General features: G+C 41.7%; 1 protein-coding gene and 1 non-coding gene across 2 annotated transcripts; one reads left to right on the plus strand and one right to left on the minus strand.

Annotated features, from left to right (window-relative positions):
- Positions 1-35918: 35918 nt before the first annotated feature.
- Positions 35919-120365, plus strand: FAM20C (FAM20C golgi associated secretory pathway kinase). Its single transcript, XM_030578845.1, has 10 exons — positions 35919-36823; positions 39249-39427; positions 52466-52544; positions 100153-100245; positions 103267-103382; positions 112838-113018; positions 113632-113741; positions 117064-117145; positions 117978-118037; positions 119232-120365. The coding sequence occupies exons 1-10, from the start codon at positions 36267-36269 to the stop codon at positions 119482-119484; spliced, it is 1710 nt and encodes a 569-aa protein (XP_030434705.1). The 5' UTR covers positions 35919-36266; the 3' UTR covers positions 119485-120365.
- TRNAK-UUU lies at positions 41786-41858 on the minus strand. The gene has a single exon. It is a non-coding gene; the product is annotated as a tRNA-Lys (tRNA).
- Positions 120366-144179: the final 23814 nt, after the last annotated feature.

Consider the following 144179-nt stretch of genomic DNA (forward strand, 5'->3'; position numbering starts at 1 on the left):
GGATATTGCATTTGTTAATTTATTTGGGAGCATTAAAAAACAACTACCTCTAAGAGCATTACTTGGGAGTCTTTGCCTTGGTAGGCTAATTGCCAGCTTCTCATGAAAACCTCTGGCATATACTGTGATTCTAGTGTCACACCACGAGACCAGTACAGTTAAAGCTATACAACCCCACTGTGCGCATGCAGTTACCAGCATGGAAGTGGGAATAGGGGCAGGGGAATAGGTGATACCAACATAATGCACCTTTATCCCAGCATAATGGCATCTGTAACATGGCTTGTACTGGTGTAATTATTGCAGTAAAAAAATCACACCCTAATTGAAATAGTTCAACTGATACAAAATCTGCAGGTAGATCAGGCCACATTCCCCGCTGCTTTTATTTTCCTTTACAAGAAATGTAGTTAAAACACTGACTTGAGTCTTTTTTTAATTACATCAAAATTATGAAAAAAAACCATTTTCCCGCCGTAAGTTCCTAGAGATCCCATGACATGAGCAGTAGAGCATGGCAGAAGTGCATAATAAATCAGTCCAGACTCTAGCTGTGTCTAAAGGGTTTACAGAAGGCTCTATATCCTTTTCACACTCCAAAGTCTGAATTATAATTAATTTTAGAACTCAACCAACCTACCCTTACTTTCAAAATGTCAAGCTGAGGAGTGCTTTATATGAGATTACAATTACAATTCATCAGCAGTACAGGCACACACTCGCTCACATCTTTCCACTTAAATCCTTTGGCCAAAAAATATTACAGTACTGACAGATACTAAATGATGGTTTCAAATAATACTCATTGGTGATAATGCTACAGTTTCCAGCCTAGTGCTAACACAGAGCATTTCAGCGGCAAATAGGTGTCATTTGACAACTCCTGTGTTAACTCTTCTAACAACCCGCCTGCTGCTTGCCTTAACGTCTTTCTTTCTCTGAGTCTCTCACTCTTTTGGAAAGAACTCCAGGGATGCGAGAGCTTAGCCTGTTAAACTATAAAAAATATCATAAATGTTCGTTAAATATTAAAGATAATTCTTCCTTGGAGCCACACTCTTATTTTCTCTTTCTTGCAAAGATAAAATGAGTCAGCCAGTAACTGCTGCGCTCTTAGGCCCTGATGGAATCTTGCAGTCATATAAGACCCCACTGATGGCAAGGTGTCTCTGTCCACGCGGATCTGAGTGGGGACCTAGCTTACGTTGGTCCCAATAGTTATTGCCTTATAACACTGTCAGGCTGGAACACAGCACACATTGGTGTGTTTTACTTTTTAAATGTAAACGAATAATGCTCCCCAATCATCAGGAGGAGAGTAGGGTTCTCCTCTGAGTTGCCCTTGAGCAGCTTAGGAATAGCCTATTGGTCCTCATGCAAAAAGAGGGGTGTTTTAAGGGCAAATGCATTAATGATAGTGAGGTGCTCAGATACTGTGGTAATGGGGTCCATATACATACCTAAATGCCTTAGAAGAAGGATATAGATTTTTAATCCTTCGGCCCTGTTGGACCCCAGCATTGACGCTAACATCCTTTTGTCCTGTAAATATTATCAAGGTGTTCATTAAAATTTGTGACTAAAATACAGGCTGCTAAACTGCAATCACAAAAAAAGCCCTTCAAGACTAAGACATAAAATGTAAGGCTCTACTGTGTCTTTTAGGAGACTGGCCCATCGTGGGGGTCAGTGTAAGGGGGCATGACCTCAGAGGGAGCAGTTGTGAAGGAACAGTGCACCCCACAGGGATGCACACACTTCTTCAAGCCATAAGATGATGCAACATCTGCTCTTATTCCCAGCTCAGGTAGACATACAAGTGCTAGCTCTGCTCCAATTAGTGTGCTTAAAATAGCAGTGCACCCATGGCAGTGGCTCAGGCTAGCCACCTAAGTACAATCCCATCCAAGATCCTAGGGATGTACTTGGGCAGCTAGCCCGACATACCACCAGTGCTGCTATAGCAACACCACTATTTTTGAGCCCTAACTCAAGCAGAACTAGCATGTGTACACCCACCCAAGCTTGGAATTACACCTACTAGCTGCAGTGTAGACGTATCCTTGGTGGCTGGCCAGCTCTGCTAGCAAGTAAGGAGATGGTTGGGGCCATGATTCTCATCAGTGATTAATGGAAATCAAAACAGGACAGGAAGCTCTCACCACACCAGCTAAGAAAGAGAGACCACTGTTTACCAAGCCAGGGGAGGAGGCGAAGCTCTGTTCCTTCCCATTCCTCACTTATTTTAACTCCTAGTCCCCACCACTAATCTGGCCTCTAGCCCATGAAGTCTTTATGCTCAAGGATGGTGATTATCACCAGCCCCTGAGCAGAAAGGTACATTTTATCCTATCTGTGGTATCGGGGCATGTGCCTTTAGGGGTAGAACTTTCCAGAAATAATCAGAGCAGGGTACTGTGAAGCTCTTAAGGTTATGCACAGAAGAAAGAGCTCTTGCAAGCAAAGCTCTGAGGGATCTCTGAATACCATGCTCTCCACCCTGAGAACGAACACAAAGGCTGGGCATTCTCTGGTCCTTCAGAAGGCACAGCGGCTAGAAATATCATTTTACTATACTGTCACCTGGGATGGGGGGGTAGAACAAGAATAACTGCTCCTTAATTTAATTTGAAGTTCTAATGAAAGAGCCTGTTCCACTTCAATTCATCTATACTGTGAGCTATTTTTATCCAGGACCCTGGGATAATTGTTAACATTCTGATGGGCCTAAAATATTTCCAATAATATGGTCTCTTTTAATTCCTATACACTGCCCAGACCTACAAAATGAACTAAGCAGACAAGAGTCATGTATAATGCTCATCAGCCAAGAATCAAATTCTTCTCTCATCGATTATTAGAGACACTATTGTTTCTAGCAGCTCCTCTTAATAGAGCTGATCACAGCTGAACATTCAGCTGCTTCTGTAGGAAGTGCCAAGACTTACATTATTTTATTATCCACATTTTCTTCTTATTTGAGTGGTCTCTGAATCCTGTATAAGTGATTGCCTAATGGCTAATGTACAAGGTTAGGAGCCAGGAGCCCTGTGTTCTATGCTCAGCTGTGCCACTGAGTTCTTATGTAATCTTGGTCAAGTCATGTAATTTGTTTGCAACTCCCCACCTATAAAACTAATATGCCTTCAGAAGATTTCAAGATCCTCAGTGCAGAAATGCACAGCATTGTTTGTTCGTTTTTCAATAATTCACACAAACACCTTTGTTCACAAGCACAGGAGTTTTGAAAGTGCATGGAAAACATTATAAATTGGAGTGGTGGCAAAATGGTCTAAGCATCTGGTTCAAAAGACAATACCATCAGACAATCAGGGGCTAATGGGGCAGTGAGAGTTTTGTGGTGCCTGACTCTGCCTGGAAAGCTCAGCCCTTAAAGGCACAGACCTGCTATGCCATAGATAGGGTAAAATGTGCCTTTCCACTCAGGGGTTTGGGATAATTTCACCTATGGGCAATGTTTTCTTTCTGCAAATCAAATGGATGTTTTTCTTTTCTTCCTCTTTCCAGCAGCATAGAGAGGGTTTGAATCAGGAAGGGAAGACAGGGCTGGCAGATTCCAGCTCTTCAGTGGCAGCACCATGAAGTGAAGTCAGAGGAGAGGAGGGACTGGCAGTGTCCAGTCTCTTCAGGACAGTAGCTCCTTAGAGGGTAGGGAGGTTGTGGGAAGATCTAAGGTCTAAGCTAAGGAAGTTCCTCTCTCCATTGAAAGTATAGCACAGGACTTAGAGCTACTCTTTCATTCACCTTGGGGGCAGAGTTATGATAGCTCCCCCTCCCGCCCCAAGTCTGAGCAGCCTCAGTGCAGAACTCCATCCCCACTTCAGGAACAGCAGTATGGGCCCATGTCATGTGAGAGAAAGCTGAGGCAGAGGGAATGAGGAGCCGGTTAGCCTGTGATTTCAAGGAGGTAGCAGGTAGGGGCCTGTGACCAAGAAGAAAAGGGTGAGCAATGGGAGCCTGTGATCTGGTGGGGATGGGGGGGATAGAGAGCAAAATGGAGGGAAGCTGCCTTTACCCAGAAGGCTAGGGGAGCAGTGGTGAGAGTTACAGCAGAGCTGTTTTTCTATGGTGGGACCTTGTGTGAATTAAGGATTGTGAGATCCTCAAGCAGACTCCTTCAGACAGTGTAGCATCTTTGGCACTAGCAGGAGAGATGCTCAGGCATCACAAGGTGAGGAGTTTTGTCCTCTGGAAACAAGACAGGTGAGCTTCTCCCTGGAGAGGAGTCTGGCAGCTGGTAAAAGGTGAGGTTGGAGCAGAGTACTTTTCACAGGAGAACAAAGAGGGGCAGGGTGCAAGATAGAGGAGCCATTCTGGCAGGCTATCAGAAGCAGAAAGTCACAGTTGTGTGCTAGGAGGGGAGCTGGCAGAGCAGGGTCCCCATGTACCTAACTATTTGGCACATGTGTAAATCCAGAGGTGAGAGGGTGCTCCTGGGCCAGGCATATATCTGTATGGCTCTTTCGTAACATGGCACTACTGCAACGAACAGGAGCTTGGCATGCCATAAAAGAAATGCTGGCAGCTTTGCAGAGCCTGAGTACCCTGTTCAAGTCGAAAGTACTGCTCCACAGGAAGGCTGGTTCCTGTCCATGATTGGAGAGCGTTGGTATGGAGGCAGGTCTCATGCAGGGAGAGATGGACAGGGACGCTCCTGTTGGAAGCCTACTGGTGTGCCCAAATTCCCACAAATGATCATTTGTGAGAAGGTTCTGACAGAATAGAAAAACACCTTGTCTTCAGGCTGCTCAGGTACTCAGATCTGAAGTTTCCTGAGCCTTCGCTTCTACCCACAGTTTAGTTGACCTGAAAAGGTTGTGTTGGATGTGTTTGGGGATTGGCAAGTAACAAGATAAAGTAAGGCAGCAAGTGGGCAGCCCTGACACGATCAGAAGGGCTTTCCTTATATAAAACCAACCTAAAATATTTATTTACCAGGAATTGTCTCAAGGACATTTAAAAATCTTAAAGGAAACACGTCTCATAACACACTGGGCTGAATTTGTCCTCATCTATCATCACTGGAGTTAAACTCAGGAAAATTAAAGTCCAGGATAAATACATCCCACCATGTAGAAAAGATCAAATTGCTGAACAGCAGCTTTATTCCCTAACATATTTTCAGGCCTTTTCACGGCTTGTGTGATAACCAGCGACGGAGAGAGTTGAGAAACAATAACAACTGGGAACTAGGTGCTACAGCTGGGAAACATATCTGTCTCCTGCGTTTGCCAGGCTCATCAAACAAGCAACCAGGAAGGTTGACATCCACTGCCAGAGCCAAAGAAGGAAAGGTGCTGAAGGCGATTAACTGACATCAGCTGGAAGAGTCAGTGCTGAATGATCGTGGCACCCACATGCTGTATAATTTTGCTGCCATGCCAATGTGCGTAAACATCTAATAAAAAGTGTGATTTAGTACCTGGAAGCTATGAAATCTCTACCATTGTTATTGAATATCATTTTGGAAGGAAGGGTGACTGACCACAGAAAGACAAATTTTGGTGCCATTTATGTTGTACAAGAGCATCTACAGATGGAAATGAAAACCAGCTAATGTCAGTGCAGATATGAGTACTCTTATAAAGATAACAGCTATAAAGTGATATATTCAGACTACTAATAAAATTGCATGTATATTCGCTTGGCTGGCAAAATCTGTTCTTTATTCCGGTTGCATTAATTTTAGTGTCCAAGCTTCATACACAATAAGCACTGTTCTCTGATGTTATTTTGAGGGTCTTCTTTTTGAAATATGGCTCCACAGTTGTAATTTTTAATTGTCTTGTGCCATGAGTATTTTTACAGCAGCAGTCAAAAAAGCAAAGGCATCGGCAGTGCATATAAGAGGCTGGGGGAGGCTAAGACTCCCAAAAAAAGGCTGGCCATGCAGGAGGGCAAATGCCAGTATGGATCACATCCCTTTGGAGATACACTGGCCCGCTACCTTTGGAGTGCCAGAAGCAAAGCTCCCTAGAATTAGGGGGGCCACCAGCACCCAGACCGTAGTCCCACCCACACTTGGCCTCTTGCTCCGAGGCCCCACCCTTGCTCTACCTTTTTCCCCGAAGTCCCCCCACCCGCCACTTGCTTCTCTTTGCCATAGAGAGGAGTGAGCAGCAGGCAGTCGGCGGTGTGGGTGAGGTTGGGAGAAGAGGCAGAGAATTCTACTGAGAATTCCAGGCTCTAGTGAGAATGCAGCACTTTCTCCAGAATATGAAGTTGTTTTGAATACACATATACTTTGATTTAGAAGATGGATGAAAATTAGATAGTGTATTTCCAAAGGTTAACAAACCTGAAGGGTCATTAGATTAGATTAAGATTATCATCTTTTAAAAAGAGCTGAATCAAAGATAAATTTAATTTAAACAGTTTCATCTCATTATCCAGTAGTTCTTACTTGAGAAAAGATAATTCAATGTCAAGCAGAAACGTTAGAGGAGAATACTTTTGCAATTTATCTTTGAGTGTTAGATTTAAAGGAGGGTTTACAAGGTAAAGGTATTGTCACTACTTTATCTGTTTTGATAGAGTGACTTGTACATGTTTAACACAATCCACCTTTAATTGCTGACTTGGCCTTATGTTTTACTTAACATTAATGGAAGAGCTGGAAAAGATACATGGAATATACTTTTACTAGAGAGACTAATATGCGATATATCAAAAAAAGAAAATGTCAATTTCATGGAAGAGAAACGCTCTCTTGAAGAATGAGATTTAGAGTAAACCAGGGATCGGCAACGTTTGGCACGTGACCCATCAGAGAAAGCCGCTGGCGGGCCGGGATGGTTTGTTTACCTGCAGCATTCCACAGGTTCGGCCAATCGCAGCTCCCACTGGCCATGGTTCACTGTCCCTAGCCAATGGGGGCTGCTGGAAGCGGTGGTCAGCACATCCCTCGGCCCATGCCACTTCCTGCAGCTCCCATTGGCCTGGAACAGTGAACTGTGGCCAGTGGGAGCTGCGATCGGCTGAACCTGCAGCCACTACAGGTAAACAAACCATCCAGGCCTGCCAGGGGTCTTACCCTGACAGGCCGCATGCCAAACGTTGCCAACCCCTGGAGTAAACATTTTCAAAACTGCCTACATGAGTTAAGAACCTAAGTCCCATTTACAAAAGTGACTTAAGTTATGTCTACACAGCAACAAAAAAAAAAAATAGAGATCCATGGCAGTGAGTCTCAGAGCCTAGGTCAACTAACTCAGGCTTGCACTGCGGGGCTCAAAATAGCAGCATAGCGATTTGGGCTCAGGCTAGAGCCTGGGTTCTGAAACCTGGCAAGCAGGGAGGGCGTTGGAGCCTGGGCTTCAGCCCAAGCATCTACACTGCTCTTTACAGCCCTATAGCACAAGCCAGAGTCAGTTGACCCAGGCTCCTAGACTTGCCACCATTGTGTTCTGTTTTGCTGTACAGATGTACTCGTACGCACTTAGGCTCGGCTCTTCATAGGTAATTAGGCGATTAACTAGGTGCCTAACTACCTTTGAAGATCTGGGCCTTTAGGAGGCCAAGCCTTAATGAGTCTTTTTCTGACATAATTATGAGTAAAACTAGATGATAAGAGATCTGTATTTTCTGATTTTGATTATACCAAAAAGGAATGACATAAAAAAAATCACCTGTAGTTCATTGTTTAGCAGCTTAAGATCCTAGTTCTGATGGAGACTTTCAATTGACAAAGAATTAAAATCTAGGTTTTAAATCATTTGCTCACTCTTCTCCTCCCCACTTCACCTCACAGCTCCTATTTAACAACTGATTGAAATATAGATAACTGGGGTGAGCCAATTTGTTTTATGTCATACAGAGTAGGTAAAAAAAAGAAGAAAAACAGTTTTGCAGACATTTTTTAAATTGTTTCTGTTTCGTAGTATTCAAACTGGAATAATTTTTTCTTTTTTTCCCTATTTTTTCACAAAACACTTTTGGAAAAAGTTTGCATTGTTAAAATATCTAAATTTTGAATATTTGTTTTTCTGCCTTTGCTCCTCTTGTCTCCTCCCCTGACCCTTTTTGCCACTGATTGCAAAACAATGAATAACCTCCAAGGTTGTTGGGCTTTGTCATTTTCCTCCCCACACCTCACTGCCGCTCTGCAACTTTTCAAATCTTCCCCAATTTTGCAAAAATAATCATGAAACTCTGCAGTTCTGCTGCCTTCTAACTAGTCTAAAACTGAAGAGCATTTGAAAAGTTGCAGAGTAGAAGAAAGAAAGGAAATTAAACCATATACACAATTTATTTTATTGTAGGCGATGGCAAAAAAGAGAGAGAAAAAAGTAAAGGTTAAACTACCATTATTACTTATGGTTAATATGATTGTCATTATTAAAGATAAAGGAAGTAGCTGCTTTTGTGTATTTGATTACTGCACAACAGTCACAACCAGTCTGTTTCACTCTAAATGTGCCAGGCAGTGTAAGAGCAACGTATCATTACACAGATCGTGAACAGTTCAGACTGCTGACAAGTTGAGACAACTGCACCAAACCTTCTGAGAGTGTAAATATAGCTAGCTTGCTACCACTGTGAGTTTGCTCTGTTGCCACAGAGGTGTTATCAAAACTGCAACAAAGGTCAGTCCACGTATCATGAAAGTTGCCCACTATGCTTCTAAAATAAGAAAGGGGAGTAGTACACACACACACACACACTGCTCATGCATATGAACAGAGTCTATATTCTGAGATTTTGAAATGTGATTTGGTTCCCAGTTGGGTTGAAAAGTCGAAGTCTCAGGGTTTTCACAAAATGAAATATTCTAAAAATATTTTGTTTCACCCTTATTGAAACATTTTTATTCCACTTTATTGTTTTGACATTTTAATACAATACAATATTAAAGATGATCAAATGGAAATGAAGTATTCTGATCTAACTGAAACTAATTTCTTGCCAAATTTTTTATGAAATCCTAGTTCCTGTGAAATAATTCTTTTTAGTCAAATCAGCATTTTCCGACAGAAAACTGTTTAAAAGTTTTCAACTAGCTCTAAATATGAGTAATGGGCTCAGAATCTGGCTGATTAGTTTTAATTATAGTTGGTAAATCATAGAATATCAGGGTTGGAAGGGACCCCAGGAGGTCATCTAGTCCAGTCCCCTGCTCAAGGCAGGACCAATCCCCAACTAGCCCCCTCAGGGATTAAAATCACAGCCCTGGGTTTAGCAGGCCAATGCTCAAACCACTGAGCTATCCCTCCCCCCATGCCTTCATCATTTCTGGGTTTGTAACCTGGCCTTCCTAATTTACTCTGTACTGACACTGGGCTTACTGGATCTTTCACTGGAAAAAACAAAAACAAAAGAAAAAAACTAGTACAGTTTTCTTAGGGGGGAGCTTCCCAGATTCCCCACATTTTCCTTACACATCCTTACTGGTGTTCTGATGGGGTTTTCAGCCCACAAGCTGTAGGAATCTGGACACAGCTACCCTCAGAGCCCACCAGGGTAGAGCTTTCAGCCTGAACAACTGCATGTTGTGTTTTTTTTGTAAATTAGAAAAACTGAAGCCAAACTGGGTGGACTGAGGTGGTTGTATGATGAGTGGGACTGGAGAAAGAACATCAGGTGTCAGGAGGAACCAAAGTCGGTTTGACACATGGAGATCAGGAATGCAAGCTGGTGGCCAGGTGGCCAATTCTGCCTGCCTCATCACTTATTGCTAACAAAACAGAGGTGGTTGTGGTCTCTCACAAATTAAACAACTTTTGGGTTTTTTAGATGAAATCTACGTAAAACAACATGTGCAGGCCTTTTGCCTGTAGTGAGAGCCATTGTATGGCTAGGTATGCAGGGGTAGGCCAAAGGTATGCAGGGATAGGCCAAAGAATTCCATCTCCCTTGGAATCCCAATCACTTAATCCCTGTTCCTTTTTTGCACCCCACATGGGTTCTAGGTAGAGCTGACTGGAAAATGTTCTGAAGGCAATTCTGACATTTCAAAATTGGGCTTGGGGTTGAATTAGAAGTCAAAATTTCCCAGAATCTGAATTCCAAATATTTTTTATTCCAAAACAGCAAAACATTTCATTTCGCTAACATTGAAACATTATTATAGTATATAAAATATTACCCTAAATGTAATGAATCAAAATGATAAAGTCAAAATGAAACATTTTTTACCACTCTAGGCCCCAGCCCCTTCCCCCACACCCCACCCCTGTCCAGCCTCTTCCTGCCCCAGGTCTGGTCCCCATCCCACTCCTTCTCTCAAGCCCCCACCCTCACCCTGCCTCTTCCCACCCAGTTCTGCCCCTTCCCCTGAATGCACCCCATCACCACAAGTCCCCCTCCCCTCCAATACCTCCTGCATGCTGCTGATCATGGCAGGTGAGAGGCATTGGGTGGGGGAGAGCAGGAGCTGGCTGCTGGTGGGCCTGGAGCATCCATGGAGTCGGCACCTATGTTTTTTACTTTATCCCAAAAGAATGTTTCAACATGATCAAAACAATGTGTTTTGCCATTATTAAAAAAAAATGACTAAGTCAAAACAATTTGTTTCAATTTTCTTACCAAAAATTTCATTGAAATCAATATGTTTATGTAAAGAATTTTGATTCTGACTGCATTTTCCAAGGGAAAACTGTTCAGGCAACACAGCCTGGGAATTTCCCCAAGAAATTCTGGGGAAATTATTCAGAATTCTTCCCAGGAACCCCAGCAACTGCATGGCCTGCATCTCCATGTACCTTCTAATTTTCCCAAATGCAGTTGTCTAGCTCTAAATCAAAGTGCCTTTAGGTATTTGAAAAAGATATATAAAATAAACCATGTTATAGAAAATAGCAATTGTGCAGAGGTAGTAACTTCATATGGACCAACAATACCATTAGGGTTCTTACTGCATGGCCTTAGTAACTCATGTGCATCAGCCACTTTGAAATTATATACTTCCCCCACTCCCAAAGAGGATTCTCATATTATGCAGAGTCAATAATCTCCATGTTTAACTGTGCTCAAGGCTTCATGGCTGCATACTGCAATAACTCTTTTTCAGAGTTATTGTTATCAATAAATAGGTCAACGGGTCAACTTCTCTCTGGGCTTAGCACTTTTTCTGTGGAGGATGTATTGTTTCCATTTTTATGCATTACCTGTATGCATTTATCTGAAATCACAACACAAAGAACACATGCAAAGAGGTAATGAAACAAAAACATGTAGTATGGGGTACATAGGGTACAAACCTAAACTCCAGTCCTGCAATGTGGTAATAAGCTCTCAGACCTCAATCCAGCAAAGCTCTTCAACACTTGCTTACTTTTAAGCATGAGTAGTTTCATTGAAACTAACAGGACTATTGCTGGATTGGGGCTGTCTTATCTTACTGACAAACAAACCAGTTTTAGGATAAACCCTTTATCAGGAATGGAGACCATGTGCAAAAATAAGGTAACAACACTTCCTGCTGCTCTCTGGCTGCAGCCTCGCACTGTCCTGTTCTGGGCTCTTTTGTTTCTGTCCCAGCAGGAAGAGTGGTATCACTCCACTCCGTAGTACAGGGGCCAATTCTCAGCACCTTGTAAGATCGAGTCCTCAGAGTATAAGGGTCCCATGTAATTGCATTTGACATTAATTGACCAACTGTAAGTAATGCAGCATTTAGATTGTTCTTCCATCCATAAAGCAACCATTAGAATTACAGTAAGCATAGCTACCACCCACCATTATTTCCCCTTTAAGGGGCCCTTTAGGAACTCACGAAGTGTCCAGTTGCCTTCTCAGCCCACAATGCTTTAATTCAGTCTTTACCAGGCTGGCAACAGAAATTCAAAAACAGAACTCAAGAGTCCCAATCAAACATAAAGTCTTTCATCAGCTCCAGCTCCACGCAGTCTCCTGGGCTTCCCTAGCTTATTGCCAGGCCTTCTGCCTTTGCAGTCTCAGCTGCTTCTCTCAACCACCCACCCCATCCTGCAACTTCCTGCTACCTTTAATACTGGAGTCCCTGACTCCCCTCAGGTAGGTCTCATCTTGTAATCAGGGTTGGCTTAGACCCAAGTTCTCCAGCCCAAGGGCAAGCCATCCTGTTCAATGGCCCTGGGTCTGGATTATCATGCCTGACTCAGTCTACCATGCCAAGCCATTTCATCTAAGTCCCTTCTCAAAGCCTCCTCTTTAAGCTTTCATATAAGCTTTGGCTGCAATCAAAACAACTAATACAAACTTACCAAAAAAAAGGGAAGTTGGAAACGCCAAGATGAATACACTAGCCTCCCACATTACTCTGTTTTCACATTGTCCTCTCAGTCATCTCACCCCTTCCTTATCTTCTACATGTGTTGTTATCTCCTCCTGCTATACTAGCATCTGGATAGTAAACTTTTGGACAGGGGAAACTGCTTTTACTTGTGCTTTGAACTCCATGCACATCTATGGAGTTATACACAAAAATAATAGAGGCCCCTGAGAAGTTATATTCCTTCCTCCATATATAGAGATTATGTTAAGGACAGGATTTCAGCTTCAACATCTCCATGACCTGAGGAACGATACTCTTGATGTATTGAACTTTTGCCTCAACCTCTGAGCAAAGGGAGAGCACTGACACATTATCAGAGATTATGTTGCATCTCAGCATTAGCTGCTGCAATCACCACTCCTACAATTGCTCCTAAAACACAGTCCATTTCAAGACGTTGACAGAAATCGACTCATGTGGACACATCTCAGAGTGCATGCGAAATTAACAAGTCTCTGTTGTATATTCCCTAAAACACAGCTTTGGAAGGTAGAAAAATGGCACTCCTCTGGGAATGTGTCAGACAATTCAGATTGAAGAATTCACTTACATAGAAGTAGTGGCCTTTCGAGGTTTGTAAGTAATGTAACTGGAATATAGGAAAAGTCGGACTAAAAGTGTCCCATTCGGCATGTGCATAAAATTACTCACATTAGTAAGTCGTTGTATGGGCAAAATGACACTCATATAAGTAGTGCAGAAGTGTTAGCTGAACTGGACTCTAAGCTAGATCATGGTACACTATTTTCCTCATTAAAACTTTCCTAACTGAAATAAGGTGATAGACTCATTGAATGGAAAAGAGAAGAAGGGACACTTCCAGAAATACAGAGCATGTACATAATGTGGTATGTCTTATACTACAATATTACTTATGACTGCCAACCTTTATCTGGAGATGGGAATTCAAATATACAATGTCCCAGCTGTGAATGAGTGGTCCTCAGATATCCTACTTGCAATAATTGTGAATATACCCAAATTAGGAGACTATAATCTTTTTTGACATCATTAATGGCAAGCCACCCGTGAAACTTGTTTTTTGCAAATGATCCTCAAATACTATTGGTGGCCAAATACTTTTTTTTTATATTTTGCCTCTTTTTCTGTATTGTCCAGAAAAAACTGAAAAAAAATTGAAATACTTTAAAAACTTTTCACAAATGTTTTCCACAAATAATTGCTATTCCACAGAGAGTTTGCAAACATTTAATTGTAAATATTCAATATTTGCATTGTCATCGATGAGTTACACAAGTCAAATGGTATCGTTTCTGTTCCCTCATATACATCATTTGAAATCCAGATCAGTTTGGGTTATGTACATAAGTCACGCAGTGTTGTTTCTGTCCCCTGGTTGGATGATTTATTTAACTAGCCAATAATAATAAGAATTTGATGAATTTGAATCAATATGAATTTGAAATGAGATCTTTAAGTGTAAAATTCACAGTTCGCAATTTATACTGCGGTTAATTAGCTGTATGATTCATGATACATGTATATGGCTTGCTTCTACCAAGAGAAATTAATGAGATTACTCTTGTGCTTGAAGTTAAGCATATTTTTAAGCACTCTGCTGGATTGGTTGTTCAATGAATACATGAGCACAAGAGTTTAAAACTAGTTGGTCATGTGCATTCACCTAAGTAAAGCTTGTTTTCTAGAATATATGTGGAAAAAAACACAGGAGTAGAAAACTTATCCAAACAAAATTCATTGGAAAATTCAAATGCATATTAAAAGCAATGTTCTTGTACCACTTACTCAGATCTGTCAAATCAATTTCCTTGACTTTGCAGAGGTAATCTATACCAGGTTGTATTACTAAACTATAGATAGCAGCTGGATAAACGTTTTCTACACGGCAGTGCTTATTGGAAGGCTCCTCTATAAGGCAGTTCCTATGCAAAGTAGGTTTTGCTCATTTAATTTTAGTCATAATACATTTTTGAATCATGTCTACTCTGAACAGTGTTGTGTCAGTGATGCAATACTAGCTTTTCTGCAAGGCATATGTTCTTTGAAAAGAACATAGAAGGAAAGAGAACAGACAGGAAAAGGTTTAGACTGCTACAGCCTTGGTTTTGCAGTGCGTGGTAATTACACTGAAGAATGCATGACTCACTTTGCTGCACTACCGTGTGTTGCTAAAGTAGAGGTTTAGCATACTAGACAAATTATGAAAGATATAATATTGGTTTCTCCAACATGGCCCATCACTGCACATTTGTGGTGTTTCAAAGGTCTTTTTTCAGCACTCTATCCTAAGGAAAAATGTGGGGGTTTTGTTTTGGTATTTTTTTTAAGCCAGAGTAACCTACTGAATCAAAATATACTATATTGAAATTACAGCATACACATAAACGGACTCCTCTAAAAACAGTACTTTGGGTTATTTGGCAAAAACTCTGTTTCCTAAGAATTGTTTCGGAATGTGTGTGCAATATTCTTAAATGGAAACAAGATCCTATTAACACTGTGTTGAACACTACAACAGAAATGTGACATGGAAAGTAAAGCCTTAGCTTTGTATTAGGAGATGGGCAAGCGGAGAAAATGTTTTTATTGCAACAACTTACAAATACCAATTGTCAGGATGGCTTACATAAAAGACACACAGCTGCTGCACAGAGGGCAAACACATTGGAAGATGTACAATTTGGGATAACACTTTAATTAACCTCTTAGGCCCAAATCCTTCTCTTGGTTGCACTGCTGTTAATCTGGAGTTATGCAGTGCAGTGGAATTACTCTGAATTTATTCTGGAGTTAACTGAGAATAGAATTTGGCCTTTAACCATATTGCTGAATTGCTGTATTGTAGTGATTTATAAATGGGAAAGAGTGTGAACTAGTGATTAGGGCAGGGGACTAGCAATCAGGAGTTTGAGTTTGCCAGTGACTTGCTGTGTAACCCTGACCAAGTGACTTAACTTCTTTGTCTCTCAATTTCCCCACATGTAAAATAGGTATAGAAATACTTACCTCCCTGAAAGGGTTAGGGTGAGAATTAATAGTATTACACATTTTCAGATTAGAAAGAAAGACTATGTTATAGAAGTATCTATAAAAGGGATTTTTACAGATCACTGCAGCAAGAGCGACTGAACATGGAGAGTGCTTAAAGTGCTATCAGAATTTCTATTTGTGAAACTTACTGTTCAGTTCACAGCTCCACTAAACAAGCCTGTGAATTTCCAGCCTGTAGAGACATGTTTAATCTGCATATAATAACCAAACATTACTTTGTATCTGCTCTTTACTCTGTTTAAAGGCCAGCATGGTGCTTGCAAACAGTTATTTTTTAAACTTTTTTCTACATACAGTACAGCTGTTGTATTTCCAAGCAAAAGCAAAGTAGTCAGTTATTTACCGGTCTGGCTATTGTCCAGACTTGTACATGGACTAAGCATCGAGTAACACTGCTCTGTGTGTATGTATACACACATTTGTGTAGATAAGCAGATGATATGATTAAATATGCAATTTAAAAAATGTTCAAGGGCATTTGAAGGGCCAGGCTATTATTTATTTTCATTTATTTTATTTGGATTTATAAACATTAGGGGCAAGGCTGTGAAAGCCTTATCGATACTGAAGAGCAGCTACTCACACAAGAGGTCCCGCTAGCTTCATTGATTTGAGTAAGGGTTTCTTAACCGGGCTCTAAAAAGGACCTGTGTCCATTTACACTAGGGATGCTTTAAAGTACCCATATGAAGAGAACACTGACATAAATGAACTGCAGAAATACCAGGGCAATATGGCCTCTCTTAATGTAATTTATTCTCTCAGCTCTCCTATATATACACTACATATTGTACTAATCTTACAAACAGAAGTACGGAGAAATTAAGTGACATTGACATGGTCACCCAGGCATGGCAGAGCTGAAATTAAACCCAGGAATTCTAGATTTCTAGCTGCAGACTTTGACTGCTGGCACATCCTCTTTCCTGTAATTTTACTACTGGTAGTCAGTAGATAGGCCTTCTAGACCTACAGCATATTCCTAAATTATTGCAATGCCGATACTCTGATTTATCTCCAATGTCATTTAGAGCTTTAACTTTCATGGGAGATTATTGCTGAAGAAATATGGTTTGCATATGTTCATGCTGGAAAGCTGTTTCTCTCTACATCAGGGACTCGTGAGTGTGTGTGTGTGTGTGTGTGTGTGTGTGTGTGTGTGTGTGTGTGTGTGTGTGTGTGTGTGAGAGAGAGAGAGAAAGAGAGAGAATCAAGAAGACTAAGTACATGTACAACTTAGGCCCCATATATACTGCCAATGTACATATTCAACACATTGGGCAAATTCTCTAACTTTTAGCATTATTCCATATGGAGTTACAGCAGCTGGAAAATTGGGTTTATAGCAGTCAGAATATCTACCTGTCCCTTGAGTGCTAGGGCCTGGAGAGAAAAGTTTTGGATAAAATAATTTTCCAGAGATCATTCCATTAATTAGAATGAAGAACGTTTTGCCGTCCCTCCTGCTTTTCTAAGTCGCAGTCCTTTCTCCTCCCCTTCTCCTTCTTCCTTCTGTTTCTCAGCCCTTCTGGTTATCAGGTTCCAACAAATGAAGGACTACATTACTTCAGATAGTGCCTACCCTCTGGTACTAACAGAAGTGTGATAACATTCCTAGCCAGCTTCTCACTATTGCTATGAATGAGAGGGGGACAAAATGCTGCTGCAGATGAACATGATCTCAATACATTTCATATAGGAAAAGAAGCTACCACTAAACCAGGGAATGCAGAGTTGCCAGCGTTTTCCTCTTGGGTGCAGCCATTTGCACTTCAGTACCTTATAATGCTCTTACCCCCACACGGCTCTTTTAAAAAGTGCTCATCTCCAGGGATAAACCAAAATGTTTGGTTATGCACAGAGGGTCTTTGGCTCTTTCACTGAAGTTCTTTAAGAGAAAAAAGTTCTGGGACTCAGAAGATCTGGTGAACGCTATAGTCCCATTTTGTCCCAGGTTTATAATATAAAAGCAGGTGGGCAATCATGTAACTTCTGTGATATCTGTGCTGATTCCATAATGTGTCCACCCTGGGGTACCTCACTGCATCTGTCATACACCTGCTACACCTGTTGTATGCAGTTTCCTAGGTCAATGCTATACTCTGTGCACTGAACTTCAGTGGGAATTGCACATTTAGAGCAGTTGCAGAATTGGATCTGTCAGCTCTAATTCTCATGCCAATGCTCATCTTCTTTTCCTGGGTCCACAGAGCCAAGGAAGCTATTGGCGGGAAAGTTGCTACAGCCTTTACACAACTCCATGCGGCTAGGGGACTGGAGGAACTGTACCTTGATGGAACCTCTGCCACTGGCCCTACTCCTTCCCTCTCTTGGACAGCCTCCAACCTACCTTCACCCATTCCTTAAGTACTACTGCTGCGAGAACCTCCCAAATTCTACCTTAATACCAAGAAACACTTGGCATTGTTCTGTATAGTTTCTCTCCCCAGAGGAAGCCCTTAGCTGCAGGTCCTGAGAGCATAGTCAAAGGATAGTGGGGGCTGGAGACACGGCGCCCTCTCACTGCTGCCCCAGGACAGGCTGCACTAACTGGAGAAGGCAGGGCGAGATCCCCTGCAGGATCCAAGCAATGTCCAGCCCAGCCCCTCCAGCTCGCCCAGGGCAGCTCAGCAGTGCTTGTACCAGCCCTTTCCCGCAGGCAAACAGGAGAGATCAGCACCCCAAGCTTGACTACACTGCCTGCAGGCTCCAGCCCCAGGGTGCCACCTGCACAGCCCTGGATAACCAGTGCACCCAAAGCAGCTGCAGGGAATCTAGGAGCTGCCCCAACCTGGAGCCATGTTCCAGCTCAAATAACAATAGCACTGAAGCTGCAGTACCACAGGTGGCAACATGGGCTAAATGGTCAAGTACATGCCCAGGGTCCCATGTGTTGCAACTTTACTGCAAGCTGGATCATTAATCAACACTAGCTCAGGTACGTCTACACTTGCTGTAGTCACACATCTGATTGTAGTGTAGACTTAAACCCGGTCTCCACCTAAAGCTTAGGTCCACTTAGCTATGTCACTTGGGGCTGTAAACAATTTTGCACCCAGAGCAATGCAGTTAGGTTGATTGAGCCCGCACACAAACACAACCAGGTTGACAGGAGAATCCTTCTGTCAAACTAGCTATTGCCTCTCTGAGAGGTGGATAACTACTTAGATGTAAAAAACCCTTCTGTTAATGTATGGAGTGTCTACACTACAGCATTGTTGCACTGCCATAGCTGTGCTGCTGTATAATAGACATATTTTTACTCTAAGGGCATGTTTACACTTACCTCCGGAGTGATCGATGCACCAGGGGTCGATTTATCACATCTAGTGAAGACACGATACATCAGCCACTGAGCGCTCGCCCGTCGACTATGGGACTGCACTGGAGCGAGAAGCGTAGGCGGAGTTGACATGGGAGCGGCAGCAGTCAACCTACTGCAGTGAAGACACCACAGTAAGTAGATCTAAGAACGTCGACTTTAGCTACGTTATTTTCATAGCTGAAGTTGCGTAACTTAAACCAACTTAGCTCGCCCCCAGTGTAGACCAGGCCTAAGATACCAGAGGTGCAAGGCACAGTATGGAACCTTTAATTCTCTCCTGTTTTAAGGAATCACAAGCAATATGAGACAATAGAATAGGAAGTACAAAGGCAGTGTTTGCTGTCGACCATGTGCACTTATGCAAATGATACTCAAAGCTAGCATATCATATTCTTTGTTCTTCCCTTGTGTCTTTAATTAGTCATGTCCTTTATTTTCATGATCTCATTATAAAACGTTTTGTACTTTTAATCTATTTCTCTCCATGTCCTTTTGTTTCTTCTTTGATGTTTAGCCTTTTAATGCTTCTTTCCAAATGCTTTCTTTTTAACCTTCCCAATTTTGATTTGCTGTCTTTGAAGCATTTTAGTATTTGCTATCTCTTTCCTCCACGTGTTATTATTTTGATTGATCATTTATTTATTATGTGCAATGAGGCAGCAATCAGGGCCCCACTGATTTAGTATTACATACTATTATAATAATACATAGCATTAAATACTAAAAATACACCTATTACAAAATAGATGATTTTTTCAATTATGATAATTTCCACTTCATTTTTTACAGTACTTGTTGTATTCACGAGAGTGTTTCTTTACGATGGTCGGAATGTAACACTGGTCCTTATCAGTTCAAGCAAATAGAAAATATTTGTGACCTCACCTAGCGTGAAGGTTACAGATGCTCTGAAGAACATTGATCTTTGCTTTTAAGGCTCCATTCTGCAAGCAATCGAGCCCTCGTGTGAAGTGTAGAACACCTTCAACTCCCACTACCTGCAATGGGGATGAGGGAACCCAGCAATCTCACAGTGATGCTCTGCACCTTGCAACATCAATCCCTACACGCAAAGGCCCATTATTATTCATTACCGTATTATGATCATTGAATTGTATTACCCCAGTGCCTAGGAGCCCAGGACCTGGACCAGGACCCCACGGCACTAGGTGCTGTACAAGCACTGAACAAAAAGACACTTCCTGCCCCAGAGAGTTTACAATCCAAGTACAGTAACTCCTCACTTAACATTGTGGTTATGTTCCTGAAAAATGCAACTTTAAGTGAAACGATGTTAAACAAATCCAATTTTCCCATAAGATTTAATATAAATGTGATTCCAAGGAAATTTTGGGGAGCAGACAAAAGGCATTATATACTGTACTAAATAATAACTGGAGATATACCTATCTCCTAGAACTGAAAGGGACCTTGAAAGGTCATTGAGTCCAGCCCCCTGCCTTCACTAGCAGGACCAAGTACTGATTTTTGCCCCAGATCCCTGAGTGGCCCACTGAGCTATCCCTCCCCCTTGTGGTGGGGAAGTGCCCCTGGCTTATCCCTGGGGTGCAGGGCTGGGAGTGCAGGGTCTGGGAGGGAGTTAGGGTGTCGGAGGGCGCTCAGGCATAGGCGCCAACTTTCTCCGGTGCCAGTGGGAGCTCACGCCTCCCCTGCCCCTGGCCCCGTGCTGACTCCACCCTGCCCCTGCCCCCATTCCAACTCTTTTCCCAAATTCCCCGCCCCAACCCTGCCCCCTATTGGATCCCTTCCACGAATCCCTGCCCTGGTCCTGCTTCTTCCCCCAGCACACCATATTCTCCCTCTTCCCCCCCCCACACCCCGCAAAACATCTGTTTCGTGGTGCAAGCGCTGGAAGGGAGGAGAAGCAGGATGCGGTGGCGCACTCGCAGAGGAGGCAGCAGTGAGCTGGAGCAGGAGAGGAGGGTAGTGCCGGTGGGTGCTCGGCACCCACCAATTTTTCTCTGTGGGTGCTCCAGCCCTATGCACTCAGGGTGGGGGGGCGGGGTCTGAGAGGAAGTTAGGGTGCAGAAGGGCGCTCAGAGTGGAGGTGTGGGGTCTGAGAGGAAGTTAGGGTGTGGGAGGGTGCTCCGGGCGGGGGTGAGGGAGGAGTCTCAGGGCTGGGGCAGGCAGTAGTTGCAGAGCACTTACCTGGGGCAGCTCCTGTTTGGTGCAGGGGGTGTGCAGGTGGCTCTGTGCAGCACGGCACTGCCCCCATGGCCATGATTCTGGGAGCTGCCCTCCATGGCAGGTAGGGCCACCCAGAACAAAGGGGCTTTAGGGGCTGCAGGGTTTCTCTCCGGCTGGCTTTGAAAGGGAAAGTGCTGCTTCTCTCCGGCCGCTGGCTGCGCAGCTGCCCCTGCTCTTCCTGAGTCTTCCGGCCCGTGGTTGCAGGGGCTTTAGAGCTGCAGGCCAGGGCCCCGGGGCCCCCTTAGCCCAGGGACCTGCAGCCCCTAAATTCCAGGTGGCCCTGCCTGCTGGGGGAAGGGATAGCAGCTTCCCTGCTCCCTCCCTCCCTCTCTCCCTCCCAGAAAGTCCTAAGCACCACCAAACAGCTGTTTGGCAGCAGGGAAAGCGCTGGGAGGGAGGGGGGAGGAGGCGGAGAAGGGGAACTTGTGCAACGCTCCCTTGTAAAGTCAGCCAAATGACGTTATAAGAAGCATTGCACAACTTTAAACGAGTATGTTCCCTAATGGAGCAGCAACACAACTTCGAAACAACGTTAAGTGGGAGGACGTTAAGTGAGGAGTTACTGTATAAGAGAAGAGAGAAAAGATGGATACAGACAGACTAACAGGAGAGTACAAGGAAACAATGAGACGATATTGGTCAGCATGATAGGCAGTGGCTTCGGCATATCAGCAGCTTAACCATTGTCAGGTTTTTTGTAGGCATCACTTGAAGGGTGAGTTTTAAGGAGGGATGTACACTTCAGGGTTTCTCATTAACTTCAGTGATCTTTGGCTCAGGCCCTTAGTTACTCAGTAGCAGAAACCAATTTTCTTCTGCACCAGGGTCCATTGCAGGGCCAGAATATGGTGATATACAGAAAGAAAACTTCTGTTACTAAATGACCGAGGCCATTTGGATCTATACACCCCAGCCAGTAGCCAGTTTTAATGGAAAATTAGTAGGTGCCTTGAATTTTCTTAACCAAGCCATTTACTCCTGCTTAATAATGCAGGGCTTTGAAAGAAACAAAATTAAACAACAATACACTTGGCAGGTGGCTTTCATCTCTTTCAGACCTACATGCACCTAACTGTTAAGACTGTTTTTTAGCTTGGTTAAAATATTGAATCATTCAGCACATAGGCGCTGACTCTGTGGGTGTTACAGGGCTGGAGCACCCATTGAAAAAAATTAGTGGGTGCTTAGCACCCACTGGCAGCCAACTGTCCCCCCTCCTCCCTCCAGTGCCTCCTGCCCACCGGTGGCCCCACCAATCAATTCCTCCCCCTCCTTCCCAGCGCCTTCCACCCACCACAATCAGCAGTTCCAGGGCATGCAGGAGGTGCTGGGAGGGAGAGGGAGAGGGAGGGATGGGTGCACTCAAGGAAGGGGGCAGAACTGGGTGGGAAGAGGTGGGATGGAAAGAGTGGGGTGGGAACAGATGGGGTGGGGTGGGGCCTGAGGCTGAGTGGGGTGGAGGGGGTGAGCACCCCTGGGGAAAGGAAGCAGCTGGGCCTGTGATTCAGCATTCATCCTTTTAGTGATATTTTATACTGTCAGTCAAGAAAAGCTATATACTGCATGGCCAACATTTACTTCTACCTTCCAGTCAGTGAAGGGAGACAAGGCAAATAATCGGCACAGGCAGCGTTCCTTCTTGAGTCAAACCGACCTGTCATTCAGACATCCATAATTGAGGCTATGGCTACACTACAGAGCTTATGGTGGTGCAGCTATGCCATTGTAGTGCTGCTAGTGCAGATGCTCTGAGCCAATCGGAAAGAGCTCTCTCATCGACTTAATCACTCCAGCCCCCATGAGCAGCAGTAGCTATGTCAGCGGGAGAGTTGGTCACACCGGCACTTCGATCCGTGGAACTTACATCGCTCAGGAGGATGGCTGATTCACACCCCTGAGAGATATAACTTATACCCATGTAAGCTGCTGCGCATACATAGCCTCGGTCACCTCACCACACTGGGAAACTGCCTCAGAATGCTTAGCATGCTGGTCCACTGTCACTGGCACAGAAAGCATTATGGTTGGGTGGAGGCCAGCTCTCCACTTTAAAGGTGTAGCATGGCCCCAAAAGAACGAGGATTAGTGTCTATGGCTGAAGAGGAGTCTGAGTATTCAACCAAATGGACAAGAGATTGGAAGCAAGGAATTAAAAAAGCAAACATGCTGGCCGTTATTTAGCATTGATCAGTATCGCCTGTGTTTTTGCAAAGAAGGAAAGCACCCATGTGCCAAAGGGCCCACTAAGAACTAGTCCCAAGGGGTGGTAATTGTTGCAGGAGTGCTCTGTGCCTGTATATATGTAAACAGTTAACAGATAAGGTGCCAATAGGTGGAATGCAAGAACATGTAGCATAGCTCCTGGGTTTTGCAGGGTCAGTAAAATTTATTATGCACTGCAAATGGCTTCCTCTAGCACCTCTTTACACCAGTGCTTAACACTGATTCCCAAAAGGGCAATGTGAAGTGAAACTGGTTCTTTCTTCTTCTTCTCCTAAGCAAAAGCTAGGCCCCTGCAGAAAACCACCAACCACACATACAATGCTAGATTCTGCCGGCCCTTCTGCAGGTGCACAGTGGGTAGGGACGGGAGGGTATAAGGAGCATCCACCCCACACTGGCTACACAAGAGCCAGACAGAAGTCTAGTCCATGTGCTCTACTCATCAGCAGAGCAGACCAAGCTTTTGGGGGAAAGCATACTGCGCCCCGTTAAGATGGATAGCAGTATGTGCGTGTCTACTAAGTAATGGAGAGGTGAAGATGCATTTTGTGGGGCTCCCCACTGCAGGCTTTGTGCATAACCTACTCTGTGAAGAGAGAGAGAAAGGAGACAGATGGACACACACATCCATAGGACAACTATTCTGGTGACTCAATATTGCAGTATTATTAAGCTTATTGTGGCCAGGAAATACATTAGCAGCAGAAGAAACAGCACCAATGCTGTATTGTATTTATACGTGTTGCAACCATGCTCAAGAGGGCCCAGCTGAGATCAGGGTTGCATCATAGTAGGCACTTATCTAGTTAGTTTTACTTGAGCTGCCTAAATATTTTTAAACACATGAGCTGAGCTGGTCTGTGCCTGTTTTACATGGTTTCCAGTGAGAAAGGCCAGACATCAGAAGAGACAGAGCGTTAATTCAAACGATAATAGGAAAAACATTATAAGGAGAGAATTCAATTCATCTCCATAACAAGAAAGTCTGTATTTCTCATGACGGCACCTCAAATGGACAATACTTTACTCCTGTGGCTTGGCTTCCTTGTGCAAAGGCCACGACATTTTGTCAGGAAATGAAAAGAACAAAGGAATTGAGAGGGACTGGTCAATAAACTCCTTAGCTGCATTACACAGAAATATTTGTACCCTGTCCCTGACTCATAATATTGCAGTAAAATCAGTGAATCATTGCAGTGATTGCAGTCTTAGTGGGGGGTGGGTGGGAATCCGACTTTTTTTTTTTTTTTTTTTTTTTGCCAAAGGTCTATTTACCCTGAAGCACACATTACACATGGAGGACCCAGAACAAAGCACAGTTGATATTATCTTCTTTGGTTTCATAATAACCATGGAAACCCCTTAAAAAAAAAAAGTTACCTAGACCATCAAAGGCTCAGGGAGGGGAAAAGCATGCACTAGAAACCATTTGACTTTGCATTTTTAATGTTCATGTTTGCTGCCCACCCCAGAGTTATATCTTTGCACATTTCTTGGCAACTGCTCAACATTTTTATTTTCTGACAGAGAAGGGAAGGGACAAACTGTTTTCACCATGGACCCAAAGTACTCATGGTAAGGTGTATAGGCAGGGTACATATATTACTTATTATTATTATAGCAAGTGCCAAGAAGGCCTAACTTAAACCAAGGCCCATTGTGTTTAGCCATTGTACAAACATAGTAAGAGACAGTCTCTGCCACAAACAGCTTGCACTCTAAAGAGACAGGGTAGACAACAACAGTATTATTATCCTAATTTTATAGAAGGTGCAAAGAGATTAAGTGACTTGACCAAGGTTCCACACAAAATCTGTGGCAGAACCAGGGACTGAACCAGATCTCCTAAATTCCAATCTAGTGACTTAACCATCAGGCCACCCCTCCTTCATCACAGCACATCTTCCACAATGAAAACCATATACAGTGTCTCTACGCAATAAAGCATGCACTATGTACAGACATAACAAGGAAAAGATGCAAGAACGTTATGCAGTAAAGGCTCATGTAAAACATCACATCAACAATTCAAGAAACAAAATACTATTAGGACCTGGAATATGATGACCCCCTTCCCTCCAAAAAAACAATACAAAGCTGGACACACTGACAATAAAATGAATAAGCTTTCTAAAAATCACATTCCATTCACAGTGAGGTAGAGTCTAAGATTTGGGCCTTGAACCTACTCGCATTAAAATTCAACAGCATTACTCCCATCAAATCAATGAGAGCAGGGCCAGGTCACCAATGGGCATATCTTAACACAGGCCATAATGGTTTAATTCAGAGATAAAAGGAGAATTCTTTTTACAAAAAATAACGTGGATTAGAATTTGTGCCTTTACCAGCTGTTTCTGGATTACAACGGTATGAGGATCTACCCAGCAGAACAACACAAAGGACCAGGCTGAAGCAAAGGGTGGGAGGGAATGAATCAGAAAGGAAACTCACACCAAGTTAATTATTTAACACAGGTTTGGGTTTTGCTCTTATAATTATTTACTTTGAGGGAGTTGGAGAGTGGGCATTGCAAATTGTTGCACTGTATTAAAAAACAGTGTTTTTATTGGCATCCCTTGTTTAGAGTAATTGTTCAAGGGGAAAAAATCATTTTTGAGTTCAAATGTCCTTTGCAGGCAGCTGCCTTCAAAATCCTTTTTTCCAGATGGACCGTGGACTCAGTGGAATTGCCTGCCCATAGAACTGATCAGAAAACTGAAAATAATAAACCACGTCATCATTTTGTTCTGATTAAAATTGCCCACCCAGTTCTATCAGTCAGTAACAATAGCTCTCCAATAGGACGGGTTCTATATGGACCCCATTCAGCAAAGCACTTAAGCACATGATCAACTTTAAGCATGTGAGTAGTGCCTCTGAAATCAATATTAAGCACAGCTTCAGTATTTTCCTAAATCAGTATCCATGTATCCAGTATTCACTCTAAGACCCCAATCTTAGAAACTTTTGTGAACAGACATTCAGTAGTCTCACTGAATTTATTGGGAGTACTACTCTGGTTAAAATTATATGAATACATATTTGCATGACTGGGGATGAAGACAGGAGTAGGGTTGTAGGATTGTACCTCTCATTTTATATTCCAGGCTGTGACACTCTTCATATGATACTGTGAATTTCTTTCAATGTAATAAAATAGTTTTGACTTCTTCAGATTTTACAAGTTGCCTGAAAATTCAGTCAACAAGATGAGAAAGACTCGAGATAAGGCGTCAAAACATCCATAAGAAACCAAAACTGCACAGCAACAAAAAGGGAAAAAAGCTTGTGGAAATATAGAGATTGCTCAATGAACAAATAAACTACCCTTCAATGTTTAGGCAGCTCAAGTAAAATTAAATAGATAAGTGCCTACCATGATACAATTCTGATCTCAGCTGGGACCTCTTGAGCATGGTTGCAACATGTATAAATACAATACAGTGTTGACGCTGTTTCTTCTACTGCTAATGTATTTCCTGGCCACAATAAGCTTAATAATACTGCAATATTGAGTCACCAGAATAGTTGTCCTATGGACGTGTGTGTCCATCTGTCTCCTTTCTCTCTCTCTTCACAGAGTAGGTTATGCACAAAGCCTGCAGTGGGGAGCCCCACAAAATTCATCTTCACCTCTCCATTGCTTAGTAGACACGCACATACTGCTATCCATCTTAATGGGGTGCAGTATGCTTTTCCTTGAATGCTTGGTCTGCTCTGCTGATGAGTGTGTATATGTCTATATCTACATATTCTGTTTTAACGTAAGGACACGTTCTCTCCAGGCATAAATTGACGTAGCTCCATTGACGTCAATCAAGCTGCAAAAATGATTCTATATGTAATTTACTGAGCTATATTTTGTAATTTATATACATACACACATATGCTATTGTTTGAGTTTAGAATGTTTCAAGAAAGTCCACAAGGAATGCAATAGACATGATTTCATACCTTTTTATAGGAATCAATTTTAATATAGCAGGATGTAATTGTGATTATTCAAATTGCATATGCTATTATGTCAGCCATGTCAAGATAATTTGTTTTGACTTGGTTTAAAATAATCTTTTTTTAGATAATAACACATTTTCCTAACAGACAACCTTCTATATGACATCCTTTTACTTAAGATGTGAAGTTTTCAGACCTACTGCTTTATAGCAATATATAAGATTACTGCTACACGAGAATGAATAGAGGAAATGTGCTTACCTGCATAGTCCAAATCAAATTGCTTTAGAAACAACAATAACAGGTCTTGTTTTCTTAGATCCAGCCAATTCTTTGTTCTGCTCAAGACAAGAATGAAACATTCCGGGCCAGATCCTCAGCTGGTGTAATTAGACCACTGAAATCACTGCCAATTTACAGCAGCTGGAGAGTTAACCCTATCTCTGCAATTGTGACAGTTGTTCAGTAATAAATAAATAGGCAAGAGGGGTCTGTTTCACTGACCCAATCACACAAATGGATTTTCTGGGTCCCATTTTCCAACAGTTTCTAAATTTGCACATACAGTTTAGGTCATACAAAACTTTTGCACACATACATAAAAGAAAGTGTATATTCAAAATGAGAATGTGCCATAGTTTGAAGATTTGGGCCCCCTGAAATCAATCAAAGTCAGTGATGTGTTCCCATAATGGGCTAAACTTTGTCTGGTATTGTGACATTGAGACAGGGCAGCCCGGCTTCACTTATAACTATGAAAGCCTATCATATGTCACTCCTTTCATTACTATTTAGCTCAGGCTCCCAGCTCAATGCATCTGCAATCAACCTTAGCAAAACCATTAGGGGAAAGGGATGACTAGCCAGGCAGCGTATTTGATTTTCTGGGAGATTTGGACATGATGGCAGAAAATATAAAGCGTCTAACTAGGTCCTATGCTGAAAGGCAATGAAAATGATGCCTTGGGTATGTCTGCTTTACTGCTAAGCATACTAGAACTGCAAACTTTTGAAGCTCATCTTCCATAGACAAGCTAGTAATCAGGATTATTATAAGGGTGCATGTTTGGGATCTTGTTTTTGAAAACCAGGAGACTGATGGTTCAAACACAAACCTTAAAAATGCTTAGTTTATAGTGAAGCAGCCCAACATGCAATCCCCATTTTATGCTTATGTTACCTGCTGTTGGGTGTGTTAATAAAAATAGAAATAGGACATAGCAGTGTGTCTTCACAAAAGGGAGAAGCAAGGAAGAACTGAGTGAGCAGTTTGGTCCTTGTTTGGGGAGGGAGAGCATCTGTTCATCTGCATCCTAGTTTTGTAAATGACACTACCTGCAGAAGAGACTGTGCAAGCAACATCAGATCTGCAGAACTTTCAGTACCAGAAGGTACTTTCTGCAACCATGTTCATGTTGCTGCAAACCTTATTTTCCAGTAACAATAACAACAACAAAATATTGATGGAAAATTTTCAACCAGGCTTAGTTTACAATCTGCCCCACTGTGTTTGAACTTTACATGACAAGATTGTAAAGAAGCCAGCAGAAAACAAAACAGGCCTGATCCTCAAAGGTATTTAGGCACCTAACTCCTATTGAAACCAGTGGGAGTTAGGGGCCTAAATACCTTTGAGGATCTGGGCCTTAGTGATGCAGTATGTGTCCTCACAAAAAACTGTGCTTAATTAACTTACCAAATTAAACTGTCATGTATTGCAGTCCTCCTCATAGCTCAGTAATGGAAGCAGATAAATGAGATAGATCAAGATTCCACTTAGACTTTATCAACAACTGTTAATTCATGCTCAGAAGAAAGGAGGCAGAAATGCTATGATTTACGAAGATGATGGCCCCCTGAATTTCAGTGTGCTTATACACCACCGTGAAACTAAAGCCAGCACATTTTTTTAAAAAAGATGCTCCGTGTTCATTCATGACACATGATACAAAACGTATCCTATGCAAATCAGTCACACATTCTGATGATAGCTATTTCATGTGAAATTTCAATACAAATCAAACAATACTTCACAGAAAGCAGAGGACTGGCATTTGTTGGTATAGCTAAAAAAATCAAATGAACATAATGGAAGAGAGTTCAGTTCATTGAAATGATCTGCATGCAATAATGTATTAATGTTATAATATTCCATTAAGAGCTCATTATTTCCTTGTTTACATAATGCTAGGAATTATCAAGGGTAATGTTCATCCAACAAGCAACACAGCAGAAATGAAGAGCTGCTGGCCCTGTACTGAAGTCCCATCTGCCGTCTTGGAGTTTAGATAAGGGGAAACATTTACATTTTTTTACTGAGCTCCATGCCTCCAAAATAAAAACAGAAAAGCAGAAAACCAAGCAACCCCACAGCAAACAATCTTAACTAATTTCTGAACCAATCTAAGCTTAGTAGTATTATACCGGCCTTGTGCCTGTACAGTACATAGACCTGCTTGTTTGAGCAAAGCCTGTTTGATGCACCAGTTTGAATGACAGAAAATAGTAAACGCAATCTTTAGTTTTCTGTCAGCCCCATAGGTACAGGTACGGCAAATGCTTGGAATGCAAACATAAGCCAAGATCATCCCTAGCCCTACACCCACACATGGCAGTGAGGGAGTGTAAGCAGCTCCTTAATCCCCTGCATGAGCTACACACTCAAGAGGTTCCAGCTGAACCATTACTCTACCCCCTATGCATGTGGGGAAGGGAGGCTGTTTTCCCACTGCATTTGGAACCTGCTGGACAAGTAGCCCATACCAACGAGTATCAGAGGGGTAGCCGTGTTTGTCTGGATTTGTAAAAGCAGCAAAGAGTCCTGTGGCACCTTATAGACTAACATGCATCCGACGAAGTGGGTATTCACCCACGAAAGCTCATGCTCCAAAACGTCTGTTAGTATAAGGTGCCACAGGACTCTTTGCTGCTTTTACCATACCAAGGAGTTAGGCCAGGGATTTTTGGCACCATCCCCTTGGTTTGCCAAGGAGTACAATTTAGCTGGTGCAGAGGGGGATTTATGTACTGCTGGCATAGATCATTAACAGCCTATTGGAGTATCAACAGATAACACTGGAGTAAGAAAAGAGACAGGGAGAGAACTGTGACTCTGAGAATCACAAGTCCCCACTTGGTCTGGGCTGCCCCTTACTCAGAGCAAAAGCCAAAGAGTATTTGCTGGACAAGCCACTTGGCAGTCCTGTTTATTTAGTGGATAACCGGTTTGGTGGATATATCAAGAAACGGCAGCCATCCATCTTGAAAGGCGAAGGTGTGCCGTGCTGCAGCATCATAAGTGGCTAAAAAGACCAATTCTCGAGCAATAGTCGTTACCACAGATAATGTAGGCATACGGCACAGAGCCAGAGGATGAAGCCAGCTCGTGACATGTAATTGACACCTGCTGTGTTTTCCTCTTTGCTTGCCTCTTTGTCAGCCACATCTCTTCAGCTCTTTTAACTCCCTGGTGCAGCACAACCCTTCAGTGTGGCCTGTTGGTAGCTGCATCTTCCCAGCTTGTGATATCCAGCTTTTCAAGTCCCTATTGCAAATGTTCTTGAATCTGAGCCTAGGTTGGCCCATTGGCCTGGGAACATCCTGAAATTCTCCATACAAGAGATCCATATCCATATCATCCATCCAGTGCAGTGACCAAGCCAACGGAGAGGTCTGTCTTTAAGAATAGTGGTTAGACTTGGCAATTTTGCTTTCTCAAGTACGTTGGTGTCAGAACTTTGGTCTCCCTCTTGATATTTAGAATACGATGAAGAAAGTGGGTGTGGAAGGTGCTTAGACTTGTCTTGTGCATGCCGTAAACAGTCCAAGTCTGGCCACCATACTGCAGCATGCTCAGAATACACATCTGGTAGACCCGTATCTTTGTGTTCAGCGTTAGTTTGCTGTTATTCCACACTTTTGGTCAGTTGTCCAAATGCGGTGGCTGCCTTTCCAATCCAAGAATTAAGCTCATCATCTAGAGATAAGTTATCTGATACAGATGATCCCAGATAGCATAACTTGTGCATAATTTTTAGCAAGGTGCTAGCTATTAAAACTTCTGGTACTGTCCACGAACTTGTGCCATAATCATGGTCTTCTTTGAAGTGATGGTTAGTCCAAATTCATTACAAGTGTAAAGCTATTACAAAGTTGCCAGAGTTCCTATGCACTTTGTGCAACAAGCAGTGTATTGTTGGTAACAAGAAGTTCTCTTAGCATCAGGTATTTAACTTTACTTTTTTGATCTTAGATGTACAATATTTATGAGTTGTTCATCTGATCTCATATGGAGATGTACACCCTTGGCACTAGATGAAAAAGCATGACAAAGCAGCAGAAGAATAAACCAAAGACTGTTGGTGGTAAAATACATCTCGGTTTGATAACACTGTGGATTTCAAAGCTGTCACATCGATCACCATCATACTGTACTGTTGGCCTCATGTCATCATGGACAGATTGAATCAGACTGAGAAGGATTTGGAGACAACCAGTTCTCCCTAGCAACTGGGAGAAGCCCTTTCTGCTGGCCATGTCTGATATATGAAGGCCATGTACAGCGGTTTTATTTGTTCTTGATATTTTTCTTGCAGTTGCCTTAGTGCAAAGACTATCTCAATAGTTGATCTACAAGCGTGGAAGCCACACTGAATCTCTGGATATACACATTCAGCAAGAACTTGCTCTTTTGAGAATGACATAGGTAAATGCCTTGTGAGTAACACAGAGGAGATGCTTCCTCTGTGGATATATAGGGTTCTAAATATCAAAGTCAGGAAACACAGAGAATTCCTTGACTTTTTTATACATTTTTTTCCATGGAATAAAGAAACCAATTAAAGATCTCTTTTGGACGGCACTGCCCAGTCATCCCAAATATGAAAGACTTGATAATGAGAGACACAGAGCAGTTCAAAGGAAAAATGAGTGTGCTCAGAGCCTATAGACTACAAAAGGTGAAGGTGAAGAGAACACGTAGAATGAGGTCATGAGCCAAGAGGAAGTAGTAGGTTCCCTAAAGGTCAGATGAGCCTGAGAAGGGGATGATGTCAGGGAGTGTGGATATCCTCCTTCCCACATAAGAATAGTCCAGGACATATAGGAGAAGTGAGTGAGATAAACAGGAGCAATCAGCATTTCCTTGTTCTCGAGGGCAGGATTCCCTGGTGTCCTTTACTCTACATCAGCACTAGCAGAAGCAGAGGATAAGCTGTAACCATAAGGGAACTCATTCACAGTGTGTTTAAAGAATCCCACATCTCTGTTTTTATTCAGACCCATTAAAAGCACCCACATTTAATGAAGAGACTGTTGTCCATTATGGGAAATCTCTTAAAGCAATTAGCAATGGACTTAGTAAACTACAACCCTGTTGCGAGTTCCAAAAAAAGAAAGCTTCAAAGCAGAGGATGCATCTGTTGGTGACAATATAGCTATCTCTGTGGATCTGATCCAATAAACACATACAGGGGTGTAATTTCAGGCATGTGGAATCTCACATAAACCATTACAGAAATGAGGTCTGTAACTGAGTGACTCAGCAAAGAAAGGCGAGGAAAGAATTAAAACAATTCTCTTTTATTAATGACTCCAGGGAACTTTGGCTCTGGCAAGATTAGACTGAAATGAAGGAGTGCTGGAGACCTCAGTATTCATTTTAAAAATTGAGTCTAGCCCTTTCTCTTTTCTGTGGATTGAAGCTCAAAATGGCAACAGATCACTTGAAAAGCTTGTCCATTGAAGAGCAAAATACCCATGAAGGGGGATGCTGACCCTTCTAAGGTCCATGCAAAAGGGGAGCCCAATGAGGCATCTATGGCCTATAGGGCACTGGTGCCTTGATGAGCATTCTAATGCCTCAAAGAGTCCTGTGGCACCTTAAAGACTAACACGTGTATTGGAGCATAGTCTTTAAGGTGCCACAGGACTCTTTGTTGCTTTTTATACATCCAGACTAACACGGCTACCCCTCTCATTCTAATGCCTGTGGGTTACAGAGGTTGGAGATGTCAGGGTGCTGAAGAATCTGTTACAGCTCATGGTGGAGCGAAGGGAGGAAGGGAATCTTCACTCCCCACGACCCTCTGCATGGTTACACTTACAAGAAACACAACCCTTTGAAAATATGGATATTCATATTTAGAGGTCGAGACAGCTCAGTTACCCTAACTCTCCTGCCATCTTCCCCCAGACCACTTTAGTTATGCATGGGCTACAAATCACCATTTGCCCATTTTGAAACATGATTTTCCATGATGATCTCAGAGTGGCAGACACCACAGCCATGTTTAAAAATATCGTGGAAGGACTGTGAGCCAGCTGTGCTTGGCTGGCGGGGAGGCAAAGAGCAGCCTAAGGGAAGGTGTGTGGAGCAGAGCCAGTGGAACTATGACTAAGCAGATCTAAAAGCAAATTCTTGGAGCTATACTCTGGTAGGTAAGTACTATTTCTCCCATTTGATGGATGCCCAACATCTCTAACAAATCAGTGGCAGAGTTCAGGAAATCCAATTCTCAGTGATAATTTTGCCAGAATAAAGACAGCAGGATGTGCTCCAGAATGTATATCCTATTTGTATTGTGCTTGCAGTGTCAAAAAAACCAACAACATACTTCTTTATAAACTGATAATGCCCAATTCCCAGCATGTGCTCAATAAGCTTTACTTCAATAAGATTTACTGTAAGACTTATCTGCCCTTGCCCGCATTTGATAGAAATTTGGTGGCCTCTCTACCAAAGATTATGCTCCACACTCCACACACAGAGTGCGAAATTGTCAAGGTACAGATTGCTATATGGCAGCACGGCATTAAAAAAATGTTCTGTGCAAACGATGGTTCCGATTCTGCAAGGCGGTCCCCGTGGATGGACCACTGCACCCACCCCCAAGCTCCACTGAAGTCAGTAAGGTTTTGCAGGAGCACAAAGGCACACCTGCATTGAACAGCTTGCAGGAGCAGGGCCTTGCACTTTTCAGAGTCATTTACAGTTCTCCAGTATGGCGATGTTATAAGAGCAGAGATATATGTTTAATGCAAGCACAAGGCACGGTAATATATCTTGATCGCTTAACCATCTAATAATGAGGGTTCAGAGTCTGATGCATTTGTAGCATACATTACACGTCAAAACAAGTCAATAGAGACAGCTTTTAAGTGTTCCTGTGTAAAGATAGCAAGAAGTGGATATGAGTGTTTTAGCTTATTACTGTTATTCATTACTTTTCAGTATGACAAGGAGCTTTCAGCAATATTAAGGCCCTATGGTGCAACACCAGTAAGAGACAGCCCCTGCCCCAAAGACAAGACAAATGGAGTATGATTATCCCCACTTTACTGATGGAGAACTGAGGCAAAAAGAGATTAAAGACCCAGATCCACCAAGGTATTTAAGCTAACTCCTAATTGCAATGCAGCTAAGTGCCTAAATGCCTTGGGGGAATCTGGGCCACAGTGACTTGTCCAAGGACATGCATGAAATCTGTGGCAGAGCCATGAGCTGAAACCAAATCTTCCCAGTCTCAATCCTACCCTTCCCCTCTAATTTACCTTATTAGAAACTCTTGGTCAGTTTTCAGAATCTCTCCTGGATGGAGGACAATACTGGTAACCTAATCACCTTTTCCATTAAGCTATGTTGTAAGCATGTGCAGCAAATGTAGCCAGAGGGATGGATTCTTATACTGCAGCACCTTTAAAGATTGCTACAGCCCAGAGGATCCAGATTCAAAATAAAGATTATTCATCTGTTTCTTAGGAGGAACAGAAGCAGAGCTTTACATTTTGACCTTGTTATAGAAGGGGGAGGTAGGGAGGAGAGGGAAAGAAGCAGATTTGCTTGAGAAAATGCTCTCTCCCCTCCAGACAATGACATAGCAGAATTCATGTTCCTGAGTCTAGGTAGCCAGACTGTACTAATACTTTGCAATGCTATTAGCATAGATTCCCCCTCTCCCCCCTCAAAAAACCTTTGAGAAACAGACGCCCTCTCCTTGCCCCAGTTGGAGCTGCAGTAGAAGGGGGGTGGGAGGGGAGGGAAGAAAGAAAAGCTTGTGGTTGAGGCTTTCCTGTTACTATCATTGTAACGTTTATTTAGCCAATCTCTTAACTATGACGTCTGGATTCATGGCATGCTCATAATATTTAACACACCCACTGAAGGCTGGAGCTGCAGCGCTCTGAGTCCAACCAGTCTAAAGCAGTCAGCGTAGCTGAAAGGGGTTTTCACTCTGCACCTGCCAAAGATCTTTCTCTCTCGCTGGCTTTATTTTCTCTCTCTCTCCCTTGTTTCTCTTTCTCTCCCAAGGCAGATCTGTTTGACCCAGCAGAGATCAAAGACGGCACCTCCCTCGCTAGGAAGACCTGCTACTGATTTGTGCTAGTTTCTTTCCTCGAATCTCTCTCTCCTTTTTCGTGCCATATTTAAGCTCTACGTTGCAGTAGTGCCATCAGCCAGTTTTGCAACCAAAAAAAAAAAAAACAACCCAACCGAAAAACAAAAAAAACACGGAACCCCAGCTTGGATCCAGCAACTACCCTGATTTGATCCTAGTTGAACATTTCTCTCTCCCAAGCACTGGATGCGATGGATGAAGAATCTGGGAACTGTCTGAGAAAATCATTTTCCAGCCAATGTTTTTAAACAGTCTCGCGGAGGAGAGAGAGAGAGAGAGTGTGTCTCTCTCTGCTGCATCACTGGTCAATTTCAAAGGATGGGAGGAAGCGTTTCCAGCACCACTAAATATTATGGATGATTTTTGCTTCTCCTGAAAGCCTTTTATTTTTAATAGGTGGTATTATTATTATTACCCCCTCCCCTTTCTGTCTTTTTTTTTCTTACCCAATCAGAGCTTCAGATGTTGGTGTCTCCAATAATCCCTTTTCTTTACCGTTGTGATCCCTGTAGTAATAAAAAAAAGGAAGAAGAAAAGATAAGAAAAATTGGACAGATGGGTTTATAAATTGAACTGCTGTTGGCTTTTGTTTTTCCCACTGATTTTTAAAGACTGGCTTTTGTTTTTTGTTGTTGTTTTTGCTCAGTACTTGATGAGACTCAGACGCGAGGACCGACTGCTTGTAGAATATTTATTTCGAACAGCCGATGGAGATAAACTTTTCTACACTTGGTTGTTTGCAGTTGTCCTCTCCCCGCTCAGAAACAAACAAGCTTTTTCTGTGAAAGAGCTCCTTTAAATATTTAAATCACCCCCCTCCCTTATAATTTTCCTAGGAGGACCCTGGACCATGAAGATGATTTTAGTCCGAAAATTCCGGGTGCTGATCCTGATGGTGTTTCTGATCGCCTGCACGATGCATATCATGATTGATCTGTTACCAAAGCTGGAGAAGCGAGCTGCGAGGACCGAGGGCAAGACGGGCTGCTCGTGTTCTCACCCCCCGAGCGAGGAGGCTCAGGGCTGGGGGAAGCAGAGGACGAAGGGCGGCTCGGAACCGGGCTGGCCTAACAAGCACACGCTGCGCATCCTGCAGGATTTCAGCAGCGACCCCAGCTCCAACCTCACCTCCCACTCGCTGGAGAAGCTCGCCGGGACCTCGGAGAAAGCCGAAGCTTTTAAGAGGCTGGAACAAAATGGCATAAGCCGGGATCTGGGGCATAAGCCGCTCATCCAAGATGGGAGCCTAGACGCCCAGCCGGTGGGGAAGGGGTCCTCCAAACTCGCGGCTCTCTTCGAGCAGCCCCTCTACACAATCGCCACCCCGGAGCTGGCCGAGGAGGATGTCTTGTTTAACGTCAATAGCGACATCCGATTTAACCCGAAAGCGGCCGAGAACCAGGACTGGTGAGTAGAGCAGGGCTGGTAGAGTGACCAGATGGCCCGATTTGATAGGGACAGTCCTGATTTTTGGGGTCTTCTTCTTATATAGGCTCCTATTACCCCCCACTCCTGTCCGGATTGTTCATATTTGCTGTCTGGTCACCCTGGGGCTATGGGGACTCCACGCTGTGGGTCCCTAGCGGGCTGTCATTGAAAGCAAAGGGGATTTAAAGACATGGGCTTCACTGGGGGCAGGATCAGGCCCCGAGGCTAGGCACAGCAAAGCTAAAGTCTCAGCCTTGTCTGCAGCGCATGGGTTTCGCCCCAGCAGCAGAGTAGTTTGGGTTATGTTCATGTGGCATTACCCTGAGACTGGGGATGGTATGATCCTGCCATGGGCTGGGGAGAGGTAACTTCTCACTTTGCTCAGAGTAAAGCCACTGATGCAACAGCCACTGGTGTGGCAAGTGGATCTGGGCTTTTCCTTTCAATTACAATACCTTAAAAATATACTGTTTGTGTGAAGGAAACAGAGGCTGGTTCTTGCACACAGAGTTTGAAATGGCAATGCAGTTCATTTACATTCCAGTGTCAAAAAGCTCTGCCTCCATGCAAAATTATAAGTGACAAAAGCAGCTGTTGTACAGTAGCTGATGTGTATGTTAAGACTACTGAGTACTTTTTAAAAAACAATAGACCACATTTATTACATATAATTTAAGATGCACTATGGTTTCTTTAAAACCCTGAGGAGGTTAGAAATAGCATTATAAGTAGAAAATGGAGACTATTTGCAGTGTTATGTTGTAGGTTTTGAAATATTTCAAAGCCAGTAGCTGGAAATAAAATTCATATTTGTTTTGTGTCTGTAAAGAAATATAGCTTCTAACCGGTCATTTACAAGACAGCTATTTCAGATGAAATGAAAGCTTCAGTGATATAATTCAGGTGTCACAAATGGGATAAGAAAATAACATGTTTAAAGTGGGCTGGTTATTTTCCCCCAAAACTAACAAAATAAAGAACGCAAGACAGAGCAGTAAAATATTAACTTCTCTCAGAAGCAGAGAGATTGACTTCAAAGGTCATAAAATTGTCCACAGTATACAGATATGAATGGGATTTCAACCTTCAGGATCTGACTTGTGACACAACATTTTCTGCTCTGAATTATTTTTTGACATTCTAAAGCCCAGTGCTTCTGTCTTTAACTTTTAATGCATTTGGTTTCATCTATAAATTCTCTGCCCCACTGATATATAAGAAATGCTTACAAACTTGAGTGGCTGAAAAATCAAAAGGCATGTCTCTAATACAACAATACCCTCTTTCAAACACAGTGACTCTGTAATGTTTAAACAGCTTTATTGTGCCATGCAAAAGCTCTGACAAGCAGGGGAGCAACCAGCCTGGATTTGAATCTTTAACAATATAGTGTAAATGTTTTCATTTTCAACCTCAAGTTTATATGAATCACAGAGGCCCTCAATGTATCATAATTAAAATCAAACTTAAAGCACACTAGCTTAGAAAACTTCCAATTTCTCTGGAAAATCTCTGTCACCAGCATATGGCAATAATGTATGGAGATGGCTAAAGGTACAGTTGACCCCTTCAGTCAAGACGTGATAGCAATGTGATCTCCAATATAACTGCTGCTCTGCTTGTTATTGTTCCCAAGGTTTAAATAATTAAAAACAAATTTAGCAGTTAACATTAATTCATAACATTCTTTGCTATGACAATAGCTTAAAGCTAAGCAAGCTTTCTTGCAGACATGGGAGATAGAATTTGCATCTAGGAAGTAGTCAAAAGTCATTTCACTTCCTTTGATACCCCTAGAATAATAAGATCAAAAAAGGAATATGAAGTATAATATCTGAATGTAACAATACAATTATCAAATAATTTCAGGACATGTTCATTGTTAGATAAAGATTTGGGATAATGTTTATATTTTTGTCTCAAACTTGTTCAAGTTGTTTTCAACAACTCTACAATAAATAAAAACAACACTGCGTTGTTTTTTTCAACATTATACTCTGGATTAAAAACTAAAATATAGTGCATCTACCTCAAATTCAACCAAGACTCTTCTGGAGTTTTAGAACAATGCAGTATAACACCAAGTCTGAGCTAACGTCTACTGGAGTCAATAGGAGCTTTGCCACTGACTTTAATGGCCTTTGGATCAAGCACTAATAATTTAGGTCACAACTCTGCTCTCATTGAGGTCAATGGCAAAGCTCCCAATGGCTTCACTGGAAGTGGAAGCAGGCCCTTAATCCACATCAGGGACAAATTGAAGCCCTTCTCCCACATCTATGTTGTTTGCTTTTCACATCGTTGCATCTTGAAGCTCTCTTTTAAGTTGCTTTGTGGAGAACTGGCAGATAAAAAATAATAATACTTCTCTGTCTCTCTCTCTCTCTCTTTTTTTTGGTGATAGGCAAAATGAAGGTAATGAAGATGAAGAATTTTTACCCACCGCAGAAACATCTGTAGATGCCTACCCAAACTGGTTAAAATTCCACATAGGTATTAATCGATATGAGTTGTATTCCAGACACAATCCTGCAATTGAGGCTTTGCTACAGGACCTGGTCTCCCAGAAGATAACCAGTGTTGGTAGGTTCAGATACATATATTTGTTTTATGACTATTTACTTATTCAAGACCTCATTGCTGTTTTAATATTAATGAGTATTTTCCATTACTTATACTTGATGTTCCTAAAACATTGCTTCCTGGCTACATTAGTCTGCACTTATTTTCCTTGTTAAATATAAAAGAGGCTTCATAAAGATATCTTGCCAGTTCTGCGTTGCATGAATATTTGAGAAGCCTTTTGTATTGACATGGATGTTAGCAAGATTCTAGCTGCAAAACATATTAGACCAGATTCATCCCTGAGGTAAACCTATTGACTTCTGAGGTACAGTTACAACACGGTTGACTATTGCTCACTAAACTGTAAAAAAACAAGTTGAATTTTTCAAAAGTCTGATTTTTTTAATTTGAATTTTCTCAACAAAGAGTTTAGTGTTTAAAAAAAATCCTGAAGGGGTGGGGGGAGTGGGATGAAGACCAACATCGTCACCTGCAGAAGGTGTTTAAAGAATGAAGCAACACAGTGCAATGTCTCTATAGCTCTTGCCAATCTGTATTGTGCTCCAGTACTGCTATAGCATTAAGGCCTGGAGCTGAAGTGTTTGTACATCCAAATCTACACTGATTTCAAAAGACAGTGAAACAAGCATCAGGGTAGCAGAATGGGGTCCATAGTTCAACTCTGTTTGTTCTGTTTATAAACCCATGATTGTGATGATACTATGTTGACCATTCGGTACATTTAATGGTCTGGAACACATGGAAATATTTGCTATGGGATTGATTAGTGATTGGTTTAGGTGCTCTTGAATATGGCTTTATAGTTACCAACAAAAGAAAACAAAACAGGGTCCTGACATTCTAAACCAGTTAATGTAATTTTATTCTGGTGGTTGATAATTGTCCAGTTGTTTTAGGCATATAAAAAATTAGGCAATTTCTATTAAACACCAGCTTCCTAAGTACTCTTCACCTTTTCACGATGATGAAATAGTAGAAGCTCTACAAAACTGCTAATAATCTGTATTTCCACTGCTGGATTAGGTCACTGGGCTTTGACCCTGCAATCTTATTCAGTAAAAACTTCCATTGGCTTTAATGGGAATTTTGCCCCAGTAAATCAGCATCACTGGGCCTAGTGGTTACATTTTCCATCCTGTGAACCATAGTTTTCTCTGAACAGTACTAGGATTAAGTGGGATTCTTGATCAGAAAGGAGGGATCGATTTAGTTAGTCAAGACAGCAGGAGCCAGGATTTGGGGAATGCTACATGGATGAAATTCAACTTTATGCAGAGAGACACTCCAAAGCTTTAAGTGGAACCTAAATCATGCTTAGGCCTTGTGCTCTGCTTAGAGGGGAATTTCACCCAAAGAGAGCAATTTTCAAACCATGTTGCCTTAACAGGATGTCCAGACCAATGTACTGAATGATCAAATTGACTGTAAGGTGCCTAAATAAATGCCATTTGTATGAGCCTGTGTGCTGGTTTTCTGCCTCACCTCTGGATTGAGATGCTTTATTAAGGAGCCCAGGTTTGAGAATCGTGCCATATATATTCCATCTTTAGATAACACCTAACATAGTAGAAATAGCAGTCACTCTCTTTAGATAATACCGAATGCTTTTCATCTTCCTGCAGTCTAGGCCTTGGGATAACAAGGATAATTTACAGTGGAACATGTTCTAGGTGATTTTCACTGCCTTGTCTTTGTGGGAAATGACAATCCCCTTTCCTGACCCACTCACCCAGTCAGGAATGATGTACAGAATATTCATCTTGCAATTGGATTGGGGAGTAGGACAGCTCCTTACTATGCTGATTTTAAAGGCACTCCTCACTTATCCATCAGGAGATGGAAAAGAAAGAGACATAAGCTGAGTCCCTTCCTATCCCTCCCACACCCTGGAGAGTGGTGGTATCACTTCCGTGATCTACCTTGCACAACTTCAGGGCAACAATTTTGCTTAACCCAAGGTCCTTTAAGACTTTGCATCTGAAATGCTTGACCAGCTGTGTTTTGATTTGCTGTAAAAGCACCATGCATCTCTCAAAATGCATTTGGACTAAACTGGCCACTGCTGAATATACTGCACTGCTAAATAGTGTAGCTTCACAATTCACTGAACTATATATTTTTCTTCGAGATCTAAATATAGTATATGTTGCTTATGCAGGGGAAAACCATGGCTTGCAGCGGGCTCAGATTGACCATAATGTAATGTTTATCAAATAGATAATGTAATAAAATCTTTCTCAGTTTGTCATGGAGAGAGTGTTGGCTAGTGATTGAAGGAAGGGAATGAGAATCAGAAATATTATATCAAAGACAACTCTAGAAAGACAGATTTTTAAGATATAATGAGCAATTCATCATCTGAGCAGGGACTTGAACCCTAGACCCTCAGATTAAAAGTCTGATGCTTTACCAACTGAGCTAGTCAGACCCAGAAATATTATAGTTTACTTCTGTCTCAGCCACTGAATTGCTCTGTACACTTGGGCATGTTGCTTAATATCTCTCTGCCTCAGTTACCTATCAGCAAAATTATTATAAAAATTATGAGTGAAAAATCCCAGCCCCAATGAAGCCAATAGAAATTTTGCCATTGACTTCATTGGGGCCTTGATTTCACTTTATATGTCTTACAGATGTCGTGTAAGGCTTTAATTAACTAAAGCTTTGAGATCCTCTGGGGAAAAGTGCTACAGATGCACAAAACCATATTTATTATATTATGTATTGCATATGGGATATTCTGTTATATGCTTGTGCAGTGCTTTGCACAATGAGCTTGGGGCCTCATTATGTTGCTGCAATAAAATACTAAATATGAGTAATTTACACCAAGAATGCCTTGCAGTTCGGATATACAAAAATACTAAACAATGCATCTCATTAGACAATGTTCCTTAACCAAGGAAGTGCAGATTCTGTCTGAAAAAATAGGTAAAGATCAGATCCTAGAAATGAACTCAAGCTAGCCCTTTAAAGTGTGCTTATAAAAATCAAGGGGTCCAATCCTGGCTACAGTTGGAGGGTTGCCTGCACCAAGATGGTAGGATCCGGCCCAAACCATTGGCAACCAAGCTATGTTTGTTCCTGTGGTAACAGGGTTATAGCAAGGTTTGAAGAAAGAAAGAACCTTATTTTATATTATTAATATTTGTAGAGTGGAGTATGTTTTGTTTTACACTGCAAATTCTTAGGGCTTTTATTATTATTATATTGACACCTGCCCACTTTTCACTTTTTGTGCGTAGATGCAATAAGGACTCGAAAGCTTTTGAATGGATGAATAAAGTCTGACATGTATTATCAAAGGATACATGAATGATAAGTGCATTGTTTCACATGATTCTGCACATTTGCCAAGTTAATTTGCATGGTTCCTTTGGTGGTTTGGTTTTGAAAGCCAACTATGAAGATGACTACCACGTTAAAAGTGTAAAACAAATTGAAATCTTCATAGTGCCTGAGAATCATCATTTTCTTTTGACATTCTGTGCAATTAAATATATAGAATCCTAGAAGTTAGATGGAAAAGACCTATTAGCTTATCCAATCCTTTTAGTGCAAGGAATCTTGTCTACAGCAGGTTTTCTAATATTTTGATATGTTATATATAGGTTTTAATAGGCTTATATGGTTTTCATATGCAGGCTTTGATACTGTTTGCAACCTGAACTGTAGCTAAACTGCCTTCTTAGCCAAGTCAGATGTATCTGCTTAATTTTATTATTAATTGGAAAGTGTCATGTCCAAATAGACAGCTCTGGATCAATCAAAACTGCTTGCAAGATTCTGTAACCCATCCAGTTACCTTAAAATGAAAATGGTGAGAGAAGCAATTACTGCTTAGTTCACAAGAGCAGAGAGCATCAAGGTGACATTTCCTGGAGGTTTAAGTTTAAATGGAACAAATCCGTTGATGATGCCACTATGGAAAATTGAATATGAACATTACATCTAGTTCCCACAGTGACACCCAGAGGTGGCCTTGAAAAGGACAGGGTTAAGAATAGCCTTAAGCCAAGTATATATTCAAAGCCCTGCCTATCAGTATGTGTTTGCTATTTATTCTGTTCAGTACAAAGGGTCCGATCCTGTTCTCATGTAATCCAAAGCAAAACTTCTGATGACTTAAAAGGGAGCAGGACTGGAGCCTAAACATTAATATTTTCTATTGAATATTGAAACCCAATTTTCAGAAAAGGTGGATGCACGTATCCATGCAGAATGGCACACCTGCTTTGCATTGAGAATTGCCATAACATCCTGTACAAATTACTGTAATTAGCCATTCTCCTGCACATTTATGCATGTGCATAATCACAGCAGCAGCACAAGCAGTTCAACTAGAAGCATTGTATGGCATAGAGCAGTTAGATGCATCCGTTCAGTAACTGTGGGCATGATCCTTCTCCCATTAAAGTTAACAGGAGTTTTGCCGTTGGTTTGCATGTCAGCAAAACAGGCTTCTGTGTGTTTTTTTTTTTTTTAATTTCCTGGATGAAAGGCCGTGGGAACATTACCTGATTCAGATCGTTTCTAAAACCTATGATGCATTCAATTTGTGGAGGCAATAATTAGAAAGCTAGAGCACAAAATTACTGATGTGGTAGATAAATGGTACAATTAACGAAGGTAGACATTGGCTAAACAGCAAAATAAAAGACAGTGCTATGAATACTGAACCTAGATCCTGGTTCTCAGTAAAATGATAAATATCTTGTCAAAAGGCAAGGAAAGAATGTGTGAAAAACATGATGAAATGTAGCACTACTGATTTACTTTATAAGAAAACAATGAATCTGCCAAGAATCAGCAGATTGATTAAATTTACAGGTCTGCATGGAGCTGGGGGGTGGGGGGGTGGGGACTTAAAATGTACACCAAAGACTTTGGATGTTTTAACAGATATCTCCACCTTTTAAAACTGCTTTTATCATCTTGAAGGCCTTTAAAAATGAGTCAGCAGCCGTGGCTGAGCAAGAACAAGTGACTGAGGCTTGAATTTGTTTTGAAATTTGTTCCTTATTACAGTTTGTGTGGAAACAAGCATCTAGGTCAGCGGTCGGCAACTTTTCAGAAGTGGTGAGCCGAGTCTTCATTTATTCACTCTAATTTAAGGTTTTGCGTGCTGGCAATACATTTTAACGTTTTTAGAAGGTCTCATTCTATAAGTCATAATATATAACTAAACTAGTGTTGTATGTAAAGTAAATAAGGTTTTTTAAATGTTTAAGAAGCTTCATTTAAAATTAAATTAAAATGCAGAGCCCACCGGATCAGTGGCCAGGACCCGGGCAGTGTGAGTGCCACTGAAAATCAGCTCACGTGCTGCCTTTGGCACGTGTGCCATAGGTTGCCGACCCCTGATCTAGGTTGTGCAGACTATTATCTGCTAGTGAGGTCAAGGTGTTGATGTTAAACTTAGGTCTGATTTACAAAGTTGGAATCTAGATCTGGATTTAAACTTTCCCTTATTCAGATATTATCACACCACGAGTTTTAGCTCAGTTCCACCTCTCTCATATATCAGCAACATAAGTACATGGGATATTGTATGTCAGACACTGTCAAAAGACAGGAAGTTCAGACTTAATGCTAGCACTCTGTCCTTTATCTCTTCCTGATGGTGTTGCAAAAGACTATGGGGAATAACTTAATTTGATATTCAGGGCCCTACCACTCCCATTGTTAATAAAAGTTATTATTATTATTTATAACAACACCATTAGAGCACACTTTACAAAGACAAGTGCCCTTCCAGAAGAGCTTACGATCTAAATGTATTGGGAGAATGAGAGCTGGGTTGCAAAAACATCCAGGAAATTAAATACTAGGTCACACCAGGGGTTCATCCAGTCCAGTGTCCTGTCTCGGACAACAGTCAGTACAAGATGCTTTAGAGGATGGTGCAAGAAACCACATATGGACAGCTATAAAAACATAACTGAGTGATCATGGTGCCATACATCTTATAAGTTCTATAGAGGGTGTCAAGGTTTTTTCCCCACTTTGAACTTTAGGGTTCAAGAAGTGGGGACCTGCATGATCACTTTTAAGCTTAATTACTAGCTTAAATTTGGTACGCTGCCACCAGCCAGAAGTCTGTGTCTGGCACACTACTGTTCCCCCAAAACCTTCCCTGGGGAACCCAAGACCCAAACCCCTTGGGTCTTAAAATAAGGAGAATTTAACCATCCCCCTCCTTTTCCCCCCAGACTCTCCCCTCCCTGGGTTGCCTTGGGAAGCTTCACACCGATACAAACTCCTTGGATCTTAAAACAAGGAGGAATTAATCATCCCCCCGCCCATCTTTCCACCCACCAATCCCTGGTGAGTTTAGACTCAATCCCTTGGATTCTAAAACAAGGAAAAATCAATCAGGTTCTTAAAAAGAAAGCTTTTAATTAAAGAAAGAAAAGGTAAAAATTATCTCTGTAAAATCAGGATGGAAAATGCTTTACAGGGTACTCAGATTCATATAGACTAGAGGGACTCCCCCTCGCCCAGCCTGAGATTCAAAGTTATAGCAAACAGAGGTAAAAATTCTTCCAGCAAAAAGACACATTTACAAGTTAAGAAAACAAACATAAGACTAATCCGCCTTGCCTGGCTATTACTTACCATTTTGAAACATGAAAGACTGATTCAGAAAGATTGGAGAACCTGGAATGATGTCCCATTCCTCTCAGTCCCCAGAGCGAACAACGAACCAAACAAAAAGCACAAATAAAGACTTCCCTCCACCAAGATTTGAAAGTATCTTGTCCCCCTATTGGTCCTCTAGTCGGGTGTCCGCCAGGTTCACTGAGCTTCTTAACCCTTTACAGGTAAAAGAGACATTAACCCTTAACCATCTGTTTATGACAGAGGGTTTCATTATTTGAACACTTTGCAAAAGGGAGGTGTAAGGTTTGCAGAAAACATGGACATGTGTTTCCAAGAAGGACTGGGTGGGGGAGAAGTTGGAGGTATGACTGACTAGGAACCCCCGGGGCACATGGGAGAAGGATGACAGGTGAGCATGGGAGAAGATCATTACATATTTAATCCAAAGCCCAGAAGAATGAGTAGAAAGACGCTCATGGACTTCAGTGGCCTTTGGACCAGGCCCTCAATCCCCAAATGTCCCTGGTAAAGTTAACCCCACTGAGGATTTGTTCCAAAGCCTCTTGAAATTTGGAAATCAGGCTGTAAAATTCTTGCAGTACCTTAGATGAAAGAGGATGTTAAAGCTGGAGTATATTAACCTTTAGCTTTCAATTTCTTTCTTTGACAAGTTGAATTGCCTAAAGATTGAATATAATCTTTGTACTGGAATTTACTTTTACCATTATATAAACATGTCCAAGAATTGTTGGATGAGAGTTGACTCAAGATGTACTATATGGTATCAGCGAGTTTTTAAGAGCTTTTCCAGAGCTGCTCATCGTCTGTAACATTAAGGCATATTCCAACACTTTTTAAAATGTGGATTATGACCCTAGCTGGAAGACACCTTTGGAGTCAGAACAGCCTTAAGGCCGTTTTAGAAATGTCTTAGTATGCTGATCATAGATGTGACAGGATGTAATGGCTTAGTGTCATTATGTGCTCTTCTCTGAATACTGTATGTTCTAATCCTGTGTATTATAAATCCTTATGAAATTTTTATTTGGGTAACAGCTGAAGTCTCAAGGGCATCTCCAAACAAGCAAACAAGGCTTTAGAACATGATTGGACTCTTATTCCTTGGCATAATATAAAGGGAAACATGTTTGAACTGAGAAACATAAGTGGAAAGTGGAATGTTCCTTGTCTGATTCATATATGCCAGAAGATGAAAAGAAGCTGAGCAAGCAGCCTTGATATTAGAGGGAGGAGAAAAATCTCTAGGCCTAATGTTCAGATCAAGTCTCCATGAATGCTTTAGACAAGTACTACCACATAGGCCCATGCAAATTAAGGTTTTTGAATGCACTCAGTCCCAGATATTAAGCACACATGTCACTGTCTGCAGGGTTGAGACCTTAGATTGGAAGCACATTGGATTCAGACCATACCTCTTTCTCATCTGCAACGTGTCATGCACAACTATGGTACTGTATAATTCATGTTAACGATCCTCACTTTTGCATATGTAGGTAGGCACCTGTATGTACAGGAGCGGGGTTGCATCTTACGCGGAGGTTAGGTTCTGAAGTCAGCACGTAAGGCGAAAATTGCGTATAGTCAAACGCTCATTGAGTGGAATGGCGGGCGGAATCGCCCACACTACATGTACAGTATTTAAATTATTGTTTTTATCTTTTTTGTTTGTTTGTTTTGCTGAACGCATATAGTTAAAATCGCGTAAGTTAAATGTGCCTATGATGCGACTCCAGCCATTGGGTTAAAATGGTTGGGAGCCATAGTAAGGGACACTGTGGAGCTGCATAGCTCCTGCTAAAGTGCCTGGGCAGATAATTCCCCGGCAAGGCACAATGCCTCTAGAAGCTAAGGGGGAGTGCGGTTGCTGTGCCACCCTCAGTCAGTGTGTAGCATGTCCCCCCACACCCTGCACTGCAGGGGGTCAGTTGGGTGGCATGACGTCCTACATCTAAACTCAGCAGTGGCACAAAACTCCAGCAGTCCTTGTGCTCCAGAGTGCTACTGCAACCCATTCAGCTTGTGCAGACAATAATCTGTGGGTGAGTATGACAAGGCCAGAGGGAACCTTTAATCTTCTCACCTTGCACCCTCACACAAAGGATGAACCAGTTCTTTCGGTCTGGAAATCAGGCCTCGCATGTGTAACAAATCAGAGCAATTTTTCATGAACCTTTCATAAAGTTTTCCCCTTTCTTGTTGCCAAAGTCATTGGCCGCAGAAGTTGCTAGCCAAATAACAATTTCTTGTGCTGCTTTAACATACTGTGCATCCTAGTAAATTTAGAGTATTCCAAACTGTGTGTTTAGAAATTGCTGTGAGGGAATCTCCTTTTTTTCCTCCATCTCTACACCCTTTTGGTCTTGAACAATCTCCCTTTCTCCCCAGTCAATATGGGCTTTCCCACTCATGTGGCTACATAACTCCTAATGGTTGTATCAGGTCCAGGTCATGCCATGTGTAGAACCCTGACTTTTTGTAAAATGGGAGTATTCTGTTGAAATGGTGCAAAATCAGCTTTATGTGGAGGGATATGAAAGTAGATCCTGCTTTTCAAACACTGATTCTGCTTTGGGCATAACATTCCCATATTGCAATGTTTCCCAAACTAGGATGCCGCTTGCAGAGGGAAAGCCCCTGGCAAGCTGGGCCAGTTTGTTTACCTGCTAGATCCGCAGGTCAGGCCAATCGTGGCTCCCACTGGCCGCAGTTTGCTGCTCCAGGCCAATGGGAGTTGCTGGAAGCGGCGGACAGTACGTCTCTCAGCCAGCGCCGCATCGAGCAGCTCCCATTGGCCTGGAGCAGCGAACCGCGACCAGTGGGAGCCATAATCGGCCAGACCTGCGGACGCGGCACGTAAACAAACTGGCCCAGCCCACCTGGGCCTTTCCCTACACAAGCGGCGTCCCAAGTTTGGGAAACACTGCCATATTGTATTTGTTTACTTTTCCACAGCCTCTTTTGGCTGGGGACTTTTTATCTGTACTGCATTACAATCAGTCAATTAAATATTTTTTAAAATAAAGTTTGGAACAAATGTTTATTTGCAAATACGTGGCTCTTTTGTGCCATTGATTATAAACAGAAATCCGCATTAAAGTCAACAGGAAGTTTTGCTTAACTGATGGCTCAATGCTGCTCCTTGAATAAGTCTAAATCCTACAAGAATGACTTGGACAAAACTCTCATTGATTGTAATGGAAGCGGAGAGTGAACAGGACTGCAGGAATTGGCCCCAGATTTGTATGTTTAGCAAGTGAATGGAAAAAAGACCAATTTTGAAAACTGTAGTGACAAGAGGCAGCTCGTCAGCTGGTGTAAATCTGTGCAGCTTCACAGTTGGCAAGGCAGCCACACTGAGTTACAACAGCTGAGGAATAAGCTTAAGGATGCAATTCTGATCTCTGTTACTCAGAGTGACACTATGAGTGTAAATGGAGACTAGGATGACCAGATGTCCCAATTTTATAGGGACAGTCCCAATATTTGGGCTTTTTTTTATATGGACTTCTTTTACCCCCCACCCCCATCCCCTGTCCTGATTTTTCACACTTGCTATCTGGTCAACCTAATGGAGACATTCTGGATTTAAACTGATGTACGGGACAATAGAACTTGACCAATGAGAGTCACAACGTTGGCCTTATTCTGCGTCCTTTACACTATTCTGGCAGTGAAATGTGATAGAAGGCTAGCTTAAACTGCCATCTGGGTATTCCTGGATAGTTTAAAGGTGGAGTAGTTAATTATATACCCCATGCTCTTGACCACTCAGTATAGCTGACAATCTAAGTGTGTAGCAGAGCTATTGCCAGAGTAAGCTGTGCTACAGTGATCCTGAGACGTTACTGATAGCACATACTACAGCAGCCTGGGGTTGCTCTAATTTATGCTAGGGGCTGAACTGGCTCTAGTTGCCCCCAGGATTCAGGGTGTTTGTGGCTGGAAAACCATCTATACCTCCCCCACTTCCCTTCAGGTGTCCATGAGGATCTCACCTACTCTGTGCAGCAAAGTGAGTCTAATATATGAAAACCACATCTTTCTGGTATACCTGTTCAGTGTGAGTTGTTTAATGCCCCTTAATTTCTAATTATTTATTTGTTCCATTGGGATAGCTGAGTAATTCAGTAGAAGGCAGGGATCAGCAAAATAGCAATGCAGGAGGGATTTTCTTCCAGAAGAAGAGTAATTAAACTGACCAGATTTGCATAGCATTTTGTTTCAAAAAATATCCGGATTACAAGCACTGAAAGAGAGCTGGTGACCCATCAGTAATAAGGCACAGAGAGGAGTAATTAACAGGACGTGTAACTAATGGTATTGGTTAGGGAAAGCAAATGTAGACATTAGACAGGTCAAATAAGGCCAGCTCTAAGGCAAAATTTATGAAAAAGATAACATGACATTTTGCATAGTTCTTAAATGTATACCTTTTTTTGTCTGATTTCTAAAGAAGGGGATTATCTGACCATTCAGAGGAAGCATTAAAAAGGACTAAATTGCCCACACTGAGATGACTGACATGACCATCACTGCACAATGCAGAAGTGAATTAAAGAGTTGGGTGTAGATCATTTCATTTACTCAAAGTGTTCTTGGCTGGTGGAAGAGAGCAGATGGTCTGCTGAAGCATATATTTACCTCCCTTGACTAACCATATCATCAGATAAGATGTACTCTTTGAGAGCTCTTTTACTCATGTAATGCGTGTTTTTTTAAGTGACATGGTTTTTTTCCACTTATACAAAAAATGTATCAGTCCAGGTTTAAAAACACCATCATCTGACTGTTAAAATGATATTGTACAAATGATGCAGTTGCTAGGAATAAACGTCAGTCTTACAGTAATTCACCATCAGCTGGTGTTTGAGAGTCACGCAAAAATGGTCTACAGTGTGCAGCATGAGCCAAATTTCAGGGCATGGCTACACTTGCAGATGTAGAGCACTTTGAGCTAAACCAGCCTTCATAGAGCGCAGTAGGGAAAGTGCTGCAATCTGTCCACACTGACAGCTGACAGCACACTGAGGTGGCCACATTAGCAGCTCTTGCAATGGCCACAGAAAGCAGTGCATTGTGGTAGCTATCCCAGCATGCAAGTGGCTGCAATGTGCTTTTCAAATGGGGAGGGGTGGAGTGGAGTGTGACAAGGAGTGTGTTGTGTGTATGTGAGAGGAGAGAAAGTGGGTTTTGAGGGGGCTGAGAGCATGTCAGCATGTTGTCTTGTAAGTTCAGACAGCAGCAGACCGCCTCTCCCCGCCCCCACCTCTCTCTCACACACAGCATTCCACAGTAATGGTTGCTTTGTCTCGGAGCAGATAAGCATGCCGGCTGTCAGAAACAGAGCTTTCAAAGGGCATAGCCGCATTCCTGCAGTGATTCTAAAACAATGACAAGAGTGACCACTTGACTTAAGGGGATTATGGGACGTTTCTAGAGGCTGATCAGAGTGCAGTAATGCAACACCTCGTTCACACTGATGCCCAGGCATTTCAGCCAATGCGCACCAAGCATTAAATCTTCTTGCTGAGGTGGAGTACCAGGAGCGCTCTAGCCCTGCAGTCAGATTGCTCTATGTGCCTTGCCAGTGTGAAAGGGTAGTGAGCTAGGGCACCCGAGGCTGCTTTTATGTGCTCTAACTGGCAGTGTAGCTAAGCCCTCAGACATTACTCATTCCTTACTCAAAGCTTCCACTGAAGTCACCTCTCGCTTATGTACATATCACCTAATGCAGGGCCTGATCCATAGCCCACTGAAATCAATGCATAGATATCCACTGACTTCAATGGCTTTGGATCATGCCCATGGAGAATATAAAAGATATATATACATATTGCTCAGGAATAATAAATACTTTAATCACAGCATAGTATTGGAGTTGCGATTGGCATCTGTTCGTGCCTTTAATTAAAGGCTGGCTGCTACTCACCCGTTTGTACAGCCAAGGTTCTGGTGTTCTCCAAGACACACCCAATCTCTTCTTCCCTTATGCACACTTTTTGCGGTTGCAAGTTGAAAGAACATAGGGATTGGGGGACGTGAGACTGCAGGGACCTGTATCTACACACTCTTAGCATTCAGAACTCCCACTGAAGCCAGTGGTGTTTCTGCACTTGAAGGATCGGGCCAACAGTGGAAAAGCTGATGAAGGATGCAGGACTCCCTTTCTACTCCAGTTTAGTCAGTGTGAGCAGCTACTCTAGACTGCATTTCCCCTATTCATCCACTAATTAAGTCTTTATCCCTGTTTAGGAGTGCCCTATGCACATATATGTGGATGTTCAGACACCACAGTGATGCGTGCAATATAAAAGCTTAGCTAGAGAGAGATGTGCTATTTCAGTGTCAGACTGCTGACTGTACGTAGAAATGTACGCTGTGATTTTAAATGGTTTTACTTTTCTCCCACAGCAATGAAATCAGGAGGCACCCAACTAAAACTGATCATGACATTCCAAAATTATGGACAAGCGTTGTTTAAACCAATGAAGTAAGTAAGAAATGTTTCGCTCCATTTTAAAGCTGATTTACACAGCCGTGGCATGTTACCCTCTTGACAGCTGTTAAAAGATCACTCATCATGTCTTCTAAGTTTGTGGTGCTTAGTTATCTAAGCTTCCCACTGAATGTAAATTGTAGGCATGTTAAGAAGAGGAGGCATGTTAAGGCATGAGGAATTTCAGCATTCTTAGAGCCTGATCTACATGAAGTCAATAGGAGGCTTTGCATTGACTACAGTGGGGTTTGGATTGGATCCTTAAATGACACCAGGTTATTGTGGTTTTATGTGAGATGTCATGCACACTGTTCTCTGTGCATTCTTTGACTCACAAAAATACAGGATGTGCTCAAAGTTCCTTTTTTATATGGATCTGTATTCAAAACACACTTGCTCCAATATTTTGCAGTTTGTGTTGCATCACTTATTTTGGAACTGTTACCAGCAAGAGTGCGAGTTTTGGCCAGGTTTTCAGAATAGATTTATTAGAGAGGAAGACACAGATAGTGTTTGTTTGATGAATTATAATTCCATCCTTAATTTATTGCTGTTGGTATTAGAAGTGCACTCTACTGTTTGCTAAGGCTGTGTTGTAGCTGTGAAAATGAGGTTCTTTGAGAAGCAGGAGTGAGGAGAAAAGACTTGGATGAAACAGGAATGATTTTATTCTCACTTACAGCTATAGAAGCAGCAAAGAGTCCTGTGGCACCTTATAGACTAACAGACGTTTTGGAGCATGAGCTTTCGTGGGTGAATACCCACTTCCTCAGATGCATGTAGTGGAAATTTCCAGGGGCAGGTATATATATGCAGGCAAGCTAGAGATAATGAGGTAGTTCAAGCAGGGAAGATGAGGCCCTGTTCTAACAGTTGAGGTGTGAAAACCAAAGGAGGAGAAACTGGTTCTGTAACTGGCAAGCCATTCACAGTCTTTGTTTAATCCTGAGCTGATGGTGTCAAATTTGCAGATGAACTGAAGCTCAGCAGTTTCTCTTTGAAGTCTGGTCCTGAAGTTTTTTTGCTGCAGGATGGCCACCTTAAGGTCTGCTATAGTGTGGCCAGGGAGGTTGAAGTGTTCTCCTACAGGTCTTTGTATATTGCCATTCCTAATATCTGATTTGTGTCCGTTTATCCTTTTTCGTAGCGACTGTCCAGTTTGGCCGATGTACATAGCAGAGGGGCATTGCTGGCATATGATGGCATATATTACATTGGTGGACGTGCAGATGAATGAACCGGTGATGTTGTGGCTGATCTGGTTAGGTCCTGTGATGGTGTCGCTGGTGTAGATATGTGGGCAGAGTTGGCATCGAGGTTTGTTGCATGGATTGGTTCCTGAGCTAGAGTTACTATGGTGCAGTGTGCAGTTACTGGTGAGAATATGTTTCAGGTTGGCAGGTTGCCTGTGGGCGAGGACTGGCCTGCCACCCAAGGCCTGTGAAAGTGTGGGATCATTGTCCAGGATGGGTTGTAGGTCCCTTATGATGCGTTGGAGAGGTTTTAGCTGGGGGCTGTATGTGATGGCCAGTGGAGTCCTGTTGGTTTCTTTCTTGGGCTTGTCTTGCAGTACGAGGCTTCTGGGTACACGTCTGGCTCTGTTGATCTGTTTTCTTATTTCCTCATGCGGGTATTGTAGTTTTGAGAATGCTTGGTGGAGATTTTATAGGTGTTGTCTCTGTCTGAGGGGTTAGAGCAGATGCGGTTGTACCTCAGTGCTTGGCTGTAGACAATGGATCGTGTGATGTGCCCGGGATGGAAGCTGGAGGCATGAAGGTAGGCATAGCGGTCAGTAGGTTTTTGGTATAGGGTGGTGGTAATGTGACCATCACTTATTTGCACCGTGGTGTCTAGGAAGTGGACCTCCTGTGTAGATTGGTCCAGGCTGAGGTTGATGGTGGGGTGGAAGTTGTTGAAATCGTGGTGGAATTTTTCCAGAGACTCCTTCCCATGGGTCCAGATGATGAAGATGTCATCAATGTAGTGTAGGCAGAGAAGGGGCGTGAGTGGACGAGAGCTGAGGAAGCATTGTTCCAGGTCGGCCATAAAAATATTGGCATATTGTGGGGCCATGTGGGGGGGCCCATAGCTGTGCCACTGATCTGGAGATATATATTGTCATTACATTTGAAATAGTTGTGTGTGAGGATAAAGGCACAGAGCTCAGCAGCCAGTTGTGCTGTAGCATCATCAGGGATACTGTTCCTGACAGCTTGTATTCCATCTGTGTGCGGGATGTTCATGTAGAGAGCCTCTACATCCATGGTGGCTAGGATGGTGTTTTCTGGAAGGTCACCAATGCATTGTAGTTTCCACTTACAGCTGTGTAAAGCTGGAGTAATGCCACTGAGGTTGTGGAGTTGCACAGGTGTAAAACTGATGTGAGTGAGCTCTGAATCAGGCCCTATATGTTTGTATTATAATAATGAAATTCATTGTGTGCTTAGTGTACAGGGTTTAACAAAATCACTTGAGGCTGCAGAATGTTTAATGAAGTTACTCACTCTGTGTCAGTGGTATTACTGGAATAATAAACTCATTTCCTTTCTTTGTTCCCCCTATAAGGAAGTTCACTTAATTTCCTTTAAGGTGGTCTGTAAAGGAATAAAGCAGCACAGAATATGTGGTCTTCAGTATGTATGTATTTTATATTGTACATGTAGACAGGAAGGATGGTCCAGTGGGCAGGGGGTTAGCTTGACACCTGGATTAAATTTCCTGCTTTGCTACTGACTTCCTATGTGACCTTGGGCATGTCAGTTACTATCTCTGTGCCTCCATTCCCCATTTGTAACATGGTGATAATAAAGGGAGGTACCTTCCCTCACAGGGATATTGTGAGAATAAATACATTAGAGACTGAAATGCTCAGATACTATAGTAACAGAAGCCATATAAGTGCCTAAGTTAGATCAGGCCTTATATGGACTTCAGAAGGAACAGGTAAATGAGTTTCCTTCCCATCAATCTCCTTGTTCACGTGTGTCCTGAAATCTATGAAGAAATCCCCTAGATCTCAGATCATCCACAGAACGCCAAAGTGTTTATGCAAAGGCCCAGTGGTCCCACATTATTCCTAAATTCCTCCCATTCAGGTTGGCTTCCTCTGGATTCACATTCTTCTTGTTTCGTCTTTTGGGGCTGGGAGGCTCAGATCTCTGAGAGGGAAACTACATAAGATGATGTAGACAAGTCTGAAGGGAGATGTTGCCAAAGCATGTCCTAAATGGACCATTTCAAAACCACTGGAACTATAAAAGAAATGCTCAGAGCATTGGTTTGGATGATACCACTGAGGCTCTACTCCTCCCCCCGCTCCCTTCCCAACACATTTTATCTGACACATTTTATCACTATTCCAAATAATTTCTGGCCCTCCTTGGGAAATTTCTGAGAATGCAGCAGGGCCTTGCTGTCTTTAATTATTAGGTAAAAGAGTGATGGCCTTGGTGGCTTTCCACATGGTACAAGATTCCTCTTGTCTCCATTTACTTAGATGCAGATATTTTAAATCATTATCATTGCTGCAACATTGTAGCTCTGGGAATGCTAATGAGGTTAAATCAAAAGTTTACCATGTGTGCTGCTTTATATACACCACTGGCAAGATGATGAGTGGCAATGGATGTATAACCAGTTTCCTATACAGAAGCAATTATTGCCATCCAAGGGCACAACAGCAGAAAACAACTGTGTCTTAATCACCCCTTCAGCTTGATTTTGAGGGTGTTAAAATGCTATTTTCTAACTGATTTTGCATTAAATACATGTTTAGAAAAAGAACCACTGCAGCATTCCACAACTGTGTTCCCAAATACTCCATCTTACAGTGGCAACACGACTGTATTTCACATGGTCGCTGTAGAATACTTTAGTTTTTTTATTAAGGACATTTGCGAGTATTTGTTTTCATTATGAACAAGGAGCCAGAACCTAAGCTGGTGCAAATCTATATACACTAAAAGCTGTTTTATCTAGCATGTTGGGGGAATGGGGGGTGCTGGTATGTGAAAAATGCCAGTTAACTAAGATGGAGGGAGTTTGGGTGCAGGGGTGTGTGGGGGAGGGTGTCTGATGCAACAGCTGCTCACCTGGGGTGGATCCCCACAAGCGGTGACCTGTCCCGGCTGCTCCTAAGCAGAGACATGGCAGGCAGCTCTACGCACTGCCTGAGCCTTTGCTCATAGGTGCCGCCCCCTGAAACTCCCATTGGCCACAGTTCCCAAGCAATGGGAGCTGTGTTGCTAGCACCTGGGGCAGGACAGGGGCAGCGTGCAGAGCTGCCTGCCATGCCTCCGCCTAGGAGCAGCCGGGACAGGTCGCCGCTTGTGGGGAGCCGCCAATGGTGAGTGGCCCCGGATCCGGCACCCCGCACCCCATTCAATGCCCCACGCCCCTGCCCACACCCAAACTGCCTCCTAGAGCCCACACTCCACACCCCCTGCCATACCCCAGCCCCCTGTCAGCCCCATGCCAACTGGGCTATAAACTGGAATTTCACTGAAGATCAGAAATGCCAGTTTATAGAGCTTTTTGGTTGGTGAAGTGCTGGATAAAGCAGCTTTTACTGTAGCTCCATTGAGTTCAATGGGACTATATCAATTTCCCCCAGTTTATGATCTATTTCCTGTGAACTGTTTGGTGAGATATACAGAGTGATTTCCTTCCATGGAACTGAACATCCTAAAACTTTAAATATACAGGCTGTTAAATCTACAGGACTTCCCATGGAAGGGCCTTATCCAGCAGAAAGGAGCCTTCTCTAAATTTAAGCTGTTCCCTCTTTTGAGGGGATATCACTTTTGGTTCAGGCTTTAGGTCTGACTCCTTCCCAGGCAAGGTGTCATATGTAGGGCCCAACCAAATTCATGGTCCATTTTGGTCAATTTCACTGGCATAGGATTTTAAAAATAGTAAATTTCATGATGTCAGCTATTTAAATCTAAAATTTCATGGTGTAATTGTAGGGGCCCTGACCCAAAAAGGAGTTGTTGGGTAGTCACAAGGTTATTGTAAGGGGGGTTGCAGTACTGCAGCCCTTACTTCTGCACTGCTGCTGGCGGCAGTGCTGCCTTCAGAGCTGAGCCGCTGGAGAGTGGCATCTGCTGTCCAGGAGCCCAGCTCTGATATGGCAGAGCTGCCACTAGCAGCAGTGCAGAAGTAAGGATGGCAGGTATGGTATTGCCACCCTTCCTTCTGCGCTGCTGCTGGTGAGGTGCTGTCCTCAGAGATGGGCATCCGGCTAACAGCCACTGCTAGCCACCCCCCAGCTATGAAGTCAGCGCAGAAGTGAGGGTGGCAATACCGTGACCCCCTTAAAATAACCTTGTGACCCCTCTGCAACTCCCTTTTGTGTCAGGACCCCCAATTTGAGAAATGCTGGTCTCCCTCGTGAAATCTGTATAGTATACGGTAAAAGCACACAAAAGACCAGTTTTCACGGTCCGTGACTTGTTTTTCATGGCCAGTGATTTAGTAGAGCCCTAGTCATATGGCAATGATACTCATGTGGATAATGTCAAAGGATGTCCTACATGTTCTTAGGGCATCATCAGTGCTAATGCAATGGGTAAGTTCCTCCCTACCTTAGTCACAGCCAGAGATGACCTTTAAAGGAATCTTATGGACCACAAAACAACTCCCTGACTCTCAGCTCTGGAATTGGCAAGCTGAAGAGGCTTTCACTTTGATAGTCAGGAAAGTGACCTGCATCTTGGGCCACTGCACTCTTCTTCCATAATTGTGATACAAGTCACATGACTGCATTCCACCAATCAACCCGTAGGAGTATGCACTATACTAGATGTCCCATAGATCATCCAGGACCATTTCCTCTTCTGTTTCTGGAGATGTGCACAGTAGCTATTCTAGCCTTTAGGAGATCCTGTGGGATGCATATTCCCAGCAGCAGAGATGGAACTAGGGAAGGACTAGTGATGTGTTTGTCTCCATCTGAGTGGATATGCCTTTCCCTATGAACAACCATGCTTCTAGCCCAGTCTGAAAAGCAGTTAAATAATGTAGCATTTCTTGCCTGTGAATAAATACTATGGCCTCAATTCAGCTGTCAAATAAAGGGGTGAAGACAATGAGAGATGCAACTCTGTCTTTGAAGTTTGTACTGAGCTACTCTTTAACATACCAGAAAGGGTTGGAACCAGCAGGATATTGAGCTTGATTCCCAAAGAAAATTCATGATCAAAAGTGTCCCAATCTGTCTATTATTCTAGTTGGTTTAAAGCTAAATCCCTTATTTCTGCAGGGCTCAGATTCAGATAGTGTAGGAGGGAACCGCCCCCTGTCTGCACTTGATTCCATGTGTAATATTGGTGAACCCTTCTTGACACATATAGACCTGCTCAGTATTCTTCAGAGTTGCAATGATATTGGTGCTAATGGGGTGGAATGAGAAGAACATGCTAAATCTTTACTAATGCAGGGAGATATCTATTAACTAAATGGCTATTCCATAGCACTTCAGAGATGGTTTCTGCAGCAGTGTTACAGTGAAATGTAACTGGCAAGTTGTTCTAACTCCTGGAGAACTCATGAGCAGGCCTTGGTTAGTTTGCATTTCACAGCTGCCGAATCCTTTGTTGATTACATCTATAAAGTGAGCCAGCTCATGAAAGAATCCTTCAGCACAGCCAGTATTTGGAAATGGAGAAACCAGAATCTCTTTTTGGCATCGCCTGTGCTAAATGTTTGACACTGCCTCACAAATCTTGTACCATCGGGTCATTTATTCAGGCAAGCAGAGCAAAATCAGGAAAGCGGAGTTCAATTGCCAAGAGAATGTCACTATGATAACTAAAGCCTGATCATCTACAATTATTTTATTTATTTGGAGCTCTGCATCTTCCACTGTGAAATAATTCCACATAAAGAGTTACAAGGGGAGCCATTTCTATTTAAAAATCCCATAGCCCAAAGTAAGTTCCATAGCTTATTGCAAAGGAATCTTAAAAGTCACAGAAATGAATCATAGTTCTTGCAAACTTAAAGGAAGTTTGAATGTACTTGCAATGTGTCTAACAGTTAATATGTAACTTTGTTCTGCCTGTCACAACTGTATTGTACTATATTACTGTCATCATCACAAACCCCAAAACCGCACCAACCCTAAAGCTCCTTCCTGTTACTATATTAGCTTTGTAAACAAAATGTATAAAGATGCCCAGCAATGTCTCAAGTCAAGATTCCTTTTATTGCTTATTCAGAGAGAAAGAGAAAGAGAGAGAGAGCGGTCATAAATTTAAAAGGCTTTTGGCTTATCTGGCTAAAAACTATCCTATTTTTTATATTTTTATTTATTTTCTCTTTGCTGTTGTTAACTGGGGGAGTAAAACAGCTGGCTTAGCAACAAAAGAAACAACATTTTTTTCTCCTGGAGGCTTTTTATTTTTGGAAGGGTGAAAGCCTGCTCCATCGAAGTCAATGGCAAAATTCCCAGGTAGAAATGAACATAAAATATCTTTTCTAGAGTTTTTTTGGAGCCATCCTATAAAATTTAATAGAGAATTATCTCTCTCCTATACAATTTTACAGGCTATTTCTAAAATACCTATACAAAGGGCACGATTCACTATGAAATCTGTGAATTTTAGAATAATGTCAGTAGACCCCTATTTGTTTCATCCAGAGAAATGGCCTTGAAATCAGTGAAGTCACTCTGGATTTAAACTGGGATGAAACCAGAATCTTATTCCAGATTTACAATGGTTTAAGGAGGTTAAAATTAAGCCTTACATGTTTTTTGTACATATTTTTCTTATAAGTGCATTATTTTTGTAAGTACCAATACAGGGTGGATAAAAGGTGCATCATTATAGTCATCTGTAAAAAATTGTAGCTAATCAGTGTCCATTACTCCCATTTTTTTTTCAGGTGCAAGAATTTTATTATTTTTAATTATTTACTTATTCCAATTTAACACCTTAAAAACAGGATTTGTCTTTACTGGAAAAATGTGTTGTGTTAGAGACCTGTCAAGAAACATATTTTAACTAGCACTTTAGTTAATACTATGCATTTTCTCATCTTCGACAAGCTCTAAGTATCCTTGCAGATATTATCTGTAACAACAGATAAAATAAAATGATGGCAGTTCCCGCAGAATGAAAAAAATAGCCAAGCAGAAAAAATAAAATAAAATAAATACATTCCCATCTCATATTCCTTAAAAAGGCTACCTTCTCAGACCTCCTCAAATTCCTTTCAAAGGGAGGGGCTTTGCACCATAGTTTAAAGATCACATAGTTTTTTGAAGACCAAGGTAGTAGGGAAATGAACATCGTTTTAGTTGGCAAAGGACAGCTATTTTACTGGCTTTTAAGTTGCACACTTTTACAAATGAACAATTAGCAGCACTTTTTAATTTTCTCTTTGATTTGCCCTTTGAGAGTGCTATACAAATACTGCATTTTAGGATAGTGGCATTATATAGGACATAAAACCGCTCTAATAGAAACAACTGTTAATTGCTTTAATTTTCTACAATTATGTCCAGATTTTGAAGTTGTAGTGTGACTACTTACCTGTGAAATACAGCCCCTAGGTCTGATTATGATGCTGCATTTACACTGGTGTTACTCTACTGACTTCAGTGGCATTATTTCTGATTCACACAGGCATATGTGAACTTTGGAATCAGGGCCAATTGTCTATACACGCTGCATGATTAGTTTGCCTTAGTACATTGCATATATTGCTGTTTTGAGGAAATACATTTTGCAAACCTGTTGGGTTTCAGCTGGTGGGCATCCAATATAACCATGCTGTTACAGGGCGTGCACAAGGGTGGACAAGCCCCACTATAATCGCTGGAGGCACAGAACTCCTCCAGCCCTGGGGCCAAGGTGGTGGGAGGGAGAGGAGAGAGCGAGCTCCTACTGGGGCCGAGTTGTGGGTGTGGGGGGAGTGAGCTCTTCCCAGCCTGAGGCCATGGCAAGGGAACAGAACATGCCCCTCCAAAAGGGGTCAAATTTAAATTCCTGTGCAGTATTGTTATAAGTCAACATAGCAATTAAATCAAACCGCAGCTACAGAAGTGAGATATGCATACAGTGGCTGCTATTCTATCTGCCTATCAGGATGATCACTTTGGCAGATTGTAATCCATTGCATAAAGCCCTACTAACCAATCCATGATTTAGGCACAACCAAAACCACTCTGCTTGGTGAATCAGCTCAAAGCAATTTTTACTGTGGTTGTCACTGCAGAAATCTGGCACCTTGTAAGGGGCTGTTATTTCAGACATACGGAGTGACAAACTGACACAAAAGGTTGAAATGAAATTCAGCTCTTACCTGCCTGCTTAGAATATATAGGCATCACATCTCACACAATTATGATAAGGAAACACCTCGTTTTGGGTATGCAAGTATCAGTCAATAAACAGACATTCCAAGGGCCCCATGCATGAGTTGCTGACTCTATAGGGAGAAATCCTACTGTTCTTACCTCTCCAATCCCTCCTGGGACTTTTGTCTGACAGCCAGATTCTGATCTCACTTGCACCAGTGTAAATCTGGAGAAAGCTGAGAGAGTTATGCCAAATTTACACTAGTACAAGTGGAATTTGACTATGACTTTGAGTAAGGACAGTAGGATTTGGCCCCTAGCTTGTACATTCTCCAGCGCATGTAGTAGCATGAAACAGAACTTCTACCTAAACATCTCACATACTGCATGTTAAATTACGTTCTCTCCCAATCATATCTTCATCAGACTGTACTTGTTCCACATAAAAGATCATCTCAATACAAATTTTAGATGGATTTAGAAATCGGGGGGGGGGCCCAATCCAAGGACCATTGAAGTCAACTGGAGAATTTCCAATATTTTCAATGAGATTTTGAAGAGAGCTGAAGCTGATAGCCCTTTTCAGATTAAATTCCACTATAGCAGGGGTTCTCAAACTGAGGGGCTTGTGAGGTTATTACATGGGGGGTCGTGAGCTTTCAGCCTCCACCGCAAACCCCACTTTGCATACAGCATTTATAATGGTGTTAAATATATTCAAAAGTGTTTTTAATTTATAAGGAGCAGTCACACTTAGAGGCTTGCTATTTGAAAGGGGTCATCAGTACAAAAGTTTGAGAACCGCTGCTCTATAGCATTGCAAATAGGAATGCAATCTCCTCCATATTGCCCATTCAGTGTATTCCGTCCTTGCTATGGAGATTCACCTCTGGAAATGAAAGTCTTGGCTGGAGTCTAGACCCATTCAGTCATAGTGCAATTTGTTCTAAGATTTTTAGAAATATCATTAGATATTTACTGCCATGTAAACATTTTCATACTCAAGGTAACTTAGAGGAGGATTATTCGATGCAGTGAGATGAGTTTCAAGAAAACATCCCTGATGTTTATTTATTATTGTAGTATCATCAGAGTGTAATACCAAGATTCATCCATTCTTTTTGATCATCTTTAGAAAGGGTTTTCATTGAAATGTTCTCTGGTGGAGGAATGATGTCACAGCACGTATATTTTCTGTTATGAGTGGTAGTCATAGAACTGTAGCACCTAGAGGTTCTAAGTGAGATCATTGGTTAAGATCCACTTGGCAAGATCAGAACTGGACCATTTCACTTATCTGGTGACCATGACAAGGAAAATAAGGAACACCTTTTCCTGTCTCTCCACACCTGCAATATTGTGCTCAGCCCATGGTGGCGTTATTCAGGATTATCCTATGGGTCATTCCAGTTGACAGTTGTAACAATCATTCAAGACGTGTGTTTTCAGCAAATTGATTGTTTTCTGTTGAACATTAGCAATTTCTTTCTCTTGCGTCTTGCTTCCTTCTGGCAACGCTTTCTGTACAATGAGCACTTCTTGACAAAGGTGGGTGTAATGGCAGAGGTAGCAGTGAGAAGTTGGGGACTTAGGCATCTCTGCAACTTGTTCAGGTGGCAGAATTAATAGCATCTGCAGAGTCAAGGCTGGAATGTGCCTGTGTGAGGAGTGTGCCTGCACGCAAGCCTTTTACTTCTTCTTATTATTATTACTATTGTTAATTATTTATTCTTTGTATTACCGTAGCACCTAGGAACGCTAGTCTTGGACCAGGATCCCTTGCATTTGAGTAGGATGTTCTGGGGTTACAAATGTTTATGTCCCCCTGATAAACACTTCCTTTTCTAACTCCAAATTCACAAGGATTTATAGGACACAGGATTAGAATGTATATGTGTCCACAAACCGATGGTCTTGTCCCCCACCTCCATGGATATCAACGTCTTTCCAGAATGATCTGTCCTGAAATGGGCCTCATACAGTAGCTACAACAAATGTGAGGTTCTCCCTAGCCTCTCCAGCAGGCTTGGAAAGATCTGTTAATGGTCCAGGAACACTACAACATCTGTTTTGTGCTCCTGTCTAATTAAGGCATTTATATAGCACCAGTCACCACAGTATAGGCACTAACAGTACCTGCTTGCCTTCTGGGTTGTAACCAAATGGGTAGCCTTGTTTTACACTGGTAGCGTGACTTCGGCTTTTTTAGGACTCCATTGGTTAGCTCTCTCCATCATAGGTGTTTGTAGACTCTAATTAATTAGTCTTTGGGAGTGAAGAGGTAATGGTGTTTGCTATTTGCTTTGCTTGTTGCTTTGAATGACAGTTTTCTGTCAGGGATTAGATCCTGATTCACTAACTAATGCCATGTTGTTACTAGGGTTGCCAACCCCCCAGGATTGGCCTGGAGTCTCCAGGAATTAAAGTTTAATCTTTAATTAAAGAGTATGTCATGTGATTAAATCTCCAGGAATATGTCCAACCAAAATTGGCAACCCTAGTCATTACTCCATGAAAGAACCGCCGTCAGTATTTCATTTCAAGCAAGCAAATTCTGCATATTAATAATATCTGTTTCTTAGCATTGCCATCACACTTTACAAAGATGATAAGCATTATTATCCCCATTTTATCTATGGCGTGAAATGACTTGCCCAAGGTTACCCAGCAGGCCAGTGGTAGTGCTGGGAATAGAACGCCTGTCTCCTGTCTTGTGCTCTATCTACTAGGCCACACTGCGTCCACAGTTCATATGATGTGCAGGCAATCCTCATGGAGTAGAGCTTGCTGGTGCAGGCACCCTTGCTGGGAGTCTACAAATTCACTATCCCCGTCTCCATCCTCTCCCTTCATGCAATTGAATTGCATTGATTCTGCTGCATCTGGGACCTTCCACTTCTGTAGAGGAGGGGAATAGGGCAGGAATGTGGGGGGAGGGAGAGGGTTGGGGATCTGGCTCTTCGAACTGTTTATTTTAGCTTCATGTTTGTTCCTTAAACTTCCATCTTCCATAACTCATTTCCCATTTCTGCATATTTATTTAGTAAGAGTCAGCATCCCGCATGTGGCTTTTCAAAAGAAAAGGGAATAAATAGCAATGGGTGAAGCAGGGATGACAAGGCAGCATCTATAGTTTCTGGAGACCTGGGTCCAAATAGGCCAAAGGTCAGGAGCCAGATGAGTTTACTTGACACAGTCCCACACTGGCTAGTGACACAAAAAACAGCCTGCAATTGTGGCATGAGTGGTAGCTTCCGCTCAGGAGAGATCCAGATCTGAAATGAGAGGGTGATGCAGGCGGGGCGGCTCCAGGCCCCAGCACGCCAAGCAGGTGCTTGGGGCGGCATGCTGCAGGGGGCGCTTTGCCGGTCACCGGGATGGCGGAGGCAGGGTGCCTTCGGCGGCATGCCTGCGGAGGGTCCACGAAGCCGCAGGACCAGCGGACCCTCCACAGGAACACATGCGGGAGGTCCAGCGGAGCCATGGGATCGACGACCAGCAGAGCACCCCCCACGGCATGCCGCCGTGCTTGGGGTGGCGAAATGTCTAGAGCCGCCCCTGGATGCAGATCAAGACAGAAGGGCTTTGACGGAGCTGAGAAGCTTATGAGAGCTTGCACAGTGCCTGCCCAAATTATGCTGCCAATGACTTACAACAAAAAAAAGTGCATTTAATAATCCCATTAAGTAATGTGTTGAAATATACCTGTAAGACTTTCTGGTCACTCCTGTCATGTCAAGTGTCTATCTCAATAATGATAGTATAATTTTGCTTACAATTTTCCAGCCTTTGATCATAGAATCATAGAATATCAGGGTTGGAAGAGACCTCAGGAGGTCATCTAGTCCAACCCCCTGCTCAAAGCAGGACCAATCCCCAACTAAATCATCCCAGCCAGGGCTTCGTCAATGATAACGTTCTGCATGTGGGTGTGTAAAACTGAGAAGGCCTGAAAAACTAATTTGCATGCAAAAATAAAAAAGAAGCCCTAAATACATTTTCTATGTGTGCATATGAACAGTTGTAAATAAATGCATTCATTTGTGCCATATGAATGATAAAATATCTCACATTAGCACTTAAGCCAGATAGTACTCACAGAAGTAGAAACAAGATGATCCTCTGTCAGCATTATAAAACCTTTTTGTAAATCTTGCTAATCTGTGGTCCAGCTTCCAACTGCAGTGGTAGATATCTGGCCAGTGAAATACTAAGGAGATGAGTGAGAGCAGACATATATAAAAGCTAGCAGAAATACTGACTTTGTCAATATATCTATTGCTTTTATTTTGGACCTATTTGCTATGCTACCCCCAAAACAAAAAAGGAGATGAAAATTACTATATTAATTCTCTCATTTAGAGGCAAATCTAATCATTATTATATTTTCTTTTGTTTGTAGTTGTTTGGTTTTGTTGTAATACTGTGATGTGATACAAGGTAATAAAATTTCACATCCAGCTTATCATTATTGTCATATTATCCAATCATTAGCCTCCCACGTACAAAAGGAAACATATTATATTGTCATTTACATTATTGTGTACGGAAGACCATATGATTTGGCTAAGCCTTTTGGATAAGGATTCTTTTTCATCTGATTCCATAGAGCTTTATTCACCAGAAAGTCTGATTCCTGTCATTTAAGCCACAGAGTTTACATAGGCTTTCAGACTTCAGTTATGTTTAGGAACCAAATGTTTCTCAGTACACTCTCATTAAGCTAAAGATTTAAGTTTTGGCAACTCCACCAAAAAGGAGGCCACGTTTTCTCTCATACCCAAATATAGAAGGAAGATCCAAGTGATGCCATGATGGCGTTTCAACAAATCATGCTCAGAGAGAGAACCGTGCTGTCAGTCTTCTCTGTTCTGATGCTTAGCTGTGCCTCCTACTATCAGGGATCTTTCTTCTCTAGAATAAAGGGGCCTGATTCTCTGTTATGCTAAGGCTCTTGTATGGGACCCTGTCAATGTAAACCAGAGGGCAGAAGGAGCCCCTGCAAAGAATGCCCCCAGCACAGAGGGGTGCAGATGGCACAGAGCTGACTAGAGTTGCCAGCTGTCCAATTTTCAACCAGAATGTCCAGTCAAAAAGGGACCCTGGTGGCTCAGGTCAGCACTGCTGACCAGGGTGTTAAAAGTCTGGTCGGCGGTGCAGTGGGACTAGGTCAGGCTCCCTGCCTGCCTTGGCTCTGCGTGGCTCCTGGAAGCAGCGATATGGCCCCCTCTGGCTCCTAGACATAGGGGCAGCCAAAGGGCTCCGAACATGACCCCCACCTCAAATGCCACCTCCGCTGTTCCATTGGCCAGGAACTGCAGCCAGTGGGAGATGTGGGGATGATACCTGCAGACGGGGCAGCATGCAGAGCCACCTGGCTGCTCCTCTGTGTAGCAGCCAGAGGCGAAACATGCTGCTGCTTCCGGGAACTACCTGAGGTAAGCACCACCTGGAGCCTGCATCTCCACCTGCACCCCAACACCCTGATCCCCCTCCACCCTCCAACCCCCCTGGGTCCCAGCCTGGATCACCTTCCTGTACCCCAAACCCCTCATCCCCAGGCCCACCCCAAAGCCCGCACCACAAGCCAGAGCCCTCCACCCCACCTCCCGCACATCAACCTCCTGCCCCAACCCAGAGCCCCCTCCTGGACCCCAAATCCCTCCCGCACTGGATCCCACACCCCCAGCTGGAGCCCTCACTCCCTCCCGCACCTCAGCCCCCTGAGCCAGCCTGCTGAAAATGAGTGAGTGAGGGAGAATGAAGGAGATGGAGGAGAGAGGGGAGGGCAAGTGACGGAGGAAGGGGGGCTGGAGTGAGCGGGGGTGGGGCCTCGGAGAAGAGGCAGGGCCTTGGAGAAGGAGCGGGACCTAAGAGGAGGGGCAGGGCAGGGGCGGAGCAAGGGTGTTCGTTTTTGTACAAGTATAAAGTTGGCCACCCTAGAGCTGGCATAAGGCTCCAAACCATCCCTGTTTCCAGTCTAAGATGTAGGGGGAGAAATAGGGATGTGCTGTGTGCAAGTTGAGGGTGTGGCAAGAGTGCACTGCATTATAGCTATTCTCTACTGCACAGGGCTCACAGAGGGACCTCGTAAGCAGAGCATCATTTAGAGCAGCCCTGAGGGCTAACATGCATGGCCCTGCACAGCCCCAGAATTCAAGGAGCACAAAGATATCTTAAAACCATTTTTACTCCTACTCTTTCCACCATCCTTGCCCCAAGCACAGGAATGCAGTAACTAAGAATCTGGCCCCAAATGTGCCCTAGTTGCTCTGTCTGACTTAGCCTTCACTGACTAAAGAATTCTCAGTACTTTTGCTCGTCTTGTGTCTTAGCCTCAAAGAGCCAGTCCTTGGGGTTTCAGGTTGGATCTATCCTATCATGTGTTTTAACACTTAGCCGCTCCTTCTGTATTATTGTGGCACTCTTTACATTAGAGCCTTGCTTTGTTGGCAGGCAGAAGAAGGTGCAAAGTCTGTGCGCTTACTGTTACAGTACTATGGGCCTGATTCTCCTCCCATACTGGTGTAAAGAGGGAGTAACTCCATAAGCATGTTTACAGCCAATGTTTCTGTGCTGTTAGAGACGCAGGGCTCTGTGCAGAAGAGATGGCTCTTGCAATATATTCTGGCTACCGATTCAAATCCATGCTCTTCTGGCGCCCATTAAAGTGTCTGACAACTTGTGAGCAGGCACAATGCCATCCAAACAGATGGGCATGAATGTATTGGCTGCCAAGAGACCATTCATGTTCATCTGGTGTGGGTAATGAGGGCAGAACGTCTAGCTGTGACTGTCCAAATGGCTGTCCATCTTGAGGTTATATCTCTTTAGTTACACAAGGAGAGGAGCGGAAGGAAATAAGGACACCTTAAATCCAGTCTGGATACAGAGTACATTAGGGTTATTTATTTCAGTTTTCACTTTGGCAGTATAGCTGGCACTGTAGTGCCAAGCATATAATTTCAGGCACAGGCACAATAACGTTTTATAAACATCAGTTAAAAATGTCCTATAACCACTCTGAATGATTTGTAAACTAAATAAAATAGAGGTTCAGGTATTGTCTTTAATCCATCAGCTCTTTATTCAGGGAGAACATTTTAGCATTCATGGTCACAAAATGTTTGTCTCCCGCAGTTGATTCCCTGCTCTGGACAGAAGTAATAAATCATGGGGCTTTCTAGCTAATACAACTAGAGAGATAGTACAGGACTGTCCCTTTAAGAGACTGGGTGACTTCCCATGCTAGGAAGTGCAGCTGGCTGGATCCAGGTGTAGCACATGCAATTTCAGTGTGATCTCTGAGTAAGCAGCAATAAAGGAACCTCCTGGGTTGTGTGTCTGTGCTAGCTGTGTCCAAGTCTAGTATCACACCAGAGACATTACAGAGAGTGTCTCTGCCTCCATCCCTACCCTCCTGTGGGCATGTTTTTTAAACTGTCACTACACCCTCCCCACTATCTGTCTCCCTCTCCCCTGAGGAAAGCTGATTTTTCCTCTTCCACACCCTATGCGGAGGAGTCTTTTAGGAGGGATTCCCTCCCCTAGGAAATGAGTTTCCCTTTATTTTTCCCTGGTGTTTTGCATTGAAAAAAGGTTAGTGCTTGGATTAGAATTAGATGTTTCTCCCACAATGCATTAAGCCAGAGCAGCTCTGCACTTGCTTTCAGCCAGAGGCATAGCTGCCTTCCATTTTGATGCCCAATGGATTGGAGACCATCTAGGGGGCTCCTTGAGAACAGCAGCACAGCAGCGTTTAAAGGCTTCGCTGCCCCAGTGCCTGCAGGCAAGTTAGGGAAAGTGAGGCAAACGCTCTGAGTGGGACCTGTCAAAGACAACCACCAGAACAGAACAGCTTCTTAGCTCAGTTACTCTCATAAGAACATAAGAATGGCCATACTGGGTCAGACCAAAGGTCCATCTAGCCCAGTATCCTGTCCTCCAACAGTGGCCAATGGCAGGTGCCCCAGAGGGAATGAACCTAACAGGTAATGATCAAGTGATCTCTCTCCTGCCATCCAGCTCCACCCTCTGACAAACAGAAGCTAGGGACACCATTCCTTACCCATCCTGGCTAATAGCCATTAATGGACTCTCATGCATTGTGTGCTCTCCATGCTGACTCACAGCTCACTAACTGGCTTTCATCCCGTCAGGAGGGGTTGGGGGAGGAAGGAACTTCTTGTGGTTGTGGGCCTGGATTCTATGATTCCTTTGAACCTAGGGGTCTATGTTTGCACTACACCACAGATCCCTCTCAGACTGGCATGTCCTTTGGACCAAAGAAGCTCATAAAGAGGGCAGAGCTGGTAAGCAAACCTTTTATAGCCCCTCACTTCTGCCACATTCATTTCCAGGCAGCCTCTATACAAACATGATTTCGTGCCTATGGAAATATACCATTACCCTGAGATTGGTGAAAAACTCTTTTTTTCATCGTCTTCTCATCTCATCGCCTGAGATAAGGGTTTAGATCTGTGAGCAATAAGCGTTCCAGCTCCACTAGAACATTGGCTGTGTGTAAGCATGGTTGCTCAACACAATTAGTAATAACAATACCAAACTCTTCTATAGTGTTTTGACTCAGCAGCTTTCAATGTGCTTGACACAGGAGCTAAGTACTTTTATCTCCATTTTACACATGAGACGCAGAGAGGTCATCCAGCAAGCTAGGTCACCTGAGTCCCAGGCTAGTGCTCTGCCCTGTCAGTTTTAACATGGAATGGTCCTGCCTCTGGACAGGAAAAGCCCACCTAAAAGTATATTTTCCTAAAAGTTGTTTCTAAAATGGTTTGCTTCTGTCTACCCAGACTGGACCAAATTGCATAAAACACTATCTAAATGTACACGGTATCATCGTGTAGAACTGAAATGAAAGGGCCAGATTCTCCTTTCATCTGCAGTAGTGTGAATCCAGAGTGACTGTATTGACCTCAAGTTTTATACCAATGTAGCTGGGAAACGAACTTGCTTCATACCTCTGCCTCGTAGCCTTGAATGGTCTTGTAAGTCAGAGAACACCACAGTTGTAGCTCTACCTTATTTCCCTTCCCTGCCTTTGCTTTTCAAGGACATTCAATACAGTCATTCAATGGCTGTATATGGAGTTGCCTTCAGGGTCTAAAAATAGAACCTCTGCTACCTGCTTGTCCACAAATATCATAGCCTCCAGAAAGGCTTTCCCAGTTGAGAGGCCTCCAATATGGATAATACAGTGGTGTCAATTAGCCAATATAGCCAGTCACCTATCAGTTGTTAGCTAGTGCTTTACCAAGATTTGCATCATCCGTTGTTGTCCCAGTGCTTCTCCTATTGCTACATTGCAGCATCTGTCAGGGGAAGAGCCCTGTCCAGTGTACAAGATGGCATTCGTACGACAGGCAGCTCTGAGGAGCAAGAATATTTAGCATGTCTTGTTCCTTTTATTCAGCTCATATTACTTCACCCACAATGCACCATGTACCACATTCCCCCTGCCCCTGTGGTTTCAGATTGAATAGATTAACCCTGTCACTTTACACCTTTCTGGGGTCCTATTTTGCTGAATTAACTTTTAAAAATAAAATAAAAGAATCCTTTGTTAGGTAAGGAGGGGGCCAAAACAAGCACCAGTATTCCAGGCACATTTGGGTTGAAGATCTCAGCCCTAGATGAGTCTAAGTTACTCACCACCACTGGATGCAGGGACTCTTTGTCATGGCAGCAGCCTGGGGCTCCTTTAAAGGTCCCCATTGCATTTGGGTTAGGAGGAAGAAGAATTTGGGACAGACTTAACTGAGCATATCCGAGTGAGAAAAAAGAAGGGGCTGGACCAGGTGGGACCACTGACCCACCATGTGCACCAAGGGGTGAGGGAGGGTATTTATACCCTGCAGGGACTCTCTCTGGATAGCTCAATATTTGATACCTGCGTTATCAAAGGACGATGGGATATACCTCTCCAGCCGAGGAGTGGAGATATTTTTGGCTGATATTAAGGAGGCAATTGTTAACTATCTGGAAACCCAGTGAGGGGGTAAGCAGACAAGCTAACTGCTGGCACTTCGTTTTGGTAGGTGTCCAGTGCAGGTACTTGTTATAGTAGCAGATACTCGTTGTTTCCTGACAAACAGGAGCTGGAAGTGGATCTAAGGGGAGGCACCCCTAAGAATACTGGTCTCCCAATCTCTGGTACAGCTGAGAGACAACCCCTTACTTTTTGTCAAGTCCCCCTTAACCCTTGTGTGAGGGGACTGTGGTGGGGTCCCAGCAATTAAAGCACATCGGTTTCCACTTGTCTTTCATCCTGCATGGCCATGACAAAGGTTGTATCTGGATGCTGCCTTTAGATTTGTTTTCCTTATGTCTATATCTATATATATAACCCTACTAAACTTTTTATATGTATATAAACAAATCTAAAGGCAGATAGATAAATAAAGAGGGTTCTATCTATCTATCTAAGTGTATTGCTGTTGTATTTATTAGCTTCTCTATCCCCGGAAAAAGAATCATCCATTAAAAAAGAGGAAATTATGTTACATTTGGTTCTTCTTAGCAATGTGTCATTATATCTCAATACCTGCTGGCCTGCAAGGTATTTTGTGTTACAAAAATCCATTTTAATATCTGTGAATGTGTGGTAAGAATTTTCTTGCATTCTGAGCTCTAAGGAATTAAATACAACGGTCCTCAATTTCAAAACCTGCTCTCACTGCAAGGAATATGAATCCAACAACAGGAGCAGGATTTTAATTAGCTTGCTTTTGAAAGATTCTATAGAAATCTAAAATTACTTTGTAGGGTAAAAAAAAAGCTCCTAGTTTTATCCACGAAGAGGCTTTAATTCTGGTGAATAAAGTAAGTGGCGGCTGTAATAATAAAAGATTCTTCCCTCCCTCCCCCCAACTGTGTGGCAGTTCCTTCAGCCATAGCCTGCTGGGAGTTGATCCTGTAGCAGTGAGATATTTCAGTTCATCAGACTTTATACGTGGCAATTGATGAACCAGGTGGTGACTAGAATTTGTGCTTCTGTTAGGTTAGCTGTTAAAAATGAGACCACCTGAATTCCTTTTCAATGTGACCCTCTCTAACTGGTCATGAACTGTGTTTTCTTTGTGATCTGATCTGATCTTAAGGCCAACCAAAAGGCTAACAGTGCTTTAAAACACAATAATACCTAGTCCCTCACTCTGCTGCTTTTTTATGAAGAGAATCAAAAGCTTTGCAGGCATTTCTACATCTGGCTTAGTTGTTGGTTAAATGTATCCTCAGGGAGGACTGGAAAATATTACTTCTCTTGTTTAGAAGAGAAGTAAATGAGTCACTTTTTCCAAAATTGTTTTCAAGGAAAGGGATATCAGAAGTTGTTTGTATTGTGCAGTTGATATTACAATAGATCTCGTGTGTATTTTAAAATTTTACATTACAAAAGGGAGTCAGATTAAGCAGAGCAACAAGAAAGACTCTAAACATTATCATTATCATTGCTCTGGTGAGGGAATGAAATTTTATAGCTACATAATATCTTTACAGTCTGCCCTGAATAAGGGGCAAGTCATAAATGCACAAGTCCAGGGCCAGAAAAGGGTGAAAACTGTGACTGTGATATTTCCACCCCAGCTTCCCCCTTTAATTTGCAGAGGGAGCAGATTACTTCAGATACTTCTGATAAACATTTTTTTCCCACTGCATACCCAGACAGGTACTCCGAGGTGACCTGGAGGAGGAAGAGGGTAGTGGAGCCAGGGCTTCTCCATCTCCTTGCACCTGTCTACCCCTTCTCTGCCGACATGCTCGTAGGAGACAAGAGGATAGGAGGAGCAGCCCCTTTCTCCCCATCATGGTCAAAGTTGTGATCTGAGCAGGGACGTTACTCCCCTTCCAGTCACCTACACAGCTGAATATAAAGGCTGTGACATTTTCCCTTTGAAAATGATGGAAGGATTTCAACAGGAGCTATATGGAAAGCCACGTTGATAACGTCTGTTACATTCACTCACAGACAACCTTGTAAGATTGGGCCCAATCCAGCAAAAAAATATGCAGATATAATCCACTCCACCTGCCTAAAGCCCAAGGTTTTGGACTCCATGTGGGTGGAGTGCAGAAGAGGAGAAATCTACCCTCTCAAATCCAGGACCAGGATGTGGGTCTAATGTACAGCTCCTCTTCCCCCTCCTGACTCATCCCCAATGTGGCCTGTCATGCTGATCTACAAATGGCCAGTGGAAAGACCTATTCTTCAGTATGTAAAAGGTGTGTAGGAATGTCTGTCTGATCGTTTAGTGAATGGAGTCATGAACAGGCCCTGTGCCGGGTTTAAGTACTGTAGAGGGCCAGCTGTCCCAACCCAGATAAATGTCATCATAGGCAAAATCTGAAAGATTTAACCAGCAGTAATATAAGCAAGGAGCAAGTGTAACTCAGAATTCCAAATGGTGCTCTAATGGAACCAAATAACTTGTTTTTAGCTAATCAGTCCAAACACATCTTTAGCCAAGTGTTAACACTTTCATCTTGCCATGTCATTGGAGAAAAGAAAAAGTAGTTGCTGGTATTTTTAAAAGATCTAATTGTATAATAAAACTAAATAAAAGGCAATTAAAAAATTACACCTGAAATTCAACACTCATGTTTCTGAATGTCCTCTTTTCTACATAAAAATATTTCAGTCATGCCCTTATCTATTCAGTGGGTTAATATTGAAATATTTTAAAATACTGGAGGCTTTATGCTGATAAAAAATAGATTTTAATAATATTTGCACAGGTAAGCTTGAAAATTAAAGTTTTTTAAAACTATGATTATTCTGTTCCTTCTTGCATAATCACAAATTTTAAATAATTATTTTTAAATTGATTTTTTTTCAAACTGGCCATAACAAGCTAGATAAATCTCTTCAGAAATAATTTTCCACCTAGCTGAAGAAATTAGCTATTCCCTTCTCCCTCCCACCTAGAAACAGCATTAGAGTGGTTACCTAGATACCCTGCTTGTAAAGGATGTGGATGCTGAAGCAATTTAAATAGTGTGATTTGTCATCTAAATGCAGACATCATTAGCAAAGCGCTATTTAGCTGGAGCCTTGTCAGCTGAACACTGATAACTTTTCTCAGTGTTGAAAAGAGAGATTTATTTTAACCAACTTATGGGAAAATGTTTCTTGCCTTGGGTGAAATTCTACAGAGATGTCTGGCATAAGGACTGTGCATTCCTTATGTCCTCATTTATGACCTACTATGAGGACTTTTATGTGATTTAAGGCTTGCATAGGTCTCCGGTTGGCTATACAGTGCTGAATTTCACATGATATTGCCAGCCTTCAGCATGCAAAAATCATGGGTCAGCCCCCCCAAAATTCATGAGATTGTATTACAAATCATGAGAATTTTTTTTATACATTTTTGATTCTTTTTGTTTGCCTTCTGGTTCTGAGCCTTTAGAGTGCACTAGCTTTGTGTTTTGAAGCTTTTCTCTTCAGCCATGAGGGCTAGAAACTTACTTAAAAAAAAAAAGAAAGAAAGCAGAGATTCTCATGCAGTTTCTTCATTTCAGCCAGTGGGGCTGTAAGGAACTCATCAGATATCACAAGACTCATGATGACTTTGCAACAGTTGGCAGTACTGATGTTTCCCCTCAAGTCAATGGCATGTTTCCCATTAAGTCAATGGCATTATTTGTGTGAGTAAGGCAAGTATGATTTTGCCCTTAACTTTGGGGGAGAGGGGTCTTGTATTTTTATTTATTTTTATTTTTTTTTGTAATTTATGGTGCTTTTTCTTCCTGCTCTCAGTTTATCTTTTGGCCTGTGAATTTTTAAAATGGCAGGCACTTCAGAATAGATTACTAATGAGAACACCTAAGGGTAGGGTTGTAAGCTAGGTTGATGAAACTACATCATTGTACTGAAATTCCCTGTAGTTCATGTTTTACTGTGAAAAATAAAAAATGGCCACTTCCTCTGCTGAATGCTGTAGAACGTACTCTGTTAGGTAAGAAGGCAGTATTACTGCTTAGCATGAGATCCGGCTGTTTGGCATTGTTAAGATGGCTGCTCTGCTCAGGGGTGTTAAGCAAGTGTATCTGAGGCTCAAGAAAAAGATATTCACCCAATTATCAGATCCCTTTTCATGGCCAAATTGCATATAGCAGACTGGCTCAGGGCCCGATCCAGAGCCCACTGAAGTCAGTATAAATCTTTCCACTGGCTTCAGTGGACTTTAGCGGAAGTTCACTCAATGCCTGATCTGAAAAATCACCAGTCTCGGCTAGAGTAGGACCCAAATGGAGCTTGCACCCCAAATCCTAGCTAACCATGCATCCCCCCGGTGCATTGTGGGATCACCACCATTAAGTAACTGCCAATTATAAATTTGTGAGCATCCTTCTCTGCAAATTTGCTCCCAGATCATATACGGGAGGCCTGCTTTTAAATCAAGCACAGTACCAAAATATTCTGCTGATCTATGGTAAAACTCTCTTTTCCCTTTAGTTATAATTGGTGTTACAAAATAGTTTATGGTTTTGTCATTAGTATTCCCAATTGGCAAGACCAACAATTTATTTCAAGCTCAGATGTTTCTACTGATTAGCAACAGCAGTGGGACATACTGCTCAATCTATCAACATGGGTTATTTTTCTGTTCTGGATCGGCAAGGATTCTTGTGCAGTTGAATTAGAAAGTGTCTTATCACAATGTTTGTTACCAATCTAGTGAAATGGAGATATTTTCATGATAGTAATTAAATTCCTTCAGTGACATGCAGTATATTATATGAAAGACTCCAGTGTAATGAATATATTTATCTTCCAGGAAATCTACAATATTTTCTAGCCATTTGTAGGACTCAATCTATAAATAATGCAAAGCATGCTGTGCTGCTTTTCAGTTCTTCCTAGGATATTATGCTATTAAAAATCCCAGGGTTCTTTCTGCTACGCACACACAGCAGGTAAAAAGAATGTTCATGTGATGAACAGTGACAGAAACAGCATCAGCTAATACATAAAGCTTCAATTCAATGAAATACAATGAAATTGTTTGCAATAATTGTAGTGAGGAATGAGACTGGCATTCAACTTAATATATGGTGGTTCAAATCTAAATTGTGATCCATCAAAGAGGGCATTGAATTTATAAACCTACTACTGGGATTTGGAGTGGTAAAATAAACAGAGATGTTTATTTATATCTTAAACCAAACATTGCTCCCCCTACAACATCGCAAATACATACACTTGATAGCCATGTTAGCCAGTGCATCTAGGTTATATACACACCACATTAATAGGTATTATACATATGATATTAATATACATGTGTTGGGTATGCATGCTAAATAGTAGTATGCTTATTTTTGCTCACTTATGCTAAGGTATATATTCCACAATGCCCCAGGATAAGTATAGCTCAGCACTTGGCTTAAGCAAGTACAAAAACTGTCAGAAGCTAGATAGATGAGTGTTATGAAACAAAGGTACAATGTGGTACCAGGAAATAAGGTAAGATATATGAGTGCTTTATAGTAGTGAATATCATGCCCCTTAATGTTTGAAATTTTATATTCCAATTAGAGTGACAAGATGTACTGATTTTATAGGGACAGTCCCGATTTTTGGGTCTTTTTCTTATATAGGCTCCTATTACCCCCCACCCCCTGTCCCGATTTTTCAGACTTGCTGTCTGGTCACCCTAATTCCAGTGAAAGATGGGAGAGTACAGGGAGGCACCAAAGATAAAGCTGGCACAAGCTTGCTAGTTAAACGTAAACTTTAAGGGATGTGAACGTGGTCTGTAACTTATAAACGGCCATGCTATCAAAGATGGCTAGTTTAAGGGGGCAGTTGGGAAGCACATCTTCTGTGTAAGGTAAACTGACCATGCTGCATGACTCCACTTCTTGGGAAGGGCTGGTGATGTATTAACTCTTTCTCTCCTGTACCACATTGCTTTCTCTTTAGACAATACATTTACTTGGTACTGGGCCTCTTGGCCATTTTTAATATTGACCTGCAAGCATAGTCAGTTAGTTGGCTGTACCTTTAGTCAATAGCCAGGATAAGAATGAAACTTTGGTTGTATTTGTTTCTTTGTTTAGGAACACATCCTGTAATTGAAATCCCCTGCCCCGCGTTAACAACATCCAATATTGTTTTCAGAACAGGATTGCTAATTCTTGCAGTGTGAAGAAGACAAAGATCATCCAACACAAAGACAAAGTTGAGTCCTGTATATCTTACTTGTTAGATAGGAGTGCACTGTATGTTAGAAAGGAACTGAGTGTCTATCATGCACAAGCATTACTTACACATTAGCAGAGTTTAAATGCATGTGGCAAATAGAAAATAAATGAATTATGTACCTAGAAGAGGAAAAAATTATCTGCCTATTTATAGGATGATCAATTTTGCATTAGAATTGACAGTTATTTTTAGTTCAATAACATTACAGTAGCTGCATTTATAAAGGAGCAACCCTCTTCTTCTATGGCACCATAGACATTGGCTTCATGGGTGCTCCGGAGCTGGAACACCCACGGAAAAAAATAGTGGGTGCTCAGCATCCACCAGCAGCCCCACAGATCCGCTTCTCCCCCGACCCCCACCCCCCTTGCCCACCAGCAGGCCCTGCTGATCAGCTCCTCTCCCCTCTCTTCCAGAACCTCCCGCCTGCAGTGATCAGCTGTTCAGCAGTGTGCAGGAGGTGCTGGAGGTGAGGAGGAGGAGAGGGGATAGGAAGAGGCAGGAGAGGGGGCAGGGAGGGGTGGGGGTTTGGGGGAAGAGGTGAAGTGGGGGCAGGACTTGGGGCAGAGTGGGGGTCCAGCACCCCCTGAAAATTCAGGAAGTTGGTGCCTCTGTTTGGCACCCTTATACCAAACAATTCCCTGAGATTTCTTAGTGTTGCCATTTTCAAAATCCAGGGCAACATTCTGTCTGTTTCCTGTGAGCACATGAATTCTGACCATCATTTGGCTGCATAGTTATTCTTGTGCAAGGGAGTTGTGGATCGGTGATCTGCTTAAAACCCTCACAAGGCAAGTAAATATATCCATGTGCCTTACTTATTCCATCCCCAAGGTAGAGTGATTTACTTGGATGCTGTGTGAAAAGCACTTTGACCAGTTTTGCCAACCTGGATGCACTTATTCTGGTTGTTAGTGGACCACACACACTTTTGGGAAGTTTGTCTCTTTTTCCTATCTGTCAGTACTAGATGTGTGTTTTTGTAACAGACCAATTTTTGTAGTTTGAGTGGAATGTAACTAGTGCATAAGCCCTGTGTCGATCCTTCGTTCAGGGGTGACAAATGGGATTTCGACTACCTCCTTAAATTTCGCTGTTGCTTCAAAGAGTTTCTGCTGGATTTCACAGAATGATTCAAAAAGCCCTAGTGACCTGCTGCTTTAAAGAAAAGGTCTCTGATTTTTCATCTTTACTTTTATGATTAAAATCAATGACTTCAAACACTGGCTCTTTGATGCCTTTTTCAGAATGAGGTATCAAAAACAATACAAACGCAGATGTAATACGTAGTCATTATCACTAATGATGCATTGTAGCTAACTTCCGTTTCCAAATGGAAAAGCACAAGGGCAAGGAAAACAATCAGAAGCATAAAATTAAAAGGCAAAAGTAAATAATGTAGTATGACCAAGTCTTTGGAAATGCATAATGTGCAGCAATAATCATTGTTTCGGTAGGGAGTTTCCATCCCTCTAGCAAGTAACTTGTTTTGCAAGCACCATCTGCCTTTTCAATGATTTGAAACAGTCTTAATTAAACTTGATGAAACTATATCACATTAACCATTAGAAAAAACTCTGCTCTGATTTGTAGAGGCCACTCCCATTTTAGACAATGGGAGCTGTGTGCGCGTATCTAAGGGCAGAATTTAGGAAATCTGATTTTGGAAAAAGTTTCAAGACTCACCATAAGGTGGGATAGAAAGGTTATGTCTGGAAATGTTACCTTAAAAGATCTTCACGGTAGATAAAAATGAGTGGAAATCAATAGGAAGCATTTTGTTCAGATACACTAATTCACACTGGACTGCATAGTTTAAGAAATAACTTTATTGAAAGGAAGTTTCTAGAGATTGACCCTTTGGTGCCATAACTCTGGAGCTCTTGCTGTCAAACTATAAAGGGGCTTGAATTAGTGCATAACAGCCGGGAGTCTTGGCTCCCACCACTGTACCATGCGGCACTATTCTTTTCTATTCTATATTGGTTCTTATTCTGCCCTGCCTGTCATATATGAGCGCCTTCCAGTAGGGCATTGAGCAATGTGACTAACGTCTATCATGTGTGCTTCATTCTCTCTTTCTCATCCTCTCCACAGAAGAACTGAAAACGCAATTTACTGGTTTGTTTTGGTAGGGTTGTCTTTTGTGAGTTTGTTTTTTTAATGTTGTCAAGGTATGATTCCCCACTCTGAATCTTAGCATCCAAAAGATGGGGTACCTGCATGAACCCCTCTAAGCTTAATTACTAGCTTAGAAATGATAGAGCTGCCACCACCCAAAAATATAGTGTTTTGGGACACTTTCTGGCTCCCAAACCCTTCCCTGGGGACCCCAAGACCCAAAACCCCTTGGGTCTCACAACAAAGGGAAATAAACTATCCCCCCCTCCTTTCTTCCTCCCTGGGTAACACTGGGAGATCCCTGTGATTCAACTCCTTGAATCTTAAAACAGAGAGGAAATTCACCTTCCCCCCCTTCTCTCCCCCTCCCAGACTGTCCCTGAGAGAGAGACAGTGATCCTAACACAGAGAGAAATCAGGCTTTTCCTCCCCACCTTTTCTCCTTTCTCCCACCAATTCCCTAGTGAGTGCAGACCCCCTCCCCTTGGGTCTTACACAAGAAATAAAAAAAAATCAATCAGGTTCTTAAAAAGAAAAGCTTTTAATAAAAGAAAGAAAAAAGTAAAAATTGTCTCTGTAAAATCAAGATGGAAAATGTTACAGGGTCTTTCAGCTTGTAAACACTAGAGAGAATCCTGCCCCCAGCACAAATACAAGTTGCAGCAAACAGAGATACAATCCTTCCAGCAAAATACACATTTGCAAATAAAGAAAACAATCAAAAGACTTAACCGCCTTTCTAACTGGTACTTACTAAATTGAACAGAAGAGGCTGTTTCAGAAAATTGGAGAGTCTGTATACGTCTGGTCCCTCTCAGAACCCAGAGAGAGAACAAAGAAAAAACCCAAAAAGCACAGACAAAGGCTTCCCTCCACCAAGATTTGAAAGTATCTTGTCTCCTGATTGGTCTGCTGGTCAGGTGTTCCAGATTTATTGAGCTAGTTAACCCTTTACAGGTAAAAGAGACATTAACCCTTAACCATCTGTTTATGACAAATGTATACACGGCTCTGTGTTTATTTTTAGAGAAGAGAGGTTGAAGAAGTGCATCTTGCCTTTGGAACAGAAGGTGACAAAGTCCTTAGTGCCACATTCCCAGGCCAAGCTTTGGGATTGACAGTGGCAATTTAGATTAAATACCACTGTTACTTTCCGAAGGTTTTACTGTTGGCTCAGCAGATCTCTCACTCCATTGGAAGAGTCTGGGTCGGCCATTAAAATCATTGGGTGGTCATTCTTCAGCTAGAATCAAAAGCTTTAGGGGAGATGGAAGGATCTGGCAGGCAATGCAATCAAGGAGAAATTGACAGAGAAAGGTGTGTGAATTGATCAGTGGGGCCGGGAGAGGGACCAAAGACTTACAAGGCCCCAGGGTGTAGGCAGCAGGTGAAGAAGGGGTCAAGACCTCTGAAAGAGTGGATGATAATATGCAGTGGATAATTTGCTCAAAGAGTTTAGCCTCTTTTTCTATTTGCAGTTTATCAGCAAGCAGATTACAGCTTTGTCGAGTTCGTTATTGAAAAATTATCTGCCATATAATTTCCCTGAATAAACCTCGGCCTGTTGGAGTGGACATGAGCAATTTGTTATGAGAGCTTGGTGTTCAGAATTTGAAATGTGATGATTAGTTCTAACTGGAGCAGATCACATGGTATCATTCCAGTCTCCTGACTGGATGAGCATAATTCCTGGAACCAGGAGTCCAATGCAAATATTCAGTATTATAATCTTATAATTCACTTTCCCAGAAAGTTTTCTGATATTTGCTGAAATTTCATTGCTTCCTTGTATATCCCTCCCAGCAAATTCATTGGCAAGAATGTGCCTGGAAAGCGAAGCATCCAGAGCCAATTCAATGTTTTATTAAAACAAATATTCATGCTAAAATTAAGATATTCACCCCGCTCTATTGGAATTAGCCTGGGCAGCTGGTAGTTTCCTCCTATCGGAGGACATATAAGGAGGATATTGGAGTGACCTGTTAGAAGTAATGCACACATCATTCGAGCATTTTTTATTTTTTTTTGTCCACAGATCTCAACCTTAAAAATGCTAAGGACCTGATGGGTTGTGAGACAGGGCCGAGGTTCCAGTTTTAATTATTATATGAGACTCAATTCACCCCTTCTTTTTTATATTTCACTTTAAGGGCATCCAGCCTGATGGTTACTAGAGTCTAATAATTATTTAGGCAATGACCAAATTTAGGCTAAACACTTTATATAGATATGCTATGGTCCCTGCCTTATCATAGTGTCTGATCAAAGGCATAATATCATGTGTAGTTTTGTTGACTTAAGCAAGTGCCTGATCCAAAGCCTACTGATATAAATGGGCAACTTTCCATTGACTTCAATTGACATTAGATCAGGTGCTGTGCTAGAGTGTAAAGGATTGGATCCTAATTTAAGACATGGCTCTAAAAGAGCCTGATCCAGTGCTCCTTGAACTCAGAGGGAGGCATTCCACTGACTTCAAGAGGTGTTGGATCAGAACCAGCGAAATAATAATAAATATTAGGGGAGAGGAACAAGAACAGATAGTGATTACAGTACTGAAATCAGATGGTCATTCAATTTTGTTATGTGCATATTTTGGTAGGTCCATTAAATGTACTATAAAAATATGAGGATAACTCACTAGATGTGGATGTCAGGGATCAAGAACTCATGTGGGTTTCACATATATATGACACTGTACTATAAATAAGTTGCATATTTTAGAGACATTTTAATAAAACTTAAATATTCTAGGAGTGACCAAACGTACACAGTTACTGAAAATCAGTGCATATCATAAAGCAGCTTAATAAAAAATTGCTGGCAACAATGGTATTTCATGTATTTCTCTTAAATGTGTTTTACTGCACAACTTTCATAAACTTTCCTTTATTTTCTTTTGTATCCTACTTTTGTGAGCTACCTCAGTTGGCTTTAACATGTACTTATTCTCATTTTACAAAACAATCTACACTATAGCACTTTAATTTAAAATTGTCCTAAACTGATTTTAAAGCAGCACATTTGGGTCAAATTTTACATTTACGGAGCAGTGTAAGTATTTCCTTTCCCTCCCCCACCCTTCTTAAGCTTTGCTTGAGGTCTAGGTATAGACATTTTGTCATCCATGGAGCATGAATAAATATACTACTGTGCACTTTGAGAATGGTAGTTCACTGAACACATTCTCACTGGATGGCAGATATTTATATAAAATAGCAATCGTCTCAAGAGTTACTGCTGAAATAAAGAAAGAGATTATTTCTTTCTACCTAATGTTGCTCAACATAGTTATTCTGGCATCTTACTGCACTTTATTCTTTATAGGGTAAGATTTTAAAGGGTTTCAATAGTTTTACCACTGACTTCAATGGGGGTAAAATTAGGCTAACACTGAGCACTTTTTGAATATCCAATCCCTAGCATCCGTCTAATAAGGAAAGTATTGTAGCTCCTTAAAATCTTCTCCATCTTCACAATCAGTTGGCTAATGAAAGCAATGTCCACTAACTGGAATTAAATGTACAGAGTCATCCTATTCATAGATTCCAAGCCAGAAGGGCCCCTTGTGATAATCTAGTCTGACCTCCTGTTTTATATGGGCCACAGAACTTGCCCAAAATAATTCCTAGAGCAGATCTTTTAGTAAAACATTTTAAAATTCTCCAGTGACCCCTGGGAAATTGTTCTGTCTGATGAGCTAGGAAAACATTAACTCCCCGCACCCTGGCTGCAGCCTTCAGAAATGCGAAGGAGGGCAGTGTTACCAATACTGCCTGGATTTCCCTGGGGGTGAATAAAGCTTCCCCATAAGGCAAGGGCCCTTGCAGGTACAGGGAGACGGGGAGGCTAGCAGAGGGCAATCCAGCCATTTATTCAGAGAATAAGAAACTGAATGGATCTTTATGTACACTTTCCCAGTCTAATTTGTGAGTAATGTAGTGCTCCTGATTTATAGTACAGGCTAGCAGTGGCGTTTGTGATAGCCTGAAACAGATAGGATGTGGGATGAGATTTTCAACAGCACATTACACCCAGATCCTTAAAGGTATCTAGGCACCTAAATACCTCTGAGGATCTGGACTTAAACAATTTAGAAGCCGCAAGTCCATTGGAAGATTTGTGCTCCTAAATCACTAACGTTCAGAATGACAAATTAGTGATGTCATGATACTCCTAAACATGTAACACTTCGAACAGAATGGCTTAGCCATGGTAGATGATGTGTGTTACCATCCATTAAACAAACCCCAGCAGATTAACAGCTCAATAGTGCTTTCTTTTCAAAAGCAGTAAGTGGCCCAGGCACATACCAGTCTTTAAAACTCTACGGATGTTTCATTTTTCTGCTGAGATACAGCCTGAGTTAGAGGCAGCCCACACAAAGACAGGAGATGCAATGAAGTAAATGGGAGCATTAATCTACATTCCTCATTTAGACAAAACTCCCAGTGGAAGAAATGGAAGTTTGCCCTGAGTCACAGCATGAGTCAAAAGCAGCACAGAAAAGGTTAGATACCCTTCGTAGAAATCACATCTGCTGCCAGGCAGAAGAGCGGCCATGGTACCGCAGACCTAAAGTAACCATAAAAAGAGGGCGGTGGAACAGTTTGTTTTATTAGAGTAATGAAATATCATACCATATCAAAGCAATTCTCTTTTCTTTTGTAACCACCAGGGAGTCTGAAACAGGCAATTACATCTTCTTTCCAGCTCAGAGAGGCATATCACCCTTTGCCACACATTAAAGCATGTTAATAAAGCAAGTTCAAGGGTGTGTGTACTTTATTGGGCAATCACACCTCTGAAGAATTAGAAACGCTTAGCCCTAGGGAGCGATTATCTTGCAGTAACCACAGGCCCGCTCTCATCTATGGCATAATTATTCAAGATTTTTCTGGATTTTGTACAAAGACAATCTTGAAAGAAACTGTAAGGGTGAAAAAGAATTTCACCCTTACAGTTCTGTAAGAGTGAAGTTCTCCCCGAGCAGATGACCAGCACAAGGATTGTGAGCTACTCAAGTCCCACTTAAGCCCTATTTGAGGAATTAAAGAGGACTTAAGCAAGCGCCAACATGGCTTAGTGCATGGAATACTGGAGTGGGACTCAAAAAATCTGGTTTCTATTTCTTGCTGTTGCCTATTGGGTAACTTTGGGTGAGTCACTCTCCTGCCTCCGTTTCCCCATCTGTAATATGGGGATAACAATACTGACCTCCTCTGTAAAGCACTTTGAACTCTGTAGCTAAAAAGCACTACACAAGAGGTTGGTATTACTAGTAAGTGGTAAATAAACCTTGGGTAGGCATTCTGCAGAAAGGAGAACTGTTATTGTATATCAGTAGAGTCCACTCTATAGTCAGTATATACATACAGGACCTGTAGTTCCACACTTGATTCATAACATATATATTTGCAAAATCTTAGGCACTTGGCTTTTGTCAAAATAAATAACATAGCTCAGTACAACACAATTATCAGCTAGCCCTGCAATGGGAAACTGTAAATACAGCGCACTCACCTAGAGGCCTGCCTTATTCTGTTTTGCAGAATACTCAGCTGCTTGGAACTCACTGGGAATGGGAACATTCCTGGCACAGTTGTGCATATATGGTTGGCCGATGATGGAGGTACTGTGTAGTAGGAGAGATGGATATTGTGCTACTAAACCATTTCACAACCAGGATCTCAGGGTCTTTTTATTATTTATTGATTGATGTTGCAATGCTACCATAAAATGTAATGGTGAGATTGCATGTTACAGCTAACAGAGATGGAAATCTGTTCTTATTAGATCTTAGAATTACAAGCACTCATTTAATATATAGAGAAAGAGACAGAGTGAGGAAGAAATTCTGACTTTGAGCTACATTTTGAAATAGGTGTCTCTAAGAGTCTCTAAGGTGCCACAAGTACTCCTCATTCTTTTAGCTTTTGGGAACTCCTTGTTCTTTTTGCTGATACAGACTAACACTGCTACCAGTCTGAAACCCTAAAAGCTATGGCCAATAGGAGCAGTACAGAGTGTAAATACTGTGGCCACTTCTATTTCCTCCAACACTTGTTTAATGCAACTTTTATGTGTCAGGCTGCAGAGGAGTTTGCTAGATCTTATCAGTTAGGGCTAGTGTCCATGTCCTTGCGCTACATCCTATTCATCCATGGTGTCTACGTGTCTCTGGCACTCAGAGGGCAGTGTAGAGATATTATGGGCCGCAGTGGTACTCCCTCATGGAGAAAACATGACAGCCAGGATTTGACACCTCTTTATAGCCAAATTCTCCTCACCTTTCTTACCCAAGCAGTCACAGTAAATAACATTGCGAAGGAGGAGTTTCGTGTGCACTTAATTATTCTGAAGTTGCTAAGTGTTTGGGTACATGTTGTGCTGTGTCGACTCACTGCACAAAAACCTGAATGAAATCTAAATGGTGAAATCCTGGCAAATATATCACTGACTCTCATGGGTTTGCAGGATTTCACCCAAAATATTTGGTACCGTGAATAAGAGAAGAAAGCATAAAGAACAGGAGTACTAACAAATTTATTTGGGCATAAACTTTCGTGGGCTAAAACCCACTTCATCGGATGCATGCAGTGGAAAGCATGACGATCTTAAAGTCCAGGCACTGAACCAGGTGTCGGGAACTCTGGATTCTGGCTCTGCCAAAATCTGCTTGTGTGACTTTAGTCAAATCACATATGGCTTTATTTTGCAAATTACTGAGCGTTGTAGCCAGATCCAACAAAACACTGAAGCATGTGCTTAATTGTAAGGAACATGGTTAGACACATTGACTACTCAGGTGCTTAAAGTTAAGTATGAGCTTAAGTGCTTTGCTGGATGAGTTTACTCATGGCAGACCTGAGTCCTTAATATCTCTGTGTTTCAGTTCTTCACCTGTAAAATAAGCATAACACTTTCCTGTCTCACAGAGGCATTTTGAGGATAAATTCATTAATATTTGTGATGCTCTAAGTTACCACAGTGGTAGGAGCTATATTAGGAGCTTGATGAATAGGTTGACAGACATTATATTTCTGATTTTCAGTTCATCATATTCATAACATATTCAAAAGGTCTTTTTTTTTTTTTTGCAATATATGTAGAAATAGAAGAAGTAGTTCTCTTCAAACCTGGAGTATCTGTGGCACGTGCATTGTGCTGCAAAAATCAAAATATCTGCCCCTTTTTGTCAAAGGAAACTTGAGCTATTTGGTGTTCCTAATCCATTTAATGTTATTGTTCCTTTAAGTCTTTACCCCTGAGTGACCCCAGACACAGTATATATTATACAACATTCTCTGTGCTGAAGGACAGCTTAAACCTCTGATTTTATAGGTGTTTTTCTTCCATCCATGCCAGAGCACTACAAATGTTTAAATATTCAAACCCCTTCTTTGTACAAAATACTCTATATTTCCTTCTCTGAAGGAAATCTGAAACTGCAAGAGCACAAACTAAGCTTATGTTTGCACTGGCAATTTTTTGCAAAGCACTTTCTTTGCAGCTGTATCATTTTTCATGTTTGCTGTTTATTGTGACCAGGGCCTCCAAGGAGATGGGGTGTGTGAGAGAGAAATGACAGATTTCATGGGCTATTCATGGCAAAAATGCAAACACCACAATCTTCATCAAATGAAAGAATCTAAAAGAGAAAGTCAATTATATAGGCAAAAAGATTTGCACGTGTTACAATTTCCTAATGCAGATGTATTAAATAGATGCACAGAATATCATTGCAGCCCCTCGTTAATGATCTCTTCTGCTTATTTAATTGCTACGAGACTCTTTTCTCCCTGCTGTGGCAACAACATTGACCATATTAATATGGTTACAGAGAACTGTTTTGTAGTGCTGTCAAGTGCCTCTTAATCTTCCTACTCCTGTATGTGAAGCCAGGTTTCTATCTCGAAGATTCATCAAATGTTATTTCTGTATTAAGGTTTTTCTTATTCACAAAGTAAATTAGTGACAGGACCTTCCCAGCACTTGTCTTTCTTTTCATACCATGAGTCCTTCATTTTCATTCAAGCACTGCGGTTTATGGCTGATGGCTAGGAATCCTTTGTTTCTAACGTGCATAGCCAGTTAGCCTATATGGCTTTGATACCCACCTGATTCTCTTCCCCCCTCCCATCTAAAAAAGAAAGAGAATTTACAGTAAATCACTATATATACACCCTTTTGTCTGTACTAACACACACAATTTAAGTGTGTACATGTAACCTGCTGGTAAGTGTGTTATGCATCCCCCTCTGCGCCTGCTGCAAGGAGGATTTGTTTTGGCTCTCATCCTGAGAGTTTGGCTCAAGCTGTAGTGTCTCATGCTTGTTGCACTCTAGGTCCCCAGTGTTGACCAAGAAGTGGCCATTGCATATAATAACAATGAATTGCTCAACCAATTAAATGTGTTGGGGTGTATGAGTGTGTGAATTGTTCATAGCAGCTATTAAGAACATCAAAATGGCCATACTGGGTCAGATCGATGGTCCATCCAGCCCAGTATCCCATCTTCCAACAGCTGCCAGTGCCAGATGCTTCAAAGGGAAAAACAGGGCAATTATCAAGTGATCCATCTCTTATTGTCTAGTCCCAGCTTCTGGTAGTCAGAGGCTTAGGAAAGCCCAGCGCATGGGGTTGCATCCCTGATCATATTGCTAATAGCCACTGGTGGACCTATCCTCTGTGAATGTGCCTAATTCTTTTTTGAAACCAGTAAAATTTTAGGCACTCGTAACATCCCCTGACAATGAGTTCCACAGGTTGACTGCGCATTGTGTGAAGAAGTACTTCCTTCTGTTTGTTTTAAATCTGCTGCCTAATAATTTCATTGAGTGATCCCTGGAAAAAATAATACTTCTTTATTCACTTTCTGCACACCATTCATGATTTTATAGACCTCTGTCATATCCCTTCTTAGCTGTCCCTTTTCCAAGCTGAAGAGTGCCAGTCTTTTTAATGTCTCCTAATATGGAAGCTATTCCGTACTTTTAACGATTTTTCTTACCCTTCTCTGTACCTTTTCCATTTCTAATATATCTTTTTTTAGAACTTCACTCAGTATTCAACATGTGGGCATATCATGGATTTATATAGTGGCATTATGATGTTTACTGTCTCATTATCTATCCCTTTCCTAATGGTTCATAACATTCTATTAGCTTTTATGACTGCCGCTGCTCATTGAGCAGATGTTTTCAGAGAACTATCCACAATGACTCAAGATCTCTTTTTTGAGTGGTAACAGCTAATTTAGACCCTATCATTTTATCTGTTTGGATTATATTTTCCATTATGTGTTACTTTACATTTATCAACATTGAATGTCATCTGTCATTCTGATGCCCAATCACCTGGTTTTGTGGGATCCCTTTGTAACTCTTTGCAGTTTGCTTTGGATTTAACTATCTTGAGTAATTTTGTATTGTCTGCAAACTTTGCCACCTCACTGTTTTCCCCTTTTTTCAGATTATATATAAATATGTTGAACAGCACAGGTCCCAGGACAGATCCCTGGGGGACACCACTGTTTACCTCTCTCCATTCTGTTAACTGACCATTTATTCCTACCCTTTGTTTCCTGTCTTTTAATCAGTTACTGATCCATGAGAGGACCTCCCCTCTTATCCCAGGACTGCTCACTTTGCTTAAGAGCCTTTGGTGAGGGACCTGGTTAAAGACTTTCTGAAAGTCAAGTACACTGTATACACTGGATCTCCCTTATCCGCATGTTTGTTGACTCCCTCAAATAATTGTAATAGATTGGTGAGGCATGATTTCCCTTTATAAAAGTTGTGTTGACTCTTCATCAACAAATCATGTTAATCTATGTGTCTGATAATTCTGTTCTTTACTATAGTTTCAACCAATTTTCTTGGTACTAAAGTTGGGTTTACCGGCTTGTAATTGCCAGGATTACCTCTGGAGCCTTTTTTTTTTTTTTTTAATTGGCATCACATTAGCAGTTGTCTGGTCATTTGGTACAGGAGCTGATTTAAGCAGTAGGTGACATACCACTGTTACTAGTTGTGCAATTTCATATTTGAATTCCTGCAGGACTCTTGGGTGAATACCATCTGGGACAGTTTGTCTGATTTATCATTTAAAAAGAATAGCTTAGATATGGGAATCTCCCTCACATCCTCTGTAGTGAAGACGGATGCAAAGAATTATTTAGCTTCTCCTCAATGGCCTTATCTTCCTAGTGCGCTCCTTTAGTACCTCAATCATCCAGCGCCCCCAATGATTGTTTGGCAGGCTTCCTGCTTCTGATGTACGGTTTTTTTTTCATGTTAGTTTTTAAGTCTTTTACCAGTTGCTCTTCAAATTATTTTTTGGTCTGACTAATTATTCTTTTACACTTGGCTTGCCAGAGTTTATGCTCCTTTCTATTTTCTTGAGTATGAGTTGACTTCCAATTTTTAGAGAATGTCATTTTACCTCTAATCGACTCTTTTACTCTGTTGTTTAGACCTGGTGGCATATTTTTGCCTCCTCTGATTCTTTTCTTTAAATTTGAGGTATACATTCATTTTGAGCCTGTGTTACGGTGTTTGTATATAATGATGCCTAATTCTAAGCAGATGTATGCATGTACATTTGCTATACCGGTCTGTCGCATCTTACGCACGTTTAACATGCACAATTTCAGCTTTACGCGGTCAGCAAAAACAAAAAAAATAGAGAAAAATAACAATTTAAATACTGTTTCTGTCGTGCGGGCGATTCCGCCCGCCATTCAACTCAATGTAATTTTGACTATACGCAGTTTTTGCTTTACACGCTAACCGCGGAACGGAACCCCCGCGTAAGATGAGACTCGCCTGTATATGCTACATATACAACAAGATCGAATACACTTTGTTCTCTGGTACTGCCAACCATTTATGTATGGAACACAGAGAGCAATATGGGAGGAAGGGTGGAGTAGGCAAACATGAAAATAGAGATACACTAATGGGGGGAAAGTCATGGGGACCTTTTACAAGTGAGGAAAACCACCTCTATTATGGTATTTTATATATGTTTAAATAAATACAAAATAGTAATTTAAAAAAGCATAGGACCAAATATTGCTCTCAGTCATACCCGTACTCCACAGAGCTGCGCTGGTGTAATAATAACTCAGAGCAGAATCTAGCCCATGACATTGGAAAAATTCACCTCATCTCAACTGTTTAAACTTGCATGCGAGGTTAAACACTGTAGGCCTGCCTGTTAGCTTTGAAATATTTGCTGCAGAAAAGAAGGGTGGTATAGACAAAGTCTAAGAAATGATCCTACTTGTCTGATCTCATTATGTCAGAAGCTACCACAGAATGCAGAGTATTTGATCTTGTGGTACACATAGTGTACACAGCAAATGTACGGATATACATCTGCTTAGAGTTAGGTATCATTGTATTCCATTCCTTTTTCTGTAATTATTTAGTATGGCTTACATTGTTTGTATCTAATTTTGTTTTGTATCCTTTTAGTTGGTTTCTCAATTAAAAAAAAAAGCTGTGAATTTAAAATCTCACTCTCCTGTCAATATATTTTCCATCAAGCTAACTTTTTGTTTTAGCTTTGAAATATTGTAGATGTGGCATTGGTGTGTCAAGTGGGTTCCAGAAAGAATGAGAATGAAATATTGTCCAGCTCGTGCCAAAAATATGATAGACATCTTCACTAATGTGCTTACACTAGTACTAACATTTTGCCATTGCTTTTCTCATGAGAAGTGCAGCTGCTTGTCTGGCAGATCTTGAAATAGAATTGCATTTTCGAAACTCGTCAAACTTCATGCTTCTTATTCCAATCAAAAATTTCCTTCCTGTTCTGTGCATCTGAAAGCAAGACAGAATGGCTGTAAAAACTGCTCTGTTTCGCAGAATTATCTTCTCCTTTAATGACCCTTTCTTTGATAAACTATATAGGGTTTTAGACTAGAGCTGGTATGCCAAACTGGGTTCCTGACTTTATACCTAGCACAATCCCAATAAAATCAATGGGATGGACAGGGTATAAACCAGGGAAGGATTGGGCCGCAAATACAGAACATTACAAGAGAAAATAAAAATCTCATGGCTGGAAAAATGTACATCTGTAAAGATCCTCTTAATTTTTTTCAGATGTTTAATTGGAGATCCTTAAATAACTTTACATGTTTTTTCTGATGTTGAAACTGACTGTACATGCAGTTATATTTTATAGGGTTTTGCAATCAAGGTTAGCAACTTGTGCTCTATGCAGCATAATATTTGTATTTTTTCTCTTTCTTCACCCCTTTTGGGTAGGATTTAAGTAACATTTTATTACCATTGGCCTGAGAAGATATGGGTATTGCAAAACCTCCTGGGATGAGTTTTGGTTTTGCATACCCAAATCAGGGTCTGTTTGCATCTGGTTTCCATATTATCCAAACCACTAAAGTTTGGAGAGAAGGAAGTGTTAGAATAAATGGTCCTGGCTTTGTCCCATTTCTAATATTTTTATAATGTTGTTCTAATGAACCAGACAAAAAAACCCTATGGATTAATATATATACAGGCCAGCCAGTATGCACAGCTCTGCACAATAGCAGAACTGTTGCTAAAGAATCAGTGGAGCTCCTAGTCTGAAATGTTTGCAGCCTGCAAGGTGTTGAGCACTGTGGCAATAGGAACTGGCGGTATTCAGCACCTTGAAAGATCAAGTTCAAAGATTATGAAGCACAGAACACAAGCAGAGAACCACATTGGCCCTAGATAGAACACTTCAGAGAACAGGGTCTTTTGAAAGTTTGGCAAGTATCTGTTGAGATGTTCTGCCTTGAGTACAAGGCAGTATGAAAGATGGCACAAAGTCTGCGAAAGAGTATCAAGAAGGGAGCATTGGTGGAATAAGGAGAGCAACATGGGAGGGCGAGTGGGGCAGACAGACATGAAGATAGAGATGTACTAAGGGGAAAAGTCATGGAGACCTTTGAAAATGAGGAAATGCTTGAACTTAACAGGTTAGAAGAGTGGAGCCAGCATGTGCGTTCAAGAAGGAAGACCTATTGGGCAAACCAGTGGAAAAGGAAAAATAACCTCAGCAACTGCATTTTAGATGGTACAGTGGACAATTCATGGTTTGTTTGTTTTTCTTCTGTATATAACAATAGGTTTCAGAGTAGCACCCGTGTTAGTCTGTATCCGCAAAAAGAACAGTAATAAGAGACTAACAAATTTATTTGAGCATAAGCCTTCGTGGGCTACAGCCCACTTCTTCGGATGCATAGAATGGATATATTCCATTATGTTCAATATATGTTCCATTCTGTGCATCCGAAGAAGTGAGCTGTAGCCCACGAAGGCTTATGCTGAAATAAATTTGTTAGTCTCTAAGATGCCACAAGTACTCCTGTTCTTTATATAACAATAGAATTTCTATATACAATGTTCTCTCTCTCCTTAGCTGGACACTATTCATGTGACTGCAATTCTGCTGTTCATCTTAAGTTAGCTGGTCTTTGGGCATGTGCTGTTATCAAGCTTTCCTTTTCTGTATACTGTAAAAAGAAAATAAAGAGGCCCACATGCAGTAGCATGGTCTTGGAATTTATCCTTTTAGCAGTTTGTTATTTATTCCTATACCGTTGCAACCCTGTGTGAATTTCTGCCTTTCTGCCATGGTAAATATTCTTCCATTTTTCTAATAATATAACTGTAGTGAGATGAGAGAAGTGCAAACATCTTGCAAAAATCCATGTTGTCATTTGGATGAGAGCAGTTGAGTGGGCCAAACATTCTTTCTGTAGCACATTAAATTGCATGTCTTTGCATTCTGGGATTGGCCGCTCATTTTCGGGACCATATTCTGTTCTTGTAAACAACTCGGATAGTCCCTAGGAGTGCTCTTTGTAACAGAATGCTTTGATAAAGCCAAAGCTATCAGCTGTCAAGATTCCATAAGGAGCTGGAAATAGGCGCCAGATATCTTTGCTACTGTAGATGTCAATGCATTAGCAACATCATTTATCTTCCTAAAGACATACTAAGTCCCTAAAATGTATTATAAAATTAAGTGGCATTTTTTTCCACCTGCTCTAGCTGATGCCAAATGCTGATAGAAAGCTCTCCCTAGTGATATGACTCTGCATGCAAAATTTAAGTGCCCTACTAAGGACTGCAGCTGCCTCAGAGACGTCCTTTTTTCTATTGGCTGCCTCCTTCACTTAGAATAATAAGCTTTAGATTATCTCGGGGCACTTTAGATTCCAGTGCTGCACAATCCAATTTGACATAACAACAAGAAATAGAAAAAGCAAGAAACAAAGAAATGAAAAAGAAAAAAAGGCAAGCCAGCACTAGACTTCCATTCTGTTTCATCAGCTAGTCAGAAGAATAAGTTCATAAAAAATGGTTAGTAAAACAGCAAGCTAGTACTAAGTGGCATATTTTAGTACTATATTAATTGTATTTGATCATTGCATTTATTTATTGTATTTATGTTATGCCAAAGTGTCTTCAACTAAGAGGGAGCAAGATTTGAGCATCTTAAATATTTCACCGAGAATGGGAATAGACATATCAAAGGAACATTGCTTTTCAAAAAGAGAACAATAACAAGTGATACCTGTGGGTACATCCTGATAATCTCCAATTATCTGTTAGAAAGCCCAAACTACTTTCTTATCCATGTTCATTGGCCTGTTAAGTCTCTTACTGGTCCTGCTGCTGTAGAATTAACACCACTCCTCCTCAAACAATCCCATTCTCTGCTGCCAAAATACTTATTGTTGTTATGTGTATTGTGGTAATGTCCAGTCAAGACAAGGGGCCCATCATGCTAGATGGTGTACAACAGCTAGACATAGTCCCTGCCCTTAAGAGCTCAGATTCTCATCTGAAACCAGAGTATGACATTCAAAAGGAGATAGACACCCGTTCGCTGTACCCAGCCACTCAGCCGTACCGATATCTTGTGGATGTATGCTGTTGTAATCCACTGGTCCTCTGTAATCCTTTTAGTTTATTCTGCTGATTCCTGTTGGGTGTTTCTTTAAAAAAAATGTAGGAAGCATGACCTCCTTAAAAAGAAATGGCCTCTGAATCCATAATAATAAACCAATGACAAGTCCTTCGATTTGTTTGATTAGTTAAAATACAGTTGTTTGGATACAAAGATGCTTCTGGAATGTCTCTGAATTGTCAGCAAACTGTGTATGCCCTTATATATATATCAGTAATATCTAACTTGCTTTTTGACTGCCACGCATATGATTTAAAACTTATCACAGTCTGTGCTGAAGAAGTATGACAGCTAGATGTAATTCTAGTGAGTGGTGAGGAGGAACCCACAGGCATGCTGCATTTTAGTACTACTGATAACAGCCAGGCGTTGGAGAGAGGTCTTGGAAGCTAGCCTTAGATTACTAGGCTAAAGACTTCGTTTCTATAGAAGCTTTCTCTGAAAAACACCAATGAGTCAGAGACAGCTTTATAATCTTAATGTGTGGATGAGTTTTATGAATTGCCAATAATGATCAGGAAACAATGAACATTGCAGTTAAGGTATAAAATTATGAACCAAAAAAAGAGTATGCTAACATTTTTGAAATTTGAGGGGATGTGCAAATATTTTCACACATAAATTGTCATATCAAATGTCAAAATGTTCTTGAACAACAAATCCTGTGGTAATAATAATAATAGCAATAGAGTCAGCTCTCCATGATTATCCCAGAAAGCATTCATTAATTTGAATGGTTTTAGTTATTCCCTTCTTTAGCATGAATTGCTAGGTCAGTTCATGGATAAAGCTCATCTTATGTAAAATCATATGTGTTCCCATTAATTTAAAATTCCACTTTTTGCTTTGTTCTTCTTTTTCTCCCAGTTATGTTCAGGATTTTCAGTGGCTTTGGTTTTCCATGATAGTTCTTGTTTCTTCTCTGCTAATGTTACTAGTTCTGATCTGTCTTCTACTAGTGTTGTAATTCATTTGGTCTAGTGCCATTGAACACATTTTAGCTGTATGCAGTATGAGCAGAACTCCAGCTGTCTCTCCTCCAGAACTTCCCATTCGGTCATTATAGAAATCTATCAAATCTCCCCCCAAAGTGAGGAGTACTGGATTCCAACTGTTTGCAAAATAGGAAGACCAGCCAGAAATTCTCTCCCACCTTCCGCAACAAGTAGATCCTGAATTAGTGGATGGTGTGCGATTTTATTGCTGGCACAGAGCAGCTCCTGCCATTATCCTTTATTATCTGCAGAGATCTTACCTTCTTGGTTTGTTTGCTCAAATATCTAATTGCTTTTTTCATTGTATGAGCTAGTCTTTGTTCAATAACCATCACTTAATAAACCAAAAACAATAACCTTTTTTTTCATTTATTTTAAAATGAAATTCTGCTTTAAAACATGCTACAGGAGGGATTAAGTCAAGTGTGGTTTCATGTAATATTGTAATTGACCTGGAACAGATTCAAAAATCAGGACTCCTTTCCCAACATTTTACTCAGAAATTGCGCGACAAATTAAGATCTCATTTACAATTATCTAAAGCCAGAGTAAATCCATAGGGCTAAATGGGGTCTCATCAATGTAATTGAGAGCTGAATTTGATCCTTTGACTCTACACTTGTATAAATCCAAATAGAATTTGGCCCAGAGAATTCTTATCTAACCACGCTACCAAGCAATTTGACTGCACACCCCAGATAATAGTCACACTGGTTTTGGTTTTGAATTGTTGGTAAAATAAATTCAAATATAAATAATGCAAACTTGAATAAGGAGACTATTTAAATTGTGGGCACCTGTTGATGTTTTGTGCCTTTGTAACACAGATAAACACAGTCCCTGGGAACTGACCATTTTGTTCTTCAGAAAGCATTGTCAAAAAACGGTGCCAGGTGCAGGTGGCCTTTTAAATTCTGTAGCGTACCTAGTGTCACACACATCACACCTCTTACACCTTTCTCTAGAGACACAGAGTGACATCCAGCTCATTGGTGGCTGAGGAGTTGTCAACAAACCTTTCAGTTGCTACTGTGTACTGCAATTAGCTGTAAACAGGCATTTAAATAAAATTGACGGATATCAAAGTCAGCCCAAGAGGATGTTTACAATATGAATTGTAGTCATTTCCTTCTTAAGTATCAGTAGTCAGTTCCTACCATGGGACGTTCCAGTAAGTCACCAGATGAAGACTTTGGGAAGCCAGGTGGGTTCTAGGTTGGGATCAGGCCCCAAAGGATGCTTGGGTTTTCTAATTGCTTTCAAGCTGAGGTGAATAAAGTGCTAGTAGGTCACTAGAGAATGCTAGGATCTTGTGGGGCGCTCTGATGCTAGGGAGGACACTGAGGTAATTTGAAGACCCTGCTGAGGTTGTTTGGGAGAGGAGTTTCTTTCTTAGGCCCCTGAGTGGGCTCTTCTATGCCTGCCCCTTCTTGGCTTTGCATAGGTTTGCAGAAATTCTGGGACTTGAAAAATCTTCCTTCTGATTTATATTGAATCAGGGCCCAATTCAAAAAGTACCCAATGTTTATTTCTGTGAAAATACAGGAACAGAATATGCATGCTGGTCACTTCTGCTGATTGGATGTTTTTCTGTAGGTGAGCTGGACTGTCAACAGGACTTTAAATAATTAGTGTCTGTAGTTTATTTTTGCCATCAAGTCAAGATTTAAAAGGTATGGGTAACTTATGTGTCCAGACTTAGCCATGAGTTCAGTGTCCTGTCCATTGTTTGGGCATTCCCATGAGTGTCTTGCTCAGTGGTGGGCAACCTGCGTCCCATGGGCCGCTGCTTCCCGCAGTTCCCATTGGCCAGGAACAGTGAACTGCGGCCACTGGGAGCTGCGGGTGTCTGTGCCTGCAGACGGTCAATGGAAACAAACTGTCTCGCAGCCTACCAGTGGATTACCCTGATGGGCCACAGGTTGCCCACCACTGGTCTTGCTCCTCTACATATCCAAGATCATGGCTTTTAGGATGGTGCATTGCCATTTGAAAACGTATAACGACAGAACAGAAACCCATATAAACAAGCTTAAGCCTCCAGGAAAAGAAAATACTGATTCTACAATTAATAATATCCATTACCTTTGCCTTGAGCTTCAAAGAGCTAACAGAAAAGTGAAATTTGTGGGAATATACTATTCCTGCAGCTATGTAATGAGTTGATTACCCCATATGTCAGATATGCGGCAGTAAGAAACGATGATGGTTTTTTGTGGATAGCTGCACTTTCACGATTAAGATCTACTCTTTATCTGGGACTTATTTTCTCAGTCAAGATTCTTTCTTTTTAAAGTAACAACCATTATATGTTTAATCTCTTTAGAAGATAAAAAGCAGATGGTACTGATTAGCTAATTATTAATATTTTCTAAAGCTTATCAGCTGCATTGAGTGTCTGGTGTAAGCTTTGCAAAATACTGGAGATGTGTCTTTTTCTCCTTCCATTAGTTACCAAAATTTATTAAAATCAGAAAAAAATAAACAATCAAAATCCTTTTCTGCCCAACAGAAATATATTATTTTCCTTTTCCCACAAAACTCATTTCTCTAGTACTGAGGTTCCAACATACACTTGATATGGAACAGTACAATGAGACTGCAGCTAACCTAGCTGTTTTGTCTTTATTATATACTGTTGCATAAGCCAACTCTACTTTATTCGTCCCTGTGGCTATTTTACCTTTTTCCTTGTTCCTATCTAGAAAACATTAGTTTTATTTTGTCCTAGTCTCACTTCTAGCTTCTATCCTTTACTATCTTTTTGCAACAACAGGAGCAAATGGAGAGTGGTGATTGCTTATTTGATTGCCATGCTGCAGCACTTCTGCTGAGCAGGGGACCACATGTGTGAAAATTACGATTGCAGTGCTAGTATTGTACCCACAGTAGGCATGCTTATGGCCCGCAAATAGCCACAATTTGAACTACACGAGACATGAAAATAAATATGTTGATGGTCTCTATGTGTCTGCAGTTATGCTTCATTTAAGGCATGGACTTCTTTGTACTGTACAAACACTGTAGAAAGAAAAACAATGCCTATAAATAGGGCAGTTTTCTTGGGATGAAATTCACCCCAAGCAGATGGCCTACAGAAGATCTATGCAACACTTAAGTCACATTTAAGGGTATAAATAGAGTATAAATACCTCCAGATAGGGTATAAGTGGAACTTAACTGAGGCACAGGTCTTGTGCTAGTCAACTGCACAGGGTGAACTTCATCCCCTGACCAATTCCTGGACCCACTGAAGTTAATGCAAAACTTCCATTGGCTTCACAGGGCCCAAAGATTGCCCCTATGTTACATGTAATGATCTTTCCATTTTTAGCAGAGTTTCATGTTTGAGCTTTATCTTTGGATTTAAAAAAAACAGTGTTTATTTGTGCTTAAAATGTAGGAACAACAAATTCTTGACACTTCTCTGGAGCACAGTCTTGTTAATGTTCTTTGAAATGTGACATATGTCATTGCAGTCAAACTGGAATGGTTCCATTTCTTCTGAAATGAAGAAAACATGTCATTGTTGGGTCCAAGTAATACAAAAGAAGAGTCATATTTTAGATAGCAGCTCAACAACTGCCAAAGATGAAAGCGAAATTTTATTACTTTGGGAAATTTTATAATTACAGTTAATGATAATTTAATGAAATGACATTCTCTTCACTGCTATCACTAATGAAATGTTTGAGTAATAAAACAGATCTTGTTTAATAGAGTGAGCATCTTGGGTGGAACAGCACTTGTGACAGCAGCCTTCATGCAGGAGGATAGGCTTGGAATTCAGAATTTTGTTACAGAAGTAAGAAAGATCAAATTAATGTATGGTGAATAATTCACACATGAAGTATTTTTAAAGGCTTTCAATTAAGCAACCAATACTTAACTCTCGAATAAAGGGCTTGATTTTTTGAGCATTGCTCATTATAAATACTAACCCTTATTTGTCATGTCTGTTTTTCTTTGCAGGCAAACCAGAGAACAGGAAACCCCACCTGACTTCTTTTATTTCTCAGACTATGAAAGGCATAATGCTGAAATAGCAGCATTTCATTTGGACAGGTAAGTAAAACGAAATAATATTTAAAAGAAAAAATAAATGTGATGTGCATTTTATTCCAAACCCTCCTGCCTGGCAAAAATTTAGTTACTTTAAAAATAGAAAATAACACAAAAATGGCGAGCAATCTACATGAAGAAATGAATGGAACAGAATGAAACTGGAGAACAATAATTAGAAACAAAGGTTTACTTTGGGAGGAAGATACCTGAAAAAAGTAATGGTCAAAATGAATTAGAGGCAATATTAAAGAGAAACATCTAATGCTACACATGACAATGTGATCTTGAGTTGCATATGGAGAGGGTCTCATGGCATGGGTGATGCATGGCATTGGTATGACCGAACCTGTCCTACTTCGCTTAGTTCTATGCACATGAATATGAGATAGATATTGATAAACAGGAGAGCACTCAGAGAGGAGTAAAATAAATGATGAACAGAGAGGGGAGAAGAGATGGTGGTTTCATAGGGTTGGGATTGCGACCGGCTGCTGAAGGCCATTGTGCACAAAGTTTAGAGTTAGGGTCATAGCTAGGCACACAGTTACAATGAGGAATGGGGCCCATAGATTGGTCTAGGACAGGATTAGAGCTGGACCCTGATGGAGCCATCTATGTGTCTAGGATAGCCTTTGGAATGGAGCTCATTTAGCCTCCAGAGCAGAGATTATGGGTGGGTTTTACTGGTAATTTAGGATTACAGTTAGAGACCATGGCATTTTCTGGATTAGGATTAGGGTTGCAGTTTCTTGCACATCCTGGGTTAGGGCGAGAGTTGATTGTCATAAAATGTTCTTGCCTAGGAGTAGGGTGAAAGTCTCTTGAACAATGCATAAGAGAGTTAAGATAGCGACCTGTAGGGAATCCTGGGAAAGGGTTTCAGTTGGATCCCATGAGACACATCAGGCTAGAGTTAAAGTTCAGGTATAAGTGACAATCGGAGCTAGGATGATGGTTTGAGACCATTTGGATACCATAGTTTACACTAGGATTGAGACCGAGGGACTGTTCTGGTCTAGAGTTGGGGTTGGAGCCCATCGGACACTCAGATTAGGGTAATGATTGGAGCCAGTTGGGCTTCCAGATCAAGGTTTGGGGTTGGAACCTCTTGGACTTCCAGGCCTCAGATAAAGGTTGGGGCCCATAAAATTTCCACATACAGGGTTGGGTTTGTGCCAATACGGATTCTAGAGTTATGGCTAGGGTTAGGAGCCATAGGACTGTCCACTCTAGGATCAGGGGTCAGGGCCTGTAGGGCTTCCTGGCCTGGGGTTTGAGTCAGGGCTGGTAGAGCGTTGGGTTTGGGGCTGGTAGAGCTATCTATCCTAGGGTTAGGGTTGCAATATATAGGGCTTCCTGGGCTAAGATTATGGTAGTGGATGGTAGGGATTACGGACAGATTGAGGGCCATAAGGCTTCCAGGCATAATGTTAGGGTTGGGGGCAGAAACGCTTTTCCAACTAGATACAGGATTGGGACTCACAGGGCTCCCAGACCTTGGATCTGGTCGGCTACCCAGCCTAGGGTAGGATTGGGGCTGATACAGCTCCCTGACCTAGTGTAAGAGTTGAGTCTCATTTCACTTCTCGCCCTAGGGTTTGCATTGGGTCCCCAGGCCTTCCCAGTCTAGAATTATGGTTGGGGTCCCTAGAACTCCCTGCCCTAAGGATAGGGTTGAGATCCATAGGGCACCCTAGTCTAAGTTTAGGTTTGGGGCCCTGAGGCATATGTCTATACTGCACCTGGAAGCAAGCCTCCCAGCCCAGTAGACAAATTTGCATTAGTGGTGTTCACACTAACAAGCCAAACGTAGCAGTGGAGATGTTAAGTATCAGAGGCGTAGCCGTGTTAGTCTGGATCTGTAAAAGCAGCAAAGAATCCTGTGGCACCTTATAGACTAACAGACATTTTGGAGCATGAGCTTTCGTGGGGGAATACCCACTTCGTCGGATGCATGTAGTCAGTGGGGATGTTGCATCCCGGTGGAGGCTTGAGCTGGCCACCCAAGATCAAGCCCACCCTACACCCTGGAGCTGAGCTTGGATGGCTAGCCTGAGCCTCCACCAGTGTTGCGATGTGCATGTAACTATTTTTAATGCACTAGCGAGAGCCCTGCTAGCACAGATCTGTCTACCAGGTCAGGAAGCTTGCTCCAAGCTGCAGTGTAGACTTACCATAAGACTAGTTATCCTAGGGTTAGGATTGATGCCCCTAGGACTCTTTATTTAGGATTAGGTTTGGGGCCCTTAGGAATACCCAGCCTGATGTAAGAGTTGTAGCCTGCGTAGTATTAGGGCTGGGGCCTATAGGCCTCCTTGGCTTAGGGTTAGGTTTTGGGCCCTTAGGACTACCCAGACAAGGGTTAGGGTTGGGGCCTTTTGGGCCTCTCTGGATATCCTGGAATGAGGGTAATAGGTTACCAATGGAAGACATTGGAACCCCGTGTCTTGAGTCACTCAAAACAGGAGTGAGAAAACAATGGATAACAATCCTGCATTGGTGAGGAGCTGGACTGGACTAGCAAACCGGTTTCTTGTATCTTAGATTTCTAGGATTTTACATTGCTTAATTTTTTCATGAAACATTGCATGCCCATATTTTTAATCGTCTAGTGATTCTGCTTGGTTCACTTGATGATTACCAGTGCTGTTCATTCCCTCGGAAGCACTTGGCACTGGCCACTGATAGAAGACAGAATACTGGGCCAGATGGACCTTTGGTCTGACCCAGTATGACCATTCTTATGCTTTATACATTAAGGCTAAATTGAGACTCATAACAAAGTATGTTTAACGTTACATCTTGAGCATGTATACTATGCCCCATGGTGATCTGATTTAAACTTGATGAGGCTTTTTGAAATATGAAGGCCACAGAAAAATTTAGATGGTGCCTTCTGGGTATAATGTACCTCTTTAGTTTGCATCACAATTATGTTTTTAGAGGCAGGAATTATCAGAGGTGTTGTTGTTGTTGTTTAAAGAATCTTAAAAGTAAACTGCCCCTTTATTTCACTTCCAGGATCCTAGATTTTCGTCGTGTTCCACCTGTTGCAGGTAGATTGGTTAATATGACCAGAGAAATTAGGGATGTTACTCGTGACAAGAAACTGTGGAGGACATTTTTCATTTCACCAGGTAGTTTTATGCATTACATTGCCCTCTTCCTATGTCACAAGGGAGACACCTATTGTTTAATTGTAATATGAGGTCTCTTTTTATATACCTTTAAATCAACACAAATATGATTTGTCGGGGAGCTGTTGAAGCAGGTCAAGCTCTATTGACAGCAAACAATTTACTGTACTGAACTGAGTCCCTTTTTTCAGTGTTGTTGTCGCCGAGCTGATCCCAGGATATGAAAGGCACAAGGTGGGTGAGGTAATATCTGTTACAGGACCAACTTCTGTTGGCGGAAGGTACAACCTTGCAAGCTATACAGAGCTTTTCTTCAGGTCTCTGCTTCCTTCCCCAGAAAGTTTGTACCTTCTGCCAAGAGAAGATGGTCCAGTGAAGGACATGACCTCACCCACATTGTCCCTTTTGCCATTCACAAATAATCCAATGAGTTTGATTTGTGTGTATTTGTTTGTTAATGCAAATTATTCAACAAGTGTTTTATGTAAAGCATTTTCATCAGTCACTTGCAGATTGTTCAAAACAACTGTCACTTAGCACATTTATTATTTACGCTTGGCTATTGGTTGCTATGTGATTGATCACCACTATAGGTTACATGCTATTGTTCCTGCTCCCTGATTGGATGGCTGAAACTTTTATATATGGGAGGGAAACTGAATAAATCATCTCGGTCCCAAACATTCTCATGGACACATACTTACATTGGTATCAATAACAAGGCAGTGTGACACTTGACGAAATATGTATGAAGGACACTTCTTCCAGGTGAAATTTAGCTGTGTTCCAAAGGCTACCATAGGGCCTATGCAGAGTGTAAGTCCCATTTATATCCTCAGAACAGGGTTTAATTGTGACCTAACTGGTGCATAGCCCTTGTTCTGGCCCTCTGAACCAGGGAGAGTATTAACCTCCATAAACATTCTTGTAACTAATAAAATTGCACATTGAGGATAGCCAATAAAAGGAGTTGTGAATATCATTGTAGTGAACCTGTGGGTGTTATTCGCAGTGTGATCCTGAATGCTTTCTTCAGTATTTGCCAAGCTCTAGTAGCCTCATAAAATGCAACGTTTGAATTTTCAAAGGCTCATTCTTAAGAGTTTAATAATCCACACACCCCATAGGGCTCCTCTCTATGCAAATGCAGAGTTAAAAGCATGTGCTTAATTCCCATTGACTTTACTATTAAGTGATGTTGCATGATGTGCCTTGTGCTTAAGTGTTTTCCTGAATTGGGTCTACGTGACTTGCCTAAGGTCATTTAATCTCTGACAGAGCTGAGAATTGACCTAAGGTTTCTTGAGTCCCAGTCCCACGTCTTAATCACAAGAGAATCCTTCCTCTCAATTTCCATGCACATAATTCGTTACATGCCTGCATCACATGAAAACCATAACCCTCCATTTTGGGTTTTCATTACAAAAATAGCTATGTATTGTGTGTGTCACACTTCTGCACATAAAATCACATATAGAGTCATTTATGATGTTTACATGTTGAGATCATGATTTATTTTCAGCATTGTTGTATGCACACTTTTAACATGCTGTTATGTACAGCATGTACAACATGTACAGCATGTACAACTTCACTTGGCAAATAAATTGCATAACCGCAAAAAGTTAAATCTCCCCTCATATTTTGAGTGTCCATTTTTACATATACAACTAATTGACGGTGCTCACAAACCAAGGTATGCAGTCAATTTGTGTACATGCACAGGAATGTGGGTACTCCAGTCAAGCACTGAAGTGAGTAATGTGAATTTTCATGCACAAAATGTGTGCACAATCGCTGCAATCAATTATGGATGCAAATACTGTGGGCAAAATTTAGAGATAAGAATTAGGCTGAAAATCTGGTGGATAATGTTAAGTTAATGTAGTTTGTTTTGCTCACTGGAAATGTTAACCGCTGTATTCCCATGCTTGTCAGCAAGCTTTGAAAGTGTATGGTCCTTTGTTTTTTGGATTTTCCAATTTACATTTCAAGGTTTCAAGAGAAACCTTGTGTGATTTCCGAAAGTAGAATCATAAAACAATGCTAAAATATCTGAGCAGTTTAAAGCAACTGAAGCAACAAAATTCAGAGATAAAACTGCGAGTTAAGATAAAGTTCTTTATCTCATCATGATACAATTTTACACATTCAAAGGAAGGTCCAAGCATAATCCTTTATCCACCTCTATTTATGTGATTCAGATAAATCCAATTAAAATATTTGATTAACTGTGAATCAGGCTTTGCTGGAGAATAAAATGCTTAACCTGTGTGTTTTTGCATTATAGATTTTCTAAATCAATATACCTTTCTTATAGCATGTTAGTGAATTGCAGAGCCATTCTCTGCAAATCCTTAGTTTAATTGGCCAGACTCAAGTTACTGTAAGAACAGTCTGCCTCTTATATCTCATAGTGGTCCTTTAATGGCATTAATTAATTAATGTGGGGTCCAGAAATAATAAAGGTCCTACATTAAGCACTGTTGGACAAATCCAGGGACTTAACACCCAGCCCAAATAGCCCATTTGAAAGGCTCCCACTGATTTCAGTGCTAGCTTCACAAGTGGGAATCCTCAGATATCAACCGGAACTAGCTCAACCCAGTAGCTGAAGGAGTCTCTATAGCTCTGATAGACCCCTGCTGCAGGATTCATGATGTGGTGAAAGGTCTGACCAAAGCCAACCCTCAGCTTCCCCAGTTAGAAATTCCCCTATTCTCAGGGGGTACCTCTACAGAAGCGTACGTGGGGGCTTGATTTGCCTCTAGAAGTTTCTCCTCTGCCATATTTTGTGCTAAACTGGCTAGATTCAGTACATACAATATGAACATAATAAGAATCCACAGAATACTTCACATCTCTGTGTCACACTGAGCTCTCAAGATCTCCATGGGATTCCTCCCGAAGCTGAATGTTAGAGAGAGTATTTTGTCTCTGCAGCTCTGTCCCAGTGCATGGGGAAAGGTAAGGGCTGTGGAGACACATATTGTCTCCTCCATAGACATAACTTCCCACACACACCCCTGAAAGTCAATGCAGCAGTAAGTGGCATTAATTTTGCACAGAGCCCCCACGAGACTAGAAAATTACACCTTAATGGGGAATCTAGGGCGACCAGATAGCAAGTGTGAAATATCGGGACAGGGGGTGGGAGGTAATAAGTGCCTATATAAGAGAGAGCCCCCAAAACTGGGACTGTCCCTATAAAATCGGGACATCTGGTCACCTTAGGGGAATCCCTGGCTGCATGGATCTAATGGACCCACACTTCCAGCATGCTGTAGGGGTGTGGAGAGAACCACATAAAGAGGCACAGACCCTCAAATGGCCTTATGCAGCTAATGATCACTCCAAGAGATGTTAGGGCCAAATCCTCAGCTTGTTCTATGATGTATGGAGGGTGCAAACCTCATCCCAACAATGGAACAATTTGGGAAAGAACCTTACTGGGGTTCCATGCCCGAGGCCACCTCTTACTGTTGTCCCTTGGGACAGAGCTATCTGGCCCTCCTATGCCAATAACTGGCAGGCAGCTCTTGTTTGGAACTACACATCAGGGAAACATTCATTCTTACGCTGAGAAATGTAAACCCCTGAAATCAGACAGCAGTATAGTCAGTCAATACATTATACTGCTTTCCAAGAGAAAGCACACTGCAGAAAAAGTGCACTTGCAGGCAGTTTGGAGTAAACGTGAAACATGGAAATAGACGAGTAATCATTTAAATTAATTTTACATCCTTTGCAGCAGGGGAGCCTATGGAAACTCTAGTACTCTTACAAATGAATACTACTTACTAGCAAAAAGAAAGAAGGTGGGACCCACTTCTTGATTGGACCCACTTCTGTTGGTGAGAGAGATAAGGTTTCGCGCTTACGCACAGGTCTTCTTACAGTAACAAAAAGAGACTTATTAATGTCAGCTATAGTTTTAGGAATAATTGAGGCAGCAGTTTAGAGAAATCCATGTTACACAGCTGATGAGCACTAGCGCTTTCATTCAGAGTAACCAATTCCAGGGGATTGTGGATGGGTTTTTTTCTCCAGCAAACAATAGCAAATCTGGGTCTGTTATTATTCTGAGCAGGTAAATTAAAGATCTTTTCATGTGCTGCTGTAGTAAGCATATTCAGGATTATATCCTCTTTCTAGACTTGTGATTGCAAAGAGATTGCTAAATGCACAGTATTAAAAGTAACACTACTTTTAGTGAAATAAAGGTGCTGCCAAGTCATTTGATTGTAAAGCATCTTGAAATGTTTCTTTTCTACCTGAGCAGAATTATTGTTCCGGTACCTTATAGAAGCCACAAGATGAATGCATAGATGCACAGACACATTTTGAATTTTAATTGTAATAATCAGGCTGAGCCTTCATACTCCTATTTTTTGATCATTTGATTATGATTACAAGGCAGTTTGTCAAAACCCACAAATCTTGTCAATTCATATTCAAATGCCTAAGTACAGGACAAATGTACTGCAGTGTCGCTTTGGGCCCCTCAAAAAGTTGCTGCTCATGTTCTTTATTTATTGAAATGAAAGTTTACATATTGATGCATGTCACAACAGAAATGTTTCAGTGCATCTATCCATCTGAAACATCCCCTCCCTTTCCGGGATGCCAATGCTGATGCACCCCACCGTCCTTTGCATTAGGAGAGTGCAAGCAGCTTGCACCAGAGTTGCATCCTTTGCAGATGTATTGTGCTCCCCCTTTGGCTGCATCCCAACACACTATATTAAAAAACAAATACTGCCCTGGGTCCTCACAGGGGGCTGCTGTTAATGTTCTGTATAATCATAGGAAGGTGGGATTTGTCCATAAATGTGTCATGTTGGAATGCAGATGATCTACTTCAATCTAAAAAAACCTATTTGAATTTATCTTAACGGGGCTTGTGGATTATTACAAATATTCGGCATCTGTGTTTTTGAATTTTTTTTAAGAAATCCTTTTGAAGAATGCTATTCAGAGAGATATACCCCATATTAATACAACCCAACCTCACCTCAATCCCTGCATGCAGGAAGTGGTAGAAATATTTGTAATGGCAAAATGCCCATTCAGAAGAGATTTGCGCAACACATTTATCTCATTTCAATGATGCCAAGATGTGAGCTACAGTGCCAGAATCCTGCAGTCGCCTGCACAAGCCTTTAGAAGCCAGTGGGACTATGGGCCACAAGTCTGGGCCAACAGAGCATGCAATTGGTGGCAGTAAAGACAATGTTATTGACTGTAACTTATCACTAAGAAATACTCTTGTGGGTTTGCTTCAGATTTGTTGTCCTAACAATAGGACATATCCTGCCATTCTTCAATGCATGGGACGACTATTGAAGTCAATGGGAGTTCTGTGTAAAAATCAATAGCTGGATATGCCCCAATAAGAACAATGATTGATTGGAAAGCACAGTGCAGCCAGCTTGTCTCATGTTAGCTCTGTCATCCCATGCAGCAGTTGATGTGATTGTGGTGATATGCCAGAAACTTTGCTGTGGATTTATTTAGATACTACTACATGATGAATGCCAAATTATTATTCCTGGTTGCTTGCACTAACAATATGGAAAGCTGCTGACTGCATTCAAGTCATACTCTCATTCATCCTGCAGTACAAAGTGCGGTATTTGATGTGATTCCCTTCTGAAAAAGGCAAATATGACAGCAGACGAGTGTCATTGTTGTGTCTTCTGCTTTTTACAAAACAGTTATGGTTCAGGATAGTGGATGATAAGTTTCCTCCCTCCAGGTGTAAGCAGATTCATGTAGTCTTGAAAGAGAAAGTATCTCAAACTACCGAGACAAATATCAGTGGATTATCCACATCAGCAAATGAACAGGCAACGCTGGCATTCGACTAAGTGAAAACATGGGGACTAGATGGCACTCTTACAATCTGACCCAAGTGTGGGGCAACACACAGTTGTGCTGACCCAGGAGCAGACACAGAAGCGGTGCTAGGCCACTGGGGTCCCTAAGCAGGAATCTTTCTGGGAGGCCCTTGCCCCTCCCCCTAAAATACTAATTGTGTTATTTCCTCAAACCAATAAATAGACCAACACAACACAATACTTGTTAAAAAGTCCACATTAAATAAGATGAAAGGTATTTGGGGGGTAACACTACAGCAGGGCCCACTTAATCTGCTTCGGGTCCTAACAGTTGCATAGTCTACTTATGCCTAGCACCACCTCTGAGAGCGCAGACCCAATTCTGACTTCCCATGGAGGAAGTAAGCTGTGCCAAGGGTCTGCCCATTCCCTGCTCCTGCCCTCCGCACTCTATGCCCACCAGTACAGGATGGGGAGTAGTAGCTAGAGGGTGGCTGTTCTTCCCACTGCACTGCCCCCTTCAATATGGGTAGGAAGCATGGGGGAAGGCAGGGAGGGGTCTCTTTATGTCCCCTCATTCCCCTCTTTTATCCTGTAGCAAGGATCACAATCTGATCCTGTGTGTGATTTTGTGCAAATCTTCTTTTGTGTTTAGCCTGGTGTCTATTGCAATAGTTTGTCTAGATTAATTTCTTTCAAAGGCATAATCTCAAATGTTTTTTCTCAGGAGTTAATAGCTAATAGTACCACTGCCGAGTACAATGTGATAATCCAGTTTCCTAGTAAACTGCAGTTTACTATAGCATTCAGCCAATGTTCAGACCACATCCCTCTTTCATTACGGATTATGAAAAAATTCAGATGGAGGCATGGAACCCTCCTGATTTAACAGTCGTGATCAAAGGCAAAGCTAAAAAGCTTCAGTGCATGTGTAGCCTTGTGGAAAACTGCAGCCAGACTAGCACTGCAGTGGCAGTTTGGAGGAGAGCCTTAAGAGGGGAAATAAACCCCCCTACACAATTTAGACTGTGGATCCTGATGTTGTGGCCTATAGTAGTTTATTTTTAAGCTAAATTTTAGGATAGATAGATAGATAGATAGATAGATAGATAGATAGATAGATAGATAGATAGATAGATAGATAGATAGATAGATAGATAGATAGATAGATAGATAGAGCTGTATTCCTATGAAATGTGAAAGATATTTTCCAAAGGTACCAGTCTATAGATATGCATTACAGGACTGTTTCAAGTTATTTAAAGGCTAAATTGAGTGTTATTCCTGTTTGAAACCTATTAATCATATCCTTTGTTGAACACGCAGCAAGACTGAAGGCTGAGGTGCTTATGGGAAATAATCAACCCAAAGGGTTTATCAGTCAAGGATGTGGTTATTTCTGAGTTACGGGAAATCTCCTGAAGTTATTATTTTTATCCTGAAATTGTTAAGGCAATGCTCACATTTTAAATGAAAGGAAAAACTATTTTGTTTAAAAGGGAGGGTGCTCAAATTGCCATAAGATTTTTATTATTATTATTTCAAGTTCAAAAATATCATTTTGGCTCTTCTTTCCCCCATTATCATTTCTCCTTTTCAATTTTTTCACTTTTACTGTTTTTTGTCTCTCTCCCTCTCTTTCTACTGGTCAAAAATGCTTTGCCCCCCAGGATAAACATAATATATATTTGTTTACATTGTGTTTCGGAACCAAATTAGAAGGGACTTAGCCAATGTACGTAAACATTGAGGACACGATATATGACAATTAGGGAATTGTTCTTGTGCCCTCATTGACTAATAATGGCTGCCAGCCTATCAGAGTACAGGGATTTGCATGATATGTGGCTGCTGAGTAATAACCATAGGGATAATGCACAAATCAGATGCCCACAACCAACATGCATGGAAACTAGGAAAAACTGTTAAGTAATAATCCATCAACCCTGCACTCTGATTGTTTGAGACAATTTCATGGTAATCAGTCTGTTCTCTAAATAATAGACCTGAGCAATTCCAATCAGTAAAGGAATCATCAGAAGCTTACTGCACTTTCATAGTCTTCTGAATTTAAAAGTATGTTCAGCCTTACTTTACAAAAGGACACATCAGCATTATTGTAGCGTCTTCATCTGTTTGAGGGAGTGTCCTCTTTACCATGCAATGTGGTCCTTGACAGTAGAGTGCTAGCATTCTTCCTCTCTACCTTTTCTCCTCATTGCATCACCTACCTTATGTCCGCACACTATTCTATTTCCACTTTGGATGCTTTCTTTTGCTATGGGGTTAGATCATGCCATTGGCACAGAGCTCCAATGAAATGATTATTCAGAGCTGCACCACCGCAGAGCAAGCTCCAGGAGGCATTTGGCCTCGGAGACCTTGAACTGTCCTATTGCATTAGGGGGAAAGTAACTAACCACACTCCTTTACAGTCTGGCACGGAGCTGCCTGTGCAGACAGCAGGTTCTGAAGGCCAGCCTGTGAAGCCATGGCATCACCCATCCCTGCCCCATTTTCAGTGAGTTGCTCCCTAGGAAGAGCAACTCTGCCACCAGCACTCAAGCCCAGAGGTGCTACGCTGGCCTTGCGGTGAGCTGTACTAAGAGTGGAGCTTCTTACTCCTTATCCCTGTGGCACACTAGCCTAAGGAAAGGACACGATCTTGCACAACTTATATTTTACACATTTGTGCAAAGCAAATGTTTAAAGCCTTGTAGTAAAAAACAGCAATAATAGGAACATCACTCTGCTTTTCTTGCTGGGTTTCTTTCGTGGGGTAAAGTACTCATCCTTCAGCCTTCTAGCGTATTCACTTGGGAAGTGGATTACGGCACTCCTAGTACAACTCAAATCTATGATGGTAGTTGTGAGATTTTAAAGTACTAGACCCTGTAAAATTTGATAAGTTGCTGTTGAGGCATTCTGTTTGTTGGCTAATGGAATAATGCAGCATGAAGAGAGGAAATTTAAGGTATCTATTGCCAAAGCTAGCTCTGTGATTCCCTGGAAAATTGGGTATGTATCACAAACAATTCTCCCTTGTAAAAATGAAAACATCTTATACCGAAAAATGCTGTCAGTGTTGAAAGAAATGAGACAGAATTTTAAAAAGTGACTATTGATTTTGAATACCTTAATTTCTAGATTCCCAACTTGAGATATATCAAAGGGACCTGATTTCCAGAAAGTGCTGAGCAAACTCTTAGCAATATTGATTATTATCTAAAGTTCAGGTACTGTATTTGGGGGAACTATGTTAAATCTAGAGCTTACCGTCAGTGTCCATAGGGACTAATATTTCTCAAAAGGCATATTGAAGTTGGAAAAGTGTAGCGGAAACTATTTTTTATTTTACATAGATTGGAAATTTTCACAGAGGGCCTGATCCAGACACCCCTCCAAACCACTGAAACCAATAGCAACCTTTCCATTGACTTCAGTGGACATTGGATTAGCTCATTGAAGGCAATGGAAAGACTACCACAGCCATCAGTGGGCTTTGAGTCAAGATCGTATAATTGTTCATGGTTGTTTGTGTATTTCTGTGTGTTTTACCTACTCTAAAACACTAATAAAAGAGAAAGTTTTCAGCTGTTTCCCTTCCTTTGTCAGCAAACAACATCTGTTTCTATGGCGAATGCTCATACTACTGCTCAACCGAGCATGCTCTTTGTGGAAAACCAGATCAGATCGAAGGTTCTCTCGCTGCTTTCCTACCTGACCTGTCTTTAGCTAAAAGGAAAACCTGGAGAAATCCATGGCGGCGCTCCTACCATAAACGCAAGAAAGCAGAGTGAGTAGTGGAGAAGAAAAAGGATTTCCAGGAGCAGAGCTAATATATTGCTGGGTAGAATATAAGCAGTGATTAATTAAAAAATAAACACAAATTCTGCAGACGTCTAATCCAAAACCCATCGAAGTCAGTGGGAGCCTTTTCATTGCCTTCAGTGGGCATTAAATCAGGCCCCTAGACAATGATGTACTTGGAAAAAAATAAATATTTAGAATCTGGAAGAAACACCTGATCCTTGAATGGGTACTATGCCCATGTCTAAAGACAAGCACTTGCATAAGTCTTTTCTGGATCAAGGCCTGTATCTGTGTCCTGTAGTGAACCAGTCAGTCCTAAACAAATTTTGAGTAGTTCAGATATCTGACTTTATAATTACTTAGAAGGCACACCTGATCTCCTTAAACTCATGATTCTTCTAGAAATTCTAGAAAATTTACCTTAATTCATCAGGCACAATCTTTATCAGAATTTGTATTGCTTAAAACAGCCTGTAGAGTTGGTTGTACATGTGCTAATCCTAACCCACTGCAGTACAGCTAAATCCTTGAAAGGTTTTGTTATACTGAGTAACTTTTAGATCGGATATAAACAGTCAACAATATCTCTTTTCCAGATGGGAAGTTGATCCGGATTATTGTGAAGAAGTTAAACAAACACCACCGTATGACAGTGGGACCAGAATTTTGGATATAATGGATATGACGATTTTTGATTTTCTAATGGGTATGTTTCAGATCTTTTAAAATTAAATGCAGTGTTTAATTATAGTAAGAGCCAGTTCTCCATACAGTGTTTTGTATAGTTCAACAATTTTCTGATGCACACCTAGAATTGCAAATACTTGTATGTGCAGTTTGGGTAATTGTGAAATATTGCACATTTATTTGGACATATTTGCATCAGTGCGGATTAAAAGAACAAAGATTTATAGAACCGTATTGACAGTCAAATGAAATGTTTTTGATAGTCAAATGAAATTTTCTTCATGGAAATTCAGAGCCTCTACAACACAGTTTACAGTGAATGTCATTCTGTTGTAATGGATGCTTTCTATATGTACATGTCCAGGCTGTATATTATTGGTAGATCTCTGAACACCTGTGTGCTAGTGTGTAAGGTGTGGTAGATAAACAGAAGACTGTTGATTCTGAATCAGGAAAGATGGAGAATACACCACAAACAGTATTTTTTCTATGTGCAACCCATTCAGAAATAAAATACTTACAAATACTGAACAAGAGTAACATATCCTAGGCCTGCTGTAATATACTGAACATGGGGCTACAGCTTGAAACCATTTGGAAACTGAATCCAGTACAGACTGTAGCTGCTCACTGAGAGCAAAATGTTAGAAAACATGCTAAGTAACATGTTTAACTAAGAACATAAGAATGGCCATGCTGGGTCAGACCAAAGGTCCATCTAGCCCAGTATCTTGTCTTCAGACAGTGACCAATGCCAGGTGTCCCAGACAGGGCTGCCCAGAGGATTCAGGGGGCCTGGGGCAAAGTGGGGGAGCTGCAGCACTTGTACTCACTTGGCATCAGTCCTGGTCTTCGGCGGCATTTTGGTGTGTGGGGGGGGAGACGTTCAGTTGCTCTGCGTCTTCAGCAGCCCTGACCCCCCTCCTCCACTGAAATGCCGGCTGAAGACTCGGACCACCACTGGTCCAGGGCCTGGGTCAAATTGCCCCACTTGCCTCCCCCCTCTGAGCAGCCCTGGTCCCAGATGAAATGAACAAAACAGTAATCAGCAAGTGATCCATTCCCTGTTGTCCATTCCCAGCTTCTGGCAAACAGAGGCTAGGGACACCATCTCTGCCCATCCTGGCTAATAGCCATTGATGGACCTATCTTCCATGAACTCACCTAGTTCTTTTTTGAACCCTATTGTAGTCTTGGCCTTCACAACATCCTCCGGTTGTACGTTGTTTAAAAAAAAAACTTCTTTTTGTGTGTTTTAACCTGCTGCCTATTTAATTTCAACCCTAGTTCTTGTGTTATGAGGAGTAAATAACACTTCCTTATTTACTATGTCCACACCAGTCATGATTTTACAGACTTCTATCACATCCTCCCTTAATCAACTCTTTTCCAAGCTGAAAAGTCCCAAACTTATTATTTGCTCTTCATATGGCAGCTGTTCCATACCCTTAATTATTTTGTTGCTCTTTTCTGAACCTTTTCCAATTTCAATATATCTTTTTTCAGATGGAGCGTCCATATCTGCACACAGTATTCAAGCTATGGGCATACCACTGAATGCTCCTTTAGCATCTCGATGGTCCAGTGTTTCCACTGGTTATTTAGAAGGCTTCCTACTTCTGATGTACATTAAAAACAATTTTGCTACTACTTTTTGAGTCTTTGGCTAACTGTTCTTCAAATTCTTTTTAGGCCTTCCTAATTATATTTTTACACATCATTTGCCAGAGTTTATGCTCCTTTCTATTTTTCTCATTGGGATTTAACTTCCACTTTTTAAAGGATGGCCTTTTTGTCTCTCACTGCTTCTTTTACTTTGTTGTTTAGCAACGGTGGCCCTTTTTTGGTTCTCTTACTGTTTTTTAATTTGGGATGTACATTTAAGTTGAGCCTCTGTTATGGTGTCTTTCAAAAGTTTTTGCAGGGATTTCACTTTTAGTGCTGTACCTTTTAATTTCTATTTAATTAACCTCCTCATTTTTGTGTAATTCCCCTTTCTGAAATTAAATGTGGAAAAAAAAAAAGCCGAGTGCTGAGAAAAAAAAAAGAAAAACCAGTGCTGCCGGCAAAGTGAAATAACGGGACAAATTGCATCCTGACCAATCGGGACAGTCCCCATTTTATCAGAACATCTGGTCATCCTAACAGGCTCCTAGAGTAGAGCTTCACACTAAGACAATACAATATTGGTGCTTTGTGAGCTCACTGGCTGCCTGGGAGTTGGAGCATCAGTGTTGATTTTAACTGTAAAAGGTCTTACTGGTTTAGGACTTGGGTACTTCAGAGATTGTCTCTCTGTGAAGTTGAGGTCAGCTGAGGTGCTTGAGCAGAACCCCTCATTATAACAGAGACTGGATAGCTGGTAGGGCATTCTCAGTGAGGGAACTCACTTCCTCTCGCTTGGTCCTCTAGAGTTTAGATATGTTAATCACAAACGGGTTGAAACACTCATCTTTTCTCCAAGCCTTTTGAAGATAAGGAATTCCGAGGGGGATGCTGGGGATTTCACAGGGTTTGCTGGGAGGCTAATTATTTAGGGAAAGATGGTAGCTTACCCTATACACCTGCACATGGGAATAAGAGAGCACAAAAATCTCTTATCCCCTTGGGCCGCATGTGTGGTGGGTCTGAGCATATGGGGGAGAGTGGGCTCTGTAGAGCTGCTACTTCCCATGCCCACATATATGGGTGGTGAATGGGCAGTCAAAGGTGGCAGTGGCTGGAGACAAGCCTTGTTCTGATAAATGTGCCAGCCAGCCAAAATGCTAGAAGTAGCCTGCACTAGAGATAGGGGTGTCAGGGGAGAGGGACCTAGAAACCAGATCATGATTTGTAGAGCAACTATGCGCTGTGGCTTACACAGGGCAAATTGTAATTTAGCCCTCAAAAATGGTACGAGAAATTTATCATCTGTTATTATATGAGAATGTATATTGTAAATTATTTAAAAGCTTCCAAGTGAAAGGTTAGTGATATTTTTAATAAATCAAAAGAAATAAATATTTAAGAGTTCCCAACTGATGTGCAGAGACCTCAGTTAGAAGATAATATAGAATCAAGCTACAAAGCATTGAACAAAAATATCTTCTTCTGTAATTTGCCACATCTTTTAGCATTTTTCATAGCTAATAATGACTAACTACAATAATTTTTCATAGATAACTAAGAAAGTCAGAAATATTCTGATCATGGCTGAAATAAGTGGCTTCTGGACTATCTGCAGATTTGCATTCTCAGCAACAAAACTTTAGGAATAACAGGGTAGAGTGGTGTTGTTTTGTTTTATCATTATTATCACTATTATTATCAATATTATTATTATTACTATTATTATTCTCTAGGAAACATGGATCGACATCACTATGAAACCTTTGAAAAGTTTGGAAATGAAACATTTATTATCCACTTAGATAATGGAAGAGGGTAAATATGTTAATAATTTTATTGATCAATGGAATAATTTTGGCCAGACTAACTTCATGACAACACAGCTATGGAGATACTTTATACATTTCAGTACAGACATGATTAATTATTAGTATTACAGCAATGTCTAGAGGCCCTACCGAAATCAGGAATCCATAGAACTAGATGTTGTACAAACATAGATATGAGACAGCCCTATCTTGAAGAGCTTCTGATATAAATAGGTAAGACAAAGAGTGTGAGAAAGGAAGTATTATTATCCCCATTTCACAGATGGGGAACTGAGCCCAAGAGAATTATATCAATTCTATTAATTACCTGAGCTGATAGGAGAAGGCTGTGGTACAGGTGGGACTGAATCCAGATGTCCTGAGCTTCAGTCCTGTTCATTAATCATAAAACTATTCTTCTGCTCTGGTCATGTAATTTACCTACATTCAATTTTCCCCAGAATAGTAAATCTCCATCAATTTAAGACACAAACTTTGTTTTGTTTTTTGGCTTGAAAAGGCCTGTTGAGAAAAATGTGAGGCCCTGGTACATCATTTTTGCTGGGGCCCCACCCGCTCCCATTTCACCCACATTTCACCCCAATGACAGATGTTTACGGGGGAAGGGAGCTAAGCTCAGGGACTTGATACAATTGTCTCCCTTTTCCCCCATCTTGTCAGTCCTTGATCATGCGCCCAGTGGCAAAGCTCCCATTGCCTTCACTCATCAGGCCCTATATTCCTAAAGATCTTTTTGCAAATTTTCTGGAATGAAAAGATACAGATGTGGATTAGACATTGAGATACCCTTTGTCATTTCATCCTTTATTTTTCAATAGGTTTGGAAAATATTCCCATGATGAGCTCTCCATATTGGTGCCTTTAAACCAGTGCTGCAGGTATGTTTTATTTTGGTATTTATTCCTAATCTGTAATGAGCCCTGTTTTTTTTCAGCTGGCAAGACTGAAATGCTCAGGAGTGAGCCATGTGCTGAATAAACCATTCATTTAAGGCACTCTGGGTATTGATGGTTATCTATTGTTGACCAACACAATCTGTTTGTTTCATTGGTGCTTACAAAGCTGAGGCAGTGACAACAGTCAAATGTGGTGAAAACAGATGCAAAAGAGGTTTTCTGTCTATGGATTTCCCAACTAGATGTGCACCATGCTGAGCTTGATCTAGAAGAGGAGATTTCAGATACAGATTGTACACCACTGTCCATGTACTGTATTTGCCTGAGAGTTCATATGCATGTCTTTCCAGCTTAATTGTTTTGTGGGTTTTTTTAAATGCTTGCTTATTGGGCACAGAAATCGTCTCTAAATGTTGGTTTTAGTCTTCCATGAAATTTCATTTGAAAGCTATGGGCAGTATGTTCTTGTTAAAAAGTTCTGCACTGATGCTTTTTGGGCACTTAGGAGCCTAAATCCCACTGATTTCAGAGAGAGTTAGGCACCTAAGTCCCTTTTGAAAATGAGACTTGGGCTTTTAAGTCATTTTAGCACTTTGAAATGTTACTCAAAGTCTTTTTTTCATGTATATACCTCATTTGCATCAGTAGAAAGAGATTTTCAGCAAAACTATTTCAGTTACTACCAGAGCAAACTTCCGATTTCTTCAACTTTTTGCGATTGTCAAGTCTCTTTGACCTAAGTAAATTTTGAAAAATGGGTCTTAGGTTCCTAACTCACTTAGAGAGTTTTGAAAATTTTACCCTTAATGCCACTGGCCAAGAATTTTAGATGTGACTAGTGATACTGGGTGCCTTAATTTTTGGGTCCCCAACCTGAGAAACTTTAAAGGGGATCAATTTTCAGATGGTGAGTGCTCAGCACTTTCTGAAAATCAGGCCTCTTTAATACATCTCAAGAGAGCATTTAAAAATTGAGCCACCCAAAACCACTAAAGACTTTTGAAAATGTTGGCCATTCGTTAAGAATATGTGCCCGATATATTACTTCTGTACCATGTTTTCTTATGTCAGTGTCTTCCACGTTATCATGAAAAGGATTATTTCAATTCTGTCTTTTATGCCACATGTAATAAAGTGTAACTCAAATACTATTTACTCTTTTTCCTTTATTCCTAGAATAAGGAAGTCTACCTATCTGCGATTACAGTTATTAGCCAAGGAGGAATACAAACTCAGTCACTTGATGGAGGAATCATTACTAAAAGATAAAGTTGCACCCATCCTTTACCAGCTACACCTAGAGGCAATGGACAGGAGGCTACGAATTGTTCTCAATGCTATTAGCGACTGTATAGAAAAAGATGGTTATGTTAATGTGGTTGAAAATGACTTTGACACTGATGTTAACACTGTTACAACCAAGAGGTAGTGAAATCACACGACTGCATTTTTACTAGCTGAGTAAAGAAGATAAAAAAGTCTTGCAAAAGACTGTGTATGCAACTTTGTGAATTCAATGAATTCAAAAATGAGATTTAATTGTTCCCAAAGTAGGTAAAGTGTAGACTCTGTGAAGGATTAGTTAATTAAGAAAAATAAGTCTAATGTGATGCTTTTAAATAGTTCCTAAATCAGAATATGAAAAGGTTTGGAAAATATTGAGGTCACTGACAGGTGACGCTAGTCTGGTGGCAAAATACCTCCTACTCTTTCTGTATAGAAAGGAGGCCTTTATTTAATATTTTGTATTTATATATGGTATATCTATGAAAAACCACAGGCACCTACCTACCAAATTTAACAAAAGAGGGACAGCATAGTTTTGTGACTCACAATTTATTCTTGGTGACAGTCCACTCAGTATTTTGTGTTAACCCTTTAAGTGCTCTCATTCACTGTACCTACTTTAAATTGAATGCTTTGTTTTTCAACTACTCAGCATTTAAAGGGTTAAGACACGTGAACTTTTTAAAAGCAAAAATAACAGCCGCAACAATAACAAGTACCGTGATTAGCTGGAAGGGGATTTCGATAACTGTGCATTGACAAGAATACTTGAATGTTGGTTTTACAGAGTGATGTAAAATGACAAGTTGTACTATTTATCCATAAGAAAGTAGCAGCTCTGATCTTTCTAGACTATCGTAGTAGGGCTGTTACTTTTCCAACTTTGCTTTTGATAGCTTTGTGTAAATATATACATACATGGGTAAAAGCTGCTTTCGGCAGCTTCTAGGCTTACTTTTGCAGCATTTTTGTGAAATTGTTTGCAACGTGGTAAAAGTGCAATAAAGATATGGCAAATGTGTAGCCGGAGTGTCTAAATGGATTCATTTAAATTGCAAATATATTTCAAAGGAAAAATATACCCTAACTACATATTTGGGAAGTAGATATTTAATTTGTGATCACATTTTGCAGTTCTAGGTAGAGATGGTTGTGCCAGAGCAGACAACTGATGTGTAATATGCATTGAAATTCTGCTGCAGCTTTGCTACTGTGTAGGGCGGGCAATTATGGTATTTAGCTATAGCCCTGAGTAGAGGGACATGCAGCTGGTTTCTGGCCCGGGAGGAGCTCGAGGAGGTAACATGACTTCTTGAACCACTGTGCTTCCTTGATTTCCCCAGTCCCCTTTGACAAAGTGCAGCTGCTTTCCCTTGTGTGCTGGGGTAGCTCTGTAGGCTGGTACAGAAGTTTTAACAGAGCCATATCCCCATCTCTTCCCTGCTTGCCCTTTGCAACCAGCCTATGAGTGCATAGAGGAAGCAGTCCTTGTTCTTCCCAAGCACAAAATGCCAATAGTCCCCACAAGGGGCAAGGTGCAGAAGGCTCTATATCCCCTCCCCTTGGACCTATGTATATTCAAATCCTTTAATGACTGCTAAGGAGAGTAAACACAGGGTGCACTTTACAGGGTTTATTACTATTGTTATTTTATTCCTTTCCTTCTCTTAATTGCCTTTATTCTGAAATAACTGAGAGGTAGACAATGCATTGGCAGGATTTCTCTGGGAGCTGGAGAAGCTGTAGTGTTTGTTTGTTGTTAGCTGTGAGACTCCATTTTGAGTCAGGTGGAGGAACCCAATTGGCTAGAACCTGGGGCTAACAGACTACAAAGCCTGCTGCACAGGGAAGGAGCTGATTTCAGTTACAGAAGTCTAGCTGGTTAGAGCTCTGTCTGAGCTCAGATAGGTTTCTCTAGCATAGGAGCTCAGTTGTGTCAGAAGTCTGCACCTAGTCCTGAGAAAGCTCATTCTGCCTTGTGAGTTCAGTACACCTCAAGAGTTTAGTTTAGCCTGGGGGGAGAAGCATAGCTGAGAAGATCTCTTCTTCCTGAAAGTGTGGAGTAGCTCAGGAGCCTACTCTGGTTCTGAGAGCTGGTAGATTCCAGTTAAGGGCTTCCATTAAAAGATTTCTTAGTCACAATAGGGTGAATCTGTAGAAGGATGTTTATTTTATATGAAACTGCTGCTGGTCTGTAAGTTGTTAACAGCCTTCCTATAGGATCTTAGACTAAAATTCACTCATTATTCCTATATTTCAATGGACTCCTGACTCTTTACTCTCTGTTTCCTTCCCTACACTTTGACTATATGGTATTACCATAGTGTGATAATGCTGCAGTTCTGTAATTAACCCAATAAATGCCTTCCTGTGTTTAAAACATTTCCAAAACCCGTTACATTTCCAAAAACCAGAAGTGCTTCCCTTCTGCTTTAACCTTCAGAATAGTGCTCCTTTTTATGATTCGTACATCAAAGCCTAGTTGAAAGAAAGGGTAGCCCATGGGCAGGTGGCTAGCTGGAGACTTGGCATCAATACCCTGCTACCCTACAGGCTTCCTTCTTTTCAGCCAATCATTTAGTCTCTCTGTGTCTTAGTTCCTTATCAGTCAAATGGCTGTAACAGCACTGCCCCACCTCCTAAGGGTATTGTGAGGATAAGCACACTACAGATTGTGTGATACTCAGATCAAATGCTCTGGTAATGGAGGGCATGCAAGTACCTCAGCTAGGATTCAGCAAGTTACTAAGCACTCTCAGCTTTGTTTCAGTGGGAATTGAGGGCACTCATAACTTGAACTAAAGCACCTTGAAGTCAATGGAAAGACTCTTATTAGTTAGATTGAATGGGTTTTGGCTGAGTTCCTTAGTCCATGTCTTTCAAGAAGCTCACATCCGTGTGCAGGAGCTCAGGCTAGGAACTAGAATTTTGGACTGTGTGTTAATTTTCATTTCACTGCTTCTGGGTATCTGTGAGAGGAAACCATCAAATATTGACTTGTCTTGTTTTGACTTTTTGATTTATTTAGTTTTTGTGCATGCACATGGGGGAGAGGTGTGACTCGAAGCCACCTTTCTGCTACCCTGATGCTCCGGCCCAAAACAGTTCCCCCAGTAGCTCAGAGCAGCCTAAGGAGGACTCAGTGCCATGCTAGAACAGCTCTCTGCCTCTTTACTGATGATGCAAAGTGGACAGAAGTCTGGGTTCAGGGTCTGTCCCTATCTTTCAGCACTGAAAATATGTACTGATTTTTTTCCCATTCAGACAAAAGGATTTGCTATGTTGTGGTGAAATCCACATGCAAAGAGCCACCCCAAGGTTTATGAATCACTTAAATCTATTTTGGGGACTTAACTGGCACATAGGCCTTGTGCTGTCCCTTTGCACAGGGCGGGTTTCACCATGGGTGGTCTTGTGTACCTGCTGTTAAGGTTGATCAAGTTATACTGCTCATGGTATGGAGACTGTTCACCTTCTCAAGCATGTGTGACAGCCAGATTAACAGAATGAGATGCAATGGCTCCAAAGGGGCTGTCATTGTTGATTAGGTCAATAATCCATGAACTAAGGAGGATTAACATGATAGAGCAGAACATCTCTTTAGGAGTCCTGCACATCTATCAGGCCAAATGTTCACTATAGAAAAAAGTACCTGAATGCAGTTTTACTCAAAATACCATACATTAGAATGTGTAGATATGTGAAGAATACACCCAAGGAAGCTTCTACAGTCTATCAGGGGCATAACATGTTCAGCAAAATGCATGTGATATTCACAGTAAATATTTGATCAGATACATCATTTGGCTTTTAAAATGCCTACTTGCAAATTTACCTGTCAGCCTGGAATAGTGATGCTGTTTTCTTGAGTAATCAAGATGTGAGAGAGACTTTTTTGTTGTTTGTTATTTAACCACCAAAGGAAATTCACAAATAAATGGTTCTAGTGTGAATCAAGAATGAATTTGTTGCATGCTGCCAATCTGGTCAGCACTGGTCAGAGCACGGGGTAGCTAAGATGCCTACCTTAAGGAGCTTGCAACAGCACAAAATGTTTCTCGTGTGGGAAATAAACAATGGCTGGAAATGAGAGACAACTCCGTAGACTCCTATTGGATGAGCAGGCAAGGGCTGAGCGCAGGTGAGACTTGTTTTATACAAGAGATGGAGGAGTGTCAAATAAACACCATGAGCATTCGTGCTGTTGTGATTGGAGCCCTTCAGGTGTGTTGAGGCCCTCAATTCAAGTAAGTCATTTCTTCAAAGCTAGACACATGCTTAAGTACCTTGCTGAATTGAGGCCTGAATAGGCATAATTCTTAGCATCCGATTTCCAGGGCTAACACATTTGCAGATTAAAAATTTACTTCCCATGAATTTTTTTCCAATGTTGCCTTAAAATTTAGCATCCACGAACACTCCTGCTGGTGCACTTGTTTGCTAGGCAGACACAAACATAGTCTAAACAAATTCATTTTAAAATGTAAAATCAATATAGGAGGAAACTGGGCAAGTTAGCATCAGGGTCTTTGATTTTTTTTTGCCTATTACTTGCACATAGATCCAGAATCATGTATTTTTACATACGGAAATGTGCCTGTAAGAGTGGCACATTGATAGCCTGAAGCTATGCCACCTCAGGCTGTGGACTTGTCAGATTGGATTAACTATTTGCTTCTGTATTTATATCGCCAAAACACCCATCCAGTGCTCTGGGGGCTGTGTGGAAAAATTATAAGCAATTCAGTTTGATAGGTCAAAAGACCTAAAGAACTAAACTGGGTCAGACCTGGTCAGGGCTTGGTTAGAAGGCCTCCAGGGAAAAACCTACGTGCAAGCTGGCAATGGTGAGGTTGATTTAATAATTGTCACTCTTCCCTCCATTACTGAACCGATATGCCAGCCTGGTGCTAGGACAGAGATTGCCAAACTATGGTCTGGGCGTCACTTGCATGGGTGGCTCCGGGCACCAGCACGCCAAGCATGTGCCTGGGGCAGCAAGCCACAGGGGGCGCTCTGCCGGTCGCTGTGAGGGTGGGCAGGCAGGTTGCCTTCAGCGGCATGCCTGTGGGCAGTCGACTGGTCCCGCAGCTTCGGCAGACCTCTCGTAGGCATGCCGCCGAATCCGCGGGACCGGGGACCTCCCGCAGGCAAGCCGCTGAAGGCAGCCTGCCTGCCGTGCTTGGGGCAGCAAAATACCTAGAGCCGTCCCTGGCCACTGGTGATCACCCAGCTCTCTGAGGACATGCTTTATTGGTTCTGACTTATTTTCAATTGCTAAACTGCATTAAACTATACTAAATATTTTCCTGTTTTTTTTTTCATTCGTGCAGCTGATGTAATCACCCCATTGATATTAAGAAATTGTGGATGGTAGGGGAGGCCCACTAGACAGTCTCTGTATTCAAATGTATTCCACGTTCTGAAAATGGTTAAGAACACTTGTGCTAAAGGACGAGCAGGCAGCTAGGTGCTGTCTTTCAGCCAAGCCTTATTACTGAAACCTTGATTAGCTGTGGACCGTAAAATTACATTTAATTAACACAATTACATTTAACACAAGAACAGGATTGTTAACCAGTGGGGTCTCTGCTAGAGGTAGACCCAAACTCAAAATCTCAGCTCTGGATCCAGGTTTAGATTGGAGTTGGTAGCTTGGGCTGAATCAGAACACCCCCAAATTTGGAAAACATCAGATCTGGATTTGAAACCTCCAAGTATAAGACTGTTGTGATCTGAGGGGGTTGACTTATATTTGTGTCTTCACCACACTCCGTCTAGGACAAGGATATTCTACTTACCTAGCTAAACTGGAAGGGGAATTTAAGTAAGATATTTATTGAGTGATTTATTACATTTATAGAAATGCTAAAAAGGATGCCTACCCACACACTTGAGGTAACCTTAACGTAGCTTAAATACATAGTAAAAGCAGTGCAATTCAAGATAACCCGCCACCAGTAAGCCAGGCAATTTAAAAGCTCATAACCACCAGACTGGTGCTGTTTTAATAGTTGCTGCACCTCACCCCAGATGTGGCTGCATGTTGAAGTGGAGGAAGCTCTCTGTATATGTACAATTCTGTGAAGCACCAGGGTGTTTGCAAAAGGCTCTTTATATATCACTTAATACCCACTCTCTGTGTGCATCTTCAGTCCTATGTGCATAGTTCAAAGGATGGATAGTACATAGTGGACAAAAGATTAATGTTAAAGCTGTCAACACCACAGAAGATATACAGCTGTGGAAGAGCCAAGCAGAAGTAAAAACTAGTATGGGAAGCTCATTCTAGGATCTTCATTACAGGCTGATGTGTGAGCCAGAAACACAGATTGGTGTCCTGGTGTCAGACTGAGCCCTGGCATTTAGAAAGGAATCTTGTTTTGACTTGTAAATGGAGCAAATTTGATATGCAAGGCATTGATGAAGAATAAATATGGAATACCAAGATGTCAAGTTTCACGGTGTTATTTCTCTAACCTTAGACACACTGCAAAGAAGCTTTAAAAAAAAGTCTATTTTTGGTCAGAGATTGGCTTTATAAAATATATTCTCCAGTGGTATTTTCTTTAGAGCCTGCCTGAATGCTAAGAGTTGGATGGTTTAAGTCTTATCCCTGCACCCAGAGTCTCTGCAATTGGGAGAATTTCACAAATAACTAAGATAAAAGTCTCTCGCAGTTAGTCCGTAGAATGATGTTTGTACCATTCTCCATATGAATGGCTCTTTCTGCTGATCTTAAATAATTCCTTCTTAATCAGTAAAGAAAATGGGAGTTTTATAGAAGCAGGATTAGGCCCAATTTCCTCCTTGACTGCCCATTCACAGATGAATGAGCTCACTGACCTTCTCATGGGCTTCTTAGTTACATGCTTGAAGATTTTATTATTATTTGTCTTCTCTATATAGCTTTGGATACTTATTCTCCTGTTTGCTTCGCTGCATTGCACTGGATTGCTGTTTTTAAAGGATGCTTTTTTGGCCTGAATAAGCTTTCCTAAATTCATTATTTATAAATCGAGGCATCCATGGTTGAGTCCCTGCATTGTAATTGCAGCTTCATTTAAAGGATGACAATAGCGTTTAGAAGAAATTAGTCGCAGCAAGGTTCTGTATCTTGACCCTATATGGAAAGGAAGTCACTTTCAGAAAAGTTGATTAGATCTCCCTGATAGGTGAAAACGTCTGTATATAATAAAAAATTGTGCCCCGTAGCACCTTTCAGTTAAGAATCTCAAAGAAATTTCCAGACATTAATGAAGTGAGACTCTCAAAATCTCTGAGGTGGATAAGTCTTATTAGAACTGGATGTATCAAAAAAAAGTATACAGGTCAGAATTTATTGTAACACTACACAGGACAGGCTAAAGACCCAGGAAGAACTACAGAGTCTGTGTATATCTGACAGCCCCAGTAAAGAATGTCTGTTAGCATTAAGTATGGCACAGGACTACAGGCTGCAAGCACTATTGGAATGGACTTCTCCCTATGCCCCGGCCATCCTAGCAAACCACAGGAAACCACTGCACAGCTCTGGGCTTCTCCACTAGTGCAAAGATGGCCTGAAACTGCTGGGAACCTGAGTGGGATTATTCCAGCATCAGAAGATCATTGGGTGATGCCAGAGAGACTCATCTGCCATGTTCCTTCCTCTGGCTGGCACTGGAGGGACAGCCAGGGGAAAGGAGTTGAGGGTAGTGTGTCCCTGAGCTCCAGGGATTCCTAGCTACCTTAATGGCCTTGTAGAGTTGTTGGCAGGCAGCACAAGATAGTGCAGCCTGTAGGCTTCCTATTGATTTAAGACAGTGCGAAAAATCCACCTCCCGCAGGCTTTGGAGATGACCTACCACAGCTTAAACTCATTCTGAGATGGGTGGAGACAGGACTGTGGGATCTTCAAGTTCTCACCTGGCCCACTCTTAAATGCATACTTCTCTCTGATGCACAGGATGCTTCCATGGAAGACAAGACGTGGACTCCCCCTCCATGGCACTTCCAAATCCTGCCACATCTCTTGTGAATCAGAACTGTCCCAGAGAAGAACAGTAGGATGTTCTCATTTTACCACCTGGTTCAATGCACATTGAGGTTAATGGAAAACCCCCCATTGACTTAAGAGGGCTTTGGATCAGGCCCTCGATGACTGTGAGGATCAGTGAAACAGAGGTTTTTGCGTGAGACTTCAGAAAACACATTTCAAATTAGCATATTGAAAATTAAAAGGGTTGACGGTTGTGATAGCATTTTATTTGCTCTTGTGTTTCTCTCTGTAGTTACAAGTGAAGAAATAACCCTTTAGCTATTTGTATGGGGTTCAAAGTGTTGCAACAGGTGAGAAATAAATAAAATAGGCATCAAGCAATGAGGCCAAGAAGTCAAGGGAAAAATAAATAAGGCATCAAGTCTTGTGTAGTCTGGAGAGAGACTACAACCCGACTAACAGGCTACTGCATATTTATTAGAGCATTGCACATGTCCTCTCTCTTATTACAGAACCCTAACTCTGACCTGTCATGTTTGATTAGCATTTTAAAAGCTTCAGACATTTATTTATCTGGTCTCCACCTTTTGCGCCACAAAATGGATAATTCAGACATTCAGTGCAGAGGACTCATGGGTATGTTTCCTGTCTATTAACATCCCACGCCAGCATGACAGCCTAGTCATTATGCATTCATCTATTTTGCTATAAATTGTGGTGAATTGACTGCTTAGCCACCATTACTACCAGACAACACATTTCTTGTTCATCTATCAGTTGTTCAGCAGCCAAACTCCTCTGCAGTGGACCCTGGAGTGGTTTAAATCAATATTACACAACCTGGTGTAAGCCATGCTGGGGTATTATTCACATGTCTTGGGTCCACTGTTCAGTCCTCAGCCTTCTACTCTAAGCTGCAGCCACCCAAGAGGTAATGAGCTTCCAGCATAACAAGGGATATAACTGTGACCCTCTACAAAGCTTGATTCAAATAATTTGAAATAATGAAACCACCGGTAATAAAACTAGAATGTATATATATTAAATAGCAACATCCTTTACATTAAGCAAACTAGAGTTAATTTTTAATAAAACAAAACCTAGAGATATCTGCTACTTTAAAAAGCAAGATCTTTAGTGCCACTGTATCAAAACCTTTCTCTCCATGCCACACCCTCCCCCTGCATCACTGCAGCAGTGATAGGACTTCTTAATTTAATATTCATCATGCATTTTGCCTGCCTGGAGGATGGACCAGAAGAGGCTTATCATACCAGAGTATGCAACAGTGCTCCATGCTCCTCATTGCCTCTCATCACTTCTGAGTGATGTCTGGCCTCATCTTCACGGCCCTGAATATGCGAGGTTGGAATGGTCTCAACGGCAATTCTTTCCTCCATGGCCAGACTTTATAGTATAGATAGGGGCAAGGAGACTGACTGTCCCATGAGAGGGACTCTTTGGGAACAGATACATGTTGCTATTGACTGACATCCTTGAGGGGTGATGTTCACTATCACCAGACACCACTGTGTGCCCAGGTCTCATTAATCCATTAAAAAGCCAATGCTTGCCACTGATATCTGCAATTATAGGGGGAAACTGTGGTTAGCTCGCATACTGTCATGTCTGTGAGCTAATGCTGATTTTATAACTGTAGAATATGGCATAAGAACCTTCTTGCCTCCCCCGACCCTAATAACAGAACTAAAATATGAGTTGGCATTTTTTCCTGGAAGTGTGCCACAAAAGAGATGCCACTGAGTTGAGTAGCTAACATGAGATCAGAGACCTTGCTGGAGGTTGATGATAGAAGCTATGCTGAGCTGGCTTATCTTTGGAAAGAATGCGTGTGGTCCTTTCCTCAAGTATATGGTGCTCTAGGGATGGGCCCACTAGAAGTACTGAGAGGGATGAGAAGAACTGAATGAGGAGTTCCTGATTTGGGAGAGGTGTTGGTTAGAAACACAGGGTGCTGAACCTGAATGGGCACAGCTGTGTGACGCGCTCTCCAATACCAACTGGACCAGTGGATTTGCAGCCCCCCAGAAGACAAGCCCAAAAGTGAGAGGTTTAAAAAGTTAAAATCTATGTTGTGTGTTGCCAGATGGTTTGGGGCAGAGAGGACTGTGCTTGACACAGCTGCTCAGTGGCGCTGGAACACTTTTAATAGTGGGGATGCTGAAAGCCTTTTACCTCATGCCCCCCTTATCCTGTCCAAGCCCCCCCCCCCATTCCTCAAAGTTGGGGTTGAGAGCAGGGAAATGTCTCTGGGAGGGGGGGACCCAGACAGGGGCAAAGGGGCCAAGGCTGAGGGTGAGTTTGGGATCAGGAATGGAGCCCTGGGCACAGGGCCAGTGACCAGGACCCTGATAGTGGAGCCCCAGGAGTGGGGGGCTAGAAGCAGGACTTCAGGAGCAGAACCCCAGGAGTGAGGTGTGGGGGCAGCCCCCAGGTGCAGGGCTGGGAGCGGAGGGTCAGGCATGGAGCCCCAGGCATGGAACCAGTGGCCAGGGAGCAGGGCACAGAGCCAGCAGCCAGAGCCCCACATAAAACCTGGGGGTGCTGCCGCATCCCTAGTTCCTGCATCTATGCTGCTGGGCCTGACACTGGTAGGTCATGCTTCCACCTGCACAATTCAGTCAAGAGGGATAGAAAGTCCCTACATGCACCTTTTCTAAGCCTAGGATTAAAGTAATGAGCCCTATTGCTGTGGTGGTGAGGGGGGTCACAGAACTAGGTGAGGGGAGCTGCGAGCACTGGAGCTTGGGCCTATGCACTAATATTTCAGGCAATAAACAAACAAACATAGATGCAACACCGGGGAGGAGAGGGGGACTCTGTGCCAACATGTTGCCCGGGCTGTTACACTCAATCTATCAGAATGCAGGACCTCCTAATGGCATTTTATCATTTTAATTACATTTGAAAATAACATCTTTTGGGGAACGTTCTGTGCTAGCTAGGAAAAACCAAGATGATGACTTAGATCTCTCAAGAGCAAACCAAGCTCTTTTCCTTACATGCCAAGATCGTGTTTGTGTCCCAGATATTAGTGCCGATGTTGATCTATGTCAAGCATGCTTATTGCTGCCATGCTGATCTCAGCTTGATGTAACAAATCATGATATGGCAAAATGTGTTTAGAACCGCCCCAGCAGCATCTCATCTTGCTGTAGCAATGATAGAGGGGATCTTCCCTAAATTCCTCCTATTGTGTTTCACAAAGCTGCCATCCTTAAGTGTTTTTGTTCTCTCTATTGCAGCATTTATAACCCTTAAGAAATTGGGAGTTTCATTTTCTCCTGGCCTTGAAAATATGTTCTAATTTATGGGATAAGATGTGTGGTAATTGAGTTCACAACTGAATGCCAAGTCTTTTCTTATCCCCTGGGGTTTTCCTGGGAACTAGATATATATCCCAATATGTTTCAAGTAAAAATAATGAATCAATGAATAAATAAATACATGAATAACAGCATGCTTCATTTTGTCTATTTCATGGAGAGAGCGAGGAAGCTAATTTTTAAGTATCAGGAAGGTGCTCATTATGCAAAAACAGCAAAGCAGATGCAAATATTCATAATAAATATATTAGAAATCTTGTTTTAGCTCCTAGAGGACAAATTCAACAGCAAAATTGGGTATGATTATAATTTTTCTTCGGCCCCCAATGGTATCTTCTTATTTGAATACATATCTGCTTGATCTGGCTGTATCTAGAAGTATGGAGTCTATTGTGCTTGGAAAAGCAAACTATTAAAGCTACATTCTTTGACACTTCAAATTTGGAGGCTGATACAAAACTCATTGAAGTCAATGGAAAGGCTCCAATGACTTCAAAAGGCTTTGGATCAAACCCTAAATTTATTGCTGATCTCATGACCATCAGCTGCTGAGTGTGTCATTTTGTCAGTTACATTTTACACTTTTGTAGCACTTTCCATCTGAGGACCTCAAAGTAGATGACAAGGGGCCTGGGACATAATATAAATAGGGCTATTCATCATTTCCGCCATTTAGTCAAGACTAAAATGATACATTGACAATTGGATGTCTTCATAATGATTGCACGATGCCTAAAGCACCAGATAGGGTCCTTTCATACATTGAAATAGATCAGATAAGTAGTCTACTGTGGAGAAAGATGTCAATCTTTAATTTCAGCATGAATAATGGTGAAAATAAAGGTTGGTCATGATGGAATCATTCCATGCCTTGCTACGGTAATTTGTGCAGTGTTTGTAGATGAAAAAACAAATCAGTCATTTACACTCTTCTGAAAAATGCTGAAGGACCTCAAAGCTGTGCAAATCACTTCAGTATAAACAAAGATTCTGGCTATGTCCATGATGACCTCTTTAACTTGCAGTTTTAATTCATCCCCCAGCTCTCGCCTCAACTCCAATACTGAAAATATAAAGAGCTAGAGTACAAGTGGTGACATAGGATTGAAACTGCAAAGGTGGATAGGAGGGAATGTCAGAAAGATCAGGAAAATGCCTGGAATGCAATCCAGGTCTCAACTTCCTGCTCAAGAGGTGGCGGATCCATGGCGGATCTTGCAGAGAGTGATCAGCAGTACAGATGGACCTCCCAAAAACGATCAGTCCACAATCCATTTTTATCTCTTATCTCTTATTTTTTATTAAATGGTGTTTGATTTTGCCAAATCCTATCCGGCCACTAAGCCATTCCAAACTGCCGTGAACCTCTCTGAAAGCAGAACTCAAAATGAAAATGAAGAATGAAAATCAAACTTCAAAATTGTCAATGAAAAAGTGAAAAACAGTTTCATCAGAAAATGTCAAGACTATTTACAAAAATGTTCAGTTTCATAAAATAAGCATTGGCCTGCGAAACCCAGGGTAGTGAGTTGAGGGGACCATTTAGAGAACTGGGGAAAGAAAAAAACAAACACCCCCCCCCCCCCCCCCCCGCCAAACGATCAGAGACACTACTTGGTCCTGCTAGTGAAGGCAGGGGACTGGACTCAATGACTTTTCAAGGTCCCTTCCAGTTCTATGAGATAGGTATATCTCCATATTAATTTATTTAAATGGCCACATTACAATTTTTTTCTTCAAATGTCAAATTTCAACCAGTTCTGCTCAGCTAGTTATTCTATTCTATTCTGTTCTATTCAGGTTCTTATACTGCCTTGTCATTGTAGTATCCAAACACCTTCCAGTAATGCATGAAGCGATTTGACTAACATCTGTCTTGTGTGGCTCTCTCTCTCTCTTTCTCTTATCCTCTCCCTAAGGGGAAAATTATGTGTGCAGTGAAGTGTTTTATTTTGTTAGGATTTTGTTTGGGGGATTTTTTTAAGTGTACACATTATACTAGAGAAGGCAAGGTTACAAAAGTGCCCCTTGCACTGGGAGCAGAAGGTAATGATATTTGCTGTGGTCTTTAGTCCCTGTGCAAGTCCATTCTACAGACTCAAACTGGACCCCGAGAAGGCTTTGCCTCCTGTGCTGCGCTTATGTTAGAAAGTTTCATTTTGCCAGAAAAGCTGAGTTGTCGACTCCAGTCTTCAGTGGCACTATGACAATGTGCACCAGCTGAAGATCTGCGAGTCAGAATCAGTGAAAAACATCTTTGCATTGCATTTTCCCTCTTGGCCAAGATTTCTCAGACATGCACATACATGTAATCTGAAGCCAGGGTTTCTTCTCGACTCTTTCTGCAGTAACAGTAACAAATCGCTCTCTGTCAGCAGGGCCGGCGCTACCATTTAGGCAACCTAGGCTATCACCTAGGGCTCCAGAATAATTGGTGGGCGCCGTTTTGCCGGGAGGGGGGGGCAGGCGGCTCCGGTGGAGCTGCCACAGTGGTGCCTGCGGAGGGTCCGGTGCTCCGCGGCTCCGGTGGAGCTGCCACAGTCGTGCCTGCAGACAGTCAGCTGCTCGCGCGGCTCCGGTGGACCACCCGCAGGCATCACTGCGGCAGCTCCACCGGAGCCACGGAGCACCGGACCCTCCGCAGGCACCACTGCGGAGCCCTGGCACCAGCGTGCGGGGCAGCGAAATTGCCATCCGCTTAGGGCGCTCAAACCCCTAGCGCCAGTCCTGTCTGTTAGACACACAAATACATAATGACATATGCAGCCATAGTATCAGTAAAATTGTCCAGTAATTCCTTATTCCTGGATTTTTTTTTTAGGAATATAAATGTGAAAAGATAACAAAATATACTTATTCGAACTAAAAGCCGGCCAAACAAGCTTTGGCATGACAGTGTGCACAAGAAAGGCCTGCTTAACTGAGAGCTACAAGAGGGAGTTAGATCCTGGTGATGTACCTGGTAAAAGAACCTGAAGAGGAACATTATATAATGAATTATATGAGTGCAAGAGCCTGCTTAAGCTAGCAGTGCTTAGCAGAGCAGTCTATATGCAAAATACAAAAAAGAAGAAAAAATGTCAATTGTGCCTTTACTACAGTGGCATTTTTCTCTCTCTACGCAAGACTTTTGCAATCTCATTCATCCTCTCAGACATGTCAAAGGAAAGGTCCCTCCCTCCCTCTGCTTTCCAATGTTTAATGAGCCACTTTTTTGTATAGTGCAATGGTCTTAAAGGCACTGTAATGAATAAAGGCCAGAGTGAAGTCATCTGCTTACAGACCCAGAGAAGACATAGCTTAGATAAAAGTATAGTGTGACACTTGAGTCTTACTGAGGTCTACAAATTCAGAGTCGTCTCAGAAGCCCCTGAGACATGTGAAAGGAATGCAAACCTCTGCAGCATTTCATTGGATCTAGCAGTCTATGAAGAGAAGCATCCACTGTGTCCAATAATATGTTTAAAGGTTTGGGTCAAATCTTATGTGCAGTTACTATTTTATATGCTGGACCAATTTCTACCCTGGCATACATTTGTGCAAATCTGTTCTCCTCATAGGCATGCATGTGGGTGGAGCTTGTCACAATGGGAGGAGCATGCTCACAAGTATCAGAACAAGAATTTGGTTCCTTACCAAAGTGCAGTTTAAATCATTGTTCTGTTGGAGATTACAGGAGGTCATTTCTCATTTGCATTTTCCTAATTTACCAGGAGTTTGATGGAAAAAAAGGAAACACTAAGAATGGAGAATGTGACATTAATTTGAACAAAAGCAAGATGACCTAAGTTTTCAGTTAAATAGCCTGTGTGAGAGACATTCTCCAACTGAGCTAAACAGAGCTTTATCCTTAAGTAGGACAGAATATTGCCAGAAGGGAGCATGAAGAAGAGAGAGAGAAAATGAAAAGGACTGTAATCTAAAATTAGCACATAAAACTAACTGGAAAATGCTATTGTGTGGGGACTGGGATGTCAGAATAAGGAAGACATGACAGGAAACCAAAAGAAGGCAGGGAAGATATTTATCAGTGAATAGCAAAAGGGGTACCTCCACTTGTTAAGGAAGTGAAAACTCTCTTTTGATGTGGGTCTCCTATATGATGTATATGATGTGCCAGATAATGATTTGGCTTTGCTAGAAATCCAGGTGCTTACCGCAACCAGGGCCGGCTCCAGGCACCAGCTTATCAAGCAGGTGCTTGGGGCGGCCACTCCAGAGTGGGGCAGCACTTTCAGGTATTGGGCGGCAATTCGGCAGACGGTCCCTCACTCCCACTGGGAGCGAAGGATCTCCCGCTGAATTGCCACAGATTGCAATCGCCATCGCTGCTTTTTTTTCTTTTTCTTTTTCTTTTATTTTTTTTTGGCTGCTTGGGGCGGCAAAACCCCTGGAGCCGGCCCTGACCACAACCCAAACAATATTGAAAAGTGATTGACCATTATCAAAGTTTTTGCTGGCATCTTGAATAGAACCAGACTGACTGGGAATGAGCGTCACTGAACAATGGGCTGGGAGCCAGGACCCTTCAAGTTTTTGAGGTCATGGTGGATAATCAGCTGAACATGAGCTTCCAGAGTGACTCTGCAGCCAAAAAAGTTAATGTGGTCCAGAGATGCATGAACAGGGGAATCTTGAGTAGGAGTGGAGAGGTTATTTTACAAGTGTGACCGCCACTGGCATACTGTGTCTCCAGTTCTGGTGCTCACAATTCAGGAAGGATATTGATAAATTGGAGAGGGTTCAGAGAAGAGTTGCGAGAATAATTAAATGATTAGAAAACATTCTTTATGGTGATAGACTCAAGGAGCCCCATCTATTTAGCCTAACAAAGAGATGATTAAGGGGTGATTACAGTCTGTAAGTACCTACATGGGGAACAAAAATTTAATAACAGGCTCTTCAATATAGCAGAGAAAGATATAACACGATCCAATGGCTGGAAGTCGAAGCTAGACAAATTCAGACTAAAATTAAGGCGTACATTTTTAATAGTGAGAGCAATTAACTATTGAAACAATTTCCCATTTGTTGTGTTGGCTTCTCCATGGCTGACAATTTTTAAATTAAGATTGAATGTTTTATCTAAAAAATCTGCTCTAGGAATTATTTTGGGGAAGTTCTCTGGTTTGTGCTATACAGCGGTCAGACTAGGTGATCACAGGTTTCCCTTCTGGCCTTGGAATCTATGCGTCTATGAGTTCTAATGCCAGCACTCACCCCTACTCCTTCTCTGGCCTTGTTACTTGAAACTTCTCTGCCTCAGTTTGCTTACCAGTGCAATGGGCATTATACTAGCAATACCTGCCTACCAGGGAAATTGGGAGAAATAATTAGTTAGTGATTGGACAGCACTCTGCTACTAAGAAGCATGATGTAAATGTTAAGAATTGTCACATTGGACACTGAAAATTAAAGTTAATTAAAGCCAAGGTTAGCAGGACCCACAAGATCTGAACAGAGCCCAAAGAACAAAAGGGAATATCTAACGTCAAAAAGACAGGAGCCCGTGCCTGGATTCAGACTCTTTAAAATGCATGGTGGGGCGAACTATCTTGGATGATATCTGAAAGGAAAACAAACAGCTTCCCAACCCAAATACATTCAATCTTCTATTTATCTGCCAGCTTTTGAGATGGTATGTCATCCTTTGAAATGTTCTACTCTTCATCAAAGGTTTCTTTCCTTGGAGTTTTCTGTGAGGGCAGAAGGATTTCAGGAGAACAATTAATAAATATAAATATCCTCAAGCTTGAAAACAGGCCAAGAGCATTGGATCCTTCGAGGGAATGAAGCTGGCTTTCATCACTAAGCTCTAGACAATGCTGAAGGGTGGGTGGGGAAATGAGCAGAGCAGAAAAAGCGAGCAAGTTCTGGTGTAGAGATTGAACTGGAACCAGATTTTTTTATACCCAGTGCATTCAGTTGTCCTCATTTGTGCTGAGATGTGTTCAGGCCTATCTCCCCAACAGAGAGAAGAGGGTTGATTGCGGCTGGGACTGTAAGCCAGTGAAGGAGAACAAGGGGGAAAGAGAACTTACCCTTTGCTCTTCTACATGGCACCTTAGGTCTAGGCACCAATAAGAGTAAAGAGGCGTTCAATCAGCCTCCCCTAGAAATATTAGCCACCACTTTTTCACTGGACCCAGCCGAAGTGGAATGCAAACCCCACAGCTGAGATAGCCTTGCATGAGTGTATGAAGGTTTACCCTATTTGCATAACTCTTGTAAACACAACGAACACAAATAATAAAACACCCCTAGGCCTCGCACAGGACAGAAGTAAAACAATACAAACTCCCGATGTACTAATGAGAGCCAACGATATAGAACTAATTATATATTTAAAACCTGGGAGAAAAAAGAAAAGGAACTTCAGGGACTCAAATCTCTCTCGATTAGTAGTTCTCTCCAGCGGTTTGTCTGATTAATGGCTGCACCTCACACTGTGACCGTATAATAGGTGCAGGGAAGGTGCTCTAATAGTACTTTGCCACTAATTATGTGAGGCCTGAAACAATGGGGCTCTTTCTTGAAGAGTAAACATCACCCATCCACACACACACAGACCACACCACAGCGCGCGCGCACACACACACACACACACACACACACACACACACACACACACACACACACAGTTCACATTGATAAGCAGGGCTAAAATTAGGGCTGGGTGAATGATTTGAAGGATCATAGGAACATATCTGATCCAAGGTGGTTTGCACCATCAGACAGACTTCACATTAAAGGGCTGAGTTCAGCAGATATGATGATAACTATGTGCTGAGATCAGCATGGAAGCATCATCGCAGGGTTCATGACACCGCCCAAGAAAGACACTATCATTCTGAGTACCGATCCCCAAGGCCTGGATGACAGCAAAGGATTGGCCACTTGCCCATCATGTTGACCCTACACTTCCACTCAAACTCCTTTCCCAAGGCTGATGGTCTGCTGGGTGGGTGGTTTGATGTGATAATGTTTACAGCACACCAGGTGGAGACCAGGTCCTGGTTAAATTGTAGTCCTGTTCCTGACTCTGCTACTGAAAGTGGCCTTGGGTAAATCAGGGTATGTCTTCACTGCAGATTTCATTCGACTGATCAGCAGCTAATCTGGGCACCCGGCTTAGCATAGTCTGGGTGTGAGCAGCCTCCTGAAAAGTGCTACCCAAGTTACAGCCACCTTATTGGTGCTGAATTCCCCTACATGTGTTGCTAGCTAGGATTTGGGAGGGGACATATCCCGTTTTTCTTTTGTTCTTCAGTAAGATGAACTGCTCTATGATTCCTTCATAGGCGATTTGTGGGAGAACTTGTCTATTCTTGGCACACATCGAAACACAGTGGAGGGCTATCAGCACTCAAGTGAGGTAACTTCGGTCCTCACTACAAAGTGGGCAGGTTACTGGCATGAGTGAAAGCTCACATGGATTTTAGCCTACAGGATTTGCCAGGTCAGTAGGCCTGGGTTGAAAACACTAGTAAACTCAAATGAGAGGGATTTGTGCAGATATGGGAGGAGGTCCAGCTAGAGGCAACACCCGAGTAAGAGGCCAAGTTAACCCTGCAGGGAAGACTTATCTATAGACTCTGTAGGGAGTTATTCAGAGCTGAGCCTGGTGCAGGGACTGAGGGTGCTGTATTTTGTGCCGCCACTATCCTAGGCAGCTGCTCGGGGCTAGTTTAGCCCTGGGTGCATGCTGGAGCAACTTTGTGATTGGCCATAACTTGTGTCCTGGCTTCAAGAGAACATGTGGGCTATTGCATTACTGGGAAACAGTCGGGACATAGGCATAGCCTGGCCATGCACTCACCCTCCACTCCCTCCTCACCTGGTCAATCCGTACAATGAGATTAATAATACCCACCCACTCCACTGATGTGCCACTGGATCCTTGGAGGAAAGTTGCTGTAGGGATGCAAAATATATAACTAAATTATGGGGCCAAACATGGTAAATTTTGCCCACCCTTGGTTAACCTACAAAAAGCTCATCAATCCCTCTCTGTCTGCCCTCCTTCCAGCCCCCCTGTTTCTGGTAAGCTCAGAGACTCACATATTCACTGCAAACTAAAGAATGGATTTAAAATACATTTACCTTATAAAAATATCAAATCTTCTTTTGGAAATGAGTACAGGTGAATTAAGAATGACGGCATGCAGCACTGCGAGCCTCTGCTTATTCATTTTTAAAAGCAGCCTTTCACTTCTGATAACATATTTTTGAAACCACTGGACTGAAGTCTATAGTCTATTGCAAAAACAACCATATGTTTGGCTACTGCATTCCCTGCACTGACGGGACTCCCGGCTGCTTAGGTGAAGTAACTCCTCTCCCATGTCTCTTCCAGCATGGAGATAGGTCTAACAGGTCCAGGCTGAAGTCACCAGAAGTGTAAGAAAATAACTTTTTTTTTGCTTGGCATATCATCATCATTTACAAGGAATCAGAGTGTTTTTCGAATCTGAAACTAATAATATCCTAGCAACAGAGCTCCACCAGGTATCCTGAAGCAGACTTGTTAGGCCAGAATCATTAGAGGGTGTAAATAAGCTTAAATCCATTGAAGCCAAGGATCCGGCCCTTTACTTCCACTTAATTTTAATTTTAACTCATGGTAATATCCCACATTTCCTCCAAGAATCTCAGATCACTGGTAACTATTTTAACCGTACAGCACCCTTATGAGGTATGTAAGTATTATAGGTGGGGAAACTGAGGCACAGAGAGGTTAAGCAACTTGCCCCAAGATGCACAGAAAATGTGCAGCAGACCTAGGAATGGAATCTAAATCTCATGACTTCAAGTATGCAATCTTAAACTTTATCATACTGGTGGGCACATATTATCCTCTAGTGTCTCCTAATGGATCATCACAGTCAATGTAAAAATATCAATGTTTCCAAAGTACAGATGTCATTTAAGAGGGGAGTTAAAAATGTACTAGACCTGAGCTTAGTAGCAACTAAATTCAAACTATATGAGCAAGATGGAAAAGTAAATTTCTGATGTATCCCACCTATCGCCTCTTACACAGCCATTTTCTCTCCCCTTCTTTCTTCAGAGATGTCTGTGGCTTTTCTTTTCAATAATACCATCAGCCTCAATTTTTCCAAGTCATCATCAGTTTCACCTTCATTGCCAGACAGTTACATTTGGAACAGCAGCATTTGCAAGTCCAGAGGTGAGTTAGAAACAACCTCTGAATGATTCCTGATATGACTGACCAATGGGATCTATGAATGAACCTAGTAAACTGTGGCTGATGGGCTTTAAGGAACTCTGCAAAGGTTGGAACCTTCTTTTGACACCAGAATGCAAATCTTGATGAGAATTTTGCAAAGAACAAGTTTTGTTTTGCAGAACTTCCCATGGACCATTTGGCCATTTTTCATTTTATGATTTTGCAGCCTGATAAATGTTGTTTTAAGTATATATAAAGTGGGTGAGGGGGTTGCATCAAAAACTGGTGAAAATATAAATCTATGCATGATTTGATTCAAAAGCTATTTTCACCTGGAAGCTGGACCCAGCTTTGCTCAAAAAAATTCCCTCACATTTGTGATATTTTCCAACCTGCCCTGTGGAAGGGTTCTAAAACTGTCAGAAAAATTCTGAGCATTCAAACTCTGGGAGGAAAAAAAAATCGCAAGGGGAAAATCTTGGGCATGCAAAATAGTTCAAGATTTAATGCAGTTTAGGGCACTGTGTCTTAAGAAATGTTCACTCAAAAGATACAGAACCTGGCTCTCATTCTAACTAGGAAGTTTTCAAAATAATGGCATTTCCAATCCTCAGCTCCTAACAATATGCCCTTCTACCCCTGCAAATAAAAACTCTCTCTCTCTACACACACCCCCATTAATGTTTCGTAATACATAGGCTTCCATTGAATTCTTAGTCAGAGTGCACCATCTAGAGAAGAATAAAGGAATAGCATGACTTTCTCTTAAATCTGGGTTGTTTAGGACTCCTACCTCCATACGATCCGAGTGCAGAATTAGTATCACTATACATATAAATTACTGTTTAAAAAAGGATAAGAATCATTTGGATTCTACCACACCTGATTTGAAAGTATGGACACACCGAAAATACGATATTTATAAAGTGTCACTCTCTTCCTGTTCCGTTGGGAGCAGTACTGCTATTGAGCATTCCTCAGCTTCAAAGCAATGTGCACATTCAGAAGACTGTACTGGCACGACAGCTATGGAAGTGTTTCCAAAATGTACAAAGGCATAAACTCCAACCAGGGCTCACACAAGGTTAAGACTTCACAATATTGGTTTTTACATGAAGTGTTTGATCATTTCTCATACTTTTCATAGATTCCAAGGCCAGAAGGGACCATTGTGCTCATCTCGTCTGACTTCCTGTATAACACAGGCCAGAGAACTTCCCTGAAATTATTCCTGTTCGAACAAGAGCAGATATTTTAGAAAAAAATATCCAATTTTGATTTTAAAATGTCCAGTGATGGCAAATCCACCCCAAAGCTTCGTTAATTGTTCCAATGGTCAATCACCCTCGCTGTTAAAAATCTCAACCTTATTTCCAGCCTGAATTTGTCAAGCTTCATCTTCCAACCATTGGATCATGTTAAACACTTTTGTCCGAGGAAATATATTTCTCACACTCCTGCATATTTTGGACATTGTGTTAAAAATGGACTCATCCTTTTTAATTTTTCCTTAAACACTGGTTGCAAAAATCAATCTTGTCTGAGTTTGCACTGTACTGTGTGGATCCGCATCTAGCTTATGTTCACTGATTCTCCACTGACTAAAAGGCCATTTTACTCTAGAAAGATAACCTAGTAGCATGAACCTTCTTCGTATAGACCTGTAACAGCCTAGCCTCCTTTAAAAAAAAATCTATTCCTACCAGTGGCTCATATTGCTGCTTGAAGATTGTTTCTGGTCTCAGTGAGATGCTTTAATAATAAATATTTATAAGACTTATCTCATCTTTTCATAGCTCAAAGTGTTTTACAAAGCAGTCAGTATCTTTATTCCTATTTTACAATAATACAGGGGGAAATGAGGTACAGAGAGGGAAAGTAACTTGCCCAAGGTCACCCAGCAGCCTGGGGTGGAGCTAGGAATTAAACTGAGTTCTAATTCAGTGCCCGTCCACTAGGTGAAACTGCTTCCTTTAACAGCAAGAAATGTTGCCTGATTGGTAGAGCTACACATTCCCACTAGAAGGACCAAGCAGTACTGTTGTTCATGCAGAATATACTTCAGATAAGTCTTTGTTCTATAGACCAGTGACAAGCTGATTGAAGCAGGAAAGGGTTCTGCACTTGTACCTTGAAGCTTACACAGTTTCCTGGTGGGTTTTACTACTAAGGATGTCTGGTCAAAATCAAGGTCAACAAGTGGCTTGTTTCAATCAAGTCCAAAACAAAGATCTAAAATGAGGTTCATTTCAGCCGAACCCTACCCACTCCAGCAACCAGAACCTCCCACCATCCCACCCAGCACAGCACCCCAGTTATGTTTTTAGAAAGATCCAGTCTCCTTGACCTTTACAACCCTACTTCCTGGAAGCCATCCCTCTCAGAGAATCCAGTGGGGATAACTGATTAATTTCCCAAAGCGAGTCCAACCATGTTACTTGGAAGCCCCTTTACTTAAGCCAATCAATTGAGATCCTTCTTACATGTGGGGCAGGGTGAGGTTTAACCCTTTCCTTGCCAATCTCTTAACTGGTCATGCTTATCTTACACCTATCTTAACTACATGACCCAGAACAAGACCTTTTCAGCTTAATTATTGCATTTGAACAGACAAAAATGGAGCCAGCACTTGCATGCAGATGTTTGGGCTCACTTATTTAATATTGACATTTAGCTCAATAGCAACCTTTAAGTCAGCAGGGAAGCATTTCTCAGTTTGCTGTGTGACAACTGATGAACCAAACTATTAATCAGTTTATGACTAGGCTATTAGCATGGGCTACTTTATTAATAAACGTGCTCTTCAGTTGAGGGATAGGTGGTGAACTGTGAAATCGTGGATGAAGCTGAGGTCACTTGTGAATTGGAAAATACTGCAAGTGCTGGGATGTTTAGAATGTTTAGAACCCAAATGGGCAAATCCAGTTCCCAGACCAAGGACCAAGCAGCCAAGCTAAGCACTGGGGATCTGGATGGAACAGTGAGGAACAATCCTCTCCCATCTGGCTGTTTTGGTAGAGTACAACATGCTTTAGGAAGAGAAGGGCCCTATCACAAAGATCTGACAAAGAGCAAAAAACAGAGATGGGGGGGAAGGATAAAATATACAGGTAAAATGGTGATAGGAATGACAGGGACACAACCATCAGGTGTTAATATCTATCTATAGCCATCTATTCCTTAACCCTCCAATTATTTATCAAAGTTCTGTCTGATTACTGAAGGGATTCTGCTAACGTCAGAGCACACCGTAATCACGATGAGCAACAGCCTGTTCCCAATCAAAGCAAAATTCCCAAGCAAAATCAGTGACAATCGAGGAGTGGTTTGAAGTTAGACTCCAGAGCCACGCCCAGGAAAGATAAAACCAGAAACTCTTTTTCTGATTTAGTTTAGTGTAATTATTCCAGCCTACAATCAGAACATCGTCTTCCTTTGGCTTATTGGAGGAACAAAATTTCGGAAAGTGAGCAAGCTCTGGCAAGTTTCGCCTGCAGCTGTTGTACAGCTCCAAAGAACAGGTTTGGTTTGGTTTGATTTTGTGATCCCACACATTGTTGATCTGTATTAACCCGAGTTCTCAGCAAGACGAGCTGTAGTTTGCATGTAGGAGGAATCATTTTGCTACCACCAAATGGGAATTCGCCTAATAATAAAGAAGCAATCTAGCTTTTGTGCACAGGGCCAAATCTTGGGCCACCACACAGCGCCTACATTAAATGGACTTTATGCAAAGAAATAGTTCCTTAACAGGCCACAGAGCACCAACGCAGCTGCTAATAAAGACCATGAAATGAGCCACAAGACTGCCCCCAAAGTTACCCTCCATGGTGTGCAGTCTCCCCGCTCTGTCTCTGTGGAGCTGAATGAACCACACAGCATTTACGATCTTCTGTATCTGCAAGAGGGTGGGAGAGGATTTGGCACATGGCAATTAACAGCAAGAGGGTACCTCAACAGGCAATGCGGGAAAAGTGCATAAGCAACCTCAATTCCTCCTCAGTCAGTTCTAGCCATTTCACTCCTCTGAGCACAAACTGTGCCAGCTAGTGACAAGGGCTGGGCTACTATTGCCAAACTGGGTGAGGAAGGAATGAGGCTTTGGGGCTTTTCTTTCCGGTCCAGCACCAAGGCAGAGGCACCCACTGTACATTTGCATAGGGTTTCACAGGTTTTGCAGTCCATGGAACTCTAAGAGGCACAGTCCCTGCTTCAGGCACACCTCCTGGAGCTCTCATTGGGTGGCTGGGCCACCTCTGCATCATCCCCAAGGGCATACCAGAGCTCTTAATGGTTGGGAAGGCTGCAGAACATTTTCA

Source organism: Gopherus evgoodei, chromosome 10 (genome assembly GCF_007399415.2).
Source record: "Gopherus evgoodei ecotype Sinaloan lineage chromosome 10, rGopEvg1_v1.p, whole genome shotgun sequence".
NCBI classification, from domain to species: Eukaryota; Metazoa; Chordata; order Testudines; family Testudinidae; genus Gopherus; species Gopherus evgoodei.

What these genes read in the sequence shown, in the direction of transcription:
- FAM20C (XM_030578845.1), top strand. Translation starts at nt 36,267, where the DNA reads ATGAAGATGATTTTAGTCCGAAAATTCCGGGTGCTGATCCTGATGGTG. An exon ending in GATTTTTGATTTTCTAATGG is followed by an intron (nt 113,742 to 117,063) that starts GTATGTTTCAGA and finishes ATTATTCTCTAG; the next exon opens with GAAACATGGATCGACATCAC. An exon ending in CACTTAGATAATGGAAGAGG is followed by an intron (nt 117,146 to 117,977) that starts GTAAATATGTTA and finishes ATTTTTCAATAG; the next exon opens with GTTTGGAAAATATTCCCATG.